We start from the raw sequence: 144,179 nt of genomic DNA, 5'->3' as shown, positions 1-144,179 counted from the left end.
ATTTAAATGATCTAATAAAGCTTATTAATGCAATATACTGTATGTATGTAGCCCAAGATTTAACAGGGGTCCTAAAACAAGTCAAATCCTAATTTATGGACTGTGAAGAGCACTATAGTATTAATTTGTGCTGCCTTTTTCAGCTTTATAATGAAACTCCTGTTAGGTTGGTAAACCCTGCATGACGTCATTGTTGCCAGTAGTAGCCTTGCTGAGGCCTTGAACCTGCTAACAGCAGGACAGGGACAGGCCAAGATGTTGACTTAAAGGATAAGTTCAACCAAAAAATACAAAGTAGGAATAGTTTCATAGTCCACAACACATTTCTGGGGCTTCACCATAAAACAGCGTTGCGCATAAACAGCTGAACGAAAATCATAAAATGGCTCCACACAGCTTGTCCAGCATAATCCAACTGTTCAGAAGCCTTCTAATAATGCGTAACTAATGCGTCTAATGGGAAAGTAAACCTCAGGAACACGTAGACGGAAGATATGCTAAATGATGAATAAGACTGAGTTCGAGAAGAACAGCAGCTTGTCGCAATTGAATCATTCATGTAACCTCACCTGTTTTCTTCCAGTGACTGACTGTTATTTCGTTATTAGCAGCCTTCGTTAAGGTGTTAAGATGTTGCAGCATAAGCACACTTCAAACCTGTTAGCTCCCGATCACGCGTGGCATCGCTGTAAGTGGCGTTGAGAGCAGACACCTCCCAAGGCTTTTTTTTTTTTTTTTTTTTTTTTTTTTTATATTTTATTTTTATTGAAGAAATAAAAGTCAACAGGACATGCTTCTTGCACTGTACATTTTTGTTTTTAAAACAAAAGAAAACATTGGAGACAAAGACAAAAAACAAGACAAAAAAACAAACACACAAAAAAACTAAGATTACAACACAAAACAAATCCAAAAAAACAAAGAGTCTGTGTAGTGGAGAGCCAGGTGGAGTTACAGTACTAATGACTCTTTTACGTGAAGTCTGCTCTATATGGGTTAATAAAGTCAATCCATCCTTTCCAGCATTTATTAAATGTGTCTGTCTTGAGTCTCAAAAAAAATGTTAATTTTTCCATTACAAAAATATCATGCATCACATTAAACCAGTCAGTTAAAGTGGGTGAACCTTGGCTTAGCCATTTTTTGGTGATGGCTTTTTTACTGGCGACCAACATGACTCTGAACAAGTAAGCCTTGGAGAAGCCGAGAATCTGTTGTGGCATCATGCCTAAGTACAAGACCTGGAAGCAGGAGTCAATCTTAACTTTCAGAACTTTTTCCATACTATCTCTGACTGTCTCCCAGTAGTGGGCAATCCCAATGCAGTCCCAAAACACATGATAATGATTTGCTTTCTGAGCCCCACAACCTCTCCAGCATGCTGCCTGCCTCAGCCTGGACTGCTGAACTGGTGTTATAAAATATCTAATCATATTTTTCCAATTAAACTCTCTCCAAGACAGTGAGTTAGTTGATTTCCATTGCTTTTGATGCAAGTTTTCCCATTCCTCTGTTGTTAATACGAAGTTTCCCTCACTTTCCCATTTTTTCTTGATGTAGGATGTGTTTACCCCCCTTAGTTCTTGAAGGCCCTTGTACAACTTGGAGATAGTTTTGGAACCCGACTCGGCTCTGTATGCTGAAATAAAAACTCCTAGTATGCCCTTCCCAGATCCTAATTTTCCCAAGTCATCTTTACTAAATATGCTATCAATATGATGTCGCAGCTGTAAAAATCGAAAGAAATCCTGTTTAACAAAGTCATGTTGTTCCCTCAGCATTTGGAAACTTTTAAGCGAGAATTTCACAAAGAAATCGATATACATGTTAAGGCCCCTCTCCTGCCATGACCTAAAGTTTGCATCCAGCCTATTTGGAGTAAAATCTGTGTCGTGGGCTACCCAGCGGATAAGCGAGTAAGGCTCCTCTCCCAAGGCTTTTTTAATTGAAAATGACTTGAGGTGGAAAAAATTGTGAAGTTATAGAAACTCAGTGCAGAAAGCCTCCCTCGCTCCTCCAAACGTGTCGGTGCTACTGCCACAGCGACAGAGTCTGTTTGAAGACAATATGCCTCCGTACATCTGGGGATCGGGGGTTCACAGCCTGGCAGCCTCCTGCGTGTTTCTCCAGTCTTCACCATATGCCGGCTGGATCCCTGAGCTGTCCCTGTAGGGTTTAAAGCGCCACGGCAGAGGAGAAGAGGAGATGTGCAGCTCTCCAAACAAATAGAATACATTAATACTGAAGCAAAAAGTCTGCTGTTTGGCCCGCTTTGATAGAGAGAGCCAGAGGCAGCGAGAGAGCAACTTGGTTGTGTCTTTGTGCGCCGAACGTGTCAGAAAATAATGCACGTATGAAAACACGAGGACAAAGTAAGACAAAGTCGAACTGAAATCACCTGCTGGTAGAAATCACAACAAACACATTTTACAACTTTACCTCTGCAGTGTGCGGCCTGGAAACAGTGGCTCTCACAGTGGGTCCATGAGGGGGTTCCAGGGGGGCCGGGCAAGAAGGGGATACATTTATTTTCCATTCATAAGTAAAACAATGACAATATTCTGGTCCCATGTTTCTTCAATAAAACATTATCTGGCAAGATTCTTATCAAATGGGGGGCCCTGGGGACAAAATCATATCAAATGGGGGTCCATGGTCTGATTTGTGTCCGTTTAGGGATCATTGACATGAAAATTATTTATTTTCATGAAAAAGTTATTTTCATCTGTTAGACTTATATGGAAATAACTCAACAGAGCAGATATCAACAGACTCTCAATGAGTGTTAATGTAGCACATCAGTGACCTGCAAACACCTCCACCTATTTTTGGCTATTTAAGGTCCAAAGACACTTGAAACTTGAGAAAAAGTAAAACGAACAAACAAACAAAAGAAAAGAACCCAGGGTGTTGACCAGACAACTCCAAATTCCCCAGATCACAATCCGACTGAAAATCTGGACAAAACCCTGGACAAATCCGATGCGTGGAGGCCCCACTCCCCAACACACAGCACCCAAAGGATCCGCTGCCAACATCCCAACGTCTTGTGTCCATGCCTTGATGAATCAGAGATGGCACAAAGAGAATGTGCAGCTCGTGGTTGTAGTGATGCGGCTGATCGGTGTACGTCACGCTTAAACCCCGCGAACGGAGAATGTGAGGCAGACTTTAACTTCCTACTGAAAGGCAGTTATTGGCCGTTGAAACAACTGCTGCATGTACCCAGTACAATCAAACGCTCCACTATCATTCAGTCCAGTTTGAGCCTTGGTGTCTAGTTGTCTTTTGGCATGAAAATCTTTTTTCCTCTCTCTCTCGCTCTCTAGAAACAGAATCTTGTTTGCTTTGAGGGACAGCCAGAGGTTTAAAGAAGGGGTAGAAAGTAAGTTGATCATAAGAGGTGCAGCTAATCATCGGGAATCTTACGGGCCTTTGAAATCTGATTAAAATGACCATTAAAATGTGCTGTATTTTTGTCTCGGCTCGTCTTGATGTGGCCCTCCAAACAGTGGTTATGCTGCAGTCGCTCTGCAGAGTGATTTCATCGCTGACTTTTTTGTTGTGGTAAAAATAAGTCGGTGTCAGTGGAAAAGAATTTGATTCTATCGCGAGTAGTTTGTAATGTGCCTCTACAGTGTTGAAAAAGTCCTCCTCTGTCCACATTGATTTCTGCTCCGCTCGCTAACCTCTGTCACTCCTGTAGACAAAATCTCCATCGTCTCCAGTAATTCTCTCTGCGACCGCGGCTGAAAAATGAGAGCGCTGCGAAATGATTTGGTCTCTCAGTGTTCTTTCCCAGTGTGATGGTGATGGAGCAGGAGCGAAGCCAATTCGGCGCCGCAAATTCCTGGCAGGAGGAGAGCATTTTACAGTTGACACCGATGTCCTTGTGCAAACATCACATCCATTACCGCGGAAAAAAAAAACAAAAAACCCAGAGACCACAAAGTTATTAGCTGCTTGCTATCATGGCATCGGTTTTCAAAGAGCCCCCTTGTCCAGCTGGAGTGTGGGTAATTGATGGTGTCAGTGAGGTCTAACGCCACAAGCGGCTCCATTTGTGCTCTCGCTGAAGTTCCCCCTACTGGCCACTTGAGGGCAGTAGAAATATGTCTGATGCACAGTGTTCCTCCCCCGGCCCTGGTCCTCGTACTGCATTCAGGCCAGGCTGGCCGGCAAGCAGCAAGACTAATTATGATTGATTCAGAGATAACAGAATTAATGTAGGAAGAGCAGTGAAAGTATGAAACGTGGATTCAGTCAAAAGAGAGAAATTTTCTTTTTACTCAGTCCTACATTGTCTTGGGCCCGCCAGAAAGCACTCGGTGGGTCCGAGTGAAATGAGGGAGAAAAACAAAGACTATTAGAAAAGTGAGAGTCGATGTGCAGAAGTGAATTGCGGCAGTTTTGGGGCTAATAAATGGATATATCGAGTACGCTTTTTTAATACGACGAGGCTGCTGGATATCAAATCTGAGTCCTTTGAAGAGTTGTTTCAGGAGAGGATTCAGCTCAGCCGGGTGTTTTTTTTCTCCGCTAAGAAATGTGATAAAAGAAGTTGAATAACTTCAGCTTTGATCAGTGTTGTCTTCTGTCACAATAAATCTGCATTTACCGTGAAAGAAAAGTGGAATCGGATCATCAAAAAGCCGACGATATCCTCGCGCATTAGGGTGAACAGCAACATAAAAGTGATTTCAGGTTGTATGGGCGCGCCGTCTCAGGCTTCTCCCACCAAAACACAAAACAAAACCCTCTTGTTTGCGTCGCCTTCCTGTTTTTTGCATGAGATCACGCCCGTATTCTGCATTGCACTTCTGCTTCCCCCGCCATGTGATTTATTCCGCCACCCAACACGCCTCCTCCGATAGACGCCCTATCTACAAAGACTCGGGGAAATTCTGGAATAAATGGCGACCAGCTGAGAGGAAGATATGAAAATGTATCTTTTGTGGGAACGAATGAAAGAATTCACACATCTCAAGGTGAAATAGAGGGCTGCACATTGTCATATGGTCATTTTCGCTGATACCCTTATCTCGTGTTTTTCACTCTCCGCCCTATCTCTGTCTGTACGCCTTATTTACTAGGACGAAAACCAGGGAGGTAGCAACGGTGGCGGCGAAGTGTGCCTGTTTGAATGTGTGTTGGTGTACTCACGGCGCGGAGGAGTCTGGTGTGCATATGATGAATGAGATAGTTAGGAAGCAGAGAATTTATGGCTGTGAATGCAGCCATCCATTCTGGCCCGCAGTCCCTGGCTGTCCTCAAGGGCATCGCGCTCCTCCGGGCCCCATCTTAGGTGGCTCACTCTGGGATCCCACCGCCGCCGCTGATGCTGCCGCGGCGACGACGCTTGTGTCGGCTAGGTGAACCACACAGTAGCCGTCCTCCTCCTCCTCCTCCCCTCACGGCATGTTAAGCGACGGTGAATTAGCAGGCAGTGAACACAAGCTGCTAATGTACATATAATAACAGGGAGGCCAGGAGGTGCCAGCAAGAGACTGCCGTTATTAATTAGGCCTTTCATTTGTCCGCTATAGATCACCTTGAGCATTACAGCGCAGTTTGGCCTCTCATGTGGATGATGTGCAGTACACCCTGCAGTAAATCACCGCGTTAGAAAGTGATTACTGTTTAGGCCTAAATAATTAATGAGCGGATATGTAATGTTACTTAAGGCACACTCGCAATATCACATTACAAAGCATTTTACTGGACCCAACCAGGGCGCCAAATACAAAGAAAAGAAAAAAAGCGAGTTTGTAATTGGCTTTTACAATGACCAAAATAAAAATGTTCTGCCTATTTTTCTAGTTTACCTTGGTTAGGGTTAATGAGAGACTGTAGTTTGAGTAAAATCAAATAAAAATGCTACTGTTAGCATGCTAACATACTAATGAATCCGACATAAACATGCTGATGTGCAGTGGGTATGTTGGGCCATGTTCTCGATTTTAGTTAAGCGTGTTAGCATGCTAATATTTTATCATTTGTTCCATTCCGTAGGATTGAACATTCACAGTAGCTCTTGTTCCTCTTGAGTGTCAAAGGCCTTGCACAAAAGCATGTGGTAAGTTAATATGATGTTACGTACAGCTGAGGCCAATTGGAATGTCATTATCTTTTTATATATTTGGTAACAAACAAAATTACTGAACTGAAAGAACTTCTCTGAAAAAGGCAATTTGCCAAAACTATATACCAGTTTGTAAATGGGCACCTACTCCATCGCTCCGGGAAAAACAACAACACCAACCTCCAAGATAGTCACTTACACGCAGATATTGCCAAGTTTCCCATATATTCAAGCAACATTATGTACACTTTTAACATTTGAATATTAACTTCAGACTCATGTTGATGGTCTTGTAACAGGGTGGGTGGTGTCTCTATGTGTTATATGTTTCTGCACTATGTAACTTCAGTGTGAGGGCAGGATCACAGCGTTGCATACATGTTTACTTCAACATACAAGTTTTCAACACATAACATTTTTATGATGTGATGAATTTTATTTTGAAGGGATTTAGCCATTGTGATGCCTGTACACGTCCCCCACGTGTGCTAAAGTAGCTCCCCTGGACAACATTTTTTCAGGGGCACTGTGGTGGCATTCTGGGCCGCTCAAGACAAGGTTTAAAGAAACGCGAACAACCCAGAGTGTATTTTCTCCTTCTCTTCTGTTTGCGCAGATTTCCCATTCTTTTTCATTCAAGGTGGAATTTTGACCTGATGACGGAGCTGTCCAAGGATTAATCCTTCTGTTCAATTTATTACACTGTGTGCTGTGGGGAACACGAATGTTTGTACCAAACATTTTCAACCTAATGGCAACACAGGAAATGTGGGGGGATCAACGAAGCCATTAGAACTGACCTTCTCGTGAGCATGAATATAAACCGTCATGGCACTAGTTATTGATACATTTCAGTCGCAATTAACTGATTTCTATTTGTCTGTAGGATTGGTGGTAGATGATGCAAATACTGGTCCCCTGTGTCAGTGTCATGCACACTTTGTTCTCCCAGCCGTCCGTCCTGAACTCCCTAAAAGCTTTTGTAGCATTAGAACTCCATCACACTCTCTCCACCTCAGTGCCACACAGACAGTTGTACTAATTTGCATAGCGGCAATAATATTTGGCAGCCAAATGTTAACATAAGTTTTTGCATGCTTTCGAATGTATGATGATTCATACCCATGGTACCATATTGTACAGACGCATCAGTGGCAGTTACATTAATTCAAATCTACATTCTTCAAACTGTAAAAGAAGACCATTGTTCCAAATGTTCTTGTTGTTTTTTTCGCTTTGCGAAAAAAAGCAAATCTGGTTTTTAGAAAGCTGTTCTCCTCCTGCAGGTCCTCGACTTCTATTTGTATCATGGCGGTATACTTGATGGACATTTTCTGTGCAGTTACCCCTGCAGGCTCCCATCTGCCAATATCCGAGTCAGTTTATTATTCGCAGGTGGTGAATCATCCTCTTTAAGGGTTGTGTATTGTGTATTCTCTGTTTTTCTAAAAAAATAAAGGCTTATCCCTGTTATGTCCTCCGAGAATAAGCATTTCGTTTACAAAGATGGTGAGAATACATATCGACATAAAACAGTGCCTTGTGTATGCCAAGGATTTTAACTAAATACGTTAATGGTCTCAACACCCCTCCAAGCGAGGGGGGTTCGGAGCTGTTACAGAATATAATCCTGACAATGTTATCTCGAAACACAATGATAGGAAAAACGACCATATTGTCTTATCTTTAGCTTAAGAACAGTCTGCTGCGGGTACACTTGTTGCTGCGTCTGGCATTCAATGTTGAATGCACTCAGAATGACTCGCGGAGAGCTCGAGCGAGAGCGTGGTGTCTTGTTCAAGGACATTGTGACGCTCAACTGGCAGTTGATGGATACGCAGGAACTGAACCTTGTGTTAACTGACTCTTTGCCTAACCACTTAGCCAGGCGGATCACTGCTGCTGAGTCTATTTGTGGTGGACTTTTTTCAGTTTAGGGTACGTGTGTAATTTGGCCTCTGCACCGCTGCCAGCGCCTTCTCAACACCAAAGACATGAAATGACTTCACCTCCCAGTTACATCATCCCGTCTTTTCGGGCAAAAAAGAAACACATAAATGTCGCGGGTCAGTAAAGCCGACGAACGCGTTGACTTTGCGTTTGATGGGAGCGAAGAACACTGGTGGTCTGAGGGCCCGTGTGACACGGCGCGCGCACGTATGTACGAGCGCAGCTGGAGGGATGTCGGCGCTCCGGAGCACGCGGGAGCGTTTGCGCTTTTGTGTGCTCTCATGTGGGCGCGCGCGGGGTTCTGTATTTGTGTGTTTGATAGAGAGAGAGAAAGAGAGGTAGCAGCTGTAGGAACCAGGGGGCCCCGGGGCTCCAGAAGACGTCAGACCCAGCTGGACGCCTCCCGGGGAGGTCAGGATGTGTTGACAGCTTCCCGAGGCAGATTAGAGAGCAGAAGTGCCTCTCGTCTCCAGCTAATGTGGATGTCTCTGACGATGGCACAACACATCACGTCACCCTCTGCTGTAATTAACACTTTTCAAGGGTTTGTTGAAGGGTAGGTTGGAAGGTGTGTGTATGTGTGTGTGTGTGTGTTTGTTCAGGCATATGTCATCAATTCGGGTAAAAATGGATATTTGGAAAAGTGAGCGTGCATGCAGAGCAGATGTGTATCCTGGCGCCCTTGATGCCTCATTCAAATAAAAATACCTTTTGGTATTGATGCTTACAAGACGGACATTTTGAACATCGGCTCTCAGGTTTTTTATCCTCCTGTTCGATTCGTTCAAGCAGCTGCCATTACCTCGGGACGGCTCTCCCGGACCGTCAGTGCCAGCGGCCCTCATCGTTTCCAGCCTTGAAAAACTACCACGAGGTGCAAAGGTCAGGGGCAGCTGTGATCCGGGCAGCCGTCCCACGATCTAGGTGCCTTCCTCTGCGCTTGGCGACCTCCATATTGATTTGATTAGTTGCTAATTAAAACTTGGCAGGCTGGGCCGGGCACAAAGGAGATCGCTCAATTAGCGAGGTGTCAGGGAATCTAATTCTCTCTCTTTCACCCTCTCCCTCTTGTCTTCCTCTCCCTCTCTCCCTTTTCTCCTCTATCACACATCTCCATTCTGTTTAATGAGTATAAAGGATGAGTGAAAAGGGAGGGAGGACACGTCTCGGAGGGAAGAGATCGAGCACTCTCAAGGAGCTAAAAGCATCCAGGCCTGTAATCCTCGAGCTAATCTTTGCTTAAAGATGCAGTTTGTAAGTTGTAAAGAAAAGCGCCGTCTGCCAGTGGACGTTTGTTTGGGCACGTTGCCTCCAGCGCGCCTTGATGCCTGCTACCTTCTCCTTCTCCTGGCAAGACAAGCAAGTCTCACACAAGCTGTTGCAGTTTTAGCGGCGTGCCTTTGGGAGAAGGACTTATGAGCTTTAAGATCCTCTTTTTGTGGTTGTCAAGACACCAGATTTTCAAAGCTATGCAGACGGGGATAGTGCTCTATTATGAAGGCTGTTTGCACTGAGGGGAGTCATGTGGCGCTGATCCGTCTCATTTCACGATGACATTTGAGGTGTTTTCTCCGAATGTAGATCTCCCGAACTCGCCTCACGTTAGAGGAACGTGCCGCAGCTTCGGGTGCTTTTGGGTGTTGAACGTGCTCCCCGCTGAATTCATCCTTTTATCCAAATTGACTTTCTGCCTGCTCGCTAAGATCTTTGTCAGTCTGCAGCCTACAGGGGGGAAGATGACACGGGAAGGAGGTAAACTCTGTAGTAGGTTTTTAAAAAAGAGATTGCTCCAAGGCTACTGTTTGTCTTTACTAGGTGGATACATTTTAGCATGTGCAGACTAATCTCAGCGTTTAAAAATATTGTGCCCACCACATACAGTGGAATGTATGATCCAGAGTAGAAAGCAAGAGGGAGGTATAACTGGGACTATTTGTTTATGTTGTTATCAGTTAGCAGCAGGAGTCTTGGCTTTTCTGATTCTTCGTTGCTTCCAGCGACTCCGCGTCTCCAGAGTCAGCTCCCACACGGACCTCGGCTTTTCAATCAGCTCCCCAGCAGCTTAGAAAGTTATCATAGTCGGAGCGGATTTAGATACTGTATGTGACTCTAATGTATGTCGACATATACGGCCGCACACAGCCGTGCTCTCTATAGGAAGGAGAGCTGTTACAGATTTCAGATAAGGAGAAAATGTTTGGCTGCTGTCAGAAGAGTGAAAGAGTGGCAGAGCAAAGGGCAGATGGATTTTTATAAATCATCCATCATATCTGGTTTATGTAACGTACACATTTTTGTTCACTTTAGAAGCCTGTAAGGCTTCAAATGAAGAACACCTCCAAAACTCACACCCACACACATACAAATACATAACAGCTCTCCTAAATGTCTGTATTGTTAAGCCTGGCTGTCATCATCCTCCTGCTCCTGGCAAACCGGACAGGGCCCGCATTCATTAGTCAACTCCATACTCTTATATAATTTTACAAGCAGCACTATATGTGACTGCAGAGACCTGGCGCTTCCAGCGAGGCCTGGTCGGGGCTCTGACTGCAGGAGAGCTGGCTCACCTCGGACCTGATTGACTGTGGTTTTTACAGCGTTCCTCCATTTTGCAGTAGAGCAGCGCAGCCTGAAATGTCAGCAGTCGCCAGTTGTGGGTGCCAATGGCAATCGCTCACAGGCTGTCACTGATTAGCTCCGAATAAGCCTGAACGGCAACCCGGTCCGTGGTGTACATAGTACTGTGGGCTATTGTCTGATGTCTGGGTGCACACTAGGAGGATATCCCCCTGACATGCATGGATAATGTGGACAGATTAGTCCTATTATTCAGACACAGGGACTCCTGCAGTTACTCCTGCATGTTACTGCAGCTGAGGGCAGTATACCGATTTATTATGTGTCTTCTAGGATACTGGTTATGAAAATATTGTGACGCAGCTTAAATGTCATGTTTTCTTTTCTTAAATGTCCTGCACACCTATTTACACAAGCAGCTTCTTACTATGAGCAACGGAGGCCTACACAAACACATGTGGTTAACTCTGTTATCTTTAAAGGTGCGCTAAGTAGTTTTGGTGAAGACATTTTAACCAGAAGGTAAAGATTGTCACTGACTGATTTTTATGCAAAAACAAACTAAATAAACCGACTCTCCTTGTTTTCATGACTGAATAAACAAACTGACCTTAATGGACAACACAGTGTCATACTGCTTTACTTTGTTTATATGTGGCGGACCCCGCCACCTGTCTAGCTTCAAACTACTAACTGAATTATTTTCCTCTGAGAACAGCTTGTTTTTTCACTGAGCCAGGCGGGGGTTTATTATAACCTCATTAATGTTGTAACCATTACAATTCTGAGTTTGAATTTCCTCTCCAAAACGACATAGCGCCCCTTTAATATGACAGATTTCTGTACTGGGAGTGGGCGGGCTTGCTAGAAAAACGGTCGATTTTACATACTTCCCCGCACCAGTCATGTTTCAGCAATGGTTGAATCCAGATGTGACGCATGCGTTACAAGAGCTGGACACCAGACTCCAAGACGGCTAACTTCCTGTTTAGCGCCCGGCTAACTTGAACGAAGATAAAATAATTCAACCATGCAGCTCTTCTACACTTTCCAAATGTTTTTGCACGGAGTTGGCTCAAATTATGACAGTGAAACGAGTCATTTTGCGGGGATTGTGACACTCCAAAAAAGTATATCCACCGTCCTACAGTCGACTTCTTACACAATGTTAGCTTATGGGAAAAGTATTTTTGAGCCACAGTGCATCACGTGACGTTGTAATTACAAGGTTTGGCCACTATGAAAACTGGCTTCAGAGCCTTGTGCTCCTCCCATGGTGCCCATTGATTTTAATGAAACATAAATGTTTTCCAGTTACCTGATTTGCTTCTGCGCTGTTCAGCCTGCTGTGTCTGATGCCCCGGCAACACTGCCTGCATCAGCACCGTGTGACGGCAGGCAGGCAGACGGACAGCTGCCCGAGGGACAACCGTTTTTCATGGGATCATTCTGTCGAATCAAGTCTTAGACTAACGTTAACATCTTTCAGGGATCCCATTTCGGTATTGTTCCAGGGTATTGTTTTTCATAGTGTACAGTATACACTCTAGATACTTGATATCAGATGAGCTGACAATGACAGGCTGAAATTCAACACAGGCCTCACATTGTTTGTCATAGCATACTTGGCTTACCCTTATACGTTAGCTTGTCTCAACCAGCTCTGTGACCTACGCCAGCAATATAGCCAACGTTAAACAGCTGTTACACAGTCAGCCGTGGTGTCAGGAGGTGTGTGTGATGCATTGTCAGAATCACATACGGTTTAGTTCTTACATGCTGAGAGAAGAGCAAAGCCAGTTTGCCAATTTCCCAAGCAGCAAAGCCCTGGATGAACAGTGTTACTCTGTCGTGAACAATGTTCTGACAGACACTGGTGTAGATGGCGTCCTGCAAGAGCACGTACTTCTACAAAGCCAACTTTTCATGGTGTCGAGAAAAAAAAGCCCTGCTTCTGGCTTGAGGATGCATTTTCCAGCTAATCCAAGAGGAAGTAGGGAGATTTTCTGTCCCTCTAAAAGAACACTTAATGACCAAATGTGGAGATACAAGGTTTTAACATGACGGACAGGCCTGAGGTGAACCCTTGCAATCAAATATTAAGCTAGCTGTAGCAGACTGAATACAGTTTAATGAATTCTTTTTTAAAAATACCCTGAAACAATATTCAAATGTCTAAAAGATGTTAACTTAACGGCAGTGTATTATTTTCCCCGACATGATGACCCCATGAAAAACAGTTGTTGATGTTCAAACCAACCAGCCCATCAAAAGTTCCTGGTCAGCATTCAGTGAACAATCAAAGAAATCAAAAGAAATCAGCCCTGTTTATTCCTTTCCCACCGCACAAGTCATCTTGACGAGTGCATAGAGAGGGCTCTCAGAGCAGAAATGCTCCGTCACAACAAGGATGCTTTTTGCCGTATACCGTTGTGTTTTAAAGGTCCAATATTATGAAAAACACATTTTCTCTGGTCTCTGCATATATAAGCTGGTCCTCCCTGAGCCTACCAACTCCCAGAATGAGGAAAGCAAACGAGTCCCGCATGGTCTCTGCAGCCCACCCACTGGTAAAACAAGGCCCCTACAGGCTGTTCAGATTCAGCTCCTGTCGTTACGTAAAGAAAGGAGTCATTTTCATAGGCCGGCCTCCTCTGCGTGGTGATAGGAGATATCCGAGAGGGGGGCGTCCATCCCTGAGGTGAACTTCGGTGTGTCCAGCGGTAAGATAGCAGTGTTTCGCAATGTCGTGGCTCAGAGCTAGACATGCAAATTGCTCTGTTGTTGGTTGTATAAATCAACAACAGGGCCTATATTCTGTCCCAGCTACAGAACAACAGAAGAGACAGTGGTTGCATTTCATTTTTAATGACAACATGCTGGCTACGCTTCCTGTTAGTTTGTATGTGTGCTAACCACTTCACATCGGACTGCTTCTGTATTGAGGGTCAGTACAAAGCTGGCTTTGCCTCGACACAGACCCTCGTAAAAGGATCAGTCCCACACATACAGCACCCAGCAACTGCACCCGAGCCACAGGTAAGCGTCGCCACGTTTTGATAGTATTAACAGTTACCTACTAGTATGGTGAAGTCAGCTGTAAATTGGCTAACTAGTTAGCTGTGCAGGCACAGAAACAGCCTGTTCTCAGTAGAGCTCACTTGAGCGACTTTTAGACAGCTGAAATTCAGGACCACGGATGGGTTTTGGGCAATGCATTTCAAATACAGTGTTGTTGGACCTCTGACAGCTGTGTGAAATTGATGAAAAATAGTATAATATGTGACCTTTAACACAAATTAAATGCCACAGGAAACAGCTGCATGCTTTGTCTATAAAATTATGCTGTAAGACGGTGTCAGTGACTGAAAACATTACAGTTGTTGGCTGGATAGCTAGACAATGAGTTGAGACTCACTATACGGCTCCATAAAGCTGAGAGGAGCAGGAGATTTAGATACTAATAAATAATTAGATAAATCTCTGGATGCTCATTACAACCAGAGAACTCACATTGTCATTTGATACATTGTTATTTTAAAAATATTAATTATAACCACTTTAAAGGTGCAATTTGTAAGATTTTTGGTTGAAATCATTCATAAAATTAACAACATTTTTAACAGAATAGGAAGAATAAAAGTTTTGACGTTGTGACATATTGGGTTTTATATCTACTGCAGTTAGCATGTCAACCGGCTAGCTCTGGCTCATCCTGGTACTAAGCTTCTGTGTTAGCGAACACCGTACTGCTAGCTGCACGGCTAACTGAGCCAACTAGCTAACGACTGCTAGAGTTGGCAGCTGTTAGCGCTTGCTGTGGTGATACGCTGCCCCTGTTTCTTTTGAATATAAATTTTACAGGTGGCTGATTCTTACATATTGCTCCTTTAATATGATTTTGAGGAGCTTTAAGGTCATAAACTTGCAGCTGTGTAAAATCAAGAATTTATTCATACGCAAATCGTTATGTTCACTTCCAAAAGACAAACATTTCCAGAGAAAAATGCAGAAAATATGATGTTGGCCCATCAAAGGGGTGAAGTTCACTGAAAAAGATAAAAAGAAAATGGATTAAATATCCTGCTTACCTCCAGTGATATCTAGAGATTTCTGTCTCCAATGTATTACCCAATAGACTTGGGATGAATTTAGTTTCTTATGCTCACTGCACTGAAAAGAGAAAGAAAAAAAGATCCACAGCAACATCTGTCTTCAGAGACACTGTCTTCATTTCTGTGGATGATCCCCAGAACACTCCGTCAACAAATTTCACAGGAACTGTATCTTCAGTAGAAAGCACTTTCAGAGAAAACTGTCCACAGCAGAGACTCTCTCCTCTCATTCTTTCACATTTTTGGCCATTTGTGTGTATCTGTAATGGAGCGTTAAAAACACAGATCAGGACACAGGCACTGACATGTCGGCCTGGGTGTTCATCATCTTAGTTTAAAAATACAATAATCTATAAGAAAGTCACAGTGTGTGTATGTGTGTGTGTGTGTGTGACAAGGAACAAAATGACATGTGAAAAGGACAGAAATTATGAGAGAGAGAGTGTGTGTGAGAGAGAGAGTCGTAGTGTCATGGAGACGGTTGGAGAAACAGCGGGCCATGTACAAAAAGAGAAACGGAAGAAAGCCCACACAGACTGAGACGTGTGTGTGTGTGTGTGTGTGTGTGTGTGTGCATCAGGTGACAGGGAGGGATGGGGACATGGGCAGGTCCTGGTAATGAAGGACTGATAAGTCCCTATTTCCTGGGCCTGGGTTAATTGTGCCTACAGATAAAGGGTAATAAATTGTCATGGGGTAATGCAGGAGCCTGAGCTGGGGCCTGTTCCACATTCATCATGACCAGCTGAGCCTGTGAGCCCAGAGAGCAGGAGGAACTGAAGGACTGGTAGAGCCTGGAAGGCACGGAGGGTAGACAAGAGGGATAAGAAACCTCACAGAGATGCAGGAGGATGTGGTGTTGGTCTGTGTCTCTCACTGTCTCCTGCAGTGGGCTGTGCTGCGCTTGAGCAACCAGGAGAAACAACCTGGTATTGAAGCTGATGAGAAGAATCACAGGAAGATGTGATACATGCTGTGAAGTTGAAAATCAAGATATTCCAGCATAAAAGGACTGATCCAACACAGTGTTATCCAGCCCAGTCGACAGGATAAAATGTTGACGTAGGTTTCTGCAAACCACGGATATATTACATTTGCCCCTTTCATACGTATCATATCAACATTTTCACGATCACATTACGTATATATCAGCTGCCTTTTATGTCAGGAAGAGGAGAGGATGGTGGTGTCCTGGTAGCTAGGGGAGACAGCTGTCAAGCCACAGACCACTGTTCAAGACAGTGTTTCAACATTTCTGAGGACAGAATCACTGAATATATTTATTGAGACGACGGTACATTTAGCATATATGGAAGTGTCAGTGAAAATGCACACTAAACTACCTTAACTACTACATTTAGGTGGTTTAATCTTTAATTATGCATAGTATTTTAGTAGTCTGTCAAATCAATGTAGTGGAATAAGGTGTGCAATATTGTCTTCTGAACTGTAATGGATTACGAGTATAAAGTCGAATAAAATGTAGAAGTAAAGTACATTGTATTCGTACCCCTAAAAGTAATTTTCATGATAATCTTGTCACAGTTAGTATACAACCACCCACTACACACACTATACACTTTTTTCTTCTGATGAGATGTGATGCTATTGTTTATAGTCGTAGACATCACTGACATTGAGGCTGTGGAATACACTGCCAATTTCAGTCTCTGCCTCTCCACCACCTCCACTTGATTTGGGCATTGCGTTATGGGACAATACTGGACATCAACAGCACACTCACAGATCAAGCATGTAAGTATTCATGCATAAACTTTACAAGAGAAGCCTGAGAGCATACCTGCTGTCCTCCAGTGTTTTAATCTCTCACCCCACTGCAGAGCTGCAGAAGTGTACACCTGGGTGTGGCCAGTACAACGCAACATACACTGAGGTGTAACAGTACGCAGAGGTGAAGGCAGAAGACGACAAGTCATATTCTCCAACACATGGAGAATATCTCCAATACATCATCCTCATTTAGCATGTGATTAGTGTGTGCATTCAGGCGGCAGTGGTGCACAGTGTGCGCAGCTGTGGGGAAGGATAATAGATGTATATCTGTCTCGCAGCATACCGCAAAGATGTTGCTGTCTGCTGAAAAGCTTGTGCTTCCAGTTGCTGTAATTGTTTTCAGGTTTTCAGATATTATTGGAGCAAGAGTAGGAAGTTTATACGACCCACTGTGCTCGTAAAATCTCTCCAAAAGCTCATTTAATAACGCCAAAAACGCATTTTCATCCAAGTATAATCAAGGCTGATTATTAGGGCCTGAGACGCGGATCCTGGGAAAAGCCGCTGATACAACATGCGCTGGTGCATGATAAATATTCAGAGCAAACCGTCACACATGGTGTCGGCGAGATGCAGTTCATTACATGGAGAAACAATTCACAGCGCATGTTTTAGTGGGACTCAGTGTGCCACCTTGCCTGCTTGACAGATCACTTCTTCACACTGAGAGATGGTGGTGGTTGGAGGTTGGTGCAGCGGCTGAGGAATGATGCATCCCGCACATTATACAGCAGAGCTGCTCCCACGGAGGAAGTTGATGTCCCCACCACGCGATGATGACACTCAGTGCGGCGTGACATATGATGTGTGTACAAACAGTAAGCACATAGGCCGGTGCTGTTGTTCCCTTCGACTGTTTTATGTGGGTCACATTCGGTGTACTGGGGCGCAGCGGGGGAGAGAGGACGTTTTTCATGCAACCCATAAAGGAAGGCAAAACAATGCCCTTGAGAGGTGACTTCTAGTCTCAAAGGAAATCACCGCGCAGAGTAATGTGGTACACGTCCGTGACATTGAACCACGCATGAGGAAAAAGTTGCACTCTTAGGTCTTCTTCCTTTTCTACCCCGCTTTCGGTAACATTTTTTCTCCGCTTTTCACCGACTCTCATTTTTTTTCTAACCAGGAATGTTACAAGAGTCTTTTAATGAGAAGGAAAATGTGTGGGTTAAGCAGAAGTGAAGTCGCGTTGCAACTGGGGCCTAAGCTTTAGATTTCCCTGTCATATGGTTTGCGTTTCTCCCTGGGGAGTGAAACAGGGCGGGGAGAAACTTTGATATTTGATACCTTGTGATCACAACTTTATTTTTTATCACTTGCATTCTACATCACCGAAATGATGTGAAGGAAAATTTCCGTCATGATGTGGAAGAAATGAGTCGCCGAAAAAGATGGAGGAGAGGATCCGAAACATAAAAGAAAAACGAAAAAAACACAAGCGAGAGAAAAAACTAACATGAGAAGAGAAGCAGGGACTTGGGTGAGAAGAAAAATGTATGTGGCGGACCAATGGCGAACTGTCTTGACACTGACGACCTCTGAGGGAACTCAGATAGCTTACGGCTAGATAGCTTATTAGCCTAGCTGTGTTGCACCATCACGTTTTATGTAACCATGTTTATCAAACTATAAACTACTCAAAATGTTTCCTGGATCGGTATGAGCCAGGAGGCAATGGCACAGATACGTTAGTTGAATAAAATGCGGCTAATATGCTAACTGACAGTTAGCTACAGCTCAGAGAGCTCAGCTCAGTTTCCCCCTTGTTTAGTAACTCCTTATTGAATGAAATAATGTGCGAGAAAAAGGAGGTACCAGTACAGAAAAAAATTGAAAGAGACTTGTTAACCTTTTGTGACTGGCTAGAGTTAGCTTGGGAGGCTAGTTGCTAATCCCAAACTGCTTTCAGCCTAGCTAAGGGCTAGAGCTAAGCTACAGTGGTCCAAATTTCCCAACTAGCTAATAGAACCTCCGTCACCAATTTGCTTAATAAACATATTCACAAAGACATCTTTACGAATTTTGAATGCATGCTATGGCGACCAAGTAGCTCCTTTTAATCATCACGACATGTTTAGCATTAAATGTAGCAATAAAGGACTTGTTTCATTTTTTAAACCAAAGCATTGTAAAAAAATTATGAATTTACCGTCTGCCCTTTTTCTGGTGATATTCTATAGAGAGCTTATTGTAGTCACTGTAAGAAAAGACTAAAACAATAACTTAATCCCATTAACATTTATTGCCTGTTTAGCCAAAGCTTGATATATTTTATTCCTGTCTCATACAAATACAGCCTGCACTGTCCTCTTATTGGAAATACTCACAAAAGCACCAAATGCAGTTTCATCCAGCCCCTGAAATAGTCCTCGACAGCCCCCGTTTGAGTTTGTGACCTGTTTCTGAAGATTTACATCCCCCGCAGGAATGAATGGGCCTGCTGGTCGAGCGCCACAGTTAGGTTAGGGAAGCCTGAGAGCACCTGAAGACCGACAAGCGCATTGAGAAAATGGAAAAACATAAAAGGAAACTATTGAAACATGTACACGAGAAAAGAGAAGGGAGATGAAAAATTAGAAGCGAATCTGTTGTAATGGATGAAAGACTAAAAGGCAGACGGGATGGGTAGGAGAATTTCACAGTCCAGAGGAGATGACAGTTGATATCAAGGGGGGGAAAGAGGCGAAGATAAAAGTAAAAAAAGGAAAAAAGCGAGAAGATGGAGAACCAATGAATGCTCTGATTCATTTGTTCTCTGCCTCTCTCTCTCTCTACCTGGCCGCGCACACCTTCTCTCCGCTCCACCAGCCAGTGTTCACAGCTATAAATCTCCTAGTGGCATTTTGGCCGGCGAGTCCCGCATAAACACGGCCGGCGAAAATGTCAGCGCGGAAGGCAGACAAGCCTGACTTAGGAAGAGGGAGAGTAGAGGCAGTAATGTCACCGCACTTTAACACACCCGCCATCAGTCTTCATGACATTTAAGAGATCAGTCCCTCGATCCCTCTGGCCACGGCACGCGAGGGGGAAAGTTTGGGGAGGGGGGGCTGCGGGGACCTGATGAGTAAGGGGGTTTCACGGGTTGATCTAATCACAAACAAATGGGCTATTGCCTTCAGTTATTGTCTAATTTTTTCTCGTTATACCAGTCAGCAGCTTTAAAACCATGACGTGTTTTTTTTTTTTACTGCTGTTTTTTACAACCGGTTTCCTCCTTTAACAACCGTCTCCTTAATTCCGGGCGGGTCATTTAAGAACACATTCCTCGTGTGGCGCTCATGTTGTTCTGTCTTTCAGTTGTCAGCCCAACACCAATCGCGGCAGTAAAACGGAGCACGGAGGAAGAGCTGACCTCTCGCGCCACGACGCTCACATCCTGTTCCCTCCGCGTTTTCTCTAAATAACTCCATCATAAAAGGTGCAGGAAGGCTGTTTGGAAATCAACGGGCGCGATAATCGATCGCGAATTAAAAAACGAAATTGCGCGTAATACTAGCGCGCACCTTTTTCTCGTCTTTGTTTTACCACCCTCGCCGCCGAGTGGGGGTCGTATTGATTTCTAAATGAATAATTGAGAATGTCGGCTTAACTGCCCTTTTCGATTCTCCCTTGCCTCCTCTCTAGCTCACGTCCTCCTCCCCCTCGGATCTCCGTCCATGCCCTATCGTTCCAGCACCTCCCTTCGCACCTTTTCCTCTCTCCTCTGCTGACCTTCCCTTCCCCTCCTTTCCACCCTTTGTCTCGTCTCTCCTTTCCTCCCCTCTCCTCTCCTCTTGTGCACTGCTGATGTGGATCCTACTCTGTGACGGGTTGTTCAGGAGGGAATGGGCTGTTCGCATGGCTGGCCAGCCGGCCTCGGCGTATCATCCGTCAGCAAGATACGCTGTTGTTTTAGAGTTCTGCTGGGAGCTGTCTCCTTGTCTCTGTCTCTTTCTCAGTTGCCTCACTCTCCTCACACACACACACACACACACACACACACACACACACACACACATGCACACACACTCCCTCCCTTTCTTCCTCTGTCTCTACACTTCACTCTCAGTCTCCCTCCGCTCCCTCCCTGACTTATTTCCACTGTACATCTTAACTTGAACACACAGCTGATCAGCATTTTAAAATCGACCTCGGGCTCTTTGCTCCGAGTGAATCAATAGCTGAGTTAGACTGGGACTGAATAATCCTAATATGTTAATTCACCAGTGAGAGCCTGGGGAGAATGTCTGCTTTGTTTTAAGGATAAAAGCTGTTTCTCCTGTACAGCTGTTCCATTTTAATCAGCGGCATTGTTTTTTTCCACAGGTTCATTTTCATTTTTCATGGCAGGCTGTATCACTGTGTTGTCGGGTCTTATCTACTACAGGAGGCTCTGACATAACCCTCTCCTCTCAGGCAGGATGACATTTTTTGTCAGTACCATTATAACAATTTATTTGATTGTTTCTGCCTTGATAGGATTTATTAACCCTAATCTACTGATAAATGAATGATAAAAAATCTCAGCAAAGCAACAACATTCACACGACAGGTAAGCTAGTTAAACTCAGTTAATGTGTTTGCGATGCTGTTATGAACAATCGTAAGAAACTCACCATGAGAACCAACCCGCTGACTAGTGTTGTTCTTGTGTTTATGGTGCTATTATCAACACTTATGTGCCAGATTGTTTGTTATACAGAACTATCTGGGAAGTTCGGAAAAGGGCGGGCACTTTCATTTAATGTTGGGCAGGTGATTGGATGAACTACCTTTATATCACCGTCGATCACCAACTAACCAGTTGTTCCAGAACTGAGATGGATGTTTGTTTAGCAAGCTGTAAGTAAGCGAGCCAACTTTCAAACTGTGCACTGAAACAGTTTTACTTGTTTGAAAGTCATTATATCCCTGTTAACTCAGTGCCCGGTTTACACGGAAATCTTCCTCGCTCATCCCGAGTGTGATGTCATTTTTCCCAGCCTGGAAATTACCCAAATGTAACAGCTCATTAAAGTTTAGCACCGCAGTGTTACATCAAATCCTGCAATGGACATCTGTCAGCCACTGTCCAGTGACAGATTTATGCACAAATAAGGATACACACGTGTTCATGGTATGCAGTGGAAACAAAACTGCCAGACTTATGTTTCCATGCTGGTTTTCACAATTTGAGTTCAGATTTCGAAATGTACAACCAGCGCTGAACCAGGCAGCGTGATAATAAACGACAGATTCATGTACTTCCCCAGAAACGGGGCCTTTGTCCAACACCCATAAACCGTCTCCACTGTTTTTTTTTTGTGTGTTTTTTTTTTTCAGATTTCACGTCTGCTTGATGTACCGCAGATCTCTGAAGTCAATTTCCAGTCTTCTTCTCCATACATAAATGTATGAATACTGCGTATGAACTGTCAGCATCCTCAGCTGGGCTTCCTCACCTGTGGTCGTGTTGTCTGTGAAGCTCGCTGGTCTCTTGCTGCCTCCCTGACGCTCACACACACGCACCTTGTACCAGCGGGTGTGTAAGTGGAGACTCGACTGTGTCTCCCCCCAGCCTCTTTGATCAACGTGCCATGTGGCCTCGCCCCACTTCTCGCTCGTAACGTTCCCGGTGCTGTTGTTCGTCCCGATGGCTGATGTTTTCAGACACTTCCTCATGTAACACGGGCACCAACCTGTCACCTCTCACTGCTGCTCCCACAGCGTCTAGCACCAGACCCCGCTGCACCTCCTGCTCCCTCGCTCTCTTTCTCACTGTCAGTGAGCTGTTATTGAAATATTTAGCACCCACTCTAGCTCACAGGCATTGTACTGCCTTTCTTCTGCCTGGCTGGAGTTATATTGGCTTGGCAGTATAAGTTGGAGCTGTGCAGCGTGGAGGTGCTTCAAAATCCGATTTGACTGTTAAGGATCTTTTTCTCTCATGTTCATCGGCTGCGCATCTGAAGCCCGCCGCTCTCCACGGAGTAACAGGAACAGGTTGGCCCTGAAAGATGATGTCATTATTCTGTCCACTGGAAAGAAGCGAGGGGAGATAAGTGTCATTACCAGCCAGCCTGGTGATCGAAGTCTAGCCATTTGTCTTGTTCGTTTAAACCTCTTATTGGCCGGCGATCGTCGCCTCAGATGTTGGTTTCCCCAATCCACATTTTCAGATCAATAGTTATCTCGTTCTCATCGTGTTTCACTGGCCACAGAGAACAACATTTTCAGTGAATGTTGCAGGAGGAATTGTTCAAAAGGGCATAACAGTGGGGATGGACCATAACAAGCACGGCAGAAGGAAGTCAGCGAAGCTCATCGCATATTCAGTGTAGCTGATGAAAGAATACACGCGTACCCTTGAGCTGTGACAAATTCTTCAAACTGAATAAATATCATCCTGTCCGATGCGTCAATAGTGTCCTCGGAAAAGGAACCACAGTTTTCGGGCATTAAGTGAATAATCTTAAGGGTGTTTGTGATTGTTACAGAATATAATGGTGGAAATGACAACTGTGAATATTTCCAGGAAGATAATATAATGTCAATTTGATTTTAAACACATCCTATGTTTTTTGTCACGTTCCTTTGTGACTGGGTGGTATTTAACATAACTGTACTTCTTGCAACAGTCTCTATCATGTGTTTTCAGATCAGAAAGTTAAAGGATAAAGCTGGTGGTGTTAAATATTTTTGTTTCCTCTCAAATGATACCATGAAAAGAGATCCAACAATGGGTTCATCCATCTCCCAATACCTTCTGACTTCCCCACCCTGTCTGTAGCCCCAGGCCTTTTTGCTCCTAGTAAATCTTTAAAAACACAAACATGAAGTTTCATACTTAAAAAACAGTGGGCTTTGCACTGTATTTATCTATTTATTTATCTATTCATTTATAGGTTTCTGTTTTATTTGTGTGTCTGTGTTTCCCATGGTCACAAAGAAACAAAAAAACAAGCAGTATTTATCTGATGTTGTCCCATTATGGTAAACGATATAAAACAGCAGGAAGTAATAAAGAAAACAAGAAAGCTAGAAAATAAGGGGGGGGGGGGGGGGGGGGGGAGCATTTTGATTTGGGGTCAGGGTGTTGGTTTCCATCCCTTGCAGATGGCATCTTGCCAAAGGAGGTAATTGGTTGGATGGTTAGTTGTGTACAGGTGCTTGAGCTAATTATATGTTCCTTTCCTTTGAATTATACAATGGCACTTTCTTTACTGTTAGTCACTTAAATTGTGCAATACATAAGAACTGGCCACCTGTTAAATTCCTACTCAGAACAAATAGAGGGCAGCATTCACCAGAGTAACCGCTATCTGCTGCTAACCATAGCTGCCCTTAGCTAGTTGGCTCAATTAGCCGTTGGCTCAGTTAGCCGTGCAGCCAGCAATTTAGACTGGGAGCTCTGGAACAGGGGAGTGTTAGTGTTTACACTGTTAGCACAGAGGCTTTGGACTGGGATGGGCCAGTGTTGGCTAGTTAGCATGCTAACTTTAGTACACATTACTGCAACACAGTATGTAGACATCATAATATCAATACTGCTGTTTATTCACATTCTGTTGACAATTCTTTTGCAGAATCTTTTCAACTAAAATTATTGCATTTCCCCCCTTTAATATCACCCCCCCCAGGACTAAATATTGCCATCATATGGCTGGTTTCTGTCTTTAGATCAAAGGCCTCATTCAAAATCAAATATTGATGTCCAAAATTCCCTCAAGCTTCAACATGACCGAAACATGTGTGTTCAGTCTGCGTCCATCTATTTTACAGTGATCACATGTTCCATCTTTGTATTCACTAATTTGGTCTTAATGCAGTGAGTATTACGAATACATTTGATATGAAACTATTTCTTTTACTCGTTCTATCATTTCTACCACCTGTAGATGACAGTTTGTACTCTTAGTGACATTTTCCACCTCCACATCTGCTCCGTTGTCTCTTTAAATGAGACATGTCAACTCAGATTTGCACTGCGTGCCACTGTGGAGTAAGTTTTATTTGAAAGTGGGATAGCTATTTTATGAGGCAGCATTAATATGTAGCTTTCAGGTGAATTGAGGTTAGTGTTAAAGGGAGTTAGGAAAGACATAGTGTGCAATGTTAGGGAGTTGGCTCCAAGATCTTGAAAAACTAAGGAAGAAAGAAAACACACAACGTTTCATATTGACTATGGCTAAAATGTGCTTTTAAAAAAATTGTCTGATATGTATATGCTGGGTTTGGATTAACGGCTGATTGACTCTTCAAACATGGCGAAGCATCAAAAACGCTCCATCTGTGTGTTGGCAGTCCGACTGGCACTAGTGTCCAGATGGACACTTGATGCTTTCTTGGATTGACACTTGACTTGGCTGTGAGCTTTGCGGTTAGCTGGCCACAAGCTTTACTGATAAAGTCTTCATTGTTTCCAAACGCTAAGTGGCTTTTTGAAGTGTGGACATCAAGCGGAGCACAATGTCTGTGCTGGAGTCAGTATAACACTGAAACGCTGCAGACTGTTTTCTGAAGTAAACTATTGAAAGTTTCATGGGAACAATCAGCTCAATTCCTTTTGTTTTTTGTTATGCTGATTGTGTTGTAATTGTCCTCCATCAGTTGTATCTTCTAAATGTCATTCATGTAGTTTTCTACTGAAGTGGAAGGCTCCTTTATTCTTCCAATAAGTATTGTTTCCTTTTTGTTTAGCCTTTGAAAATACAATTTGTAAATGTCACAACGTTTTTCTTATTTTGCACTCAGTGCACCGTGAGGATGCCGGCCTGATCCAAAGATAAGTCTGACTTCAGTTTTGCTAGCTGGGACATTAAAATCTTGATATTCAGTATCTCAGAACTGCAGGCTGCATAGATAGAGGATGAGGGATGAGAGGTGAAATCAATGATCAAGTATGTCAGTCTTAGACTGTCAGATAGTGACTTTGAATATGACCTGTTGCTTATTACAATGGATTTAAGTCGATGTTTGTGAGAGAGGAAGAGTGGAGTACACATCCTACAGTATGTATACCGTGTGTCACATTTATAAATCTTTTAATGCAGTCATACAGTATGACAGAGGATATAGAAACAGATTAGGGCAGGAGAGAAGGAGGTAGTGAGGTGATGGTATTTATGTCTTACCTTTCAAAAACAGCTCACATAATGCTTTATAGAGACATAAAACCAAGAAATAACAGGTGTGTTGTTGGAATCCAGTAGTGTTTTCAACCCAAACCACAATGTTTTCAATGTTTTTGTGTCTAAACCTACCCAAACCTTAACGTCAGGTCAGATAATAATACAGATGTATTATTCAACAGTGCTTTGTAGAGGTTTTGAAAAGGAAAAGACCAATTATGCTGTCCCTCTATTATTCTAGCGGGTATGGAAAAACAGCATATTTTGTCATTTAACGTTAAGGAAACACACCAGGGCTTATCACTGTGGTGCAGACTGAAGATGAAACTGTTTTGCAAGCTGTTTAATTGTGATATACATATTATAATTTGTCATGTTAAATTAAGACATTTACATTTTTTGATTATTCTGTTCTGAAAATCTGCTGCCTGTCAATATCATTTTTATTTTCTGTTAAAAACCCAAATCTCCTATGAGTTCGAAACATACAGATCAATTAGGAGAGACTCTCTACAAGAAGATTTATTGCCATGTATACAGAGAGAATAAGAAAGTCTTTGGCGGTTAGACTCCATCATGGTGAAGTTATATTTGGAGAGGTGATGAAGCTCTGTGTAGAATAGGAGACCTCCCCGTGGAGTCTAGAAACTGGTGGTGGCGGTGACGGAATAAGAGGGACCTGACAACGGTGGGGTTTTATTCCGATGAGTAGAACGTAGCCTCTGGATTAAGAGCTGGAGGATGATGGGGTGGAGGAGGGTTACATGAGTGCCTGAAATGACAGCTGACAGCAGGTCGGAGCAGGGCTGTTTTAAGTTTGACAGCAGAAACATGATTGGCTGATGATGTTGAAAGCAGAATTCGGTTGGTTAATGGACAGAGAGCACATGAAGAAATGCCCATGTCAGGTAAATGGAGGGAGCGGGGAGAGGTGAATGAAAAGATATACCAAACAATACACTCAGTGGCACCCAAGAATTAAGCATTAGGCTGGCGACACAAAAAAATTACTCAAACATGAATAAGAAGTGTTATTCCATTTGGTGTGGACTATTTTCACTTGTGTTCACAGTAACAGGACAGTGTTACTCTTAAAGTAGCAATTTGTAAGATATGGCCAGAATTGTAATTTAAAATTTTTTAAAGATGAACTACCAACTACATTGTTGGTGCCTTGTCAAAGATTTCTGCGGACTGTGTTACAGACTTGTCTGCACTAGTTAACACGCTAACCAGCTGGCTGCCGACCATCTCGAGTGGCGAGTTCCAGTCCTCAATTCACAGAGTAAGATGTGAAAATATTCCGGCTCTACACGCTGTTTTTGCTATCTGCTGATGTCTAAGTCTCTCTCACTCCTCTTTGGCTGCACATCCCTGGCATCCCTGTGTGCTCTCTCTTCTTGTCCCTGGAGTCATGGTCTTTGCCAGAGCTGCTGTAAATCGCCTCCATACTGTATCCCGCTGTCGTGAAACTGAATTCAGTCGGTCTTGGAAGCTGTGTTCAGTCCAGTTCAGTGTGCAGCTGTGTTCACTCTCTGGAAGCTAAACACGGTTGAACTGTGCAAGAGCTAATTAGCTACCGCCAGCTAGCTACAGCCAAGGATAGCAAGCATAGTGCAGCAGTTGTCGGTTGCTCTGGTGATAATTCAGTAAAACTATGCATCTGTATTATCATTGAACATGGATGTAATATGAGTTATTTATCATAAAGATATTTTTTACATTGTACCGTGACTGGAATGTATTCAGCGGCAGCAAGCACACTCTCCATGTGCAGATGGCCATGTTACAGTAGGGAGAGAGACGCCTATTATCACAGTGCTCTCTCTCCGTTCTCATTGGTGCTAATTAATCAAGTAGCACGTGTGTCAGTGAGCTCGGGTTAAAAGCTGAAGATCATCATCAGAGTGTTTATCTGCCATTAATCCGAGTGATTTCCTCCCAGCATCAGCAGGATAGCTTTTAGTGTTTCACGTGGCAGTCAAACAAACACAACGCCGCTCATCCTGCTGCGGGTGAAGCACGACTCTCCTCACATCCTCCTAAACGGGCACACCCACACGTGCATGTTAACCTGCATGCCATGTTTTTTCTTTTGCTGCCTTACTTTACTTGCTTACTCAGGAAATGCACGCACAGACACACTTAGGCGCATGTAAGCGCACAGCAGAGTAAGCGAGGACTAATTAGGCCGCCTGTCCCAAGTCTTATGGGACAGTAAACGGGATCTGTTGGCACTGTAGTGTTCCTTTGATCAAGGCCTGTCAAACACTCAACAGCGGTAAGCTGTGGTAGGCAGCCTCTGGGGGAACACACACGCACGCACGCAGGCACGCACGCAGGCACGCACGCACACACACACACACACACACACACACACGCACGCACACATACACAAATACTGAAAATTATTAATTTGTCAACCTATTGAAGGTCTTTGCTTTTGTTAGGCACTCCATAGCTGTGTCTGTGGGTAAACAGTATGATTTTGATTGTCTCATTTAGAGGAAGTCATCATTCCTGTGCAATGCTTTAAATCTCCCCGTAGCCGCATATTTAAGAGCTGAGTTTTGATGTGGGCGTTGAGTGAGAGTCTCCGCTAGAGGACAACTGTTGAGGCTAATTTGGTGAAAACATATGGGAGCAACTAGCTGTGCCCACAGTTAACGATTCATCTACCTCAGTTTGACTGGGAAAATACTTAAGGCATGAAGCGATGGTCAAAGCATGAAATGATTTCCAACTGCGAGTACAAAGATTTGACTTCAGGAACATCTCTTTTAAAAGGGTGAGTTTGTTTCCAGGTTGTAACTCCTATAAATGTTCTGAATTTTACAAGTTATTATCATTTCACCACCACTGATCAGCAACTGCAAAGATGATTGTTAGTGAAAAATCCTAGGGGAAACTGGGCCGTATTTCAGGGTAAAACAACACATTTGACAACCCGTTAGCTACGGCTTCTGTTTTATTACATTCAGTGTTTTTTCTCTTCCAGGCTTAAATTAATGTCTCCAAGATGTGTGTTGGTATTTAGGAATGAATGTTTACCATTCCAATCATATCATGTAACACTATCAACCATCCTGTTAGCCAGGAAATGGTTGAACTCTAACGCTGGCTGATGTCTAATGGAAATGAAATTTAACAAATATGTTGTATGTATGCAACGAAAGATCGCCTGATATCCCTCCAGATTTTTACAAGTCAGTGTCTTTTTAGATGCTGATCAATAAGGAAGTGATGAAATGATTAACAATTCTGTCAGATTCCCTAATTTATAGTACATGCAACCTAAATCACAGCAGTACAACATTTGAGCTTCCCATCAGAGAAAAAATGGCTGTTGTGTGAATAAGATCTATTATTTGACTCTCCCTCTAGCTCTGGTTTGCTTTCCATCAACTCCTGGGGGGAAAATCTGTCTTTTTAGCTGCTAAATGCTCCAATATGCTCACCAGCTAGTCGCTAACTTACCTAATATGTCTGCTGTTTGGTGTTTTGCAGATTTTATAGTGTACAATGAGTTTATTAGAGTATTTTTTGTTGTTGTTGTTGTTGCTCTAAACAGCTGCATGCAACAGCTGGAAACAATGCTGATGAGAGCACTGACACTAAACCGAAACAATTAAACTGAGGGCTGTAGAACCAAAACAATGAGCTTAAAGACACTAAAATGCTCCTTAAAGCTGAGGGGAATTACAGAGTTGGATGATAATTCAGTGTGGGCTTTTTTACTATGGGCGACAACTTTCTCTTGAGACATATTTGTTAGATCCATTGTGAATATAAAAAATGTTGATTAGTGTAGCTTTAACGATTAATAGATTCTTTAAATCACATCTTGTCAAATTTGATTTAGAGATGCATAAAAGAGTTGAATCAAACGTAATGTCCTTCCACCAACACTTTATATGAATATCCCTGAAATTAAAATGATGAAATTAAAGTTTAATGAACCCTGTTGGTGAATATATACAGTATTAAAAGCATTATATTACCTAGTTAAAATGACTTCAGCTGTATTTGCACAGCAACGAGCATTTTAATAACAACTGATTAATGTTGGAAAGGCGCTTCAGCGGGCTTCATGTCTTGTTATCAAACACAGCATGCTCACTCGTACACACCCCACTGTTTTTCCATAGAATTTTTATTTCCAAAAAGCAGTCAGAGAAAAAGTAAAACAAGCCAGTCAAGTACAACAAAACAGATCCCCCAAAGGGAAAACAAAAACAAATAAAAGCTGATAAAGACAGAAGGCCTGATGATATATACAACAGCAGACATCTTTTTGGTGTTGCAGTACCAGTGAATCACTCGACAAACTCATGGTATTCTTCACATGAAATCCAGAACAAAGAGCAAAAATAAGATCTGCCTTTTTTAATGGACAGAGAAGGTTCTAAAAGTCAGCTAAGGCACACAGAGCCTCCCCAGAAAAAACAAACCAACAGAACAGTAAAATAACGGGGGGGGGGGGGGGGGAACGTCAGTTCAGAGAAGTTTGTGCAACAGTTGCTCAACATTACATTCCAGCAAGAACAACGACAATCTGGCATGTGATTTTCTCTGAGAGGCAAAAAGGACAAGGTTGTTGTCACGGCTGTCCATAAACACTGAAACAGGTTATGTATTTTGATCAATAAACACCATCAATTCACTCTTTGTGCCCAGTTATTGACACTTCAAAAACTCTTAATAATTCAATGTAATTTTTACCACATCTGTATTTACATGTACAATACCTTTTTCAACAATATTTCAATACAAAATACTTATGTACATCTTCATTTGTTAATCATTTTGTTACAAAATAGGACTTCCACAATGAGTTACATTTACTTAATTCACCTTTATCCAAAACTGTCATCGAGCTTACATGATAATATGTACCGTGTGAAGTAATTGTTCTGAGCCCAGTGGCACTATAAATTAAAAGGGTTGGTGGCAGAAGGCGGCCTGTTGAAATCAAAACAGTCCTTTACAACCCAGCCCCAGGAACAGTGTAGATCTCAGAGGGAAGGAGTGATAGCAGTTATAATGGACACATCCGACAGAGAGGCAAGGTGAACTTGACATTAATGAACAGTAATGTCTCTTCATTAGCCTGTGCAAAAACACTCACTGAGCTCGTGGGGTGGCTAAACAATGTTGACAATCACAGATTGGACTCCTAATTGGCTTCAGAGGAAACTTATTTCAAAGTAAATATGTGACCAAACCTCTTGTTTAGGATGTGCTGCCGTACAGTGCTACCCTCGGTCTAATCAACTCGTCTCAGATGTCCAGAGATTGTCTTGATGGCAGAAAAGGTACTTCAAATGTAGAGCTGAAAAGGTGCCATAGACCCGATCTAATAAACGATGCATTTTGCAATCAAGACACGATATAATAGTCACTTGAAATTGTACATTATTGTCACAGCATGAAGATCACTACCACTCACTATCATTCTGAAACTGACAACACCAAGAAAAGCACAGTTTCTCCTTCCGTGTCCAGACGTCGTCCGATGTGTTCAGTTGTGAAGAGCGTCTTTGTTCACCTTCTCTGTTTGGTGAGGTTGTTTGTCAGCCGACCTCCGACCTCGCAGGTCAGGGTGGCTTTCTCTTGTGATGCACTTGGCAAACAGCCATGTAAGAAACCAAGACAAGAAGATCTATTCAGACAGGACAACACGGACTAACACACAGGTGCGGGCCATAAAAAGGTACAGTATAAGTTTGGGGGGTTGGCCTTTGTAAATAAAGGCGGCTTTCTTTACAAAAAAATATTTATCATGCTGCCAAGGCAGCGTCGCAGTTATTTAGTCACTGACTAAAAATATCAGTATTAATATAAACTTATAAATAAATAGCGACTCATGGACTCACCCCCCTCATTCACACACTTTTTGAGACTTCATGTATAATCATGTACAACATAAAGTGTCACTGAAATGACTGAAGAAAGTAAAAGAAATAAGACAACACTGAAAACAAGGAAGAGAGTTTTAAGGTCAGCTTGAGATATTAGTGTTTCAAGTTTGAGGCAGGTTTGTGAGAAAACCAAGTCGGACAAAACAATTCTCTCTTTGTCCTCTGCCTGTCACAACATCTGGGTTTAATCAAAAAAACACAACAAAACTACACTATGTGAATGTTAAGTCTTAAAATACTAATGTACAACAACCCTAAATGAAGCATTCATGATTTTTAGAACACTAAAATGTCTATAGTTTAATTTCTATTATTATCCAAATAGGTGTAATTATTCTGAGAAGGCCTCTGTATTTGCATTTCTCTTTTTCCATATTTACGAAAAATGTGACTGCAGCAGATGGTTCGCCCAGCCGCAACAGTTCCACATCCTGATCAGGCACTGAACTGAGAGAAGTTGTGCTGCTGTTGCTGATTTATTCCACTGATTTACAAACGGAGTCACTGAACTATCAGAAAGTCAGGAGTTTTGCAGTAATTGGCTTTAATAATGCTAAAATATTTGTTGTTCAAAGTTTCTTCTTCATAAACAGGAAATTTTCTTTTTAGCGGTGCCGCACTTTGAGTCGTATCAAAATAATCTTCTCTGACTGTTTTGGGCTCACCTGAACGCTCACATATCATCCCATTTTCTTCATGCTGACATACACTTAAGGAGGCACATTTCATTTCGTACCGGGCTACCTCCTCACATATACGTCTTACAGCTAAGGCCTTTTTTTTATTTGCAGCAGAACTTTGTCTGCTACCAGTGTTGACAATCCACACTCACATGACCGCTGTGCCCCGTGCGGGGCTTTAAAAAGCTGACTGCATAATTCATTCAGCAGCAAAATAAATGCTCAAAAATTGCAACGTTTGATCACAGTAAAACTCAGCCATGAGAAGAAAAAATAAATACACTGAGAAACTGAAATAGCAAAGCCAGCATAATCCCCTAAAAGGAGGAACCCCGTGGGAGGATCTGAAAAATCATTCTCCTCGCTCTCTGTCCAGACACCCTCACCAGCAACCCCCCAATAAATCCACTTTTTCTTTTGTCTCCCTTTACCAAGACAGAGGGAGAACACTTTTCCTCCCCCCACCTGCAACAAACCCCTTAAATAAATAAAAAAACTACAACAGTGAATCTCCTGTGCCGTGGTCTCCTGTCCAGCTGGAGGCCTCGCTGCTACCTGATGCGCCCGTTGGCGCGAGGTGCTCCCAGATGGGATTTGGGGTCTGGGCTCAGGGAGCTCCAGGGGTTCTTGGGGCAGGCCTGCATGACAGGGCAGGCGGTAGGGCCCACAGCGCAGATGTCGGCTGCCTCCCACAACTCGCCCACCAGGCTGTCTAACCAGTGCTCCAGCTCCGGACCTGTCAGCGCCGCGTTCCTCTTGGCCTGCTCCACATAGCCCAGGCTGACAGGGATGTTGAGCACCGGGTTGAGTCCGTGGAAGCTCTGCTCCATGTAGCTGTTCTTCGCCGGCCCGTTGTGAAGCTTCAGAGTATCCTCTGGAGAGATGTGGGAAGGAAGAAAGAGAGAACAGAGAGGGAGACGGATGATGCGTGAGGAGTTGATAATCAGTGGACAGACAAAAGGGAGAAGAGTTGAAGAGAAAGGGGAGAAAAGGAAAAAGAGAGACATGAATGGTAAAATATCAAAGCAGAGAACGTGATTCGATTCATTATCAGAAAAGCTTCAACTGGCTCCTAATTTGCAAGGATAGATTTCTACGACTGGACTCCTTGAATCCCATTCTTTGATGTGGAGTGTCAGGCCACTGCGATGCTGACTTTTTGGAAACGGTCAGAAATACTCAGACGCGCCCTCATTCTTTCTTCCCATGTCGGTTGGGCCCGGCTGGAAGACAGAAAAACGCAGACACATCCTCAAACACTCCCTCCACCCTGAGCTGCACTGAAGCTGTAAATTCCTCACCGGTCCTCTAACTGGGGTGCGAGCCATCCCTTCTGAGCACGGCTGAGCAGACATTGGCGCTTTTCATGCGCCGATGACAGAAAGGCGCAGTCAGACATGAGGTGCTCCACCAGGCGAGGAGATGCCCGGCCCGTGCCAGCCAGCTTTGCGGTGGCACAGTGTGTTATGAAGTCATGCGTCTGTGTAAAGTTTGAGCTTTGTGTGAAAAATATGTGTCGTGTGCACATGCATGTATGTGTGTGCTGCTGCCAGTGCGGCTGGAAGGCCACGTCATAAAGTTTTACTGGCACTGCCTGTAGGAGGGAAAGCTGGTGCCAGACATGGCAGTAAATTAAAGGCGAGTGGATGGCAGAGCTAAGAAGAAAGCACATTCACAATTATTACTAAATAACTATAAACTCCACATAAACACAAAAAAGTAGATGACTCTGGAGAACTTATAACTACATCAATTTTTTTATTAACACACCTTCTTTATGGTGTGGGAGTGAAACGCGAATAAATGGCACAATCCTTCATCCAGATGTAATCAGAGATGAGTCCACCTGGATCCTGAGACAATTCCCTAATGAATCGACAGGTATTTGAATGCAGTCTTACACAAGGCGACGACCGAAATCAAAGTTACTGGCACTTCTGTAAGAAAAGTTAATTTCTTGTAGATCACGGCGTACTCTCTGGACAAAAGGTGACGTTGGTGAAACAAAGTGAAGTTTGTTTTAGTGTCGGACCACCACACGAAAGAGCGGCTTCTTTCCTCATGCTGTGAGACTCCTCAATTCATCCCCAGTGCTCCATAAAAAAAAATGTATCCAAGAAGTCTTTAATTCTTTAAGGCTTTAATAATTACACTAATAACTTCACATAACATAGGCCATATATAAGGTCTTAAATAATTCATATAGAAGCATCAACATTAAGATTAAGAATGGACGGAGACGGTTTCATAACTGGTTAAAAGTTCCTTGTGTTAAGTTTTCCCATGTACTCGAAGTGGTACTGTAACTTTTTCTGAACAGAGGCCACTGCGGCTACGTGTGGCCATTACAGTATATCAGCGCATTAAACTTTCGCTCATCTCTGCTGTGAATTGGCCAGTTTAATGTTGTGATAAAACCACTGAAATGTCTAACAGTAACATGCAGAGATTAGGAGAGTCCTAAACTCCGTGAAGTGAATGACTTGATTATATCAGTTGCGGAGCTCTATCTCCCTAAAGTCTGCCAACATTATTCACCATAAAGTGAGGCTGCAGCAGGAATATTCCTGAGTGTACTGAAGTGGTAAAGGGTGCATTTTATTTCTTATGTATGTAACTTTTTATTAGTAAGTGGACGATTGTGTTATTTGTAAATTAAAAAGTTACAGTTACTCGCTTTAAATATGCAATCACAGGATTAAACATGGCGATAGATTCAACTACGACCAGTTAATAGTAAATAAAAGTACAACAATATTACAACTACTACACTCTAAATCAATATAAATCGTATTTATATGGTAGAAAAACAAGGTTAGATTCACAGAACTAGCTAATAAATGTAAAGTACACCTGTGTCTGTTGGTTGGTTGGTTTGTCTGCAGGATTACACAAAACTACCCAACGGATTTCCTTGAAACTTTGAGATTGAGGATGGGTTTGGGCCCAGAATAGACCCCAGTAACCTTTGGGTAAGATCTGGATTAAAGGGATGGACACAATAATTCTTTCTTACTTTCTTTAACATTGTGAGATATGGTGTTTTTTCTATGTTTGTTTACATTTTCATTAATTTCTCAGCGAGTAATGCATGGACCTTCATGAAAAAATATCAGGGTTATTTAGGTGGCTGGTATCCATGAGTGATTGGCATAAAGGGGACTGTTGGGCCCTGAATGGTAGTTTCGAGTTAATGAAGTACTCCAGCAAAAACTCATGCAGGCTGCAGTCAAAAGCCAGTGGATGGAAGCAACCTATTATATTTACTGTACAATAGATGCACTAATGCATTATGAGGTCATTATGATTTATTATGTTTGTATTATTATTCTATGCTATTTTATACTCTATTTTGCAAATGTAACTGATAATACATTTGTACTTTCACTTCACTCAAGTAAAGCTACCATGTTGAAATCTTACAGGTCTTTGCCGAACATAAGACAGATGATACTTATACCTCTTCCTGCAGTTATATTTGTTTTAGCTTGATAAAGTCGAGTTTTGTCAAAACTGCTCGAGAGACGTGTTGATTCAATTAGAGGCTGACTTACATTGTGGTCGGAGTGTTTCTCATTTGTTCATCCCATTTGAATCACTGCCAACAAATAATCAATAAATCTACATCTGTTCCTCATAAACTGCCGACACTCTCTTACAACTGAGCGGCAACACCGTAGTGACAACGAGGCAAGAGATGAACGTTCAGCTGACAGTTAAATTAGTTAAATTTTCTCCATTCGGATGAACATAGTTGCATAATGCGAACCTAAACAGCCGTAAACCAGAGATGAATATTCAACTCTCGCTGTCACCCAGTGGCTCGCCCCCCCCGGCAGCCCCGCTGAGACTCAGGTCAAAGACAAAAAGCTGTAACTTGATTTGTTGGTTCTCCTCATCGTTTAAATGGCTCAGTGAGATTATTAAACGGAGAAAGGCGCGATTATGCCGAAGCTAGCGTCCCAACTCTCATGTGACTTTCACAGCAAACTGGCTGCCAATGGTCTGGAACAATGCTATCCAATGCTGGCTGATTGATTTAATTGTGTCATTGTTTTTCGTGGACTAAGTGCGCTGTTGTTTAACACTCTGTTCAGTGGGTATGAGCAGCTCGCTGCTTTATTAAGGGTGACTCGATGACAAACAACCAGGGTCTGCAGAGGCCCAGAGGCTTGATTAGAAAGGGCATCATCTTTGTGTATGTGTGTGTCCGTGTATGAGTGTGTGTGTGTGTGTGTGTGTGTGTGTGTATACATGCGGACATATTGGAGCACCTAAACTAGCTATGTTCCTTTACCAATTGTTCCCATGTTGGTGTCAACTGAAAAGTAAACACTGAAAATGTAAACTGGAAGTTAGACATTGTCCATCAAACACACCCACTGTCTGAATCCAAGCTGCGTATTTTTATCTTCAACATCCTGTACATGAACTACTGATCAGTTAGATTAGAGGGGCAGTGTGACTCAGATCTAAAACGAATCTGTCTATCATGGATTTATAAAAAAGTGACCATATAGAGGCCTCCACTCTGCAATAATGTACAGCCAGTACTGCCTTTGTAAGACTTCATAATGCTCAATTTGTGCGGCATGTGTCAGACTGTTGTGGATTGGCAACGGCAACAAATTGTGTCCGACATAATGTTGGATACATACAGTGGCAAAAGAATTACTGCATGTATACAGAGTGGAAATATTACACTGTACGAGCACACCATAACAAGTGCAGGTGTTGCATCAAACTTTAACTGAGGTAAAACTGAGCCTCACTTAAAGTCTCAGGGGTAAAAGTACTCGTTCTGCAGATTTGCTCCTTTCATGGTGTTTTAATGTATGAAATTACTGAATTAAAAGAGTATCTCTCATTTTAACCACTTTAAATCATATTTTGTTTTACGCTACATAAGTAGAATGGCACTAAGTAGAGCGTATACCTCCACGCGCTGCTTTCGTACTCACTCACAGATACCAGCCACCTTTCGTCAAGATCCATGCATTATTCTCTGAAAGATAAACGAAAACGTTGAAATAACCCCCAATATAAAAGACAGTGAGATAAAAATTCCTGGATCTGTCTCTTTATGGGGATCTGCAGTATATGTTGACGGGGTCTATTCTGGGCCGGGACCAATCCTCCAATCAAATTTCATGAAAATCTGTTTACTAGCTTTTTTGTAATCCTGCTAAAAAAAAACGTCCAACTGATAAACAGACAGACACAGACTAAAAATAAGTAATTATTAGTTAGTTGCTGACTCTTAAACATCTTTTTTCTTCAAACAACTTGAATTTTTAACCATTAACTATAACTGTCAGATAAAAGTAGTCAAGTAAGAAATACAACATTACCTTCTGACATGCACAGGAGCAGAATTACAAAGTAGCAAAAACGCAACTATTCAATTATAACAATGATTATGTTGAACATTTCAGGCGGTTATAAACTTATAGCTGGCCGAGGTGGCGCTGATCATATGCTTAGTCTCAATCGTAGCTTATTAGCTGTTTTGTATATATTAGTTTGAAATGTAAATGATCATTAAGTATCACAACATTTGACTTATGCACAGTGCTGGAGTAAATGCACATAATAACTTTCCACCACTGCCTACGCTTGACAGTGTCACAATAGAAAAACCACAAAAGCTTCAAAATTCACCAACCAGCTCTGTGAGCGACACAGTGAAGAATCAGAGGTAATAAGCTTCACAAACACAGGATTTATTGCCGGGCTGCTTCCTTTGTGGGGCTTCTACCACACTGTGCTATGAAGCGAAGTGTTTGGCATTTAGAGTAACACCTTAAGGACTTTTTTGATGAATGATTATCTGTTGTTGGGGAACAAATGATCAATATTCATTTTTGTGTTATGGTGTAGCTGTTACACGTGCTGACATCACAGAGGAAGCTCTCTCTCACCTTGTCGTATGGGCTGGTGCTTGTTGTAGGCCAACGGGGAGATAAGGAAGCGCATCTCAGCCACGGGGCTCCAGTGGTGCAGGATGCGGACGCTCCACACACCGGGCCGCAGGGGCTGGTTGAGCGGCGGGCGGTAGTGGGTGAACTCGGCGCTGGCGTCGATCAGAATGTCGTAGGTGGCCGCGATGACGTTGGTGGGGTCGATCCACACGACCGTAACGGTGACGTTGGGGCCCTTGCTCCACCTCTGCATGCCCACCGTCTCGTCCATGGGGCCCATCAGGCCGCCGAAGTTTCGGAACATGCGTTCCTTGGCGTCCCACTCAGTGCCAATCTGACAATGCGAGAGGGAGAAAAGGGAGATGAGAGGGCGTGTGAGCAGCGAGACAAGAGTGAGTGACAGAATGAGGTAAGGAGAAAGACAAGGAGGGACGCGACAGCGAAAAGCACAAGAGATGCGGCGATATAAGCTCCCTCCTGCTGCTGCGTGCAGAGGTCATAAATAAGTAATATACTGTGTGCATGCAGCGCCATTAGACCACACTGTTAAGATAACCAATATCTGTACTGAATTATCATGGGAAATAATCTTCAGCATGCAATTTTTATCAAATTGCATCACACTCCAGCCCAACCCGCCACACAACCGTTATATAACGTTCCAATACGCAGAAGCTGACAAGCCTGAATGTTCCGTCCTGCATGTTTGAGACTATTTGTCCAAAGCTGCTGGTACTGTATGCCTGGCTTTGGCAAGCAATATGCGAGGCAGGCTGAGGCATATGACTAGACCCCAACCGTATCCCCTTGGGGTAGAGATCAAATGCATCCATGTTTGCTCTCTGAACACATTTCGGGTAGAGGAGGCAGGCGATGGACAGCAGTGTGAGCGGTGTTTAACCTAAACAGAAACTACAGGGGAAAAGATTACTACCTGACATCAGTGAGGAAAACCCAAACAGAGGGCGACATTTTACACTCTGACATTATATGCAGACGCAGCGACTGCAGCCTCTTTTTGACAAGAAATAAAAGTGGAGTCTGTGCAGCCGCCTTCCATTAAAGTAAGCGTCAACAAAGACAAGCGAGGGCTGCATTCTCCGCGACGATTGTGAGAGTGTAAAAACCCAGCAGACAATGGCAACGTCTTAAATGTATCTTTTGGTGAATTATGAGACATACAGTCCCTCTGGCTGCAGAACAGGGGACAAGCTGCCAGCACACCGCACGCTGGAGGACTGCCAGTGGGGACAATGAGCCAATTTAAGATTATTACGTCCTGCGAGCTTACATAATTAACATTTAGGATACACATGTTTGCAGGTTTGTTTGTGCGAATCGAGGCGATGTTTTCAAGGTGATGCAAGGACAGGGATGCTGTCACTCAACTGAAATGAGGAAGAAAAAAAAAAAAAGAGAAGAAGAAAGAACAAATTACAAGAACAGGACGAACATAAGTGCAGCTAATTGCCTTTAATGTCTTCTTTCGCGGTCGGGGCTGTAACCGAAGAGGTGTGATCTGCGAGTGAGGGATGGCGAAAAAGCTCGCGGTATGCAAAATGAGAGGCGCGGAGTGATCGAGATTGATGGGGGAGATGAGATGATAGAGAGTGAGAGCGAGGCAGAACGCGCGTACCCCCCCCCCCCCCCCCCCCCACACACACACACACATGCACCGACAGTGAATTATGTCTGGGGTGTTGGCAGAAATATGAGAGGTATGGCGGCTTTAGGAAGCACTCGTCCTCACAATGGTAGCTGATTAACACAGCCTCATCCTGCTGGACGATCAATGGCTGACTGGAACTGACTCTGTGTAACACCCTTTGAGAATTGCAATGAACAGTATCAATAGACATTAGTTGCGTAAATGAGATGGTGTGTGTGTGTGTGTGTGTGTGTGTGTGTGTGTGTGTGTGTGTCTTGGCCATCCATAACATACACTTTCATCTCAATTATTGGACTGACCTCTGCCATCTCTGCCCCTCGGACCTTGGTCCTTTTCTCTTTAAATTACTGATCAGCCCCTCTTGTCTGGCACCTCCGTCGCTCATTACTTTATTCAAGGCTGACCCGCTGGCACACACTACATCCCCGATTGATTGGCGGCACTCTTCTTCTAAGAAACGAAGGGAGTATTGACAGAGGAATCTCACTGTAATCCACTGGGGGAGAGGCCGCGCGAGGCCGACTTAAGTTGGAGTTTTGAGAGGGGGAGTACGACAGCGTTCACACTGGGTGGGAGGGGACCCCCTGCGACTCGCCCCCGGGGCCTCAGCCGTAGTTTATTCGGCAACTAACGTCAGCTTACAGCGATGTGAATTATGCACAGAAGTCCAAGTTCCACTTTTTGCGTGCCGTTTCCGGTCAGACGAGTGGGCAGCTTCACTCCACAAGCTTTTCAGTCGCAGCACTAACACACACACACACACACACACACACACACACACACACACACACGGTGCATAGCCTACACACAGGTTAACAAGGCGCACATGCACCTTGTTGACTGGCTGCCTGCCTCGTGACGATAGCTCGATCCTAACCCTGGTTAAGGCCCGAAAAGGCAACTCCTACTGAAAAAAGTGTATGTTGACCTACTGTATTCTTATGCAAAGAGCTGGAGGTCCTTAAGCCCACACACATATTGTTGCTGAGCTGAACGTCTGCATTAAACATTTTAGACTTAATCACAAAGTTTACAGTTTTAGATGCTGCAGTTGACTCAGGTATCGCTCTCTCTCTGGACTCGAGGTATATCCGCAGTTAATAGACGGAGCCACCAGTGACAAGAAGTTCCTTCTTCCAGTATGAAAGTGGGTCAAACAGGGATTAACTTAACTGGCCCATTTCAGCCTCAGCCTATAGCGTACTCTGACCTCCACACTCAACCTGTCCCTTGGTGATTCTACCCAATAAGCTTTGGCTTAAGACCAGGACCCAATCAAGCCTTATGACCGGACCGCTCACCAAGTCGCAGGCTTAGGACCTTCTTTCGTTTATAGCCACACTTAGAAGAACATGCTTTTGTGGAGCTAATGCTGATCTGGCACCTCGTCCTGACCTCTACCCCCCCCTTTTTTCACTTACTCCGATCCGTGTTAACTGGCCTGTATACTCAAAGTTTCCACTCACTTGAGCCAATTATTCAGTTTCCGTTTATAACCAACAAACACTAACAACTGCTGTGAATTTCAGGGGATTTTCACGCTCATTTATCCTCTGCTGTTGACCGGACAAACAGAAGGCGAACCTGAAAACGACCTGTAGATTATGTAGAGCAAGGCGATATGGCCTTGAAATAATGTGGTGATATTTTTAGGCTTTATCATCATACTGATAAATAGCAAAACATTTTCAAATCAGCTCAAAAGCACTTCATAAGTGGTAGGACTGGGTGACAAAATCATATTTTTTACCATATCACTCGTTATCCATTTTGCAACATTGCTGTGAGGATCACTATTAGTACTTTATATTAACATTCAGAATTTTTTTTGTAATAAACATTATTAAACGTGGATTTAAAGGTGCAATACGTACGTTAAAACTAGCAGAACTCTCGAAAAAAACAACTATTAACAGAAACGACACTGGCCCTGCAAAGGATAAACAATTACAAACAATGGATGGATGGATGAAAGACGTCTACTGAAGTCAGCTTGCTAACCATGCTAACTTCCATCGACAGGTCCAAAGTTGGTTCAAAGCACCTGTGCCAGGTGTAAACACTGAGACGTCCGGATCGTTAGCTGCACAGCTTAGTGAGCTAAGAAGCTGATAGCAGTTTCTTATGGTTATTTGCTGCCCCCTTATTTGTTTTGAAAGGTGGCCAGTTCTTAAATATTGCACCTTTCATGACTAAGTGGATAAAGGAAAGTGTTAGAAAAAGTAGAACGTTCTTGTAACTTCAGAAAATTACATCACTTTACTGCACGCAGCCTTTCAAACCAGGAAAAGATGACAGTTCATGATATACGAATATCCAAAATCTAAGATGATGCATAGTCTCATATCACAATAACGATGTACTATCAGTATATTGCCAAGCTGTAATTATACATTTTGCCTTTCTCCACAAATGCTTCATTATTCGAATCAATTACCCATATCACATGTCTCATCCACTGCTCAATCTCCTACCTGACTTAAGAGGAAACATAAAATGCTACCATCTCATAATCCACCTCGATTCTGTTTCCTCCTTCTGACCCTTAAACCTTTTTCTCTGCGTCACCGACTCGCCGGCGCCCATTCTCTAACACCTCCATTAAAAACAGACAGGTCAATTTGATCAGCAGGCAGCAGCATGGACAGTCCAACTCTACATCTGGCCCTGCTTAAAACCATAGGGCATGAACGTCCCTTAAGGCTCTATTCAGAAGCTTATTAGTGGCACTTTTGTGGGGGTAATCAAAGACAGGTGCTCACCAGCAGCAGCGGAGGACTCCCCCGGGACACCATTTACACTACTGAGGGACTGTGGGCAAGACGGCTGGTTGCACGCTAATAAAGACACACTGCGGAGTGATGCATGAGGAAGGGAGGGTGGAGAAGAGAGGAATGAGGACATTTTCTGTCATGAAGGTGCGAGCTGAGCGCTCATCAAAACAAACGTGGATGAGTAGTTTGGACTTTCTGTGGCGGACTGAAACCAGCGTGAAGGAGCATAAAGTAAATTGATAAAGAGGCGCTGGACTATTTACACGATATTAGCCTGCCGTAAGTGTGTTATTACCATGATATTAATATTTAACCTGTCAATATTACAGTTATTGTCAATACTGGTATATCATGATACCCCTAATGTGCATCACTTTCTTACCAAGAACTGCATGAGAGGACTGATGTCACATTCATGTCCGTATCATAGATATGAAGCTACAGCTAGCAGCTGATTAGCTTAGAATAAAGGAAGGAAACGGCTAGCCTAGTAACAACATATCTGCCCAAGCACACACATTAACACATTGTTTCCTGTTTGTTCAGCCAGTAAAAAACACAGAAAGTGTGAAAACGACCATCTGAGGTTTTGCTGGAAAATATTTATTCTGGTAGAGCCTAGCTAGCTAGTTTCCCCCTTTCTCCAGTGTTTGTTCTAAGCTAAGCTAACCGGCTGCTGGTGTTAGCTTAATATTTACTGTTAATCTCTTTATCGAACTCTGCTCAAAAAAGTGTATGTGTTAATACGAATAGGATAACAAGATTTCTGTGGCCTGCTACAATATGTTCTCGACATATTCCTTGAAGTAAGGCTCTACTTAAAAAAACAGAATATAATTCAGATGTGTCATACACTGCTCTTGTTTTTTTGTCTTTGGTGGGTCTGATTAAACACTCCAAAAACTCCTTTTAGAAATAAATTGACTGTGCACTTAGTCACAAATATAATAATAATATATATATTTAGTCATAAATGAAGGCATTTGAGCGTTAGGCGTGTCATATTCACAGTATGTTGCTAAAATGCTACTTTTAGATTTGGCTAAGTCAAATAAAATCAGAGTTAAAGGCTCAGATTTTACAGAATTCATAGTAAATTAAATGAAAAGACCTGGGGTACATTAACATCTATAAACAGGAAGGGTTGACAAAATTGAAAAAACATCTTACAGTATCCAGTGCAAAACTGCTTTAACTCAAAATAAAAGCTCACAATGTTCATGTCACACATGTTCATTTCACTGCATCATAATGAGTTCTATCACAGTATGTTCAGTATAAACCCTGTAGTAGGACGGGGACTAAACCATCAGTCAAAATCAGTCGTGTGAGATCGGTCCAAAAAAAGGTAATATACCTCTCAATGTCAAGCGATCGCAGCTGAGTTGCGGTGAAATACTAATTTTAACTGTGTGGGATGTAAGTGGTTCTACACTAAATCATGCAGTAAAAAGGCCTATAAAAGCAGCTGGGAGGCGGCAGTAGAGAGGTGAAAAGAAAGACATATCTGTCTTCCTTTATATCTAAAGGAGGACAGGGAACACATTGTTAAGCCAACCATATGGTTTATCTGGCAAACTCCAGCATATACGTAGCTTTAGTATAATGGGTCATATCTGCTAAGTTGACAAAAAGCACAGAGCTACTGCTCTGACGCCGTGCCGTCTTATTTAAGCCCTTTCTGCTCTCCTTTTGAATGACAGACGGACACACTGACTGACTGACAGCCGCTGCACAGTGCCAGACAGTGAATGCTTTCTCTGGCTGAGCATCCAGATAAAAGCCGCGGCTCACATCACTTCTCTGTCACTCATTGGCTTGACACACAAACGGGGCTTAGCGAGAGGGACCGGCATGGACACCGGCGCGCCCGGATCCCTCCGAGTTCACTTTGAGGCAGGCTGGAGGAGGCCGAGCTCAGGTGTAAAATCATGCTCCACAGGCGCAAACAAAGCAAACAAATTCATTTAAAAGTTTGCTGACATTTGTGCTTCCCACAAAGCGCAGTATAATAAACCAGAGGAAAAGGTCAATTTGCAGCCACATTTCTGTGGACACTCCGCTGCTGTCACATCACAGCCGAGCTGCTGTGTCCTAAACAGGCATCGTGGTAAACAGAAACACAGATTAACATAACAAGACAATCAAGGGAGGCATTCCAGTGTGAAGGTGAGAAGACGTTCTATTAGGAAACAACAAATAAGCAGCACATGAAGCGCTCATCCCTATAAACTTGGATGAATTCAATTAATTTACATTTTACAAGGCCATTACAGGCAGCGGTTTAATTGTGTGGAGATGCGCCGCTATGAGTCTTGGCAAGGTCGCCATAGCAATGAATATAAGGTCACCATGGCAATGAGCTGTATATCTCACCTCTAATTATAGGCTGCGCATAGGAAAAGCTATATGGTGCTCAAGGTTTTAATGGAACTAATTTCCTGACGCCGGCAATGGCTGACTGATTGTTTTGTGACTAGTGCCAAACAAGTGACTCAAATGCAAATTAAAAATAAACGCCACGCGAGCCAATCTGCTGACTCACCTCGGCAAACTGCAACCTGCTGAATGTGCTGCTGGGAGGGGTGGTCAGCTTGAAGTTCTTCTTGGGCGCCACCCAGGTCTCCATGGTCTCCAGCTTGCTAGTGGCCAGGTTGGTGGCGTGGTGCCTGACCAGGTAGCCCTGGAACTGATCTGACTGGAAGTAGAGATGCACTGACACCGGGTGGCCCATGGGGAAGTACCTGGCACAGCATCGAGAGAGAGAGAGAATCCATTAGCAAACCCAATATCCACTGACCTACGTGCTGTGCCGCTTTCCAGGGCCAACGGTGAAAGAAGAGGAGAATATCTAGATTCATCTGGATAGCGTCTGCGGAGGAGCAGCCTTGAACATGCTAATGTGGCTGGAGGCTAATGCATGCCCACGGTGAAGATTAGCGGGGAGTCAATGTGCTCTGTGATTGTGGGACATGGTGGACATTAACTCAATGACCTTTCACAGAAAAACCAATTCAGTGTCAAAGACATGTGTCGACCATGCTGATAATTCCCACTAAGCGCTGATTGTTGCTACGTTAACGCTTGACTAATCCGCGTTTTCAACTATTTTTGTGCTTGTACATGATTATCACAGTATATCAAACATAAGTAATGGATGTGTACACTTTATTAAAGCCTAACAACCACTAGGAACTTCTAAATAAGTAAATAACAAGCTTCTCCGGTGCTTAATTATTGCTTTTACGGCGTGCCACTTGATGCAGCATGTGCTCCGGTTCTGAAGTGGAAGGGATGGTTAAGGAAGACATGTGACAGTCGAGACCGCAGCGTTCTGCTGGCTGCAGAAAATTACAGAATAGTCATGGGCTGCTTTGGCAGCAGATTCAGATTAGTCAGACTTTGAACACACACAGACAAAATCCAACGGAACACAAGTCCGCCGAACAAAGTTGAACTGGGTCATCCAGTCAGCCGAAGCCGAACGACGGCCTTGCCCCTCTGATTAGTCTGTTGTTTGTTTGTCGTACGTGGCAGAGGGCCTGCCCTCGGGGGCGGCTGGCCCGAGTGACTTCTGGAAAAACAAAAAGGGGCCAGGGTGGGCATCGCTGGGGAACGTGCCACAGCTGCTCTCTGACTCCTTCTCGCCCAGATTCCTCATGCTTCTGCTTCCCTGGATTTGTCTTTATTCTACCCTCTTCTTTGACACACACACACACACTGTCCCTCCCTACTCCCCAGTGCCCGTGGCCTCATCAGTATTCCACTAAAGGACCAGGAGTCAACCCGTCCCGGTAAATGCTACCCTGACAAGCAGAACAGCAAATATTTACACCCACAAGGATAACAGTGCACACTCCCTCCTCTCTGGCTCCCTCTCTCTGCACCTCTCTCCCTTTCTCCTCTCCTGTGTTCTCCCATCTGCCTTCTCCTCTTTGCTCCTCTTCTCTCCTCTTTCCTTTTATCCTGCTTTCCCTCCTTTTCCCCCCTCCTCCCTCTGCTTCTCTGCTCTCAGCTCCCCCCCACCCCTCCTGCCTGGTCTCTCCCAAAAGAGAGGTAGCTGCCAGTGTGAGAGGCAGTGAGAAGGGGTCGGGGCGTCGCCTACACAGAAGCTCTATTCAGGCTTTTTACTCCACAGTCTCTCCTGTCGAGTCACAGCGGGCTGCTAAGAGGGCCAAATCCCTCCCTGTGGCCTTCTCTCATAGTCGGACTGGCCATAGGGAGCGCCGGCAGAAATCCCGGTCGGGCTGGTTGCTCTGTGGGCCGCTTCAGTAGCCCATTATACACAAACAAGAGCGTGTATGTATGATCGGCCCACTTCCCAACTCGTTGTGTTCACTGAAAAACTCTGAGCCATTTTCTACTTCCCCGGCCTTCTCCTCTCCGTCTCACACCTATTCACATGTGGTGACTTCAGACCAACACTTGAATAAGATATGCAACTTCAAAGAAAACCTTGATTAGATTTTAGTACCCTGCTTGGTTGGTAGAATTCCAGATCAATAAATTCACGAGGCCCACAAATTCAAGCATAAGACGGCTCGTTTTGCCTCTCAATGCTCCGTTTTGTTCCCCCTGATCTCAACTATGTCTCACTGCAGCTGTGACTCATTGTAGCTCTCATCATTTATGTACGATGTCCTGATTTCTGTTCACACACTTCACAGACTAGTATCACAGACATTTTCTTGCTACACATCGAAGATTATTGGTAACGCCTTTTTGTCTGTACATTACACCCAGAATGGTGAGGAAATAGTGCATTATTCATGGTCCCCACCCTGTAATGGTGCAGTAATTAATTTACGACGGAATGCATCACAGACCAGACAGGACTGGTACGGCTGTCTGACACTGTCTGTTAAATTATGACACTCTCTTAAGCCCTAGAAAATGTTGACTATGGTGTTATATGACAGCACGTGTAACACAACATAGTGCAGATGTGTCAGGCGGCTCTCATGTATATGCAGTACTTTCATGTCACATTCATGTCACATTCAGTTTTACACATGGTGGTGATGTTTATCAGCTACACTTACATCTACAACGTATTTGTATTTATTTTTTCAACTGTTATCTAGTTATAACATCCTATAGAACTGTATGCATTCTGTATTTAGTTGTCTTCTGCTCTACTGTAGATGGCCCGGCCAGACTTTTTGCATGGCATTATCTGTTGTAAAATGGAAAAGCATGTTTCTAGTTTTGTACTGTGGAAATGGTTTCTGCTGCCTATCGTTGTTGCCTTTTGTCTTAGTGTATTTGTATTTGGGTATGTGACCTTGCTGGAGTCTCTAATCAGCACCTGATTATTAATACAAAGACCTTTTGGCAATCAGGCAGAGAGTGAATTTAATGAAGCAACAAGCAAAATGCGCAGTTTACTCCTTGTTGTTAATAAAGAATGAATATTTTGTGTTTGAAGGCAAAAAGACATTATGGTCAACATCTTACACTAAATATGAATGCATTAAAGGAGCATTATGTCAGAATTTTAGTTCAAAGGTGCAAAATCGAAGAACATTCAAAATTGAACTACAATTATCAAAAGATTGTGAATAACAGCTACTGTTTATGTGATTAGCGTGCTAACCAGCTAGCCTCGACCTGCCCCAGTTTAAAGCCCCTGTGTTATTGTAAATACCAACACTCTCAGACTTGACCAATAGCAGCACACCTAAATGAGCTAACAAGCTACGGGCAGCTTCAATTAGCATCAGTTAGCGGTTACTGTAGTGATATGCTGCTCCTATTTGTTTTTTAGGTCAGCAGGTGGTCAACTCTTACATATTGCACCTTTTAAACATCAAATTAGCATGCTAACTAGATAGCCCTTTAACTTCTGATAGTAAACAACACCCTTACTTGCCCTCTGCCCCAAGCTCCCAGTGCTACCAGAGTCAGCTGATAGGAGCACTAGCTTAATGGCTAACTGAGCTAATTAGTTTACTGCAGCTACACTTAGCAGTTACTCTGGTGATAAGATGCCCCCTGTTTTGTTGGAGTCTGAATTCGATAGGTGGCAAACTCTTACATATTGCACCTTTTAATGTGAATAAAAATATATACATTTGGAAAAGAACATTAATATTATATAAAACTGATTATTAAATTGTACATGTTGGTTCATATGGCACATATTGATGAGAGATATGTCAGTAGACGCACCTGTGTTTGTACAGTATTCAGAAAAAAGAAGTGCAACTTCTGGAGCAGGTAAAAAACATTTGCGATTGTGCATCAGCAAGAGTGATTTAAATGGTTAAAGAGAGTCTCTGATGATTCTGGAAATACTTTGACAACAACAGTGAGTGATCTTAAAACATCCTACTTCCTCTTTAAAAGATCACTGGGGAATTATTTGGCATTTTGAGAAAATCAGGCGCATAGCTGTGTTACAAAATGGGGCTAATGTTGGGTAAGCTCACTGGTTTATTTCCCTCTAATTCTGTCATTCACTGTGGAAATACATGTTGTGGGTACTGTAAAAAAAATAAAAATAAGCATTTATAAATTCCAGGCACTCTGCACCAGTAAGCTATTTTATCTCCTTTTCATATATTCTGCTCATTTTAGAAAGGTGGCCACGTACCACCAAATCAGTCTTTTTATTATGAACCCGCCTTCTCGTCTGTGTTCAATTAGGTGCATCCCAATGAAAGAATTTGGACTCAGCGATGTAAAAACATCATTAAAAGTGAAATCCAAGCATTCAAACACCTCACCGGCGTCACCCTGACTGGTACTTTGCATATAAGGACTTGAGACTCGACCTTAAAGGCTTAAGGCGGCTCACAGACAAGGTGACACTTGGCTTAATTTATGTGTACATGGATACTAAGGATGCAGAGTAAAAGGGCTTTTGAAGCAGTTATTTTTTTTCTCAAAGAACGAAGGTTATATTATGGGTTGTCTGAATTTGTGCTCACTCACAGACAGTGTAATGAAGGGCTGAAGGGCTTTAAAGGAAACTTGTTATGCTTTTACATTAGTTTCCTTTCCTTTTCCAGTGTGTTATATGTGTCTTGTGCATGTAAAAGATCTTGAAAGTTAAAAACCCTAAAGTCTGTGACAATGGGAGCTCCTCTCTCCCACAGAAAAAAAACATTTCTCCTGAAGTGCCTGAAACACCACATCAGTAGCTCCGCCTTTAATTATGTGACTACATCACACTGCGTCACCATGTCACACCTTTACATAATTTATGTCTATATTCATGGTAGAAGTGAAGCTAAATGGAAGCTGATGACATGGAGACACAGGAGACACTGTGAGTGGTGCACGCTCAGGCATGAGTGAGCTGACCAATCAGAGCAGACTGGGGGGGCTTAAAGAGACAGGAGCTAAAATAGTGTTTCAGACAGACAGCACTGCTGCACTTAATAATATGAGAGAACTGATGTGTTTCTTGAGCATTAAAGCATGTAAACCTATTCTAGTAGTGACCAAAAATAAAATTATTAATCAAAATGAGCATATATGTATTCTTAAAAACAGTTATTCATTTATTAAGAGGATTTTGTTTGTTTCCTTGACACAAAAGGCAGAATGTATAACATCAACCAAAAAATCGGTATCAATTAACAGCCTAATTGTTATTCTAAACATCGGTATTAGCCCATAATTTTGCATATCAGTGCATCAACTAACTTTATTTCTCCTGGGTTGACACAGAGAAGCCCATTTACACATTAACCTGCAAAACAAAGTTAATACGAAGCGATAAAAACACATGTACATACAGGATCACTCTAAAATTGCTCTCAGCCATCTTAAGGCACTTTCACATGCAAATGTTACAGACTGAGGTTTCCTCATGTGACTTAAGGAAACACTTTTTTTCTCACAGGCTCATTTCCCTGGGCTTTGACAAAGATGTTATACATGCAACTACACACACGCATGTATGTAACCACCTTCTCCTCGCCCTGCTCTTTCTCTCTCTTTCACCAGATGTAGCATATGAGTAGAAACAGCTGTAGCCAATGGATGGTTTTGAGGTTTGACAGATGGAAACATGCTTCCTTCTCTGTTCGGCTTTACCCGCAGGACTTTGCAGAACACCCACAATGCAGCAGGGTGGGAGGGCAAACCATCTCGGCTGATAGAAGGTTTGTGTTGCCTCCATTTACACGTACTAATGATGATGCTATCAGTCAGTCAACCTGAGTCTTGAGACTCTCTTGAGTGGGACAATATGAATTGGCAGCTTAGATGTCTCCCAACAAAATATCACAGTGTGTCTCCATATATTGTTAGAACAACTGCTTTCCTTCACGCTGTGCTCCATTTCCTCTCTCTGATCCCGTCTCATGTGGGCAGAAGTCATCTTAATGTTTGTCGATGTCATTAAGATGCTGCACATAAAGATGTCATCTTAATGTGTGCGGCTTGTGTAGGTGTCTTGCTTGTTTGCTTTATCTTTTGTTTCGAGGTAAGGCGCTTTTTTATGAGATGCATGGGGCCCTCTCTGTCACAAGTATGCAAATGAGCAATTTATACCTCTGCTTTCTCTTTGGAATCAGCATGCTTAATTTGTCACTGTTTTTTAAATCGTTTTGTGTGCAAATAAAAGTGCCAGAAAGCTCAACCCGAATCCTCCTGCGCCAGATGCCACAGAAGACATATGCTGTTGAGAATCCTTACTGAAGTACACGAAGCTGAAATGTTCCATTTGGCCATCAAATATGAAAGCAAAGTGTGGTCTTCCCGGTTTGTTTTAACCACATACTGTATGTTAACAGCACTGGAATTCATACATTTCCACTAATAGTACATTGGCCTGAAGGGACAGCTTTCCATGCTATGACCCATATAGCCTCATTATGTGTGGGATTAATTGACAGAGTCATATCATGTTACAGGATGAATAGCATTACCCACAGTTCCTAGCTGCTGACTGGAACTATTCATTGTTATCCTGTTTCCATGACATGCGATGCCAGACAGAGACGCATCAGCGGAGTCAAAGGCTTTTTTATAAATTATGTGGCTTCTCATGCTAACATAGGTGTGGCCGGCTATTCAACCGAACTGCACCTGTGGATGTGGGTGCAGGTGTCTCATGATGACGATCACAGCGTGTAATTCACAAAGCTCACCTGCAGCTGTGGTCCTTCGGGTTCCCCTGCAGCGAGGCGGCAGCTCTGGCCAGGCCCAGCCGCGAGAAGGAGTGGTAGTACGTGAGCTGCGTGTCCGACAGGCTGGCCACGCCGTCTGGCTCATCGTACACGTTCTCCCAGTACGAGTTCAGGCTCGGCATCCCCTGGGGGAAAGGTCCGAACAGGTAGCTGTCCAGCTGGTTCACAATCTCCTGGTTCACGCTGGCTTCAAACTTCCTGGCGAAGAAGGTGGGCCGCACCGTTTGCTGCAGAGGGAGAGGGGAGGAGGGCGGGGGAGGGTGGTAGGGGAGGATGGCAGCAAAGCAGGGAGGGATGAGATAAAGAGAAGAAAAAAAGGGAGAAGATTAGGGAAACGTTGGTGTGCCAGGATGGCAGGGGAACACATGAGACGTGTGGGTAGGAAGAAGAAAGAGAAGGAGTAGAAGTAGTGGGTTAGTGGGTAACGGTTTCTGTACCGTTCTGTGGATTCATTATATATAATAATGATATATATATATATATATATATCATATTAATAATATATACTGTATATACATTTGATCAGTCTTGAAGAACAAACACTCTATATGCAACTGGCAGTTTAAAAAAAAGGAATTGTGCAGCAGAAGCAGAGATATCATCTTCTATATTCCTAAACCTGCTGACAACATTACAGCAATTCACAATTCTAACTCTACAGTGACATCAGTCGAGGGGCAGTTCATCAGATTTCATGCAGCTGCATGAAGCCGCAAAAGTTGGTATCCTCCAAAACCTGCAAACAGACTTTGATGTGTAAAATGTGTGCTGCTCCCCTTCAAGACAAGAGGAAAAATTAACATTGCTGGCACAAAAAGTGATGTTTAACCTCTACAAGTCTCTCAAACTCATTTGAATAAAACGAGGGAAACAGTAAATCTTGTCCAGCTGGTAGACGTAGGCAACTGGTGACAAAAGCTAGCAAATAAACAGGCCAAAACATTTGGAACCGCTGCTCACACTGGTTCCAGTGAGTCAATGGACTCCCATTCCAATTTGTCAAAACAATGCATTGACTATAATATTTGGATTAACGAGGAAGCTATCCATCTTAAATACATTGTATTGCCCCTGCAGCCACGATGAGAAAAACGCGTTATACTACAGTGCAGTACATTTTCTGAAATGTCCCTTTCCTTCAGTTATGAAGTTGTAAAAGGTCCCAAAATGCCTCATCAGTAGTCCTGTCTTTACTTTCTTGACTTTCTGACATCATGCTACATCACCATGCCACACTCTGGCATAGTTTATGCATGTATTCACATAAGAAGTTAAGCTAACTGGATGCTAAAAACATGACAAAGCAGGCTAAGGACATGGTCAGCAGTGCTGGCTCAGGCTTGTGTAAGCTGACCAATCAGGGCAGACAAGGAGACCTTAATTCTGTGTAAGACAGTTTCAATACAGGAATTATAGACAAAGATCTTGCCTAAAGGTGCATGACTCAGAGAGTCACTTGTCTTTCTGAGCTGAGCACCTTTACCATGATGCCTCGGGGCTAACCTGAACCCTAACCTAGAGGCACAAGATGCCTTTTTAAATCATCCTTTCCGCTTTCTGTATTTTTCCATCCATGCATCATCTCTTTTCCAAACACTTCTTTCTGTTTGTCGCTCTGTCTGCCCTCCTCCACTCCACCCTTGCCTTTCTCACCCTCTCTGTGCCTGCTGTACTGTTTCTTGTGTGGTTGAAGGTGCATCATGAAATCTGCCGCCCCCGTGGCCTGGCTTACACACAAAGATGCCTTTTCAGTCCCGGGCGCAAAACTATTTACCGATAGTTACTCAGCAGCGAACACCTCGGTGCTACCTGCTAAGAAAGAACAGAGAGCTAATCAAGCTGTGGCGCAGGCTTTTTCCTCAGGCTGCTCAGGCATGAGAAAATGTCGGCGTGGCTTCACGCGACGCCAGATCGGCTACAGATATCAAATGAAACAGCAAGGAGGGGCTCTGACATGTCACAGCCCGTCTTTCCAACACAATTCCCAAATGCACCTCATTCTGAAAAGACATTACTAAACAATGAGGCACTAAAACAAGAGGCACATCGCCACTCTCCCTCTGCAGAACGCCCTCCTCCTCCCCCGGTGAGTGCACTTCATATTCACCATGTGGGAAACTCGACAGTTGTACCTTGAATTATTCGTCTCATCTGCAAACCAAATTGAAGCCTACTTTGCCTGCCCCTATCTTCCCCAACGCTCCGGTTCAAAGGGAAACTCAGATTGTGCACTCAATGGGATATTAAGTCCTATTAAGAGCGGGACCTGGCTTCGCTTTTGGAAAGGCTGCTTTGTTCCCATGGTTGGACTTTACTGATACCGGGGTGCCAACCAGACCCAGCAGCAGTGCCAAGGACCTGTGGTAATGTGCTGGCACTGAGCTGCCAGAGACCGAGGCGAGACAGACGGCAGACGGGCCTGGCGAAGGGAGAAGTGAGGTCAGCGCGGCGGCTTTGACTGGTATGTGAAGGACAGGAGAGACGAAGTGAGTCACAGCACTCAAAGGATATGACTTGAAGTGATATTTAACTGTGGCGGAACGTTCTCACTTTGTACCGCAGCGTTCACTTTTTAGGAGCACATTAAAAGTCAAACTGCGATACCGACTTTCTCTGGGGTCCTGCAGTCACCGCCACTCACTCCCTTTCATTTTGAAAAGCTAACTAAACCTCTCTTCTCCCTCACACTCAAGGCAAAGAGGATCTAATTGCTATTAATTTTTCTCCCCTTTCAGGGTCGTACTAATCGAGACATAATTTTGCACATATTGATTGTGAAAGCTGTGGGAACAGGCTGGATGCTGGAGGCTGAGGGGACAGACCTTGAGGGCGGAGAATTTGGAGATTGACTGCTGCTGATTTCCCACGACATACCGGGATGTGTGCGCTGCCAACATCCACTGAAAGTGATGTGTTCATTTCATTTCAGTTTGTGTATGTTTGAAGGTTTGTCTGGTGTTTCTGGTGGTGCAGAGCCTGCTTTTGTCAAACTGCTGAAAGATTTTTTGGAACAACATTTTTGACTTTAAAAGTTTGCTTTTCCTCCCAGATGCTACTGTAAATAACTCTGACTGAAAAAATCCTCTTAAAATATATATTATATTTCTATTCATACTATTTACTTTTACTAATTAAAGGTGCACTCTGTAGTTTTTGGGAAGAAATTTTATTCAGAAGATTTTCATTGACAGATTATTTCATGTCTTAACAAACTAAATAAACAAACTCTTTGATTTCATGACTGAATAAACTGAATAAACAAACTGACCTTAGAAAACAACACAGTTTCAAACTGTTCTACTTAGTTTATATGTGGCGGACCCTGCCACCTAGCTTCTAGCTTCAAACAGTGTTTGAAGCAGGAAACAGCTTGTTAATCCACTTATGGCAAAACTTAACATTTCTGAGTATGTATTTTACCTCATTAACATAACAATTCTCAGTATGACTCTTTTGACAATTCATTTGACTATCATATTGTTTGTGTATGTAACCCTTTAAACCCTTGGATATTACACTACTTTGTTTCGCATTTGTAAGAACTGCAAATTGCATGAAAGTAGATGCTGATTTTGTTTAAAATCTCTTTTTTTGCACATCTTTTGTCCGTATTTGCCTGCCATACTAGCTTCCCCTTATTGAATGTTGTTTTTCTGCCGTATATCATTTACTTGCAGCATATTTTCCAAGTCAAGTCTTCATTTTATTTTGGTAAATCTCCTGCAGTTTCATCCGTACTTATGACTGATTGGAATATAATATAGAAGATAGACGGTGAACGTTTGTGTCCGTCCCGCTGTGAACATACATTTGATCGATCAGGTGATCATTGAGAAGTTGCTCTTAAAGGTTCACTGTAAGTCCGCAGTAAATAAACAGAAGTTTCTTTTTCTCAACTTGTTTTTACTAGTGTGATTTTTTACTCTTCAGCCGCCTCTTTGGAGAATTCTTCCTTTTGCCTTTAACTTTATTTTTAATGTCTTATTCATGCTAGAAGTGCGTGCGTTGTGGGCAGCTCAATACTTGTACGGGAAGAGTGTCTGTCAATGACCCGCGTAATTTGGGGTTACATCTTATAGGCACATATATAGAGTCAATTTTTGCAACGTGATACATAATATTCATATTATAGTACCGGGATGAGAGCCAGTTCCTCCACTCAGTGTCTTTTGAAACTGCGGTTCAGTCATCCTGGGGTGAAGCGTTTGCCTGCAGGTGATTATGTCAGTTGTGTTTAAAAAATATTCAACCTGGACCAAAAAAATTATACAACCAAGGAACAAGTCTATACTGTGCTTAGATATATTTTATATTCAATGCTTTATTGCTTTACTCAACTAGGCTTTATATTATCTTATAGCATACAAGTACATTTCTCCTTATATAATTTTTTATGTCCTACACTATATTACACTAATTTATCTTATTACTACTTGGTAATACATTATGTTCTTATGTTCTAAATCACATTAAACGCTGAGTATCATTACTCAGTGTTTAATCACATTACAGTATATATTATTCTGGTCTACACTGTTACAGTTGATGGTATCATATTATTCTACACATACTGCAGTTTACCTGAGACAGTATTAGTATGATGTGCTGAGCTGAATGGCTCTTGTATTAATAAATGTATTTTTTTTTTATTGGTGTTTCTTTTCTTATTAATCTGTATGTATTTTGGTGCTTGTATGGCTGCAACACCAATATCTATCCTCTGGGGATCAATGTATGCTCATCTTATCTTATCTGTCATTATCTTTGATCTGTTTAACTAAAATAAAAAAAATAAAAAAACATGAACACTTAAATAACAAGCCCCAAAAGCATTCATTTGTCTCTGAGAAGCTCTTTATATACTGTAGTTAAAAATTTAAGAGCTTAGGAACTCAGACGGTGGTGGTCTTAACTGCATGTGGCGTGAGCTTATATCAGCAACACAATCAGCTGATTTTAGTGTTTCATATTGAGATGTCCTGACCAGCCGCAGGATGGACCATTGTACGATCCGGCAAGGCGCTTTGAGCCTGCTGCCCTGTTTCTCTGTCCATTCCTGTCTCTTGCATTGAAAGCGTGACATGAGATTGATGGGAAATCTATAGAATCCTGTCTCCTTTTTACAACTACAAAAACCTGAATAAGGTGCCAGATGGCTGGAGATCACCAGTTAACTTAAAGTTTCTGGGAAGAAAAACCTCTTCAAGTTTGATGTGTCCCTGACAAACCAATGCCACTTGTTCTGCTCTTGACCAATAGATTGATGCATTGTGCGTTGTGTGTTATCATTACCTGGAAGCGGTGGAAGTCTGCCGGCTTGAAGTCGTTCGGGGAGCATCCGCACCAGTCAACAATGTGCTTGTACTGGCACTTACAGCCCAGTTTACGGTTCCAGTTGGTGATGCGCAGGTTGTTATCCACCATGCTCTCACAGTGGCCACTGTTCTCCAGCACTGTGTGAAAGAACGACTATCGAGGAAACAGAAACAGACACAGAAATGGGATAGGGAGGCAGAGGCAGAGGCAGAGGGGTGGGGGAGGCAGAGACAAAATTAGAAAATTGTATACCTTTTATTTTTTACAACATTCAATTCACCGAGAGGAAATAGAGTAGCAGCAGAGAATAGGGATTCAGAGTAGCTTGTGATAAAAATCCAATTTCCCCACAGAGATCATTCAGTTCTCATCCAATCCTTGTGTACGGCTGGAAAGTCAGCCTTTACATCTCGCCTTCACAGCCATGAAAAGACAAGAGTGTATACGGTTTCTATAAGCGGTGCAGAATAAATACAAACAGCACCTGGATGTCGGTCAAAGGTTAAGAAACACTTTAACGTGTGAAAGTGGTGTCTCTGTGTGTGTGAGTGTGTGCTCGCGTGAATGTTTTGTGTGTCACCTCGGCAGGCAGCAGAGTGTAGGCGTAGAAGCGCTTCATGTTGGTGACCAAGTCGTCCTTGGAGTTGATGACATACTCGATGAACATGCGGTTGAGAAGGAACCAGTCGGACCCGCCGTCCACCGAGATGCCCTCTGGGATTTTACGGTCGCCCAGCCGCCACATGTGGGTGTCGCACTCGAAGAAGAGACGATCCAGACCCTGCTTACGGATAAACCTGGCGAACGCACACAAATTCATGGTAACGACACGGACTGCTGAATATATTCAAATGTACAAAACAGTGAGGGCTTATTATTTTTTGGAGGAACAGACCCAGGTGAGAATTAGACTTTAAAAATCGAAAATTTACATAAAAAAAGTTCTTGTTCAATATTTAGAGGAACAGTTGTGTATAATCAGCTCATTTATATTTTCTCCTAATGTTTCTCTTCACTCAAGAGGCCTTTAATGACTTCAAACTTCAATGATCACTGTCCTCTTTCATTGGGAAACAACTTTCGAGTGTCACAAAATCAGGGTGAAAATGTGAATGAGCTTCTTCTCAAAACAAATCTGGGTATTATTTGTGTGAATACTGGTGAAAAAGCAAAAATGATTAGCAAAAAATGTACACAGTGAAAATATGCTCAGGCAGACTCAACAGCAGCAGAAAAAAGAGGTTAATAATTAATTAAAGATAAATAATTCTTAACAATAATAATTAAAAATTAATGACTTTGGCTACCTTTAGCTAGCTAGCTAGCTCAGTTAGCTATGGAGGTAGCTGGACTACCAGGGGAGTGCTGGTGTTTCACAAGAACTTTGGACCAGGATGAGCTGGAACTAGTTGGTCAGCATGCTAACTTCAGCAACACAATTCATAGTTGTCATAATGTCAAAATTGTTATTCCTCCATAAGATGTTTTAGTTGTTTTTTGAAAGCTTTCAACATAAAGTGGAAATATATTTTTTTGTAAATTATCAACAGAATGTGACTTCATAGCAGCTGTGACATTAATGCATTGTGCTGCAGAGATATCTACTGAAAGTAGTATGCTAACCAGCTAGCCCTATCCTCGTCCAAAGCTCCTGTGCCCATGGTGTTATCATTAATACTTCCCTGGTCCCTAAGCTCCTAGTCCGAACTGCTAACTGCACTGCAAACTGAGCTAACTAGCTAGAGCAGCAACAGTTAGCAGCAGTAACCCCCAATTTCCACTGGATACGTGTCCGCTGCGTTGCAGCTCCGATCCGGTTTTGCTCCGCCGTCCGCCGTCCGGCAATCTCCACCGGTTGCGGTTTGAGTCCGCTGCGGCGCAGTACGGTAGACAGCTGGCTCACGAGGCAGAGGAGTTCCCGCGATAATCACATGATCACTCACGACCGCAGTTATAGGTCTGTGTTATTAAAATCAAGAACACGAAGTGTTCCCGACCGAGGGATTAGCAGAAAAGCTTGTGTTTGTCTCTTTTTTTGAGATTTATGTACTGGTGTCAACACCGAGTGTTTTATTTTGAAAGGTAACTGGATGCTGTTTGTTATTTTAGCGCTTGACTTCCTGTCTGCTCGGTGCTAAATTCAGCTGAATTGCTGCGTCGCACTCCGGCATCCGCCAGATATAGGAGTCCTGCGTATCTGTGCCGGAGGGCGCCGGACTGCCGGAGCTGGGACGGAGCAGATACGCAGCGCAGCGGACCTGGTGGAGATTGACACATTGACTAAAGTGAAACGTATTTGCTCCGCTGGCGTGGCGGAGACGCAACGCAGCGGAGACGTATCCAGTGGAAATTGGGGGTAAGCGTTTACTCTGGTGATACGTTGCCGCCTATTTGTCTTGAGTATGAACTTGGCAGATGACAGATTCTTACATATTGCACCTTTAAATTTCGTATGCACCTTTAGTGTATATCCAAACATGACTTCCCCTTGCATTATAGCAGAGTCTGTCTTCTGCCCTTGCCTTTAAATGACCTGACAAATGTGTCGTTCGCACTTGTCACTACACACTTTATCAGCCACAACAAGAGTGACACCCTGCATACATAATGGATGGTGTTACTCCTGAGAACGTATCGAGTGTCAGATGGAAGGAGTCAAATTCAGGTCAGCCGGGTCGGACTGTTCCCTCTGTTCTCTGCACCGTGACGAACACTGTTGCAGGTATCGACCTTGTGGCTCGCGGGCTCTACGCGCATATACATACGCAGATGACATTTTAGAAACCCACTCATGCATTTTTCAAGCATCTTAATTTGTTTACTCCATCAGCATATGTGCATACACTGTATAATGGCGGATTACTGGGCTGTTTATTGTGGTTGATATAGAATCAAATCAGGGAGCCAAACAGCTTCGCTCTTACCAAACAGCACTGGATAAAAACTCAGTGACTCCAAATACAAAAAAGGTAGCGCTGAGTCACGCTGACTCATGCACGCAAGCCGGCCGCTGTTTTCTTCCCTTTTTCCTCATGTGTTTCGGGGGCATTTTTGCCCACGGTGTCGGGCGATGACTGGTTCGTCACCGGGGCGTGATGAAGCAGAAAGTAAAGGGCGGCGGGGTGGCGGCAGCAGAGCAGGGCGTTCTGGCAGCGACCTCGCGAGCTCACCCCACCAAGAAGGTTAATTAATGAAGCCACAGATGGGAGCTAATTGTATTATGATTCAGTGACCAGGCCGTGCTGGCAGGAGCGCGCTGTGTGTGCGCAAAGGTGCTGCTGCGTGTGAGTAAGAGAGACAAACACAAGAGAGCCAGCCAGAGAGGGAGAGGGAGGGAGGAGTGTTGTGGGGGGAGATTAAAATGAAGTTTGAAAAGTTTGCAATCTCACCTGGCGTTGTCCCTGCCGTGGGACTTGATGAAGTTCATGTCTCTGTACTTGGACAGGAAGGTCACCAGCTGGTTATTGGTCCTGAAATGGAAGAAAATGACTTACATTACACAGGGAAACATATGGCGAGCGCTAGCTGGAGGTGGAAGCTGCAGTGGAGCACATGCTGTTGAAAATTAGCCTGGTTAACCTGTTACTGAGAGACACACTGAAATAGAAAATACATTTTTCAAATGAACTAGTGTGAAATTTTTGGTTTGCTATATATAATATATGTATGTATATATATATATATATATATATATATACATATATATATACATATATATACATATATATACATATATATATACATATATATATACATATATATATATATATATACATATATATATATATATATATATATATATATATACATATATATATATATATATATATATATATATATATATATATATATATATATATATATATGTATGGAAATAAATCCTCTTTACTCTCCCTGTTGCTTTGGCGTGTCCATCCATGGATTTGAGGCAAGCAAATCCAACTCGTCATAGACACCCACACAGGTCTGTTAGCTCGCAGCGTGTAGCTTGCAGGGTGATATCACCACAGATCAAAACATATACCAGAATGCATTCAATTGAAATTGCATACCAAAGAAATGTATTTTCACCAGTGGTGGACTCAGGATGTTTGAGGGCACGGGGCGAAACAAAATAAAAAAAAAGGGCACCACATGTATGCGGGTGGGCACCAGCGCGCAGAAAAGTTGTGCTATATTTATGATGAAGAGAGGGCACTTGTATCGTCTGCTGGAAGGGCACCCTCGGGGGCAATTCATCATGTGTTATCTACCGCAGGGGCGTTCAAGAGGCTACTGGTGCTGTGTTTTTTCCAAACATGGGGCACCAGAGGGGTGAGTCAGTCGGAGGATTTTGACTGTATTCATTCCAACTCTATTATAAACCTCACATACACTTAACTATTTCCCTTGGACATATGTAAAACCAAGGAAGCAAAAAAGACTTCAATTAGCTTCTTACTATGAGACCATCGTGGGTTACATGAACACACAGTTCTCTTCCAGAGGTTACCCAATTTGGGTTTGTTTTTATGTGCGAGTGTCCGAATTTGTGTTTGTACATTATCTTTGCTTTTTCTCAGTGGGCAGAGCTAGGACGGAAAACAGTAATGTCACATGCTTCCGTGCGTGAATCAGGAATTAGGAACATTTGAATCAAAATATAATGACAGTTGTGAGGGATGCTGTCAATCAGCTGTTATCAAACCAAACCCACACAACCCCGATGAAGCAGATTGTTTTTGGGAGTGTTAAACTCTTTAGAAAGTGTATCTAAGCCTTAGCAGATTTGTTCAAACTTTGGAACAACTTGCTTATTTAGTCATTAATATTTAAAGATCCTCTTCAGACATATAAAAAACCTCTGCTTGGAATAATGATTTGGATCTGATATGGTTTTTCCACAATTAATACTTTAACATCTCTTAATTGTACATCAGCTCTGTCCAAATCTTGAAAAATCCAAACATGGGTACATTGTACACCACACCAGGCTCGATACCACTTGGGATGTCACAAATCATTCTGCACAGAGAGTGGTGAACATCTGAGTGAAGCAACAACAAGCAGAAACACATATTCGAGTGAAGGGGGGAAAATCTAAACCGAGTTCTCAGGGGCTTTAAGTCACGTCGCGATCAATTAGAGACCTCGGCTGAACTCGGTGTCAGTCCCCCAGTTCCTTGAAGCTGTTAAAACTATTTAGGATCATACAAAAGATTATGCCCTCCATGATTTTGATGAATGACTCCACGCTGCTCCTGCATTGTCGAGCAGTCTACTTCCTCATATGCGGGCCAGACAGGCTAAAAGCTTTGCTCTGCAGGCTATGGCCTAGTCAATGGCCCTAACATTTCATCTGCGGTGGGAGTCTTTCACGATGGCTCGGCTTGCCTTTCTAAAAGAGCAGCGAGGCCCTGGTAAAAAGCTCAAGGATCAGTGGGGGGAGGGACAAGCGCATATTAATGTCATTTTCTCTTGAAGGAGCAATTTCACAGCCTGGAGGGCTTATCTTAGGAGGTCCTGAGCCATAAAGCCTAACTGATGATGTGCTGTACAGACACATGCAGTCTTCTCTGTCTCTACTTCCCACACACACGCACGTACATAGACGCTGTGTATCTGCTTGTATGCACACTGACAATGCAGTATACATGCTCAGAGACACACAAATGCTCGCAGGCACGCAGACGCGGCACACACACATACACACACACGGAGCAAGGGGGGAATTCATGTCAAGCTCCAGATTTGCCACCTGAGTGGTCACCCCGTCCACTGGGTCTAGTTTGCTTACTGTCAGCCCTGTGGCTGCTCTGTCTCACAGCGGTATTCACACACACACACACCCGCACATTACAGTAACACACACACACACACACACACACACACACACATTGCTGTGAGTTTCAACCCCACCTGACAGCTAAAAAATGTGCACCTTTTCAATATCATAGCCAATTAAACTTCATCATTGTGCCACTGTTTCACTTCCACGGTCTCGCTGCTAAATTAATAATGTACCTTTTTATAACAAGGACTTTAAATATACCCCTCCTGAGGGGAATAGCTGAATTCAAATAGCTGACAGGTTACGAACCCACAGTCTAACAACACTCAAACAGATGAGAGACGGATCATTAATTCATCATCTTTGTCCTGGAAAGACCTACAGAAAGTTCTGTAACTTAATCCCCAAATCCTGCTAGTTATTCAACAAGTTTGTCTTTCTCTCTTTTTTTTTTTTTTTTTCAGAATTACATTTTCAAATGAATTGGCGCAGGTCTAACAGGTTATAAAAGGGCCTTTTTTTGTTCCACAAGAGGAAATGACACCTATCACTCCTGGAACAAAGCTAGAATATGAGACGGAACACTTTCCTGACAGAGATGACGAAGTGAAACAGATTAGAAGATATGACGCCTGCAGCCAGTCATCGCCTCACAGAGCTCCCACTTCTTAAAAGCTGCTGTAAAGTCCATGAAAGGGGCTTTAAAGAGAAAAAAAAAGAGGTAGGACGAAGGAGACTGTGCAGATAAAAGCTGGGAAAGAGGGTTGTACTCTGACAAAGCAAGCGTGTAACTCATCCTCTGGCCCCTCTGGACACACACACACACACACACACACACACACGCACACACACACAGTATATCTCCCCTGGACACACAGCCCCTCTGCCGGTCTGAGGGGCTCTGGGTTTGCTTTTGAGAGCCATCCATGCGGCAGGACAGACATTATCAGGGAATTAGAGGGGAAATAATGCTTGTCTCCAGTCCCACTGATAACAACAGCAGTAGTCAGGGCAGCGCGGGGCAGGGGAGTCCTCCACCCAGTCCTGCTGGCACCTACGCAGTACGCCGACAGCGCAAAAACAAGCGGCATTGAAAAAAAACTGTGCCAAAATATACTGAAACTTCAAGCTAGAATAAAGTCTGGTCCTGGTTCACAATATAAATTTTAAACTGAATAAAAGTATTACAATAAATATCAATATAATGCGCTATGGTTTAAAATGAACTGACAAAGAAGTTGCAAGAATGAGGCTTGAGGTATGCTTGAAAACAGTGGCGGACTCAGGATGTTTAGGGGGAGGGGCGAAAAAACAAAAAGGGCCCTAGCGCACAGAAAAGGACTCCTCCAGTGCTTGATGACACAGTTGTTCCAAACAGCCTCGCTCAAAAAAACAAAAACAAAACAGAGTTCAGATCGGAAGTTCAAACTGCGAGGCCTTTCTCACCTTCCATACAGCTGGCCAATCACTGCGGGAAGGGGGCGTGAAAGTCACATTGTTGATTACGGAAAGTATCAATGCGGAGGCAGAGGGTTTCCAAAGCTATCTGACCTGATCTGACAAACAGTTCTGATGAAGCGCACTGGCAGCTTAAAGCCTGGTTGTATTTGCTGTCGCACCGCAAAACTTGACATTATCCAAACACAGGCGATAAGTGCTTGTTATGAGAAGATGTAGACTAAAAGCCAGGGGAATTATCTTCCAATGCCGAGCGAGAACTTAACTTGATGAGAAACCTTGAAATAAGTTGGTTCAGTGCAGAAATAAGTAGGTCGTAATAAGTGTTGAAAGGTTTGAAATAAGTAGAAGAGGCTGTTTGTTTTAGACCAAATGACTTACTACAGCACCTTATCAAGTGAAATACACTGACAATTAGCAGATCAATCTTCATTCAAGTATTTTTTGCACTCTCATTTCACGCACAATCTCAGAAACCAACCTCTTAAAATAAAATCAGCATGTGTCTGAACCAGGATTCAAACCCACAACCCTATGGATTGGAAGTCGATCAAAGGGTCTGACACTTTGGTGCAGACCGAAATATATCATCACCTATAGGATGGATCGAAATGAACATGCCTCTCTGTGCTACAGTGTGCTAAAGTAAGTCCATAATGATGATGCAATTCTGAGGTGTTTATTCCTGACTGCAGACTGTCCCCGTCATCCCGACCCCGTGCCAAAAGAAATCACACAGGATTGTCAGCGACAAACCAGCTGAAAGGGTTTCAGTGTCGAGCAGCACAGATGCTCCCTCTCAAAGGGGCTTGCATGGATCCACAGTGTGCCGTTTCCTCTTGTTCCTCTACACCTAGCTGCATATTCTCGCTCTCTCGCCTCTTCCCTGTCACTCCTGCTTCACGGCTCCATCTTTCGCTCCATCAATCGTTTCGCTTCCCAACAGATGGGCCTTAAAACCTCCACTGTCAGCTCTTTTCTCGACAACATCGCCCTCATGCAAATGAGGAGGCAGAAGACGGGGAGAAGACGGTGTCCTGCTGTGCGCACTCGCAAATACCTTTAACAACACACAGACAGACGGGAGAAAAAGCACACATGTAGAGGGACAGGCGCTGAGACACACTGAACTATGCAGACGGCATGACATAAACTCAGACGTTGTGCACACACTGGTGCAGAAACACAGACACACAGGCGGCCCGTCAGCGGCATTCATCGATATGGTGAAAAGGCTGAATCCGTCCACATTTGCCCCCGCATCTTTGCTCCAGCTGTGGAGACATCGGATCCAGCTTCCTTGTTACCCACCGGCCATTACAGCTTGTCTAAATTCAACGGGTGGACATCTGGCTGTGCAGGAGAGACAACTCTCTCCTTAATAGGAGGCTTTTAATTGGCTGCTACAGAGCTACATCAAAAACCCAGCAGACCCTGAACTCCCAGAAGGACTATAAACTGACATTAAAAAAAGTACGAGTCACAAAATTCCTCCTCCAATCGCCTATTTCCATGACTTCATGTCCAGCTCACGCAGACTTTGTGGCTTTAATTACCTTTTACTGCTTTTTAAAAGCAGTGGTTTCGAGCTGAGAGACGACTTTCGGACAGTACAAGACACAGCGGGTCTGGAAAGTCAATAGGTATTGACCCTGGGCAATTAAACTGTAATCAGTTCACCATGTAACCCATTCAATGGAGTGCAAGCAAGGAGGCAGGGACTTGGAAGGGAAGGTGTTAACGAATACTGTTTGAAGAAAGCATTGATCTGTTTGGTTTGGAGTGAGTCTTTATTCAAAGCTCACAGTTAACCACAGGAGCGCAGACCTGTGTGTATTGAATTTCTCCCTTATTGGCTGAAAGCAGGCCGGTAATGTTTGTACCCTGGTGACTGCTTTTGTCACCTACATGAGATTCCTCGCCCCACAGCTCACTTCATTTCCTGACAGGACAACTCATTACAATGACATCTTTGTTACCTGATGGGGTAGTCGGCAGCACTGAGGTTGATGAAGAAATCCCAGCTCCAGTCTCTCATGGCCAGCAGGTCAGCCATGCTGCGAAGATACATGGTCAGCAGACTGGCACCACCCCAGATGGTGGCCATTCGCCAGGGAGTCACCCTCACATTTGGATACTGCACAGCCAAGGCCTGCACCTGCCTGTGCAGGTAGTTAGAGCGCTGGAAAAGGAGAAGATCACACGTGGATTAACACCGAAATCGAGATATTACACTTAATGCATCAATAAAAACAAATTATTATTTTTTTTAAATCCTACCCTAAACTTCCTTCCAAAGACGATGGATTTAAACTGATGTCACGTTACAAGCGCTTGTTTGGCTTTTGCAACTCACCTGATCGACGTGTATGTAGTAGTAGTGCGAGGTGTGGTAGATGGCTTTGAAGAGGCGCTGAAACTGGCGGGAGGCTCGACCATGCACCACCAGAACGAACGCTATTCTCACCGGCTTCGACGGAAAGCTCTCAGCGGAGTCCTCATCCCACTGGACATTAGCGTTGGCTTTACCTACAAGGTAAAAAAAAAAAAAAAAGACGGCTTTGGATGCAAATTTTGTATTAACGCTGCATTGCATGGATACTTCATCAGTAATCCGATCAGGGGGTTGTTTGCTGCTGATTACCAAATTACATCTGCTATGCCACACAAATGACACAATTAGTCACTATATGATGGGGAGCACGTATAAATATCTTCGAGGGACCAAGGAAGCAAAAGTCGAATCATAATGAATACGGTTATTAATGATAATTAAATGTTATTCTTTTATCACACAATAAAGGGAATTAGCTAAACAACGAAGCTGCTAGGCAACACGGTAAGCAGCAGTTGGAGTGGTGTGATTAGCATATTCATAACAATTAACAGGGATGTCGAAAGTGAACATTCAGTGGGTATTTCACATCATCTAAGTGCGATGCGGTCTGATCAGAGTTTTACGTCTCGCTGTTAAGATGCTCTCCTGAAGATGCACAGCCGGACTATAATATAGCCATTAAACCATGAAAAACACTGACTGTTATAAGCAGAGGGCCTGCCCAGGGAATTAAAGAAATAAAAAAAAAAAAAGACGACCACAGAACCATGACTCTCATCCATTTCCTTATGTGATTGAATTGGAACTATGACAATTTCAGCCAGCCGCTACACACACTGTAACTACTATCCTGGTCCGGACAGGAATCCTATAAGCGATTCCTCTGGGGCTTTCAGGGTGGAGCACGGTTTGACAATGTGCCATCATTCCTCACAGGCAAAGCTCCCAGAAGATGCCTTGGATTTCACACAAACGACAACAATAAGCATGCGGAGAAAGCACCGCCCTGGCCGCGGCCTGCCAAGCCACTATCAAATTAAACAATTCCAGCAATCTCTGGAGAGCCGTTGGTACCCTAGCATTGCTCCACTGTGTGGTTTTCGCACCACCCTTAACCGCTCCCAAACAAACACTTGCACTTCAAAACCGTGAAAAAAAAAAAACCTTCCTCGAAGCACTTCTGCACCGTCGAGCCCTCCCCCCCGACATCATCCCAGACATTGTTTGTTTTTAAATCTTCAGTTATTGCAGCAAAGGCGCACACGCAGCTTATGAGACGTGTTTGTTCACCGAACGTGCCTTAAGGAGATTAATGACTATAATTTGGGACTTCAGTTCCCAAGAGCCAGTTTGTGCCGAAGAAGAAGCGGAAGCTGAGGGAATACTGAGGTGGGGGCTGCTTGTTCCCCTGAGGTTGCGTTTCCTAAAAAAATGCCCCACCCGGCTCCTCTCTGCCGTCTAGCCCTTAGGTCCTGTAATTAGTAAAAAATTTAGGGGCAAGTGTCCGACACGTCTTCTCTTTATGAGTCGACAGCGGCGGGCTAAGAAGGCCTCGTCCCTCCTGCTCAACTAATCTCATTCATTCAAATGTTGAGGGCAGGTGTCCAAAACGGCTTTGTTTAAAGGTTGACCACAAAGCACTGGGTTAATGACACGCTCCCTTGGCTCCAATTGGCCCCAGTTGGCCGTGGCTCCTGTCAGTCACTCATACTTATTTCTCACTCCTCTCTCTCTGCATGTGTGTGTGTGTGTGAGTGTGTGACAGCTCAGGGGGGAAATCTGCTGTGGGCCGTATCAGATTGAACGGTAATTGGTGGCCAGCTAAGAAGGTTCACTGGTTTGCTTTGCACACGGATAATTGGCCAGTCACTTCACAAAGCACTTTGAGAGTGTGTGCTACGCTGGCTAGCTGAACTAATGAGCACTGCTGTGTGTGTGTGTGTGTGTGTGTGTGTGTGTGTGTGTGTGTGTGTGTGTGTGTGTGTGAGAGAGAGAGAACTTCAAATTTACTGTCAGTTTCGTTGAGTGTGTATGTTTTTCTGCAAAAGAGCTTCGGGTGTAGTATTTTTTTTTAACAGACTCTGCACCTAAAAGCACCACAGGCCTTTTCCAGACAGAAAAAAAAAAAAAAAAAAAAATCAGAAGCCCTCCACTTGAACTCATCAGTCTTCATCATCCTTTCCATCGCCATCAATCTTTTAAACTGCCTTTCCCTCATTTGCTATCACCCAACTCGCTTCCTTCATCATCTTGTGTAACTTCGGGCCCTTACCCACCCTCCATCTTAACTGCTCATATGAGAGGTAAGAACAAGAACTGAGCTATACCCCAAAGGGCTTGTATCAAATTGCTTTGAAAATGTCTCGGGGGCGGTGTCTGCTCCTTGATACCACCCACAAAGCCAGATTTTCATGCTTATACATCATACCAACGGATTTGATTTACATGAATACAATAACAAATTTCATTTCCCTTTCCCTGCCCCTGTAATGACAGATTTTTTTTTGGGCCACTTGGGGGCAGAGAAAACACAACGCTGAGCACAACGTGTTTATATTATCACCTCTATAAAACTCTGCAGTCATGAGTTCTAAAACCCATCAAGCAGTAAGCATTTTTCACTTCCTGTTCTCGTCTCAGAAGTGAATGGGTTTTCAACTAAATGCCTAAAATAAATGTTGTATGTATGTATGTTGTTGTTGTATGTTTTGTTCAACGACATGGTATACATCATGAAATGTCCATCTATTGAGTTATAAATCGCTAGTGTGTCTTAAAAATAGCCGTTGCTAACAAGTAACATTTAACAATGCTAAAGGAGACTATAGAAGCTACCAGAGACATTACATTTCCTCATGCTGAACATGGCTCATCTTCTAACTACTCTGCCTTTAAAGGCAAATTTTAGTTAACAAATCTAATTTTACAACTTTGAGATTGATCAATGTGTCAGTGTGTAATCATGTATTCAGACGCTTAGTGGTGTGACAGTAAAGTCATGCTATTGCAATGTAGTTTGTTAATGACCTAACGTTAGCTTTCTACTTGTAGCTGCTTCTTTAATTTTCGCTTAAAAAATACATTTGCCACAGCGCTTATTTTTGGCAATAATGCAAATTCAAATTAAAAAATCCCACAGGCTTTTTTTTGGAGGGAGCCAGGGTGATGCTAACTTCAGAGCTAACCGACCAAAGTATGTCATCCCTGCAGCACTCTATATGGTGAACTTGTTCGCATGAGATGCCTATTTTACAAATTCGCCTGACACGAAGCAACAATAGCATTCATTTGGAGCTGGCCACAATCAAATAACAATATGTTTAGCCTCTTTAACAAATTATTATTATTACTGGCAGCCAAACAGCTATCAGCTAACACTTAAGATGCGGGTCAACAACAAACACCTGAGTTAATTACTGTAGCTATCTGGCTCCTCATCTGCTAAATGCTCCACTAAGTTTGCCCACAGGCGCTAACTCTCTAAGCTAATGTTATCAGAGCTGCTATAAACAACTAACTGCTGCGGTCTACTATAATGCAGTGGACCAAAACAGTTAAAGGTCTCAAATAATGCCAATTTTCAAGTTTATACTTTTTTTTTGGGTGTCTACTAGAAAATATTTACTTGTGTAAAAAAAATCAACAACACATTATTAGGCTGGTTATTAGGCTATGTTGCTGCCTGTCTCTTTAAAGCCTGTCTGCTCTGATTGGTCATTTCTCACAGGCATGACCAGCTATGACATCACAAACTTACGGAAGTCTTGACGGCTTGTTTATAACCTCATTTTCTAAATATAAACTGTGTGTGTTTCTCTGTGGACTTAGAATCCATTTCCAGCACCTAGACCTGCTTTATAATCAAAGAAGACATGGAAATCTTACTTTCTATAATACCTTTAAAGGTGTAATATGTAAGAATTGGTCACTCTGAATTCTTACTTTTGGTAAATGGGGGCAGCATATTACCCAAGTAACTGCTAACTGCTGCTAATTATATTCCCTTTATCCATCCATGACTAAAGCTGCCATTGGCTTGTTAACTCACTTAGCTATGCAGGTAGCCCGACTACCAGGGGAGTCTTGGTGTTTACAACGCTAGCACAAGAGCATAGGGACCGCTGGGAAAAAAGTGTTTTTCAGCTAGCCTGTCAGCATACTAGCGTCAATGGATATCTTTTCAACTCAGGAGATAGATGTCCTTGAGTTAACGTCAAAACAGTATTTTATTCAACGACTTTAATCATTTTTAATGTTTTAAACTTCAGAACTTCAGAGTTTGGTGCTGTTTATCTTTAGGTTTATCACTGTGTTCACATTTCACAAAGTAATTTGTTCCACTGTAATCATACATATATTAAATATCAAGTTTGATACACACAAACCATCTTCAGTACAAGGCTTTTAGGTCGAAACTACACGGGCACAAGGTTGCTGACTGCAAGCTATTACCGCTGCTGGAGCAACGCAGCCCAGTCATATCATGATTAGCCAAGTTAGCATATGGGAGGCGAAGATACTGAGCATGGTCCCCCCGCATTCAATGATGCTAATGCGAGAGCTAACACAATTGCTAATCTGGCCAAGGCCTCAAGGACAGAATACCGATCAAATCAAATTGGACAATTTTCTGCTAACAAGGTTAGGACTTGAATTTGGATGGGGAACAGAGAGAGAGAGAGAGAGAGAGAGAGGGGAGAGAGATACTGGCAGGCAGAGGCTAAGAAAGAAAAGTGATTTAATTTAGCTGTCGTGTTGTTACAGCCCAGCCACCAGGGGAAAGCCCTTTTCAATTTCTTTGTCTCCTTTGATCAAACTGTCAGTTTGAGTGGGATGTCGAGTTGCCGTGTGAGATGTCAGGAGCTTAGGCCCAGACAAACGATACTCCTGCTCTTGGGAAAGGGGAATGCACAAAAGTTGCTAAGTCACAGTGCCCTCCTCGAGTTCCAATAACGTGAGCGAGGGCCAGGAAGGTATCTGACTAGAAACAGGCAGCATGTATAATAGCTTTCTCCTCCTCCCCTGCTGTCCATACTGCATTCAGTCTGCTCCTGTGAGTGTAAAAGTGTGTGTGTGTGTGTGTGCTGATCGCTAAAACATGGTTGCTGATGCATGCTGCTCACCAATGGCGGCAGCCGCAACAGATTATGTTTACAGAAGCCACAATCAGACTGCAAGATGTCCATAAATTCTTAGGGAAATAAAGTCTGTGCGCGCGAGCATGTGTGTGTGTGTGTGTGTGTGTGTGTGTGTCTTTGTGAGTGTCTGAGAAAAGAAAGGGAAACCTGTGTTCTGTGGCCAGCTTGACAAAACAAATGAAAACTGGAAACCAATTTGGAGAGAATACAGGCAGCATCCCCATTTTCTCCAACGATTTCGTTCACCAATTACAAAAGAAAAAGAATGTTTTGCCTTTGACGTGGACCGCAGTTACAAAAAAATTTAAATATTGTACCATGCACCAAAGCCTGACTGGTCAGACTTCACTCTTTGTATTTAGCTTTGCGGATATTATTTTGTCTTTTTTTGCTATGAAGAAAAAAAAGTCTGTACAGCAGAGAGTAGGAGTAAATCATTTGAAAAAAATAAATGTCAAACTATGTGCGGAAAGACACCGACAACCTGTCAGCATTATGTCCAGGAGGTTTTTCTTTGTGTACTTTAGCAAGTCCTGCTCAAACAATCAACTCAAGCAAAACATCTCCATTAGCTTCTTGATCTCCTGATTTTAGTCTTTTTTGAAGTGGTTTGAGATGAACTATTGTTTAAAGAGCACTGCAGTAATGAGCACTGAAGAGTGGCTCCTCCGCTTCATCTATTTTTACTGCTTCCACATAAAAGCTGCATTTGGAAGATTTATTCATGCTCATATATCTCACAGCGCGCTGAGTGCATACATGCAGTGTTTGGCCTTAGCATTAACACAACCTGACATGGTGTTAGTGCCCTTCTTTGTCCAGTGACATGAATCAGTCATTCAGCTGACTGAACCAAGCAGTCTTTTTTGACACAGCTAATAAAAACAAACAAACGTGAAGGTGTTAAAGGGTAACTCCACCAATTTGAGATTGCACATTTAAACACTGAAGGGTGTTCAGGGGTCTTTACAAAAGTACTGCTGTGTAAAATGTGTAAAAAGTAGTATAAAGCTTTCTGTGGCTCCAGAGGAGGCTGCATGTAATGTGACAAATGGCCTCCAGTGATGTCACTCAGTGGCATTGTGGGTAATGTAGGTGCCAGGTTGTGAAAAGGAAGAAAAATGTGTGGAAGAATATCGATTTTGATCATTTGGTTTAAACCTTCCATAATGAGTTCAACAGTGACTGCTTTTCAACACCAGACACATACATTTCCCACAATGCAACGTTGCCACAGAGTGAGCTCACCTGTGGCATCCTCTGGAGCCACAGGCTTTATAAATACATTCTACTGGGTAAAAAAAAAAAAAGGGAAAACCTATTTTCTCTACCAGATTCTTACTATGAGGCCAAAGTTGAGATTTCTGTTTTTCATTCCTAGAATAATCCTGACTGGGGCCAGCTGGAAAAGGTGATGTCACAAATTTCTGTGCAGCAATTAGCGTTAGCAAAATCTGAATGAAGATGTGATGACAATTGTGGGTTTGTTTGCTTTTGTTGCCGCCACTATTAATCAAATCTGATCCAAATCCACACAGACCTGATGAGGCAGACGTGTTTTTTCTCAATAAATTAACTTAGGCTGCATTCACATGGATTCAGGCAGACGGCAGAAAGCAGGATCTCATTTTAGTGGACGAGAACAGGGCGGTAAAATGAGTTGAGGCCAATAGAGAATATCAGTGACCGTAACAGAACATTAAAATGTTCTTCAAACTTCTTGTTAAGTAGCTCCATCACTGAGAAATAAAACAAGGCTGATCTGGGCAACAAGAGGCTTTAAGGCACAAAAATAATTGTATCTAATACATTCCCTTCTTTGTATACCTTTTCACCATAGCAACATATCTTAATGTAAGTTTTGTTTTGCCGTGCAGTCGCTACCCCTGGACTGTTTTTACCATGCTCTCCAGATGGTGTCCATCTGCCATCTGCCGGAACGGTGAATGCAGCATATCTTTCTTAAAGTTACTTACAGTATTTGGTCATGAAAAAGTCACAGAGAAATACTCAAGAGGTAGTTTTTCAGGAGCTTTAACAGATCTATGTGGCATTTCACATAACAAGACCATTAGAAACTCAGACGTCCTCATGCTGGGAAGCTTAATAAATATCGACCCTTTCGGCGAGACAATTTTCGTGCAGAATACAAAGTGACTGCACAAACGTCGCAGACATAACCATTTGAATTGAATAAAATCAAAAAATCAATCCAATTGATGCCAATAATTAATTACTCACCCTCAAGGGGGCAGTAGCGAGTGACCTTCTCGGGCATTAATTGCCCTTCCTTGTGTCTGCAGTACACCTCTGCGATCTGTTGCCGGCACTCCTTGCTCTTGGCTCTGGATAGAGCTGAAATGGCTTCCTTCCCACTGATCTCGCACTTGGGTGGCTGATCGTAGGTCACCTCCAGCGGTGCTGCGGTTGCCGGCTTCCTGTGGGGGTGCTGATGTCTGTGCTGCGACTGGGCCTGCTGGGCCTGCGAGAAACTGTAGTGTTGCCGCGACACTGCAGCAACGCCCTGACCTCCTGGGTAGGAACCGTTGTTGCTGACCGCTAGCGGCTGGTGGCCTACAGGCAGCACTTCATTTGAGCTGCGGCCCAAACTCGGGGAGCTTTCCCGCCAGGCCTGCTGCTGAGCGTGGGCCTTCTCCTGCAGATGCTCCCGCTGCTGCTTGCTGCTGGTGGCCCCGACAGACTGCCGGTGTGGCTGTGAGCGAGCGCCAAAGTTACTATTGTCTATGTTCTCAAAGTCTTTGGGCACAGAGTTCTCGTTGTTGCTGTCGACTCTGCTTTTCTCCTTCGGCCGGTGGGAGTAGTATCCATCCTGAATGAGGAGAGAGGAAAGACAAGGGAAGCGTTGGGGAGAAAAGGGGGAAGGGGGGGGGGGGGGGGGGTAAACAAGAAAAACAAGATCAGAATTGAGCGAGCGCGGTGCATATCAAACGTCGGATTAACAATCAATGTAGCATATATGAGTGGGCAGCGCTGCGATGAAGCGTGAGGCATGAAATGAAGTAGCGAGGTATTGAGTTGGAGGACTACAAGGTGCAACCTGACTGGAGGTGGTGCAGGGCCGAGGGCTCTGCTGCTCCGTGCCATCATCAGATTAGCCCCGGTTTCAATTAAATTCTCCCTCAAATGGGCCCAGCACTCCGTAAACAGATTACCAGGGAGGGATAAAGGGCCAGAATGTGACTGTGAGATTGTGTGGGTGTTTGTGTTTTCTTTTGCGTGAGTGTGTGCATGCATGTGTACAATCCCTGTTTTCAGTCAATCCACATGAGAACGTGAAGAAATTGTAGTGGTGTGGCGTGTGACTGGAAAAGGCTGCACTTGTCGGCGCTGTGCTTCTGCATATGTGAGATAGTGTGTGTGTGTGTCTGTGTGTGTGTGTGTGTGTGTGAACGTCTGAATGTACAATTTCCCTATCTTTCCAGCAGAATAGGCTGAAAGCGAGGGAGGGGCACAGGGGAGAACCGAAAAGACGAAGAAGGGTAACGAGTGAAAGTGGGGAGCGCGAGGCGAAGGAGCGCTGACACGTGGCATGGGTGCTGCTCCCAGGAAGCGCCGGCTTGTTCCACTGAAATGTGCCGTGATGCATCAAACGGAAAAACTAAGCAAGCCGTCCCGGCTGCCACACCACCGATGCACACCTTGCTAGACGCGTAAGAGACAGAGGCGGAGGGCGAAAAAGACGAGACAAGGTAGAGCTCATAACAACAGGGACCCCTGATGTGTTTTCTCCATTTACAAGACACAAAAGAGAGGAGAGAAGGAAGGAGGAGGAGGGAGGAGGAGGCTAAGTGCAGTTTGAGGTATGTAAGACAGAATGGAAGCAGGAGAGCCGAGAGACGCGAGGGACGCGGGCGAGAAGCCTTTGTGAGCCGGCCAGTCAAAATGGCAATGTTTTCCCACCTCTAAAGCCAGGCATGTTATCAGCCCGTCAGCCTCGCCTCTCTGCAAACACCTTGTACCGGCACAATTACAAAAGGTGGCCGGGTGACACACTTTTCACACTCGGAGAGAGGGGGGATCTTTGAGAAGTGAAACACGAAACAACAACCTGGATGCAAAACAAGAGGAGGAACAATATTCTCATTGTCAGCTCCCTTTTAAGCGGCTTGCTCTGGCAGAGGCCTGATTCTCACAACACCGGATACTTTTAGGCTCCTGCCTTTCCTTCCCTCGTTTCCTCTCCTTCCACACTCACACCCTCTCGACTCTTTGCCTCTTCCCTTCACACTTCTCTTTACACATCCCGATTCAGCCCCCTCCGCCCGTCTCCTTTCACCTATCATCCCTTCTGCTCGGCGTCTCCCCCTCGCTCGTCATGTGCCCCCCGTTCCTTTCGCACCTCCTTCTCTCGACTGCGCTCTCTCCCCTTTATTCCCAGCTCCATCTCAGCTCCCTGCCTGTCATAACCTCTCCCTTTTCCCCTCCTTGTCTTTCTCCGCTTCCTTCACCCCACCAGTTTAAACAGACCATGTTGTCTGAATGGCAGAACCTGCTAATCCTGCGTGTAACAGCTGCTTAGGCCAGTGATCACCTAAAAAGAAATCCCTACTTGCCGAGTTTCAAAGGGAACGCTTTAGGGAGCTAATCCATGCAGTGCAAGTCACTGGATGTTTGCAGAGGTAAAATGAGTCTGTGTGCATTCACAATTATGTGTGTACAGTGCCCGCTTCTTGTGGATTTTCTTTCTAAAAATGTTCCCTTGCATGTGTGTGTGTGTGTGTGTGTGTGTATGTGTGTGTTTAAGGGAGCATGTACGGCGGAGGCAGCATGTGTTTGCCCCGGAGAGACGGATACTCTCGCTTTGAGTCCCACTGCGAGAGACATGAGAAGATGAGGGACACAGTTAAATTGGAAAAATGCCCAAGTGAGCAAACAACAGCGTCTGGGTGTCCCTCAACCCCGACTTTATGGAACAACTCTATTTTTGCTTACAGCGGATAGATACCTAATATTAATATGATGAGGCGTTCTCCGTATTCTTTTATTGCTGAAAACATACGAAAACTTCCGAAAGCATGCTTCAGTATCTTCAGACCAACGGCCTCGTTCTCCACAGTAAGGCCGAGTGAGGTTAACCTCCGTCTGAACTGCACATAGCAAAGAAAGCTAATGATTATGTTCATCATCAGTTTATCTGTAGTCTGGTTTTGGTTAATCAGTAGATTTAAATTGTAAATACATTCAGAAAGTGTAAAAAAAATCCCCTCACAATCTTGCACAGTAAGGTCTCTGCAGCGTTTTCTAGCGGCGGCGTCCCAACACGCCTGAGACAGGAAAGGCCTCCACTACAGTCAGGACGATAAATTACCAGCCCGATAATGGGAAATGCATAGATCGCTATGATATGAAATGACAGCTGATAAAAAACAGAGCCGATAATACAGAGACAAATTGCGTTCATTGAGTTAACAATGAAAAAAGGCTATGAGTTTACAAAGCAAATATTATTAGAGCAAGTATTAAAAGGAGACTTTTTTTTGCTACCGGACTTTACATGCTCAAGTGCTCGAAAAAACTATTTTGTTTTCTCATGTTGTCCATTGCAGCAGGCACTGTATTCCCCCTCTGTTTTAGCCACTGTCTCTTTAAGGCCCCCCTCCTGAATATCTAGTCTCCTCTGATTGGTGAGCTCGCACACGCCTGAGCCAGCAGCACGGCCAACAACAACAGAGCAGCTTTGCCAAATCAATTCCTACTTACAATCCAAACAAGCCGCTAAGCATAGGTTGTGCAAATGCTAACGTGCGACTCTGAGATTTCATGAAGCCGCTGGGTCGAAGCCGGACTACTGACGAGGCGTTTCAGAAGCAGCCTTATTCGTGGGAGAGAGGAGCTTCTGTCAGCGCGAACTTTGACGATCTTTAACGTGCACACAAGAACACATAGAAAACGCTGAAGGAATTGGAAAATCTTTGCTCATTACATCTTATCCATTTCTGCCCTCAGGAGTATGTCAAGTACAGCTTACGAAGGAAATGAACAGTTATTGGTGTCAGCTGAAAAGACCATTTACCATCATGCCAAGAGTTAGATGAGAGGATCAATCCCACTGTCACGTCTGTACAGTAATTAAGAAGCTGGAGCTAGGAGGCAGTTAGCTTAGCTCCATTTAAACTTCAAACGGGGAAATAACTAATTTGGCCTGGTGCAACAATAACAACATTCAGCTACCAACACTTCTGAAGCTCGTTGATTAACACGTTACATCTCGGTCGTTTTCGCCACACTAGAAAAACAAAGCGCAAAATAATTTCTTGGCTGGCAACCAGCTAAAAGACTTCAGTAAGTCACTGCCCTTCTCATCTCACTCTTGGCAAGAAAGCAAGAAAGCGAATTTGCCAAAGTGTCAAACTTTTCCTTCAAGCTTTAGGGAAAAAACAAACGAACAAACAGCGATGCTACACCACACACACGCAAGCAACATATTCAATAAGCGAGTCGGCTCTCTAGTATCTAAACTAATAACGAGACAGGATACATCAGAATCTGTCTGATTCGGCTCAGCAGGTGACACTGACTGATTGATCACCTTGTATGTTCGCTAGCTGTAATTACTCAGAGCGGTGCGTTTCAGTGTCGAGGCAAAAGGAAAACCTCCCAAGATCTGAGAGACAAACAGCCCAATCAGTCACAATCAGGTAACAATGTGTCTTTTGTCCAATCAAGCCTCCAAACCCCCAAAAATATTCATAATCAGGTTATACAGACAAATCCCCACATTTGAATTTGCACATTTTTTGACTGACAAATGACTTATCAACAACTCCTGGATTACTAAAACTGCGCTAGTTTCATTTGGATCATCTGGCTGATTGATCAACTCATTTCAGCATGAGATTGATGTATTCAAAACTACGTCTTTTGAATGCTTTCCAGCTAGCTATAATTGTTTTCTTTGCAGGTGAAGAAAAAAAAAAAAAAAAAAAAGCATCACAAAGATTTGTTGCTAATTCATTGACACGGAGAAGAGTCAGACGAGGTTAGCCCCGTGTGGCCCTGAAGTGGAAATGAGTACCATTTGTAAGCTGGCACTGAGGAGATTCCTCTGGATAAACAATCTTCACACTGTGCTCCCTGCTCTCCCTCCTCCTGTGAGCAAAGGGCTCCAGTAGCCGCGTCGCTCTTTAATCTCAGGGACTGGGCTCTAAGCAGGAAGCGGTGGGGCACAGAATTAATAGCGGTGGCGGCCACTGGAGATAGGCGCGGCGTTGGACTGCAGATGGGGCTGGGAGCTGGGGGTAGCTATCGATTGTTACAGGGGATATGTTTTCTACTCCCCGGGAGTTTCGAGGAGGCCGGGCCAGGATTGCCTGGCATGCGGTGTGTTGGTTGTGCACACTCACACAAACACACACAAAAGGCCTCCCTGAGCTGTGCTGAGGAGTGAGGAAAAAGCAGAGGGGGTAAACGTTAATATCATCCATCACTGGTAGGTACATTTAGAGAGAGGCCTGTGGGGCTGGGAGTTTCAGCATCCCCTCCGGGAATGGTTTAGTCCATTTCTCAATACTGAGCTGGCCCTTTCCACTTTCCCCCATTTCCTCTGCCACAGGGGGAAATATTTCACCTGTCCTTTTTCTCCCTCTCCCTTTCTCTCCCCTCCAATCTCTGGTGCAGCACAGGAAAAGCACATATCTCTCTCTCAGCACCTGTCCAGCTTCACCGCTCTCCTCCTCCACCTCCTCCCCTGGCCCACGTATCATCCCTCGCTCTAGGAAGGAAAGCAGTTCATCTGCTCCGCCTCCTCCCCACCTCCCTAATGCCATCATTTACTGTTGCAGTCCCATGGTAGATGTGAGGGAGAGCAAGGTAGTAGCACATATCAGTTCCACCCCACCCTCCCCGACCGCTTCCTTTAGAAGACATCGCTCCTGCGGGGCCGAGGTGAGATAAGCTACCACATGTGCCAGCAGACCGTACTCTGTCAACACAGGCCGGCGTATGGACGTCCAAACCGCCACGCACATGAACACGAGTGCATTAAGAAATTGTGCTGCCTATGTGTGAGTAGGCGGATGGTGAGTCGCCTCGACAGCGTGCGGACCAGCCTCTGCTACGACCTGCCTGCCATGTGGCTAACGAGCTCAGATTAATTACCTGGACTGAATCCCTGCGATACTCAGAGCAAGATGCGGCGTCTGGCATGACACGGCAGACTGATACGCTGACAGACTTAGCTCACAGCTGCTCCGGCACCTCAGGACACCGCGCGGAGCAATGAGCCAGGGTAGATCCGGGACGACCTAAATGCTTAGTGACTTCTTAGAAGTCTTACTTATCGTAGCTTATCAGCTGTAGAGTTTGGGGGCAAGAGCAGTTGCTCTCTGCTGCTTTCTCAGATTCACAGTTTGGGTATCAGGAGCTTGTACAAGGAACGGCAAAGTAGGCTGAGCTTCAAATTCAGTTCAACAACAAATAGCCTACGGGAAAGACTTTTTAAAGAGTCTAAACTCAGGTTGGAAACAGGGTAAAGGAAGGCAAAGATCAGTAAGGAAGAGATCTTTTTTGATGCCTCAGTCTCGTGGTGTTCTTGTGTCGACTTTCTAGGCTTCTAATTGTGTTATGAATATTTCCTGAGTTTGCTTCTACCTCTCTCTTTCTTTCTACTCCCTCTGGTCAATCCTTTCAATCCCCTTCTCTCTTCCGACGGCTAAAACTGGAGGAATGCCGGTCACATGTAATAGAAGTCTGTGCGTGCGTGCGCGTGAAAATGCACAATTAGCGGCAGCTCTGAATGAACAGTCTGGGTTTGGTATGCACAGAAGCCTCTTGTTGTGAGCCCTGCGACAAGCCCCGGAGCGAAAATGGTGGAAAAAAAGGGAGTGTGTCTTTGTGTGTGCGCGTGCGAATGCAAATGTGTTACAAATACCTAGAGGAGACAGACAGTGAGAACCTCAGAAAACTACTTAACAGCTTTAGGTTTGGCAAATGAAATCGGAGAAAGGGCGCATTATCTGATAAGGAGGCAGAAATATCTGAAAAATATGCATCCCCTCTGGGAATCTTCTTAAACAGACTGATTGTAATTGGCTACTTGTTGAAGCCAGTGGAAAAAGATCAGAGTGTGCCGGAGACAATCATGCCGGGGTTGAGACTCGTGGGTGTTCACTCAGGCCAGAGGGCAGAGGTGAACTCACAAGCTAATGTTGAATTTCTGACTGTATCTGCATGTGTGAATTTCACTGGCAGCGAGACAAAAATCTCCGTGCTCAGTTCCACAGTCAGGAGGACTGATCCGAGGAGTTCCTCTTCCTTAAAAAAGTAACACTCAAAACCAGCGAAAAAGTTCCCCACGTACAGAAATGTGTTAACTGGGGGGGGGGGACTCTCTGAGGAGTTCCCGCAGTGGAATACAGGAATACTTCTGCTTCCCTCACAATGAGTTTGCATGCAACACTTTTGTGATCTCTTGCAATAGTTTTTCCCTCGGAGCTCCGCTCATGTGTACAGAACGCTCAGCCCACTCAGAGCACCGATGTTCTCTGATGGCCTGTTGATACGTGAAACCCACATCTGTCAAGTCATCCTAAGACACCACACACATTAGAATATCTAAAGGCCCTGCACACTCACTGGAAAAACCCACACAGGTGATTTAAATAATTTTAGCTGATAAGACCTCTTGTCAGGACTGTGCGGGCGTGTACAGACTGCGCTTGATCGACATCTCCTTCACTCTCCTGTTAGCGTTGTTGCACCTGTTTAGGTATACTGTAAATAGGAAGCTAATTATTTTAGCTGCTTCAGTCTCAGGGTCATGCCTTCATGTCTCACAGTGGTATCAATCCTCTCATCTAACTCTAAGCAAACAGATAAGCGTACGGTAACTGTTGAACCATTCCCCTAAAGGTGATTGCTCTGGCTGTGTCCGGTAGCCAAAGTCTGTTTCCAGACACTGGGAACTATATGTCGACAAAGCCACTGTGTTTGATCACATTGAATAGGTAGAACCGAGCTCATTTCAAGCATGGATCTAATAATCTTCCCTGGTATAAAAAATATCCAGGTATCCCGCATTGGCAGGCTGGGCACTACACACTCTGTGGGCCACACAAAAGGGAGAAGATCTGGGTTATTTTCATACCCAGGAAGTCGGGCTTGTTCGGCTTCAAGTGCCACCAAGCAGGTTTGATTAGACTGAACAGGGCGCCATCTCCAACAATGTATCCAGGTTTCTGGATATTACATCTATGGTTCTGACGCTCCAAAAAAATCTATCCAGCTTTTTAAAGCTGGTTCTTTCAGGTTTAGGCCCGCGCCACCAACCCAAAGACAGTCAACTATCTTTCCCCAAAATCGATCACCTTTAACAGTTGCTTTAAGCAGCAATTTAACATTCCCATAAGTTACGTTTACAAGACCACAGTAACAGAGAATCAGTTTTGCTCTAATAAGTCATTACAAAAACAAAGATTATTTGATGTATCTGCACTTGCTTTGCACCCAGTGCTCCATTTAATCAGTATTCATTTTGAAGATTAATTCGAAAAGCTTGATACAAGTTAAAAGTTAAATGCATTTATCATTTCTTACTACACCAGGGTTTTAAAAAAATAAACTACGTTTGAGTCCTTTCATGCTACATTCATAGAAAAAAACTGTTTCTATAAATCGATTTCATAAAAAGGATGAGTTCAGGAGTCACGGTGTTGCTGTAGTGGATACTCCTGTTAAGGCTCTGAACAAAAGCTTCCAATGTAAATAAATAAATAAATAAATAAGTAAGTACACACACACATATATAAATTAAGAGGAGACAAAATCAATTACCTTCTTCCTACATTTCAAATATTCCTCCGTTCTTCCCGGCCACTAATACTTAAAGGAGAACTTCGGTCGATTTAAACATGCAGCTTCATTGCTCAAGCTACCCTTGACTTGCGAGTACCGAAGACGCGAACAAATTTGGTCCAGCCATTACAGAGCTCCGTGAACGGAGATGTAGCATTGAACGCTAACTGCATGGGGTCAGAACTTCACGCTGTGTTTTAAGCATCTTAACATGCTCCACATCTCACACCAGAAGTTATGCAACATCAGCAGACACCTTAGCACACAGCACTGTAGCGTGTATGACTCAAACTGAATAAAAAAGTAGTTAAAATAGTGTGTTTGTGCAAGCAGCTACTTACCTGTTTGTTGACATCCGTGTGTTCCGGTAGCTAGACCAAACTAGTCAATCCGTCGAGCGTGCACTTACTCCCTCACTGGCGGAGACGTAAACGTATTCCAGCATTTTCGTGTGTATGTTCATAATGTACATGTCCATGTTACAACCTGTCATGAGCCATGAGCCTTACAATAGCCTGTTAAGCCTGTTAAGTGCACACTCGGTGGATACGCTAGTTTGGTCTAGCTACCAGAAGACGCGGATGTCAACAAACAGGTAAGTAGCTCCTTGCACAAACACACTATTTTAACTACTTTTTTATTCATTTTGAGTCATACACGCTACAGTGCTGTGTGCTAAGGTGTCTGCTGATGTTGCATAACTTCTGGTGTGAGATGTGGAGCATGTTAAGATGCTTAAAACACAGCGTGAAGTTCTGACCCCATGCAGTTAGCGTTCAATGCTACATCTCCGTTCACGGAGCTCTGTAATGGCTGGACCAAATTTGTTCGCGTCTTTGGTACTCGCAAGTCAAGGGTAGCTTGAGCAATGAAGCTGCATGTTTAAATCGACCGAAGTTCTCCTTTAATGTAGCATGATCACACATCAGTATTCTACGCTCTCAGTCTTGACCATTAAATTCATTGCACTTGGCTGTTTTGGGCATCAGAAATATAGCAATTCAAGCCAATTCATCTATTGCACTTATGAGAGGTCACTCTCCATAAAAGCTTCGGATAAATGATTGAAATGTAAATGAGTCACCGAATGGGCATAATTCAATCTAGAATCTGCTCGCTGTTGGGGAAACGAACCGGAGAGGACGCAAGAGCGGAAACATAAGAAAATACCGTGGATGTGTTGATGTCAAGATTATTCTCTTCGGGTAAACTCATAACTGGATTAGGAAGAGAAAGAGTTGAGCGGCGAACTCGAATGACACCCCCGCCCCCCAAGATTTATTCTGAGTGTGTACCAAACAACAAGGAAACTCACACTGGGAACAATGTTGGAGCTGAAATCCCCAAAGCATGTGGCAAAAGTGAAGCCGGGCTGCCTGAGTCTCACAAGGTTTGGTTCGCCCTCTCCCCTTAAAAATCTTTACTCGGCATCCCGGCAGCTTACATAGATGGATAACTACACACACACACACACACACAGAAATGCACACGCACACACACACACACCTGCACCTCAGGACTTACTTGTCCTCTGTTTCTAATACACACAACGCATTGCTCACATACAGTTCTGCACACACACACACACACACACACACACACACACACACACACACACACACACACACACACATACTCCCACAAGCCACATTTATTCTGGGGGCCTGTGTGTGTTTGTGTGTGTGTGTGTGTGAGTGTGGAATTATATATGATTTCTCTGCTGTGGAGGCAGCAGAAGCCGGGCAGGATACTGGATGTGAGGGTGTGAGTTCCTCAGTGATTATGGACAGCAGAGTCCGGACTGGAGTGTGAAACACCAGCTCTAAAAGGTGACATTTGCATATCTATGCCCAACGTTATTTTATTCATTCAACACATGTCTCCAACATACGCAAACAAAAGGGCGTTCATTCCGAAGCATCTTCATGCTACTCGCTAATACATCACGTAGAAATGCACGGATTTAGGGTTACCTGGACTACGTGTGCACGAATGTCCATCGGAAACAAAACTGTATGTATTTTGTGTATTAACAAGGTTAATACGAACATCTTGTCACAGGCCGTAAAGACAAAGGCAAAGGGACGTTGTTGCCTATTGTAACGCTGTGTGACTACAACTGTCAGCGATGACAAAAAAATAGTTTTCTGAAATCTTAATTTACAGCTCAGCTCAGCAACATGTGCGGCCATTATGTAGCGAGTAGTGAATGAGGAATTGAGTATGGACGAAGCTATAGAGTTGCATTAAAAGAGGCTGAAAATAAAAGCTATAAAAATCTCTTTATGGAGATTATTTCATTTGGAATTCCCTCTCACTTAGGGGCAGCTGATAGCTCACCCGGTAAAGCGTGCGCCCCATGTGCAGACGCTGGGTCCTTGGTTCAATTCCTGCCTGTGGCCCTTTGCTCCATGTCTCCTCATTTCTCTCCAGTCAAACTCCTCTAACTATCCTATCAAAATAAAGGCTCAAAGCCACCCAAATATAATGAAGAAAATCCTCCAATTTTGGGAGCTACAAGTAAAGAAATAATTAACAAAATGATGTGCATGAGTAGTTTACTCTCCACTTCAGTGGGGTAAGAGCAGAGAAGGGTAGTAATGTGTTACATTTACTCTGTTATGTGTCCTTGACTAACTATTTTGAGTAAATTGTGCTTTTCAGAGTGTAGATTCTTTTTGAGAAAAGTCTTTATCTTACCCTGCTAGATTTTGATACATTTATTTAGCTACTTGTATTTATTATTCATGAACATTCCGTTCAGAGGCAGATCATCAGCTGATTCCAGATCTGCTGCTTCAGCTCTGCATGACTGTGTTTGAAGCAGGATAATGACTAAAGCTACAGCAGCAGCATGGCTTTCAAATACTGCTAACCACTAATATTTATAGACAAAATAAGAACTTTTATTCAGTAAGTGCAATTGTATCCTAATATAAGGTGTTATTTTACTTCTTCTTGAGTAATTGTTCTGAAAAAGTAACAGTTCTTTTACTTAAGTACAGTTTTGGCCCTTTCTGCCCGTTCTGAAGGTAACAGCAAAACTTACATTATCATATTATTATTACAACTATTCTGATAATCGATCAGTTAAAGTAATTTTTTCTGGCAAAAAGCAAAACTCTGATTTCAGCATCTTAACTGTGAATGTGCCATTGAAAGGAAAAGTAATCTTTAGTTGCAGCCCTGGCTGGTGTGGTGTTTGTTTTAGCCGCTACTCATGCTAACATTTACTCATCATACTCCGACTCATCCTCCAGTACACTCTGATATCAGGCAGGACAAAATAGAAAGGCAATTTTCCTAGATGCTGTTATGCATTAGATTGCATTTTCGAACATTAGATCCCCAGAGGGATAAAGTAGGTTCGATCTTGTGTCTGGCTGGTCTGAACGCTGCCTCTGGCCAGAGTCGGACACAGTCCTGACTTCAAAATAAAAGCATTTCAATCATGAAACCTCACTGGTTACAGTCTGAGGTTTGCAATTCAATAAACTTCCCACAACACAGTGCTGAAATATTTCTCTCCGACCTCATTACTGCTGTAGTCAGTGTCCTTCTGCAGAGTACACTGGCGTGATATGAGCCCACTCACTCCTCCAGAGCTGCTCTTTTCTTATCTTTTATTCCTCAAAATCACTTCCTGTCCTCTGTCCTCCTCGGCCTCCCTGCTGGGTGAACTCTGGGAGTTTCCACATGACAACAACAATCTAAATCATATGGCTTACATACAGTCTATTAGGTCTATATCTCTCAAGGGCATGAAAGCCCTTTAACAAGCCATGAGAAGATACTGGCACCCCCCCTACTGTGTCCCTTTACCCCCTGCTCTCTCTTATACCGGCCTCTTATTTTCCTCTGTGAATACGCCCCAGAACTTTACATCTCCAGCTCTGAATGGAGCCCATCACATGATTTCTGAGCCATATCTCACAAGGGCATGAAAAAGCCTCAGCCCCCCCCACCCGCCTCTCCTCTCCGCACACCTCCCTGTTCAGCCATGAAATGACACCCCTATTTAATCAATTGTGAATCATGACATTTTGCACAAGAGACCCCTTTTCTTTGCACTTGACAGTGATTGAACTGCACAGCCATGCAATTCCATTCACCACAGCGATGAGAAGAAAAGGGAGCGGGGGAGGGGCCGTGCACTGTGCTGTGTGTGTGTGTGTGTGTGTGTGTGTTCGAGAGATGAAGGTGATTTCCCTGTGACATCATGGGCCCCCGTTCAATGGCACCGCAACAGAGGGTCCCTTCTGTGCGTCGAGGCCACGTGGTCGGGCAGCACAGTGGGATCCTACAGCTGATCTATAGGGGTGCAAAAGAGGGGTGTGTGTGTGTGTGTGTGTGTGGTGAATAGCCCTTCACACAATCGTTTTACAGAGGCCCTAAATAGACCTGGGGGTTAAGAATAACGGGGGGAAAAGAGGGCTATAAGAGATTACAAGTGGAGGAAGGTCGAGGAGACGGAGTGAGATAAAGCGATGGAGAAAAAAGAGGAAAAGTAGTTTAGAGGAGCAGAACAAGAGAGAGAGATGGGGATAAGAGACCCCTGACGGCAAGGGCCCCAATCCCCTCTCTTTCTTCCACATGAATGGGTCGGTGGGAACGACATGTGAATGCATGATGTAAGTTCTGTAGGGAGTGTGTCAGGGAAAATAGCTGAGATTCCAGGCATCTGTGTGACATGGCAGTGACACGGCATGACCCCGGCGTGGCCCCCACGCAGAGGTCAGAGTGACTCTGCTCTTTCATGTCATGGCGGGAGGCAAAATGACAAGCTCTGGATTCATGCACCGTCCACTCCCTTCGCTGAATCACTCTTGTACAGAATGAAAAAAAAAAAGAAAAAGAGTGTGGATGTGTGTGTGTGTTTCACTCGCACGCCAGTGTTTGACTACAGCCTGCTAATGATGTTCAAATATATCACAGCAGGCGACAGCTTTGGTTTCACTTCCACAATACCACCGCAAATTCTGCTGGCAGGACAAGCCACCAGAAGCACAATATTGTGTAACAAAAATAATTTGGAGAAGTGAAAAGTGATTCCCTTATGACTATTTTGACTGAAGACCCAAGCTATTTACATAACTGTTTTCCTGTAAGTATTTTCATCTCAGTCAATGATGGGAAAGATGACTGAACAGATCAGAGCACCCACAACTCTGCCAAGGCCACACAACGCTCTATATTTGAATGTAAAGGTTTTGTACAGGTGTCTAACATAATGAAACAATCCAAACTCAAGGTCAACTTACCCACTTCTTCCAATCTTTTCGACTATATTATGAAGTCTTCCGTTGTTGATCAATACTGCCAACATATATTAAAGGTTCTAAAAGATTCATGAACTGTCCAAACATTGCCAGCTAACAACAACTGAGCGACTTCAATCTGTTGATGAGGACAGGGCAATATGGTTAAAAGCTGAGGAAGTGGACCTTGAGTCGTGATTGTTGTCAGCTATGTTCCTCCTTAACTTAACAGCTTCACTGTTTTGATGCACTTCCTGTTACATCTCTGCTGTCATCGGGATGTGAGGCACCTGTTCATTACATTTATTGACGATGTTACAGTTTCCTTCCAGGCCTGGTTACTCAGATGCACACGACATTATACAATCTCCCCATGGGTTCAAATAAGGCCCACGCCTTGTCACACTCTTATCTGTATGCTGTGTAAAGACGAATCCGGCTCTGGAAAAAGAACACCCGAATGCATCAGGCGCAGACAATAACAAAAGGCATTTTTCTGGGAACGCACTTTTGCAAATTACATAAATTGTACGTGACCCGTGTCACTCCAACAATACAAAGAGCACACGTACTGTGCACCGAGGTTACGACCCTATCTGCTCTGTTTACACCTGCAGAGGAAATTAATTTCTCTGCACTGATAGGCCGACGATGGGGTGAAAAACATCAAGATGAAAAGATGCGGAAGAGGCAGAACGTTAATCACTTGAGGCTTATGTGTGTAGACTCGAGCTTCTCCTGTGAACCCGACGGCACAGACTTTAAAAGCTCCAGAATAAAAGTTCGAGTTAGACTCACAACACGGGCCTCAGACTCAGTGCTGAGGAAGCTTAGGGATGTCAATCATAGATATTTTGGATCCAGTTTCCAGAAACACTACAAAGGACACAAATTAATTAAAACTACCTGGATTTGCTCATTTTTATGCGAGCCAAACACAAGGGTGCGTTTAAAGAGAACTACTTTGTGCAAAAAGTCACACGTGTACCTCTAAAAGCAAAAGTGTTAATGTGGAATGGGGATAATGCCCCCCAATTCTGGACAATCTCTCCTTGTAGGTATTCATGGTGTTGCCCTATGTTGTTCACACAAAAAGTGAGGGAAGTGGTTAAGTAAGAATGAAACCAGCTGGAGAGGAGAAGAGGGGAGTTCAAATCGACCAATTGCCAAACCACAGTGGGTTTTTGCCTGCAAGATTGTCGGTTTCCGAAAAGTGACAAAAATTGTCATCCGCAGACCTCTGATCTCTGATGTTAGACTGGTGTGGGTGGAGGGAGGTTCAGGCTTTATTCAACAATAGGACAAACACTTCCAGTGAAGCATACTCAGTCAGTCTTTTGTGAGTTTTTTTCATGGATGTGGGGCAGAGGGGCCAGGTGGAGGACTGCTGTCTAGATGTACTTGAAAACACTTTGAGAACACAAGTTAGCTGTTACCTGAAAAGTGTAATCCTTCAAGTAATCAAATTAAATCGAATTTATCATTTCTCAATCTTTTGTATTTGATTGAAAATGTGACAGTGTTCTGTCACAAGCAGCCCAACCATTTGGAGACTTTAGCCATGTTTCCCACAGAATGGCTGTGTAAAATATATGTGTGGGAAACACTGCGTTTACTGACCATGTGGCAGCTAGCCCAGCTTTGAAGACTCAACTGGGTGGTTTACACCCTCCAACTCTCAACAAAACAATGTGATTCGTGAATGTTCTTATACCTGTGGACAACATTAGCGAGCCAGTCAAGAACATACAACACACATCTTTGATTGAGGTGTACCACCTCCGTCCCTGTGTCGTGGAACAGTCCGTCCACTGAATAAAACAGAGACCAAACTGATTTTATTGCCCAGTGAGACGGTGGACAAACATCAAAATGTCAAAGTAATGGTGCGTAAGTAAATGTAATCTAATTTTTCTTGCCTGTTGTAGGTCAAACAGGCAAATGAAGGATCTCCGTAAAGCAGACATTTAGCTAAATGGGACTGTACAGTGTTCAGCCTTCATTTAAATAAGGTGAACCTGTGGTAGCATTCTCACACTAACACAGGAATCGTAGAAGCGCCGGGGCAGGAGCAAGTCATATACGGACGTGTCATGTATGCATAAATGCGTGATGCATTACACTGTAACTGAGGACCCCTCTAGGACTCCAATTATTTCCAGAGGGGATATTTTGAATCTGGTCACAGTCTTATAATCACTTCTTGGCTGTCAGACGGAAATGGTTCAGGCAGTGTTGCAGGAATCAGCCTGTGGAGACAGTTGTTGGTTGGATATCCGCAGAGAGAATTGGGGGGGAAAATCTGTCAGGGTGCAGCACAAATGTTTACTGAAGCAGAGAGAGACTAAAAATTACTTTTTCAAAAGTGTGAATGGTCCAGTTGTTGCATTTACATTTGCTTAATGCATTTTGCATGCTGAGCAGTTAAACATTTGTCTGGAATATCATTTTCCAAATGATTGTAATCAATTCATTTGAGAGTAACATCATGTGGTCAGATTTGCATTCAAACAACAAATGCGCACAAGTAATGGCTTTTTCATCAAACAGCTGTGATAGTCTCATGGGGTTATACGGTGCGACACACTTCCAGTTATGCTGGGCCAAAAAAGAAATCAACTCCTATAACAATCTATGGTTTCAGAGGGATGCAGTCGATAACTTTCTAAAGTCACAAAAGTCTACAGAGGCATCCGTCTGAGGGAATGAGAGGGAGATAAAGATCAGAGGAAAACAGGGCGAGGAGGAGAAAGTGAAGGTGAGGAGTTAAGCACCTAAGCTAGCAATAACGAGTGGAGAGACGGCTGATACGATCTTTTGGTCTGACACCCAGATCATTAAAACATCTAACAGATTGAGGGCCCCGCTGTCCAGCACAGCAGATCCTGAGGCTGAAAGGAGATTTCGCACTTTGAGCCCTTTTCGCAGTTTTTTAGGACCTCAAATTCAAGGAACCCAATGAAAAGTCAACAGTCTGATGATAACATTTATAGAAAGAGAAAGAGTTGCGTGGTCTTTCTACAAGAAAACAATCACAAGTCTTTGGTCTCACTCTGACATAATCAGTTTCTCAATTGCCATAACTGCAGTGACTGTGTTTGTCAAAGGAGCTATTGATTAATTGTAATCCTGTTTGGAACGACACAGCCACGAGATTTCCCTGCTTGACCCCGAATTCATTTTGGCACCGGTTACCTTTAGTTATTTTACAACACTGCTCTGCTAAATTGACCTCTGTGGCTCAAGTTATACGCAGATTATTTGGACACTGGTCCCCTCATTGTCAAGAAACTGCTACATTCCCAACAGCTGTCTCAGTCTGGACCAAAGTGGTGAGCTGCCCAACCAACAGACCTTGCCGTCCCTAGAGCCACCCTGCAAGAGTGGCAGAAAAATACATGTTTGTCGGCTTATTGTAATACATTGGTGAACACACCTGCAAACGACTGGTCAGGCGGGGACATCTGTGCCACCTCCACCCTGCTGTTAGCTCACTGTTTAATCTGCCGGTTGAAGCCAGAGCTGTTAAATACCCATGACTACTGCAGAGATCAATTGCTACAGCCAGAAATGCAGATTATACACACTAAAGACAAAAGCCAGATGTTGGTGGGTTTTTTTGTCTAGTGTGAAAGGGGTGAAAGTCACATTCTTGGTGCTTCTCCCTCTCCTCTCTCACCCCTCCATGACTCTTAATCTCCTGGTGATCAAGCCAACAATTGGCTTTTACCAGTGCCAAACCCTAACAAGACAAAGTGGATTGCCTTGATTAACCAGTGGGGTCACATGCAAACTTTAAACCCCTACAAACAACAACAAACACCCCTTCTGTATCTGCACTGCCAGCTTGAGGATGAGTTTTAGAAGAAGCACATTTTACGCAGCATGTACGAGGCATGTCTTATTTTTTCCATGCCACTCTGTATAAAACATACAAAGACGGGATAACAGAGTTGAAGAAGTCCAGCAGCTGTTAGCAGCTGACTCATGAAAGAAGGACAGCAACAGATACTGTCCAGTTAAGGTGGTAAAGGATTGTTACTGCCATGTTAATGGATAGTTATACTTTAAAAAGCACTGTTGCATGTGTATGCTATACATCACCCTAGATACCGTCACCGTTGTGTTACACGAAACGCCCGGCAACCTATCCAAAATCACACACTGGATTTAGTTCAGTGTGAAAAGGCAAATGTGGCGTAATGGCGTACCTTCATTATTGTAGTATCGCAGGATCTCTGCGGAAAAAAGGTTAGAGATGTCGACAGTGTGCTGTTGTCTAGATTAAGGAGCACAGGACAACAAAGATTTCTACATTTTGGCACACCGTTTAACCCGGCATCACCCAAAACTGGTCTATTTTCATATTTACTTGAACCCAGGTTCTCCTTCACCCTACCTTTTTAATAAGCTTTTAGAGAAATGTTTACAGGCAAACATAGCATCCAATTCAGCACCAATTAAAACTCAACAGCCAAACTGCCAAGGTGTTTGAGAAAAACAAGCGCCGCGCTTCTTCCCATTGTTGACTTTCCAACACTAATCCCACCTCAGAACAGCATGGAGTCTCTCCAAAATCCCACCAAACCTTTTAACCTGACATCAAAAGCCATGCGTTGCCAGTGGGGCCGCCGGACCGGGCCACACCCAAGACAGGTCTCGACACAATCCGGTCAAATTACAGCATCCACCTCCCCCTTCTCTACCCTTAAAGGGCACCTTAATATCCCCTCCACCACCTGGCTGGCATCAAAGCCCAGATCCCAGTGCTTAGCAGGGCAACATTTTTGGCTTTCATTTCCTTCTCCGCAGCGGGGGTGCAGAGGGACATGCCAGGGCCCCGGCTCAGTGTGAAAGAGGAAAACAGCGAAGTAGACAGGGAGTCTCTATTGCAGCCAATAATGTCTGTAATTTGTCCACAGATTGAGGGGAGAAGAGACAAAGAAAGGCCCTCAGACACCACTCATTCAGCTGAAAGCACATTTATGCATGTGTGTGTGCTTGTTTGTATTAGAGTGTGTATGTGTGTTTGTGTGTAATTAGCAGCACTGTGATACAGCTCTCTTGCTTGGCTGCAGGGTTACTGGACATCAGGACTCCTTCTCCTCCTTCATCAACCCCCCACCCCCAACAAACTTCCATCCCTCAGCTGCAGATGTTGGGTTTGGCACGACAACGGAGCCGCAGAGAAGTGGACAGATGTTTGCACGCACACACACAGATAGGCGCGCATGGACGTGTGATGTAGAACCGCACTGAATGCGATCGCACACATGCGATCCCTTCACTGTCTGTCTTCCAGTCTCGCCTGCTAGCCCTGCGTGGCCTCTGCACACCCACCATATGCTAACTGCTGGAAGAGAGCTGTAATTTGTAAATGATTTAACCTTTTAATAGAGAAAAGATGAGGTTGGCTACAGCTGAGTCCCTCTGGATGAGAAGCCAGAGAAGAAAAATAAGGATTGGAGCTGTGATTTAGACATCATTTAATTGTACTGTCCAATTATCTATGCGGTTCATGTACTGGAGTGATTTGTCTGTTGTGCGTGCGTGTATTTGTGTGTATGCCTGAGTGTGCACTTGTTGGTGCATTCTTACTTGAGGATAAATGCGTGCGCATGCAAGTGTGAGTGTCTCTGTGTGTGTGTGTGTGTGTGTGGTTTTCAAAACAAGCTGGTGCCAAGGCTTAGCTGATAGGCTAATTAAGCTCACCACAGGGAATAAATGTTTCCTCTCTGCCTGCCATTTGTCACACCTGGCACGGAAATGTCACCAGGAAAAGAAACACACGCATGCACACACACACACACAGTGGGCGCAGCAGACACACACGGTGGGAGAAGTGCTGAGGCGACAGAGCTAACACGTGAAAGTAAGTGGAGGCAGAGAAATGCAAGAGGGAAACAGAAAGAGGAAAAAGAGACAAGAGAGACACGGCGAAGGAGAAGAAGATGCAGGGAATTGCGCAAATGAGGGAAATGATTTTTTATAAAGTGTTGGTGAGAGAAGGAAGGGGAAGCGGTGGGATAATGTGGCAGACAACAGCATCCTGTTGAGCCTCACCAGTCATGTTTTCATTACAAAATGAAATGCGAGTGTGTGTTTCCTTCAACTCCAGGTGAACTGAATGTATTCAGGGGGACAACACAAGATTACATAATTAATTGAGCAGCAGTGACTCTGATAAATTATGACATTTCCATCGCCGTTTCACTTCTCAGAGGGCAGTTGTGTTTTGTCTTACGAATGTGACGGTTTTATTGGCTGCTGTGGTGACGGGGGCGCGAGGCCCAACCGGAGGCAGGGAAGTTGCAGCAGCGGTACGTCAGGTGTCCAGGTGACAGCTATTTCTTCCTGAGAAGCCAAGGCCTTTATCTTTCACTCAATCAATACGCCAACTTTTGGACCAAGTGCTACCATCAATGCTAACATCTGCATGCTAACATGCTCACAGTGACAACGCCAGCATGAAGATTTTTAGCAGGTAGAATGTTTATTCACCATCTCAAGGCCTTCACACACTGGAAGCATTTTTCTTGTGCGGTGAAATCGTCTGTCATTATTTTTGACACTGAACACAGGCGAAAAAAGCGGCTTTTTTGCAGAGCAAGGCCGATTTTTATTTTCGGGCTTCACACCGCAAATAAAGGCATCAACCAATCATGTTGCACAAAAGTGCTAACCTGTTAATCTGTAAAAGGTGCAACATGTAAGAATTGCCCGATTTTCGTATTCATGCTCCAAACAAATAGCGGGCAGTGTATCACCAGAGTAACCACCAACTTCTGCTGCAGTTAACTAGTTAGCTCAGTTAGCCGTGCAGTTAGCTGTTTAGACCGGGAGCTCAAAGCGTTGGGCAAGTGTTGACATTGCTTGCACAGGAGCTTTGGACCATGACGGACCAGTGTCGTAGCAATGTTGACTGCTCCCTGCAGAGACGGACGGCTTCATATGTCGGACTTCCTGACAGGGAGCTGAGCTGTGCTGTCTTCAAATTCACCAGACTCCTTTGATAAAAACAGTCAATTTACCTCAAAGTACAATGGGTTGCTACCACTGCATCGGTCAGTTAATCTGTTTGTAACTTTGGTGTTTCAACATATTTACATCTTAACGGACCAAACAGTCTGCTGTAAGTATGATCTATGAAACATTTTTACAGTATTTTGCATATTCATGTTGTTTATTCTTTACATCCTTGGTGTGTAAAGGCCTTATGCTCATCCCGTAAGAATGCTAACAATTGCTAATTCCTAAACACAGTTCAAATGAGGCTGACTGAATGTCATGGAGAAGTACTGGACAAAATTCAATGCTGGTTTAAAAAGTTTAAAAACACGTGGTCATTTTCTCCCGTAAGCTATGATGGTTCCCGTTTTAACTTCAGATTCCCCTCTCTTTTGCTGTCTTTCAGACACACATGCACACTCAGCGATAGGTGAGCTGCCTCACATTGAAATCTGCTGTTCATTACAGGCGTGACAGCTTAGGTGGTGTGTAGTCCCACAGCCATTGTTACACTGCTAACTACCAACACAGACCAACTGCTGCACAGGAGAGCGGAGCGCCACACACCTCAGAGTCCACGGGAGATTTAAGGTTGGGATAAGGAATGATGACAGAAAATTATGTAAAGCCTCCCAAGGGCGCCAGCAAACTTTTGGGAGGAATCGAGGGGGAAAAAAAAATAGGTGTTGTAACCATCTTGTTAGATTGAAACAAACGACCTGCTGTTGTTATTGTTTTGGAGTGCAGCACTGAAATGGATGCCCTCTGAACAAACATTGCGGGCCTGGATTACATACACAGTGGGCTCCGGTGCCAGAGTGCAAGTGTGTGTGTGTGTGTGTGTGTGTGTGTGTGTGTTTGTGTGTGTGTGTGTGTGTGTGTGTTGGGGGGGGGGGGGGGGCTTTCATTTCAAAAACCTCAACCTCTGCTCATTTGCAAGCCATTATTGTCCAATAGATTAGATATCACAACCCTGTTCAGTGCAGAAGTTTCTCATTGTTAAAACTTTGACGGAATCCAACTTTGCAACTGAAAGTGAAGTGAGTGCTTAACGTGCAAACACTGCGAGGCCGCATCCTGGTCTGATGCTGTCAAAGCACGCGGAAAAACACAGCGGCCGCGCAAGTCAATGCAAAGGCTGGGCATCAGGGATGCTGCACCAGGCGGGATCTTTTCCTTCATCCAGTGCTGAAATTCATGCATGCCACATGGTGTTATTTCCACGGATCACTTCAAAGGGAAGTGGAATCAAAGATCTTGTTCTTTACTAAAGCACGCTGGCATCAGAGGCTCGCCGATGCTTTTCCTTTTTCATCTTTGTTCGACGGAGTCCTCTTATCTGTCTCTTGTCAACATGTCACTTAGTCATCCTTAACTAACACCAATCTTGGTACCAGCTGTCCTTTTTCCTTCTCCTCCTCCCTCCCTCCTGCTGCTCAGCCCCTCTCTCATTGTTCATCCCATCCCTTTCCTCCTCCGTGCTGACAATCGACAACATTGCCACCGCCGCCTGCTCTAATACACACAACGCGCAGTTCGACAGCGCCCGTATGGTTTCCGTACGGTGCCGTCCTGCAGAGCGCAGCAGAAACATGCTGGCCGCATATGGAGCCTCTCCCACACGGGGGAATGTATCTGGGACGGCTGGTGAAAGTCAGCGAGGATGATAGCTGGATTAAGTTAACACACCGGTGACTTTAGCATTGTACGATAATAATGTGGAAACTTTAAAGGTGAACTATGTAGTGTTGCGGAAGACATTTTAACTACAAGAGAAAGATCAATTCACTGATTTTTTTATGTCTAAACAAAGTAAATAAACAAACGGTCCTTTTTTAAGACTGAATAAACAAACTGACCTTAAAGGACAACAAAATTGTTTAGATGTGGCGGACCCTGCCACCTTTCTAGCTCCTAACAATGTTCTGGGGACTTTATTTTCCTCTGAGAACAGCTTGTTTATCCAGTATTGGTAAAGATAAATATTTCTAAGTTTGTTGTTTGGCGTTAGTCGTGCGGTTCTAAGTTGTCAAAATTAGACCTTCTTTGTGAAAAGTTAGACTTTCTTCTTCAAAACTACAAAGTGCCCTTTTAAGCCGATTAAACTGCAAGGTGGGACTATTTTGACGAAACTCGGCAGCTTCCCGTCTCTCTGTCTTTCTTTTATTTTCTCAGATTTACATTTTCATTTCAAAGTTTCCTCAGGGAGACTGAAGAATTGGACATCAGCCGTGTCGGACTAGTTACACACATATTCAACTTTTTTTCTTTTTTACCTGACACCTAAAGCTCAAACACTTTCCCAAACCTGAAACACCATCCCTTCTCCTTTCACACACCGCTGCGCTCCACAATGCACTCAAACGGTTGACATTAGGGGAACACCAACTCACTATGTTGTTGCGAGAGACCAATGTTCCATGCGGCAGCGATAAAGGAGAAGAAGAGCAGAAATAAGACAGTATTGGAGCCTGCCTCTTAATCTCCCCTCCTCCGGCTCAGCCTAACTGACATTTTCTTAATTTATTCCTCTCAGGATTCCAACATTTTAATTAGGTCACTCCAAATCTCCTCCCACGCAGCGTTATTCCAAAAAAACTTTTTTATTTCATCATGTTTGTCATTTGCCTTCTTCGTCTCTAATTCACTCTCTACCCTTCTCTTTTGTCGCACTTGTCAGTTTTTCGCTCAGCGGGTTATCTTACTAATGATGTACGCTGCTTTTTTTTTTTTTTCTTTCCCGCCAAAAGTAAATACTGCAGAGGTAAACGCATAATTGATTTGTAGAATTAAATAAATGTGCAGGTTTAAATAGAGAAATCCATTTTCAGTGTCTCTTTGGTGGGAGAAAATTACGAGATTTGTTCAAAAACATTTTATGTCAGGCGCTGCTGTCAGTTTTCAGATGTGTATGCCAGTCTGTATATATTCACACATGTTTATGTAGGCCAGTGTGTGCAGTGTGTGGGGGTGTAAGTTCGTCTTTTGCGTAAGTGGGTCTTTGAGACCTTACACAAAGTTCCTACGCCTTACAGCATGCATGCTTATGCGTGTGTGTGTTTCTTCTCTGCTGTGACAGAAGGTGTGTTTAATGTGTAAGTTGTTTCTCGGTGTACCAGGAGCCCTGGCTTATCTCCAGCCTCAACAGAAACAAGAGGAAATTACTTTTCTACAAAGCGTCTGACAAGGCAAAATCTTTTACACGTTTTCCATCGGCGCAGCAGGACATTTACTATGACTTAAATACTTTGCTGAGGGGGGTCTAACACACAACTGAGGTAAAAACCTATCTGGTTGCAATTCTCTTTTACGATCAGCCGGTGGGTTTAAGCACCCTGACACACCACGCTGACTGTCAGCTGTAGGGCGTTGCCTGTAGTCTTGGTGCTGAGTAACAGTCTTATTAGACGTGTTCTTTGCCGTGCGTTCAAGTGCAACTTTAGCGGATAGTGAGAGATCATTTTGAATCAGTCGGTTCCCATATTGTGCAATACTGTCCTTCGCTGCAGCACCTCTATTCAGTCTCTGTCTGAATGCTCTGTTTTAGCCCCTGTCTCCGGAAAAGCCGACAGTGCTCTGGTTGGTTAGCTCTCACAGGCCTGAGCAGGCACCGCCCACAATGTTTCTACATCAGCTGTGCTTGTGTGTTGGTACACTGGGGGCGTGGCTGAGGGCGCTGACTGTATACTTGTGACATCACAACTTTACAGAAGTCCTGACGGCTCAGTTTCTGAATACAAACTCTATGCATTTCTCTGTAGATTCAGTGTTTTGACACTCTAACAGTATTTATATAGCACATAGACTTGCTTTATAACACAAAACAACATGGAAATATCACTTCATACAATGCAAGACCTTTCATTGTGTTCAAAGATAAGTGTCATCAGCGCACTGCAATCAGGTTCATGCCTTTTGTTATGCAGCCTGTGTTGTATAATGACACCTTGAATGGTAAACACAGAATTCTACCAGAGTGGTAAGATAAAATAATTAGCCAATTAGGCCCTTGTCTGCGGAGTGTTTTGTTTGTGCAGAAAGCACTGGCGGTGTGCTCGGGAGTGCCGAGATGTGCGCTGACAGAAAAAATGATAAAACGTTGCACACAGGTTGAGATTGGCGTCTGCTAACGCTGCACTAACGGAGGGCCGGCGACACAGCTAATAACAAGCTTACAACGCGCAGAGCGATAAAAGCACAGCACTCACCAGCAACATTCAGTGTGCGGACAATCTGGCCAGAACGAGCTTCTCCTCCATTTGCTTGGTTGCCAAGGCGATGGGTCCTCTATTCCTCATTAGAAGCAGTGAACAAAGAAACTGGTGCTCTGACACGGTCTTTAATTGATAAGTCAACTGAAAATGTATCTGCAAAAAATCATTAAGTCATTTAAGTCATCTTTTACCAAAAAAATGGCAGTCATTTGCTCGTTCCACCATCGCAAACATCAATATTTGATTAGAAACAAGCAACAGAAAAAGGTCAAACCGTTATAGAAATGTTTCACTATTTTCTATCAGCCAAACTAATTCATCAGTAATGAAAATAAAAGTTAGGGGCAGAAGGCTTGTAACTTTTTTCAGGATGTTTTCCTTTCATTTTCTTGACCTATGAAGAGTTAATTAAGCAGTATCTCTGAAATTGAGGGTTGACAGTGCTTACAGTTTCCGACAGCATCAACTAAAGTATTTATAATAATCCTATAAAAACTCTTCTAGTAATACGACAGCAAGTATAGAAAACTATTATCTCAAAGCCAACTATAATCAGGTTGGGAGACAACACAATCGCACCCCTGCACTGGACTTAACAAAAGATTTTTCACAAAGCCCTGTTTGACACTGCGAGATGTTTGAGGTTTGTCCTTTCTTGAGCGAGCTGAGGGCGAGGCGTTACCGACGAAGCAGAGAGACAGAGATAAAATAACAGGGAGATAACAAATTATTTATGTAGCTGACACACTAATCTAGTTCTTTTACATCTTACATCGTTGCCACTTCCGCTGCTGCGCTCTGACGTACAATGTTGGAAAAAAAAAACCCAAAACAGCAGGCTATGAAAGTCCCCAGGTTTCATGAATGACTGTACCAACAGACGTTCAATTAAAGTATTTCCTGGCTCAGCTTTGTCTGCTTTCGTTTCCTGTTATGGGGACAGGATGTAACCAGAGGAAATTCATGTCATCTGCTATATGTCCATTTGCTGATACATGCTCTGTATTTACATTAGTTATGAAAAGGCAAGAAGAACAAAGGCAAAAGGCATACAAACACACACGTATATCTTCTCATGCACCCAAAGTAGCTCATTCATTAGTGCCTTCAGTCCGTCCCACTGGTGCAGCAGAGTGACTCTCCAGTCCTCCAGAGGAATGCCTCTGCCGTCCTGTTCCAACAGTCCGACCACCACCAATCAGACTTTCCTACCACAACTCCGGGCAGTTCCTACTGCGATACTCGTTTGTTGTCTGCGCTCGACGCTGATCCATAAGAATGAGTCAGAGCTACAAGGCCCAAGGATTGCTAATCCATGACCTTCTGCAAAAGATAAGCCGAGAAAGTCGGGTTCTATCTTCGCTGAACTGCAGTGAGGGTTATGAGGGCTGAGCTGTAGCCTTAGTAGTCTCATGCGCTCGAGGGTTTGGCTAAAACGGCTCTCTGCTACTGCGGATCATGCTTCTGCGCTGCGTTGAGAAGAGATTCGGCCAGATGAGTGCGGTAATTATGTGGTTAGCCTTGGCAAGTGGTGAAGGTTAGCTGATTATTGGAACAGCTAAGGGCCCGGAAGCCGAGGGCACAGCGAGCCGGCTACAGTGGTGCACTGTGTGGCGAAGTGAAACCAGGCTGGGGCTCAACTCCCCTCTTGTCTGAGAAGAAACTGTTAAAGAGCCATACAGAGCTCCCTCTGTGTGTGTGAGGGTGTGTTTTTGTTTGTGTGTGTGAGATGCAGGGAGAAGGAATATCTTTACTGAGGAGTGTATGGATAGCTGGGGTTCAGTGGGTTCACCCACACTGTGGACGGAAATACTGCTCTGGGTGCGCGCGCGCGTGTGTGTGTGTCTGGGCATGTGAATGTGTGAGTGACATTAGGGCGCCGCACTGTAACACAGCAAAAAAAATCTATCACACATTTACTGAATCACTGGCTGCAAACACATCCAGACATGTTCCTTTGTGTTACTTGTGAGGACCTTCATGGAAAAAAGGCACTCTGTAGCACCTTACTCTGACGATAACAGTCCAAATGAATGGCGTGACTCGAACCCTAACCTTCACAGCCAGAACACAGACCCTAATTATAGCAGAACTAAAACCCTGACCCTAACCTTGACAGTCAGAATGAAATGCCAAATCCTAACCCTATCCTAATTATAACCCTGGCCCTAAAACCAAGTCCTAACCCTCAAACACCCCTTTTAAGTGGTGACGACCAGCTAAAACCTCTCTCACACACACACATAAACCCTCCATTTTAGGAATGCACAATTAGTCGAGATAATCCAAAGGCCAAGTGCAATATTCAGCATTTTAATGAAGAGCTGTGGTGCTGCAGAGATGCCCTGACCTACAGATCCTGTTCTCCAGACCTAAACAAAAGAGGTTTGTTTTGGAGCAGACCCCAACAAATGTCACACCATCATAACTGTAACCAGAGAAACTAGGACTGCAATAGTTTTTTTCCAGTGAAAACTGTGATGCAAAAAATGATCCCTCCCACGGACTGTGAAAGGTGTCGCGATCGCCGAGCACACGCACGACGATCGAGCGCGCCAGCTCCCCCTGTTGTCACTGTGTCGGGGGAGAGATTTAATGGTTGTGTTGCCGTGTAAAACAAATTCTAATACAAAGTGACAGATCAAGCCTAATGCTTACTAGTACATACGGAAACCATATGGGCTTGTCACCATAGTAAAGACGGCTTCTGCTGTGCTAATCACTCCGACATAGCAGATGCACAGACTGAGGCATTATTGGCAAAATTAGAGCTACTTCCCCCCCCCCCTTTTTTTTTCACAGTGTGAAACAGCTGTCCAAAATTTGAGAGAGCGAGCTGCAGAAAGAGAGAGAAAAAGGGGAGAAAGGGAGAAAGCGAGATGGAGAGGGAGAGAGAGGGCAGCGAGGAATAGAGCGATGGCCGATAGCCAGACCTCGCAGTGACTCAGATCGGATCCCCCCTGAGTTGAGGATTAGGTTCTGATCCAGATTTTAGGCTGGATTTGGGGCTTTTTCCTTGAGCTGGGCCCATCTGAAATTCTGGGTTTTGCGCGATGATGTCACATTGTTTTGTGTGTGCGTGTTTGTGGGAAACAAAGAGGGGATAAAAAAAAAAAAGAAAGAAACGCTCGCGGCCATCGCTTGGTATTCAGAGCGCGTTGCGGCCAGTGCCAGCCACAGAAGGAGCAGTTAGCCAGTCCGGCAGCATCAATTTGTCAGCATATCCCAACAAAAAATCCCTCTGGGACCCCTGGGAGCCAAAACAGGGCACTGGCATGAGCACAAAGGGCCGGGGGGGACCCAGCAGGCGCTAAATACACACAGCTGCACACTGATACGACAAACACACAACGATGAACGTGTCATTCACAGAGAATGCATACTACTTGAGACAAGTGTATGACAAACGCACATATTTAGTCCCGCTTAAACAACTCTCCCTTCATCACAACAACATAAACAGCACACAGCTGCAGCGCTGCATTAACAGCTGCTGTAGAGAAGGGTCAAAGGCAGTGCACGTCACGCAGCCCGTGTCCTCTGAATCATCGGCCCCGCTGCAGGCTGGGACGCCATGTGGAGCACAACACACACACACACACACACACACACACACACACACACGCACACACAATGAGAGAAAACTATCACCTTCCCTGACCTTTGATGTTTAGTGCAGCAGGCACACATCTCCTCACCCCCACTTCTATACCCACACACACACACACGCACACACACTGTTGTACAGAGTGTGTACAGCCACAGGCCATCATAAACTCACAACCTTTCATCCATTAAACATAAGTAACACAGGATTTCTCTACATGATATATACAGTGTGCAGTGTGCATGTTAGACAGCACAATCCCTGCTGGAAACAAACAGTTTGATCTCAGGCATCTCGACACACACACACACACACACACACACACACACACACACACTGCATTTATAATTCAGCGTATACGGTGCGGTTGTTCTCACAGGGATTATGTCCTTCCTCGATTCTTTTCTAGTCAAACAGATATGAAAAGGAATGTGCTTGGTGCCAGCGGTGTAACAACACACACGGTATAGAAAAAACAGGATGAACGTGACGCCGTGCGTACAGTGAACACGACATTCAGTACAAGTTCAGGACATGGAACTGAGAGGAGTGATGCACATTCTGTAGATTTACTATATCGGAGACACACATTTGTTTTAATCAAATAAGTTGATGTAATGTGAGACCATTTCACCATTACATAAATATAATAAGTATGACTTAAGGTGGCAAAAACAAGAGTAATGGCTCCTTGAAAGCAATTAGTTCGCCCAAAAATGCCATTTTAATGTTTTTTTTCGTTGCTTTTTTTTTACATTTTAGACACAGCCCACCTCTACTTCAGTTGTCTAGGAGACATCTACATCGCTATTTTGCCACGAAGCTAGAGAAATGTTATGTGGACTGCTAAACTTTACCTGACTTTCCATCGACATGGGGGTGAGTAGATAATGAGTCAACTGTCTTTTTTGGGTGAATTTATCCTTTAATGTTGTGTCTATATACCCAGCAAGTATACCTACAGACTAGCAACTACGTTATTATCAGGTTTTTGGTCTTTCCTGTTGCAGGGTAATATACTGCGCCGCATCACATGATCTTTACCGGCAGATAGTGCTCAGAACAATGGAAAGTTTGAGCATTTAAACTAAAGTAGATACCATCACAGGCCTACGAGTGAAACCGAAACACTTCCAAAGGTTTCTGATGGTTATATTTTATGCAGCAACATAATCTACGATAATAAACCATGCGATGGCGACGTACACTGACTTAAAAAGTCTCAAGCCGCTAACGTAGAGGGTAAATTTGATGGCTCGTCGCTCTCGTCTCAAATTGCCCGTCATTAAACAGTAAAGTGGTAGAAGCTGCAGTGTCCTCGACGCCTGAGGTAAATCAAATGGCGGACTCTCACGCTTTCAATAACACAGACAACCAGAAACCTGGATGATGACATAAACCTACTTTCAGTGATATGAATGAGCGTAATCAGGTTTCACTGAGCTCTTTATAAATGTCACATCTTCAATAGGATCAGAACCAGGATAAGACTCAGTAAGAATAGCTTGACATTTTGAGAAATGCTCTTATTTGCTTTCCTGCAGAGATTGAGATGAAAGAAATCGAAACCCGCTTCTTTCGCCTGGATGGAGTGTAGCTAGAGCAAGTTAGCTTAGTTTAGCATGAAGACTAGAAGCAGGGGGAATAAGCTGGTCGGGGTCTGTCCAAACAAAATGCACTTACTAGAACCTCTGAATCTCGCAATGAGCATGTTGTATTTGATTTGTTTGTCCAAATTTGAAATAAGAATATTCCTCTAACCAGGACACCAGAGATGTGGACTCGAGCCATTGTGACTTGGACTCATGTAACGGTGTCGTTGGCATGCAACTTGAACTGACAAGAGGAAAAATGATCCGGCAGTCGACTTTGACACTGGACTCTAAAGACTCTGGACTTGACTCAACTTGAGACATGATGACTTACTTGTCTGTATATTTTTTTGGTTTCAGTTGAGTTTTTGTAGTTTTAATTCAGTCCAGCTGTCAGTATTCACAGAATAAATTCCTGCTGGTGGATTACCACAATAAAAGGGCCACGATTGTTCCACGAGATCTGTTTTGCTCTTGATGCTCGATGCCAACATGTCAGAGTTTGCTCTAAGGCCTAACATGAACATGCCTTTACTACAAAGGCATTTTAATAGTTTGACAGAAGGAGCCTCTGGGTTTTCGTGTGAATTTTGTGTCACGGTTTAGTGACAATGTCAGTGATGGGGAGGGAATGTTTCTGATTGACGAGAAATGGAGGTTGTGCTGTTTGTTTGAGTACACTCCTTCACAAGTTGCTGAAAATAAGCTCTGTGACAAACACAAGTTCATGATAGTTAAATGTTTTGTTCGGCGAGATGATCTTCCCAGATCAACACCACTTTTATGTTGCTTGAAGTGTAAATTAAATCGCCAGAGACCAAAAGCAAATGTTAGGCTTTAAAACTACACTGATGCGCCTCAGTGTTCGGCGTTACGACGTATCAGCGACCACCTTTTTTGAAGGCTTGTGAATACTCGTCATTCAAACGTGGGTTATTTACGACATATTTTACATCGTGCAAGGTGACCGACGTTCTGATAACAAGACGCTGGCTCTACACCTGAGCCACAGCCCACTACAACCCTTATTTCTCGAGAATGGACGAACTGGTGCAGCAATGCAAACTCATTTCTGGGTTTTAGGACTCAGTCCTGCGGCACTCTCTACCATGTACTTCTGCAGGGCAGCTGTAGCTCAGGAGGCAGAGCGGGTCATCTAGTAATCTGAAGATCACTGGTTCGGACCCCAAATTGCTCCTGATGAGCAACCTCTGCCATCAGTGTATGAATGTGTGTTTGAATGGAAATGCGAGTCCATTCACCCTTCTCTTGATAAAGATCAATTCTGCAGCTACGATTGCAGTGTTGGGGGGCGGCAGGCTGGGGTGACTTGACTTGACTTCCCCTAGACAAACTGATTCGGGACCATAAGGACTTGAGTCGCGGACGTGAACCCCACTGTCTTGCTACCAGCAGGCTTCATATAACCACCACCGTCTCCGGTACTAAAATGGAATCATTTGGACAGAATACATGCTATATTCTGAGTCTATTATGTAAAAAGAAAGAAAAACAAGGAAAAAAAAAAGGGGGCGCAGAATGGTATTGAGAAGCTAATAAACCCCATGCTCATTTATCTCCATTGCTGCCACTGGACGTGGCGGCGGTGAAAACATAGCGCCGTTCCTTTGATTATTCTTCCCACCTTAGAGCAGCGCGCTCACATCAGGCGAACAGTTACCAACTCATTACTGTCCGTCTCTATTGCTGTTAAATTGCAGTCATTTGTGTCTTTTAGGCAAATAGACCGAGTGCTAAGCAAGCAGATGTGCCCTGGCTGAATTATAATTGCCTTGACCGAATCTCTCTCTCAGCAGTTAAGACAATTACATCTGCATACTCTCTGCACGCCTGTGAAACACACGCGCATACGTTCATAAACACGCTAACTCGGTTACACGCGTCCCTACGGTGATGTCCACCACGGCCCGTGTAAAGGTACGGCACGCGGTTGGGTGTGCGTGCTAGCGTTTGGGCCTAGCGGAAGCTATCCGAGCCTTCGTCCACTGATAAACCTCACGGAGCCATGAAGAACGTATGAAAGTTAGGGGAGGAGGAGCGATGTGAGACCCACTTGGCCTTCCGCGAGAAAAGAAAAAAAGAAAAAAATCCCCAACATATTCATCTATCGCGTGGATAAACTGAGCGGTTACATAAAAAGATTGTTGTAGGCCTATTTGCCGGAGTAAAACGGATTGCACTCGCTGCAGTTAAGGCGGGGGGGGGGGGGGGGGGGCTCGAGGACAAAGAGTCAAAAAAAAAAATAAATATATAAAAAGCCCTCCCGAAAAAAGCTAGACTGGCCATTTGGAGAGACAGAGAGAGAAAGAGAGAGGGAGACAAAAAAAAGGGAGAGCAGTATTGTTCTTTGTTTGAGCTCACACACATACACACACACACAGAAAGACACACACAAACACAAATAGAGTGCTGACACCAATAAGCAGTCAATGATTTTCCTAATGGTTCTCTTCTATGGAAAGTCAATTCTCAGGAGGACGGTTAAAGCACTGAGAGCCATGTGTAAACTCCCCACACACACTAACACACACGCGCGAAAAAAAAGTCTAAAAATCCGTCTTGGCAAGCGCTCCCCTTCCCTTTAACCTCTTTTTCTCTTGACATCAGAGTGTGTGTGTGTGTCTCAGAGTCGATTAACCCTCTGTCTCAGTTTTTCTTTTTTTCCGCTTTACACCACAAAGTTTTAACTTCCCTCATAATTTAACCGACTTTCCAATATTGCTTGGTTACAATTTCGTCTCTCTCTCTGTCTCTCTCTCTCTCTCTCACACACACGCACACACACATGTTCCCCTCACCTTTAACAAACCGCCTGCAAATGCCGGCGGAGGGAAACACAGAGGCCTTTATGCCCTGTGAAAGTTTTATGTGGGAAAATGCGCAAATCTTTTTCTTTTTTGCAACAGAAGGGAGAGAGGGCGCTCACAGGTTAAACACTTAGTGTTTGAAATTCAGATCGTTTTTTTTTTTCTTCCTAAATTTTGAAAAAAAAAAAAAACTGTTGCTCAGAAATCCGTTGAGCTTCCACGCCTCGAGTAAGTCGCAAAAGAAAAAACAAAGGAGGCATTTGACACTGTGCTCACACAATTGCCCATCCTAATTGTCTTTTCTCCATCTGCCCTCCCCTTCCCCGCTACACACACACACACACACACACACACACACATTTTTTCCCCCCTACATTGTAATTTCTGTATACCTCTGAGGCATGGCGTCCAATGAAATGGAACAGAAACGGGAAGGATGGTTGGAGACAGATGAGAGGAGCGAGCGGCTGCGAGGACGGAGGGGGGGAGAAAAGTGAAAGAGGGAGGAAATGGGAATAAAATAAGTGGAACGAGAGCAATTGACGAGAGAGAGAGAGAGCATCGGGGGAAAGAGCAGGTCAACTCTGGCGGTGCTAGAGCGTCTGCCGAGCGTCGCTGATGTGATGGCGCGATGATGATGATGATGGTGGTGGTGGTGGTGATGATTCACCGCTGGTAGGAAATCAGAGAGAAGAACATATTATTATCTAGCAGCTCAATTACAGCGCAATTTCTCCCTGGCGGCGACAGCCTCTGCAGGGCTCCTCATTGAAGCTGATTTGGGAGGCCTGCGGCGTCTGGAGGACCAGCGTGCGACCCAGCGGCGCGGCAAAGACACCCCCTCACCCCCCCACACCCCACTCGAGACGGGGAGAGGAAGAGGAGGCAGGAGGGGACGACCGGGGGAGAGGAGGAATGGCGGCACGCAGGGATGAAGAGGGCGAGGAAGTAGTCAAGGGGGAAGGATGAGAGCGCGACGGCGTTCGAGCGCTGCGCCCCACGGTGAGATCTCACGATCTTCACGCACTTGAGGGCGTTCGGCGGAGAGAGCGGAGGCAGACAGACAGGACGGACAGACAGACAGACAGACAGGATCTGAATCCACCGCTGATGGAGACGAACACCTGTTCAGTAATGAGTACCAGCTCTCCGGCTGGTCCAGGTGGTGAATATGAATACTGAAGAGCAGCTATTAATGTGGTGTTCAGGGTGTTTTATAATTCTATTTACTCTGTGTGTGTGTGTGTGTGTGTGTGTGTGTGTGTGTGTGCGTGCGTGCGTGCGTTCGCGCGCACCAAGGTGGAAGGATCACGGAGATGGACCTTTGTGCGCGCGTTCGAGAGCGAAGCCTGTGTGGGGGAGTGTGTGTTTGGTTTGGTTTGGTTTGGTTTTTTTGCGATGCAGGAAAGAGAGTATTTTATGATTTTATGCATTCTGTAGGTGTGCGCCTTCAGCAGCACAGAGGACGGGCTGGAGAGTGTGTGTGGGAGAGTGTGTGCACGTGTTTTGTTTTTCTGCAGGTGTGTGCATCCGAAAACGAGCCCGTCCCGGTTTTCTCCAGTGCGCCCTCCAACATCCCCCTGCTGCTCCCACATCGTATGTTCCTTATCTGCCCTCTCCACATCGGCTGAATCATTTAAAAACCAAGAGGCTATTATTTACAGCTTGGTACCAATATCAAAATGATGCATTTTTAAATATTTTACTTAGAGGCACATTAATATCTTTTTCTTCTTCACTTAATAAGCCTTAGTAACCAAATGTTGAACGTGACCAAACAGGAAGAGGAAGCGCCTGATCAAAGTCAATAAGATTTAAAAAAACCAGAACATAGATTTGGTCAAGTTACGTAAGGTACGTGACAGTTTTCGATACTCTGGGCTGCTGGCAGGTTTCGGTTGACCTCGGGCGGCGGCTGGATTCCTGTTCGTATTCATGTGATCTCACGCATCCATCTTGCCGGCCTCAAGCGCAACACGCTCATACGCTGGTTTCGGAACATGCGTACGGGCATACTGTGAGGACCTCGTAGATGATATATCGGTTCTGAATATTTGAAACTGTTCCTGCAGTATCTGTACACCAGTACCAGCTGGACTTCCCTTCTCTTTCCTCTCTCCGGCAGCTAGCTGCTGCCCACGCGTTCAGTTTTGTCTAAAGAGAGAATGTTTCTGAAAAAAGAGTGTGACATCCAATGTTTACTACAGTCATTCTGCTGTGCTTTGGTTCTCGCCAGGAAGGTATAGTCTTGTTATAATCATCGTTTAACAAAAATCTCAAATGTTGTGCCCTGCAGTGTTGTGTCAACGTTTCCCCAAACTATCAGAAAAGGCTGTGAAAATGTTATATCACGATATTGTTCCACCCGAATGTTTTGGTACAGGATATTCTCGTCGTTAGGGTCAGGTTCTTCTTACTTCTTTTCATGATTACAGTTATTTATTTGTATTTTATGCTGATTAGCAGTATGAGTAGCTTGAATAAATGAAGGACAAATTGTGCAATATTTGATCATGTTTAATACCGTCCAGAGCCTACCAGTGGTGTGTGAGCATGCGATAGATTGATATACGTTGACAGACAGATGGTTTTGTCACATCACCTGCCAAGAACTTTTTGAAAGTAGCTGCTCCGTACCGAGCAGTTTCCAAAGATGACTTCCCAGACGGCTGTAAAAAAAACCCCATCTGGTGCATCAGGTTACGTTTCAGTTGGTACCCCCTCCCCCCTCCCGAAAAAAAACACTGTCCAACTTTTATACACAATTCTTGGCATTACGATGATGATTATATCGTCGGCAGGTCTCCTAGTCTGTAGGGTTGAGTAACATTACGGTAACAACGAAAGTGTCCACCACTCCGAAATCTTAGATGTGGACAGTACAACCACATATGTAACAGAGGCAAGTGTCCGTCGGGGGGGGGAACAATTAAACCAATCACAACTTGTTTTAAGTGGCAGAGGAGTCAACTGGGATTATTGGGCAGAATCCCTCAACCATCCCGTCCAGTGTAATCCTAAATTAGAGCTCCTACTTAGAGATGCTTGATAAAAACCAGCCTGATCAGTTTCTTGGCATCGGCTTACCTCCGAACTTCACCAACAGAGGGGAAAATTAAAAAGCTGATCCTTGCATTTCGTGGAGGCCATTTGGACTTGGGTTAGTTTCCAGAAGCGGTCTCCAGCCAGGCAGTCTTTGCCAGCCGGGCCCGAGCCTCGCTAACAAGCCTTCAAACCAAAACCCGGGTTCCCCCCGAGGATTACGCTTGGATTTGAGTCGACGTCGGATTTGTAGAAGGGATGAGACGTTTATCTTTTCACATCCACCCCAAACCCTCCCCACCCCTCTCCCCCCAACATTTCTTCAACCAGCTTTCTACTGTCTCGCATATCTGTCCGTCTCATTCTCTGCCTGTCTCCACCTCCCGTTTCTTTCTTTGTCCTCTCACTTTTCTCTCTTGATCACAGATAGAGACAAGTCTTCTGGACCGTTGGCATTCGGCTCCAGGAGCGAGAGGAAGAAAAAAGGAGGAGGCGGAGGAAGAAGAAGCAGCAGAAGAAGAAGAAGAAGAAGAAGAAAAGAGAAGAAAAGCGCTGCTGTCAGTTCCTCTCCTCTTGCTCCACAGGGCTGGAAGGACAAAAGCTTTCCCTGACAGGCCGGATCGCCCCTATCTCTGCCCAGCCGACGCGTCATCGCCCTGTGTCCTCGCCACGCTACCACGTACCCTTTTCTGTTTCTGTCACAACCCCCCCTGCCTTATTAGAATAACACAATTCGTGGGGATTAGTGTATGGTGTGTTGAGGAGGAGATAGCAAGGCAGTGGCTCACGCTCAGTCTCATTACTCTGCGTGGGTGTGATTACACGTTCATGTGCATTTGGGTGTTACATGCGGATCAGCATGTTGCATGTCTGTGTTGCGGCGCTGCAGCGATTTCTCGGAGAAGTGGGCAATCTACCGTGCGCTCCCCCAACGACAAGGCTGTCAAGTGTTTTTTGAGTGTGATGCGACCATTATGTTCGCGAGACAAACACAAGGGGCTCCATTATAGATCCTATAGAGACCGCGCACGCCGCGATCGAGGTGCAGCTCCTCGTCCTTCTCCACCTCCCAGCTCAGTGGCTAACACAGCAGGGAGACACTGAAGTTGTTTTTTTAGAGAAAGGTATGTGTGTGTTGAAACACAATTAAAACACTACACCGTCTGCTGGCTATAAATAAAATGTGATGTTTAGTTGTGGTTCATCCTCATAAGGAATCAATTAAAAAAAAAGCATTTGTTGAATACATTAGGTCAAGATTTGAGTTTGTATGGCATTATGAGAAATTGCACTTAATGACTTGAAAGAAAATGTATTCAATTGTACCTTTTTCTCATTATCTTAAAGCCACCGGAAGTTTGGTTTAATTATCAAGAAGACAAAAAAATATATATATATATATTTTTACTACCGCAGCTCCAAAACGTTGTCAGAGACAGATTGATCCAAATCTGTGTATCAGCGGTTATATATCCAGATTTTTTGGTTCACTGTATGATCATACTGTAGTAAGAAAAACATTGCAATTAGGTCCCCACTGTTTGTAGCTAGAAGGGTGGCAGGGTCAGCCACATGAAAACAAAGTAAAAGAGTAGGAAATTGTGTTGCCCATCAAGGTCAGTTTGTTTATTCAGTTTATTCAGTCGTGAAAACAAAGATAATACGTTTATTTAGTTTTTGCTTCGGCATAAAAATCAGTCAATGGAGATCATTCTCTTCTGGTTACACATTCTGATTCTTCCCCAAAACAACACAGTGCCCCGTTAAGTTTGAAACACACTCTCTCTGTTATAAATTTTAATTCGTTGAGCCTCAGCCAAGTTTTCAGGGGCTTTAAATTCAATTTTCTTGCTTTAAATTCATTTGTTTTCAGTTCAGATTAGGCTGTGAGACACATGCCGTGTGCATGGACTTAAAAAAAAAAAGCCGATCATATGCCACTGTGAGACTTAAATTTCACAATCTTTTCGTTTTATTTTCATTAGTTTTGAATATTGTACCTGGGGACCCCATATCACATTCTGCCTGAAAGGCGCCCTGGAGACTAAAGAAAAACTAGAACCAGTGGGTTCTCCCGCGTTCAGAGACTAGATCTCGGAATCTTTAATCAAAGTTTAATTCCACAATAATCCTACTAAAACTCAAACAACTGCACTCAACGAATGCCCATTGAGTATTATTTTTAAAGTAAAACACTTCGTTTTAATTGATCTGCTCAGTGTGCAATGATGATACACTCAAAATGATGTAATTCGAGCGGACTGTTCACTTGGCACTGATCTGTTTTCATGAAATACAACAGATCTATTTAAAGGGATAACACGGCAACTACTAAACAGCAAGGGAGCTGAGCGATTGACCTGATAACCCCTCCATATGGCGATGGTCTAGTCCAAACTTGTGTGTGTGTGTGTGTGTGTGTGTGTGTGTGTGTGTGTGTGTGTGTTTGTGTGTGTATACGCAGCCTTTTAGCTCCGCGCTAAATATCAACATGGATACCAGACTTCAGATAAACCTAATTCAGCCCCCCCACCACAGCCTCGCCTTCCCATCTCTCCCTCTATGTCTCTCTCTCTCTCTGTCTCTCTCTCTCTCAGGGCTGTCTGCTAAGCCTCTTACCTATGGGATTATTGGCAACGCTAGGTATTATATAGCTTCATTCATCTGGATGATGCGTTATTAATGTGTTGGGGAATGAAACCATCTGTAACGGCGGTAGAGGATGATGGGAGGATGAGGGTAAGATTTGGGGGGGGGGACGCAGGCTGTCTCGCAGAGGTAGGAGAGACGGCTGGGCTGGAGTTGTGCGTCGTTGAGTGTGTGTGTGTGTGTGTGTTAGTGAAGGGAGGGTTGACACAGAGTGATGCAACTCTAATTGGTGGTAATGGCGAGGTTTGTTTGAATAGACGTGACAGGAGAGAGATGAACAGTTGTTATGATCTTTGATTTTGCAGTTTTACGGATGAGGCGCACAAAGGCATCAAGCAGAGCTCAAAGCACAAACAGACGTGCAGGCGCACACACACACATACGGACCAACAGTGGAGAAAGGACAGTAAATTGTGTCTGTTAAGCCCCTTTCAGATGAGCACATTACTCCGTAAATGTACTGTCAAGAAAAAAGACTTGTTTCTCCCGGCTGTGCCCCCTTTTCAGACACGGCATCTGGAACATTTTCATGTTCGTATATCTATTAAAGTAACGGGTTTGGAGCTTTCAAACATGCAGACAGGTGACAGATTTAGATAAAAAAAAAAAAAACAGGAATAAACAAGCAGATATTCGAGGTTTCAGGATCATGTCTTTGTCCCTTCTACAGCGACGTGGAAGTTGTATTCCCTTTACTCTGCTATTTTTACCGGTGGAATGCAGAGGATGTGTTGCTCTGATGTGTTGATGTGACGCTCTCTACCACTAATATGAAAACATCTAATGAGGGAACACCTTTTTGGATGAATAACTGGTAAAATGTTGAATATCTGCCCCAATAATCATCTCGGTTTATCCCTAATGTTGATTTTCTGTTTAATTTTTCACCCATCTTAACACCTCTATTACGGAAAAGCTTAAATTACAAATTCAGAGCTACACTGCTTGTCCGATTACTGATTCGTCTAAACAATGCGTAGCAAATCAAAATTGACAATGAAATGATGAAATGTTTTCTAAACAACAGTCACTAACAACAGTCTGGTTCAATCATTAACCATCCTTTTCCCGGTAGGTGACCATGTTCCCACTGGCAGACAGAATTGTGCATTGATAGCAAAGTTTACAGGGAACCAACGCAAACGCAAATTGTTTCCTTATTCTGTCACCATCCATTACATTGTATAACCCGTTTTTGTTGAATAAAATAATTGTATTGATGGACCATTTTGCTGGCAATACACCGGCAGAAACCCTGATGTGTGTGTGTCAACTCGCGGCTGGGAGGAAGAGAGAGCGGGAAAGCGCAGCCGGTAACTACGTGTCGATAATGCAGAAAATGAGTACTGAAGTTGTTATATGTATTTTGAGTCGATGCGCATTGACAACAAACCAATATCTTACATAAAGCAGAGGAAAGCAGCAAATCCTCAGCCGAATAATTTGGGAGGGGGGGGGGGAATGAGAGAACAAGAATGAAAATCATTCACTCAGTCTAGCTCTGTGATAATTACCTGTGCAGGGTCGATGTATACTGAACCTCCATAACCTTCTTAAATTGTTTTCGTACACTCGCTGCTTTGTTTGAGTCTTCTTATTCTTTAAATCGGACGAGAACCGTCCTTGTACTGAAATTCCAAACCATTTCCGCTCCATTCTTCATGTCTGCAGTACTTTTCGAGCACCTCTTGAGTAGAATACCGTACGCGTTGTGCAGATGTTCAACTCTCAGTGCACTGTTTGCTATCAACTTGATGAAGCAGTAACCCATTCGCCCTATTAAATTATAATATGATAATGGAACTTGCTCTACTCTCATCTCTTGAGCAAGAGTCAACATAATTGGCAGGGGCTGCGTGAGTCATGCCGGCGTGTTCTCTGCTCCGCGAGCGTACGCGTAGTGTTTCTAACATCGTGACACTTGTTGAACAGTTGAAAAGGTAAGTCAGCGGAGAGGACGGAGGGGGTCAGAGAGAAGAGGCTGCAAACACGTTACATGGATACCACACTGAAGAGGCCTGTTGAGAGGCCTTGCTGTTTCGCAGGCAAGTGTCTGTGTTGTGATGTCTGAGCTGCTATGGAGACCCAAACGTCCAACGTACAAACTCGACACCGTCTTGAAATCTTTGGGATTCCTATACCGACGCTGGTATTTTGCATACGAGCAGGCAAAACACAGCAGGGTTTTGGATGTATGCCGCATCATGGTAATAACGAAATGTTTTTCCATTGCAAGTTTTTGAGGGATGGTGTCATGTATACAAATTACACTTCAACATCAAAGTGTCTTGGACTTTTTTTTTTTTTCTCGATGTGTCTCTTTCAAGTCTGAGGTGCACACTTCCTCCCTCAGATCTCAGTATGTTCCCACCTCTCTCTCCGAGACTAACGGCACTTGAAAAAGAAGCTCTCTGTGTGCGAATCCACAACGACAGATGGATGGACTGATGGGCAGGCTGTACTTTACTTTTCCCTCATTACAGGTTTTACTGAGTAACACTTTATTGGTGTAATGATTGGGACATTTGACATTTTTAAATCACACAGTGCATCTTCTGGGGTGTCTCTGGACTGTAATTATGTATGTTCAAATGTCTGTTTAAGGCAGAGCAGCTCACACTCTAAGACGATTTACTTTTGGGGAGTGCCAATTTGACTGCCAATTGCCAAAGTGGTTTGCTATGATACAAAAACCAGCACTGACAGTGACTGGCACATGTAATGGCGCTGGAAGAAACTACAGTGCCGGGAACGCAATGTGACAAAGAACTGAATCCAAATGACATGGGAAAGGTGAGAAAGGTGGTTGCACAGCGAATGAAAAGGCATCCAGGGAATGAAAAATGAGAAGGCTGGAACAGAATAGCATACCTTTGTAATGCGTCTCTGAAATATACGGGCTGAAAATTAGGGCTGTCACTTTCAAAAAATGACTTTTGAATGACAAGTTCGAATTAATTCAAACACAAAAAATAGCCTATTATCTGTTCAGTGCAGCTTGCTAGGTTAATCCATTCTAGTTAGCTAAGTGGACAGCAATAGCCAAAATGCAACTTTGTAGTATACTCCTTTTTATGTTTGCAAAGAGAACAGCAATAGTTTACACTTTTTTTATGTTAGGAAAGCAGACAACGATTGGCCTAAGTGCAGTTTGCTAGTTTACCCTTTTTTATGTTAGCGAAGCGGACAACAATATCCAAAGTGCAGCTTGCTAATTTACCCTTTGCTATGTTAGCAAAGCAGACAACAATAGCCTAAGTGCAGCTTGCTAGTATACTCCATTTTATGTTGGTCAAGAGAACAGCAACAGCCTAACATTTCTGAGGGGAGCAGGGTATATATTGAATTTGAAAGTCAACCACATTAAAAACCAAATATCAGATGTTCCCAAACTGTAGTCTGGTCCAGTTCAAAGCTAGGTTATTAGTACAGTCGTAATCTATGACCTCATCACAACGTATGGTGTAACACAACGAGCCAACTCAAAAAAACGAGCGATCAGGAGGAAAAGGATTTATAATTTAGCATGTTACTATAAATACATGTGTGTACGTGGGTGTGATTGTGTGGAGCTGCTTCCCTGCATCTACGTACATACATATTTCTGAGTATGTGTGTGTGTGTGTGAGTGTGTGCGTGAGTCAGCACTGTGATTATGGACACAGTGGGATGATTCACATTGTGGTTGTGGTGATGGTTGGAGAATAGACTGGTAGCAACAATAGGTTTTAGCAGAGCTCCTAAATGCAAAACATATGTACAGCGCATTGTTTCTTGGACTGCACATGACTGCAATTTAAACGACAATCCAAGCATGACCGGAGTGTTCGCTGAGATATTTCACTCTCAGCCCCTTTAACGTTAATGCTGACCGTCTTTACCGAACATCTTAGAGCTCATTTATTCTCATTAGCTCCTGAAAAATAAGCTTCAAAGACTCTGATTGCGGCATAAGTAGCCATCACTATTTGAGAATAAGAAGTGTTATTTAAAGTTATGTAAGAACAGTAAAATCGGGCTATTTAAAGTCACATAAAGGAACCCCCACAGAGCTGGTGGTGAGACAGGAGTTGGAGTCTTTGTTCTACTTTTTCGCTTCTTTAAATTCTCTCTCCGAAAAATATCTCCTCTCAGTCGCAAACCGCTCGAGTAAAATATCAGGCTGCTGGCACTCGTATCTTTGTATGTCTGCAGCAAAGCCAAGTGAGCCACTGCGGGTGAACATCGTTATAATAAAATACAATGCTTGTCATGTATGTATGACCGCCGCACAGTGGAACCGCGCGGTGAACGCACATATTCAGGTGATTTGTAATGCCATCTTTGCCACAAGAAACCATTAGGGAAACTCAATGTAATGGAAAGCGTATACATCGGAGGTAATGTTTCGTTTAATGCCATGACTAACTGGGAAACTCTTTTTGCAACATGTGTGAGCTGGACACCCGCTGGGCACACGGGGTTCATGACAGTATATGACTACGGCGGCAGATGGAAAGAAAAAAACGCTGACGACCAGATGTGAAGCTGGGAGCCAGACGCCTTTTTAAAGCTTGACTCAGTCTCCTGCTGAAGGTAGATCGGCTTAATTCTGGCACTTTAACCGTTTCGTTTTTTTTTCTTTTCTTTTTACATCCACCAGCACCGCCTTAATGAGCACCTATTAATAATAATTGTGATGCTATCTCCTGTAATAAACTGATGTCAGGCACAACAAGACAGACTAATTTACAAGTGTGAGACATTTTCTGATGTGGGAATCTGCAACAGGTAGCCACCGCCTGCGTGAAATCACTCGCAGAGAATAGTATCATTCATTTGATTATATCCAGATGTATAAAGGCAGCAGAGATGGGAACAACAATGACTAAACTGCACTTGGAAGAAAAACATCGTATGCTCTCGAGCAGCATTTCCCTCAAGAGACACAACAGGAGACAACCACTAATGACAAGTGTAGCTCCTGCCTGCTGGGATGACACATCCGAAGCTATGCATAATGTTTCCGTCCAACGCGAGCTATCACATAGAAAATTCTGTTATTGTCACACTGTAGCTTCTGGCTCATTTTTATTCTGGATCAAATCAAAGTGCTGCTTTCTCTCCCTCTCTCTCTCAGGCGTGGTGCCTCATATAGCATCAGTTGGCACTTATGCGTCACCCCTAGGCTGGACAACTCTGCCTTGTGAAGCCACACACACACACACACACACACAAGCACACGTGCACACACAAGCACACCACCCACTTGGGGAGAGAGAATGAAAAGGCAGTGATTAACCAGTTGAGGGAATGCATGTGGCCCAGGGTGACCAGTTGAATGTTAAGAGTCCGGGGGCCACAGAACTGCAGCGAGGGGAGTCGACAGTCTGACAGGCAGCCGGGCGAGTCGACTGGCTGGTGGACTGACTGGCATACGGGGCCGCGTGAAGTGCCTCGTGGCGATGGGGATTGGAAGCCCTTCTTTATAAGGTCACGGGTGCAGATCCACAGTGTGCTTTAATAGCGGAACGCATTGGGACAAATCGGTGTTGACGCAGCGTGAATAGGTTCTGACACGGCTGAGCCGCGGCTCCTGTTATGTCACCAAATTACTCATTTATTTACAAGCCTTATTGGGACGTCGCAGTAATTCCATGCAACAAACACCAAAGGTGCACCATGTAGTTTTGGGGAAGAAATCGTTAATCTCTTCGTTTTCATGACTGAATAAACAAAAAAACAAACAAGCTGACCTTTAAGGAGAACAAAATTGGTTATACGTGGCGGACCCTGCCACATTTCTGGCTGGATTCTTTCCTCTGAGAACAGCTTTATTCAGTAATACATCTGAGTTTGTATTATTACCTCACTGGTATCGTAAATATGAAAATTCTGAGTTTGAATCTCTTCTCCAAAACTACATGGTGCCCCTTTAAGATTTACAGTGTTAACTCAGGAGACTTTGAGTCCCTGCGGAGCTCTTCCAGGTACACTTCGTGAGAGGATTTCTCCCACAAATCAAATATAACCCCGTCCTTTGCGTGACTTTGGACTGTGGAGACACCGGCAGGTGGGACGAGCAGCCCAAGCAGACCGAGGCGAGTGAGTCACTATCAAATCTGCAGAGGAGACAGATGATACAGTGCCCGGCTCCGAGTGACTGACAGAGCGCGGAGGCCACAGTGTATCATGCTACATCAGAGCCGGTTATCTACTGGTTGCATGGTGGCAGAAGAGTGGGCTCCAGTTGAATGGCTGGCAGCTTTGTGGAAAGGGGGGGAAACGCTGCTCGCCTGCCAGGGACAACTGCGTCCAATTTCTTCAGGGCAACTGCTTGAGAGACCGCGCAAAGCGAGAAGCCCCAATTTTGGAGAATTTAATTCTAGACATTAGGTTGGGAAAATTAATGGCACGCTGGGAACCTGCTCGGTGCCTGTAGCCTCCTGGGCACAGGGAGCATGAGTGGAGTCTAAACATTTCAGATTTTTCTTTAGGGGGGGTGGCAGCTCTTACATTTGGAAAAGGCAACACATGACATCCTCCACTTCTGAACAGACACAATCCCACAGGCTATCTTTAACTCCATTTGTTCCCTTCCATTAGATTTCCTCCACAATCTTGACCTTTTGCGTCTCGTGTTGCCACCACCAATAAAACTCTCGGTGCCTCCACAAACTGCAGATGGCTCTAATCTTTGTGCGCTCATCAAAAACAACTCCGCAAATTAGGTTAGGTTTCAATCTGGCCTTGCTCACAGACAGCGCTTCTGCTGATCCGCGCAGCTCCTGTACTGGACTTACACATGCCAAACGGACCGTGACGGTTCGAGGCTGCAGCCCGGCCGGTGACTGCGCTGCCTCGTGAAGAGGATTTGCCCTGCCGTGCTCAGCACTCCTCCCCGGAGTGAACTACACCGCTGAGTTCAGACACTGAGCCCGGAGTCTGGACTCATCCCGACGGCAGGCGTTCGGCTCAGGGATGCTCGCCCTCCTCCCTTGCAACAGAGGAGCTCGCTCTGCCTCAGACATCCCATCGTGTCCCCGGCAGGCAGCCTCCGTGGACAGTGACAACAAGCAAACATTCATTCATTTTGAGGCCCGGCCGTGCGCTTGTCCCCCCCCCCCACCCCCTTAAAAAAAAAAAACAACCCAAAATAATCGCACACTGTGGATGTTCTGACCTGCCCGCCAACCCCTCCGGGCTTCATCCCGGGCGAGACAGTGTGTTTTTTCAGCGGGGATATGATGTTAATGCATCGGCTGCGCCTGCGTCTGTCTTACCGGCTGCTGTATGTGACGAGACGTCCCCTTCCCCGGCGGAGGAGGATGCTGCCGCTGCCGCTGCCGGACCCCGTGCTGGAAATAGTCGCTGCCGGCGGCTTTGTTGCCCGCGACCCGGTCCCTCTTTTCCCGCACGCTGGCGCCTCCGTTCTCCCTGTCTTCTCCGGAGTCGAGGCTGCTGAAGTTCCACACAATCAGCGTCTGCACCAGCAGCACCGTGAGGGCTGCTATCAGGGCGGACCGCGACCGGCGGGCCAACCTGCGAGCACACAAGCCGCCAACCATCTTCGCACCGGGCTGCACGGAGCTGGAGGACCGTCTGTGGCTGTGCGCAGCGCGACGGGAGGAAGGAGTGGAAGTAGCGGGAGGACGAGGAGGAGGAGGAGGTGGAGGTGGTGATGGTGGGGGAGGAGGGAGGGAGGCTGAGCTTTTTACAGTGGCGGAGGCGAGGAGGAGCGTCGAGAAGGAGAGGCACAGGGCCACCGTGTGGTGGAACTCAGCGACAGGCGACAGAGAGGATGCTCAAGGCGGCTGTGAGACTGTCTGTTCTCTAAATTATAGCCTAAATTCACATCTCTCCAAGAGGGGATTCCGTTAACGACCATATACCTGCGAATGTTGAAATTTGCAACACCCGAAATCCCCATTAAAGGCAGCAGGCAGCAGTATTACCAGGCCTCCAGGGGTTTGTACACACATACTGAGCACAACAGGGGCGCAGCGAGGAGTTCTGTTGCCTCGGGGCACCTTTGGACCAATTCAGACCTGATTGAAGGAAGCAGTCGCAGTGCCTCTCTCAGTGTGGCAAGAGAATCTCCATTTTTATACGCCGCACTTGCCGGACCCCAGCTGGAATCCAGCAGCAAAATTAAATTTTCCTTTCCTGCCTCACATGACGTACGTTACAGCTGTGCGGTGTACAGTAGCTGCTGTGAATTCAGAGATGTGTCCCCTGTGACGCCCTCCCTAGTCGGGTACTCTATGCTGCCAGCTGCCAACTGGCAGTTTGAGGAGGGACGACGGGCGACGCCATCCTCACCATCGTCCCCGAGACCACTAACAGGCAGGACGCCGACTGGATCTGGACTGAGACGCCATCGCTCCATTAATAATTGAGAATAATACAATTTTGACAGAGCATTTCTGCTTCAACTGCTTACTTTTGACTTTACCCTTTGAGCCTCACAGACCATGCACTGTAAATCACTGACCTGACGCTACCCGACTAATCAATACACCAACAAAATAAAAAGACAGAATATTTCAAATGGTCCTGAATCATAATGCAAGTGAGAAATTATGAGTGAATTAAATCTTATCTTTCTGGACCCTTTTGAGTTTTAATTTAGCGGGCAGCGAATAAATGTGGGCAACTCTCTACCCAGTGCTCTGAGCCACTATTAAAGCTGACTGTTAAATCCCCCGGTGACAGACTTTGTTGTCTGGCGTCCACACATCACATTTATCACATATCTCAAACTTGTAAATAACGTCCACGTTAACATCCGAGCCGTGAATAAGACCTGAGCACTCTGAGTGCTTCTGAAAGCTCTGTTTTACCTGACTTAGCACGTAATAATAACACAGAGGTGCCTGCAAACAACACAAACATGCCTCACATCAGCCAAATACAACCATTCAGCACAGTTAAACCCTAATGAAACAGAGGTGTTTGATTGTTTAAGCCACAGTATTTTAATCCTCGCACAACACCAGGGAGATAGCTAATACATGTGGTACAAAAGAGCGGACAAAGAGAAATTCAAATAGGTAATTTTAACAAACAATGGACATTGGTTCCCACATAAAAGAAAACAATTATAAGTGGAGATTTGAATTCCATTTCTCTAGTTAAGTTTGACCATGTGGTTCAGCTTAAGCTTCAACGCCCTTGTGAGCTAAACTCGGACATGATCAGAGAACCGATGGATTTGAACTGAATCAATGAATGAATGTAGAAAGAAATAGAAATAAAATAAGTTTACTTTAAGTTATCAGATTTTATTCCTTTTACTGATATTATAATGGCCACAGAAAAACAAAATGATTGCAGTGTAACATGGAAGGTGCTGTATGACAGAACTGGCCCACTGGTGAATTCATACTCCAAACAAATAGAGGGCAGCTTATCACCAGAGTAACTGCTGCTTACTTTGAATGTGTAGCTTATTAGCTCAGTTAGCTGTGCAACTAACGGCCCAGAAAACCAGGTAATTATTTTCGTTGACACAGCCGGGACGGTTAGCTGGTTAGCGTGCAAACTGTAGATATCTCAGAACTGTTGTTTCTTCACATTCTGTTGAGAATTTTAGTACATTTTTTTTATGTTTTAACTAGATTTCTTACATATTGCACCTTTGAATTGTAACAAGTAAAATATGCAGCTACAACAGGGAGGAATCTGCTCCCTCACAAATGCGACTGGGTTTATTGCACCTCAGTGCTCCAAAAAGACCTCGTGTTCAATAATTTCTGTGTGCCTAACATGATTAAGAAGATGCCACTCAAATCCCGGATTTGTCACTGAATAACTCAAGTAGAATAATTTCTGTAGCCTAGGGGAGGACATCTTGTAAATAAATCCACGTTGAACACCGAGCCTCCCTCACGACATATACTCGCCGAAAATTCCTGCATCGAATTCGGCACGCTGTATGTAGATCAGCTTGTTAGTCTTGACCACAGATGGTAATTACCAGGAAAAACTACAAGAAATCTTAAAATGATGATTTCATTCACACATGAGACTGTCTGGCACTTGCAGAGAGTTTGTGTAGGAGGCTTCATAAATAACTTGCAAGTCCTACTCCGAGGTGGGAATATTTTTAGTCCAATCAAACTTTAAGCTCAATTCTTCAGAGTGATTCAGAGATGCTTGTTAAAAACGCTTCCTGAGCTCCATTGAAATGCAAACACCATGAGTAACAGAGATAGCAGAGCTTCTCTGGCTGACACGCAGCACAACACTTCACCTACACCGAGGAGGTAATTTTGGTTTTGCTTCCTGGGTTGTACAGTAGCAGGATGACGGTGACGCTGCCAAGCTTTAGACTTCAGCCTGTTATAAAGAGCATAGGAAACAGCCTGAAGAATTATCTTAAACTTTGACTTATGAGTCAAGAAGTTCTTGTGAAAAGTAAGGCTCGGGCACTTTGTATGGAGTGCGAAAATAAACTTACAGCTAAATCTGTGACTCAACTACCAACGGCAGTGGCTCCAGAGTGTTGTAAAATAGGGACTGAAGTGATGTCGACCAAAAATGCTCTCCTCTAAGCACTGAATCAGCCAGTCGCAGGCCTCCAAAGGTTATGTGTCAGGGCTGCCTCACACCATTCATCGTGGTTTAATGCTCACCCCTGAAAGCCCACTCATCACTCGTTATATCCGGGGTTACATATTCCTCAATACACTGAAGGACAAGATAGTTTATACTGCGTGATGGGATATTTTCCCATGATAATCATTATGTAAGACTCTCTACTTGGAGTGCTGCTCACATAAAAAAAAAAACTTTTTGAAAATCACCCAAAGTTTTGTTGTTAAAGTCCCGCCAATGTACATCATTATAGACTACATATCCATACGGAGAAGAATTACATTAACGTATGTAACTGTATTGACACAGTTCAACGTGTCATGATCTTGGTGATTTTCTTTTTCACTTCTGTTGAATATTGCCGAGGGGTGAATCATCTTACAGCTTTGCAATTTTACAATCATCCACTGGACTGATGGGGCACAAAAGGCCAGGATGTTTTGTGGGACACACTCAGCTCTCAGTATGGCCTCGAAGACATAGGAAGAATTCTTCATTCATTGTGGGCAAAGCGTACTTGGCACACCAACTTGCTGGTGCAGCGAGACACACTTAAGAGCTCTTTTATAATATAATATCTTTTATAATATCTTTTTGACATTGTTGAGTCTGTGGGTGACTCCAGCCAAGGTTATCACGGATTTCATGCTCTGCTACATCTCTTTTTATGCTGAGAATAACTCTTGACATTTAAAACATTCATGCATGGCAAGTATTGTCGATTTCAATTGGATTAAAAATAATGACATCATTTCATTATGTGGCAATGGTGATAAGTTAACCCTGAGATGATGCTGCAGCCCAAGCCCTCCTGACTGACAACAGCACTGTTGTGACTCAGAACACCAGCACATCTCTGGACTGGGTTGCGGCTGCTATACTTCAGGAAAGTGTGAACAACACCTCTTCATCTCTACTTTATATTTTTGTCTTGTATTTCCCTCCAGCTGTCATATACACAAAAGCAGAAGGGTTTTTGGCCACAGGCATGCATTCAAATATTCCATAGTTATCTCTTAAAGGTGTAATTTGCAAGAATCTTACTTTATAAGATTGAATAATTAAATAAAATGATCTACAGAATGTGAACAAATCACAGTTCTGATGTTACAGTATGTTGAAGACATCTTTTTGTTGCGTTACAGAGATATTTATTAAAGTAAGAATGCTAACCAGTTAGCCTCCTAGATTGTTTGTAATTCAAGAGGTGATGGTCCAGAAGTAACCGGCACCCCCTGGTGCTCTGAGCTCCCAGTCTGGGCAGAGCCAGCTAATAGTACAGCTAGCTGCGCAGTCAAATGAGCTCACTAGCTAACAGCAGCTACAGTCAGCAGCTTTAAATCACATGATACATGACACGAGAATCACCCCTATGAGGAAGCCCTGAGTGACACTGTGATAAACAAGACCCATGGATTAAGGTCTCAGTCTGCTCATGTTTAAGTCCCACCAACTCAAAACAGACACCTCTGAGGGTTAGGCTGCAGTTTCATATGCCTCAGGCAGAATTTTCATTGGAATACATTAAAAAACTTAGTCTGATTAAATAAAATAAATGCAGACTTACACATAAATAATGTGTGTTTATCAAATTGTTATATTATTATCAGTTAAAGCTGGTGTAAGTGTTATTTTCTTATTGGAATAAGTGTTAATTAGCTCTATATTCCAACAGTAATGAGTAAGTAAAGAGCAAAGACATTTTCTGGTATCCCTGCCCACTTTATCCAAACAGGACAGAGAACTCCATAAAGAGGCGGTCCTGTCTGCTGACAGGGATCCTCCAGTTCAAACAGGCCAGGTGGAGAAAAACAAAAAGAGGCAAAGAGAGCTGCCTCGAAATAAAAGAAAAGAGTCATGCAAGTGTGGTGGTGTAGAGAGCAGGGCGGGACTGCTAACTGCAAAACAGACAGGAAGTTAGCTTTTAGCAGCTATTAGAGGAACCTCTACATTCACGTAATACGTTTTTCAAGCATGTATTATTCAAGCATTATATATAAAAGTAGTGCTTTTCAAATAGGTTATTTTGTAGGTTAATGTGTTCTCGTTGACTTCATACACATTGGCTCAACATAACAGAATATCTTTATATTAAATGTGACCCTTTATATTGAACGTATGGACTAGAATTAAAATTAGCATTTTATTAAAATACCTAAAGATGCATTAGTTAAGAATTTGCTGGGAGCTCAGCGGACCAGGCGGAGCGCTAGCGCAGAACTTATTTAGACCAGAATGGGGTGCAGCTAGCTGGTTAGCATGCTAAGATAAGCAGATATCTCTGCAACATAACACATAGCCATCATGATGTCATTACTGCTGTTTATTTACATTCTGTTCATAATTTTAGTTATTCAAAAAGGTAGATTATAAATTGTATTCAGTGTGTTCAAACAAGGACTGGCGCTCTGAATGAAAGCTGTTGTACTGTGATTGGAGTGCTTTCATTTACCAAGATCCGACACACAAGGGAGGGTTACATCAGACTATTGGTAAATGGAAGAAGAGACTGCCTACTCCAAGCACTTATCCTGTTTACTCTGTGGTGTTGAATAAGTGATTGAGCTTTAGGCTACTGAAGTCTGCAGATAGTCCAGGATAAACAATTATTAGCCCACAAAAAAAGAAGCCTAATTTAAAAAGCTTTGAATTGACAGCAGAAGAAGAACTTTGCTCCTTTGTTTCACATCTAAAGGTAGACCTTGGCTAACTGCTATTTGCAAACCAAAGCTCAGAAAGCTTTGGGATACAGGACAGAGTGTAATTTAACAAGACGAAGAAAGAGAATAGATTCCACACTTCATTTATTAATGCTGAAGAAACACAATGACACCCTGATTAAAGCTATTCACGGTCAGAGCGGTTCTGGTCTTTCTTTCTTCTTTGTTTCTCAGCAACAAGCCATCGAGGCGGATAAATAAGACTGTGGACAGTAGATGTTGCTTTCTGACACGTTGATAACTGGTTTAATGTTGAGTGTCGGGCAAAATAAGATAATTGGGGGCAGGAAAGAAAAGAAAATAGCTGGATGCGAATTTTGACACCAGACCAAGTTTTGCATACATCTCGCCTTGGACCGGGGAGTGAATTATATGCTGTAGTGGCTGCTGAAACACAGAAAAAGAAGTTATCATTTCGAGCACCACATTGTGGTTTTTCATCTTCAAGAATGCCTCGACTGAGACGCAGACAAAGCACATAATGTAAATCCAAAAACAACAGCTCCGCTGGAGACAAAGGCGGATATTTCTCTCGGAGTGCGAGGCGCTGACCTTGTGGTCTCCCGATCGACGTGGCAATTAGACATTCCTGCCATTTTTAGGATTACATATGGGCCTTTTACAATAGCTGTTCATTTTCGGCTTAACTGTTTGTTAGGCTTATCCCTGTTTGCTTCTCTCCTATCAAAGAGTCGGAACCAGAAGCAATCAAGTGTGTCCATCCAAACTTGGGCAAAGCAAGGGAGGGTAATTTGCTAATGTCAGGCCATCATCCAGACAAGCAGCATAATGCTGGTGGACTGCAGCACGTGACACAGGGAAGGGTCGGCAGAGTATTCCGTCATCCGCGTTCGAGTGTTTTAATCTGTATTCTCATCACACAGCCTTTCTCAAAGTATTTTGAATCACAGCGCAAATTATTAACTTGGTGGTATTTCTGCAGGCAAACAGAGCCAAGCGCTGCGGAGATAAGGCTGCAGACGGCGGGCAGATAAACGTCGTGTGGAATTTCAAAATGTCTTTATGCGCTCTCAGACACTCCAAAGATATTTGAGCATCTTATAAATGTTAATTCTCAAATCATCAAGAGAGAGAGAGCAAGAGAGAGAGCGAGAGAGAACGGGCCGCAACGGCAAGAAATGTAAAGTTGTTAATTACGGCAAAGATGAGAGCGAGGGGGACAGGAGCGGAGGGAGGAGACGCACGTGCTACCATTAATGAGAGCAAAATGAACGAAGAGTGAGATGAAGAACGGTTAAAAGACAAAACTCGATGTAATTGGAAAGTGGGGGATGAAGTCGGAAAACTGGAGAGAGTGGAAAACATAATCAAAGCACAGCGGGTATGCCTATAGGTCTACTAAATTAGCAAAGAGCCAAAGAGAGACGGATGAGTCGAGAGTCTGAGGGAGACAGGGAGCAGAAAAACAAAAGCATTTACGACCTCAATGTAAAGATGATTAAAGACGCAGAAAAGGGAAAAATAAAATGAGACAGCGAGCAGCTCGTCGCTCCTCCAGCAGCGCGGCCATGTCTTCCCCTCTCATTAGCCGTGGCTCTGTTGCTTGGGGGACCGAGTGGGCTGACTGTGGCCGCAACAATGGTTACCATTCCCCGCGGCAACAAATGCTGATTTTAATTAGAGCCGACCTCTTTGTCACTCAGAGAGACAGACGCACACACATCGGCTGACCAAGTGGAATTGGCCGGGAGACTCGACGCGAGCACGCAGAGCCGTCCTCGCGAAAAACACCCCAACTCTTTGTGGAGGTGGAGACAGATGAGCAGCCAGCTGGTGGAGTTGAGTCTGGGACAGGAGGGAGAGGGAGCCGGGTAGGCGCTGCACAACATGACTGTCGAAGCCTCAGGCGTCCTGCTGTAGGACACTCTCATGCATTCAGTGTTTTGTGTAATCAGGCAGCGTGCTGACTGGAGTGCAGTAGAACACAGCGAAACACAGCAGCAGACAGGTGTCCTTGACAGCGATGGCCCCGGGGGACCAGAGGGAGCCTTTTTTCTCCCACTGTGATACGACAAGAGACTAAAGCAGCCGGTGTGGTTCGTACAAGGCTGATGTGACTGTATGCACGGGGAGGGAGAGAGATCTGTTGACTATTTTATGTGGCTGCGAAGAGCTGCCAGGAGGTTCATGCAATGTTTAAGATGTCATAACAGAAGACGGCCGAGGGGCACAAGTGGTCCGCGCTGGCTTTGTCAAAGCGTGTCAAAATGCGACGGCCCTGACGAGTCAAGGACTCATTGGGTTCAAGTGTAAAACTGTTCTAACTGACCACGTGCTAAACCGCTGCAACCAGTTTTATTTCCTAGAGTGGAGAGTCAAGTCATGAATAGCTAATGAGCATTGTTCATCGGGTCATAGCCAATGAATATCCCTGACATCAAATCAACAACGGTTAGGGTTAGCTTAAGGGTTAAGGTGGGTTTTAATGGGTTTGAATCCACCGGTGGGAGCAACATGACTTTGCCACCTTTGGGAAAATAAATAGAAATGCCCGCCCAGACAACCATTGTCTGATCATCACTTAGCAACAGTAGCTTGGCACAGCAGGCAGGGCATCAATCTTTGGATTACGCTGCATGTCCCGATGATGTGCCTGGGGAGCTAATACATTTGGAGGGTGGTGTATCTTTTTCACCTTTCAAAACGAAATCACAGGAGGTTTTTTTCAGTAGCTGTTTGAACGTAAGGAGCACACGTTAGCATGCCTGGCTAACTGGCGTACTACCAAGGAGTACTGCTTTACTTTCAAGCTAATTATATCAGTGAGCGAGGTGTTGAGTAAGAAACGTCGCCGATCAGGACGGGAACATCCATCAACAACATGAAGGATTGATCTGTTTGGGCAGTGTGGTTTGTGGAATTCACACCTTCACTCAGTCAGTTTTGAAATTGAAATGGGATTTTAAGGTGCTCCTATTCGCTGCCTATCCTCGGCTGTGGATAGCTACTGATGGCAAATAAGCTCATGGCGCAGCTGGTTGTCGAGCCAGTTGTGTGAGATTTGCCTGGACCATGAGCCAAGGTCACAGGGGAGTCATCACGGGTAACGTTTCTCAACTCAACAAGGTTTAGCAACCGGATGGTGAACGTCGAATTGAGACTGAACACAGACCCCAAGATATTCATTTCGTCAACAATTAATGGTTGGCAGCCTTTGCAGATTCCAACATGTCATAAATTATGGACCTATTATGTTATTTTTACTTCGATCGTCACAGTTTTTTTTTTTTTTTGCATCTCTCGTACACAACTTTTGTGTGTTTGCTTCTGTTTTTGTTCTCATTGTTGTTTTGTGTACTTTGGCACATGTGGGTGGAGGAACGGGACGGGGAATGAGAGGATATTCAGCGCTCTGTGAGGCTGGTATGTTTACTCACAGTTGCTGCTTGTTGTACAATCCTGTGAAATGAAAAGATGTTGAAAGAATATGACAAGAACATCCATTGTGTGGATGCACTATATGCCACTATATCAGAGTTCAGTAACATCAGCGGCTCCGTCCTGTTTAGGGATAGTTTGCTAAACTCGTCAGTAAAATATTCATCATCAAATCCTCCTCTGTTATAGTGACACAAAGAGCAATATTCAACCGTGAGTCTAACCTGTATGGCAAACCAGCCAAGGAATATATTACACCACTGTTGTCATAATACTGTACACAAGGACTGAATAGCTCTACCCTGGAATACAGGAACAATGCTGAATGCAGTGCTGCTTTTTAGAAGTCTGCTGTGGAACATGAGGATGCTGATGGTTTTTGGGTAACATTTCATTTTACAGTTCTGCATTTTTTTAGATTGAGAAGGCAGTAATTACCAAGTAACATGACAATTCTTTGAAACAACCCCCAATTACCACAATAATTATTTCAAAGTTTACTGAAAACCGCCACATGATGATTTAATGATGATGTTCTGCTATTTTCCAAATAGTGGTTAATAATTTTTTACATAGCATTTTCAGGAAATTACCAACTGGTTTCTTCTTAACTTCTGCTGATCATCATCATCATCATCATCATCATCATCATCATCATCATTAAACCTCAAGACTTGTCTACTGTCATGCAGTGTACTCTGGTATCAGTAAGGGAAACACTCATAGGCTTCAGGTAATCCAAAATGCTGCTGCTCGCATTTGAACTCGCTCTGGCAGAAGTGAGCACGTAACCACATCTCTTGGTGACCTTCACTGGTTACCAGTACATTTTTGGAGTTGATTTTAAGATTTCATTGCCTGTTTTTAAAGCCCTACATGGTTCAGGCACCACATTACATTTTGTGATCTTTTAATTTTTCACAAGCCCTGGCTGCCGGGCCCTAAACTTTGGAATTCACTACCAGAGGATCTGAGATTAGCCAAGTCTGTGTCTAAATTTCAAAATATCACTCAAAACATTCTTTTATCTCAGGGCTTTCTCCTGACCGTTGTGCTTTTAAAATTCTATTTATTTTACTGTTTTTTATTGTGGTTATTATATTATCTTAATATAGCTGTCTTTTCTCTGCCTGTTTATCCCGTGTATTGTAATGTCTGCCTGTTAGTCACCTTGTAACTCTGGTTTTCAAAGGTGCTGTATAAATAAAGTTTGTTATTATATAATTAGAATTAAACCCTTGTGATACTGTCTTCCCACCACTCAAGGTAAATGTCACTCTTACCATTTAAGTACCTTTGTATTATGTGTGTGTGTATCTGTGAGTTAGAGAAAGAGAGAGAGAGAGAGCGTGAGAATGTAAATGGTTTAAACATGTACTTCAGTTTACTGACCTGCAGAAGTTGGACAGAAACAGTCGAAACAGAATTACATTCTTTTAATAACTGCATGTTGGAAAATAGCAGAATATTTTTGTTAAATGGTGTTTTCAGTTCATTTTGTGGCAATTATTGTGGTAATTTGGGGGTAATTTTAAAGAAATGTTCCAATATTTGGATTGGTAATTACCGCCTAATTACTAGAGGTGGGAGGCTCAGCTGTTTGTAGGGAGCCAGGTCCTTCGGCTCAGCTCGGCATAAAGAACAGCCTCTTTCAGCTCCCAGACGGCTCTTTGTTTAGTGACACTTATTGCTTTTACAATTCAGGCAAATTTAGCAATGATTTGACCTATGATGGGTACCAAACCTTATACTATTCAGACTACCATAATTGTTAAACACATTAAACACTGTGTACATTGAACATTTTATTTATATTAGACTTTGTTTTGTATGTTGGCAACCAGTGCGACATACAAAAGTCTCACCAAAGGGTTACCATTTTTTCCCCCTGTGAAATGTAGCTTTCTAGTACTGCATCATGTTCTGCAGCCTTCGGTGTGTAGCCATCATGAGCCTATTTTAAATCTGTTTTAGGGTTTCCTTTTTCAAGAAAAAAGCATTCACCAACAGGCTACAGCTGATAAAATGTACTCGCAACGTTCGTCATTTCAGCTGAAAAAAATCAACTTTTAAAAAACTACTGTGAATTTTGATGGTACATCTACTATTTATAACAATGCAGTATATATGTGTGGGGGTGGGCAAACTGTCAGTTGGTGCACTTGCAGACACCAACACCGTTGTTCGACGTCCCTGATGCCACCACAGTCATGGGTCACAGAGGTCACTACAAAGCTTTTTAAAGGTTGGGGGTGTGAATCCAAACATTACCCCAGTATATTACACATCCTTGAGGTGTCAGCGCCATTAGCAAACTGGTGACAGCTCGCCGCTTGCGATTGGCTCATTTGGTGGCTGAGCACGCTGATGTGATGTCAGTTACCTTATCTCATGTGGCTGTATGTCAGTCTCCACTGGCACGTGTGCACATGTGCATGAATGTGTTTCCTGAGGAAATGGATGTATTCCAGGATACTAAGCTTTTCTCACATCAGACAGCTTATCCTGGAGGAACACAGCACCTCTTATCAGGTACAAAGCTGAAACCACCACCAGGGAAAACAGACCAGCCAGCATAACGCGAAGCCACAGCTTCAAAAGGGCAAAGAGATGAGGGAAAAATGAAGTCGGCTGAAAGAATATTTCTACAAGGCAGTGCTTTTACGCCATTTGTTTAGCAAAGTGGAAGACCATCAAAAGATGTAGAAAGATATTTGCACATCAGAGGGGCGATTTGATGTGTTGTCTGGAATGGGTCTGATCTCCAAATTCATAGTCATCACGGTTATAGTGTGGTCATTGTGACATTTTCTTCTTTTTAAGTGAAATATCCTGTTTACTTACTTGAATGACAAGATTGATAATTGGCACGCTATTCATAGTTAAATCGCAGTTTCAATCTAATCGGAGTATTTTTTCTTATTGTTGCTTTTTCCACCAATTTTTCTCAGTGTGCAAAATGGCCTCCTCGGAGACAAATTGTGTTCGAAAAAAAAAATAAATCTACAAGCAAAAATAAATAAATCATATGTGCTTTTCTGTTTTGAAGGCAACCTGTCAGTGCTAAAGTATTTCAGGAAACTGGGGACATATGGGTGATTTTTTAAAGATTAATTACACATCCTTAGTTGAGCATCACCTGTACACACTGGCAGCAGTACAGGCAGTGTGTACACTCTATTTCTAATTCCTTTGTTTATGCTTCTGTCTACCTGCGAGGATGAGGGTAGTGCATTTTTTTTTCTTTTTTTAATATCTTTTTCATCTTCCATCACCTTTTGGCTTCATTTCACAGTGAGAGTGCTTCCAGTAGCAGTGGAAAAAAACAGTGAAACAAAAGCATGCAGAGCGAGAGCACAAATATGCACCAAAAAACCCTCACCAAATCCAGTCCCTGCAGAGAGAAGCTCTTTCTGAAATGACTCTTTTTGAAATGAGAGGAAATAAGGCAGAATCAGCGCCACGGCCTCCAAGAGAAAAGGGCGTTTCTAGTTTGTGTCCCATTCTCATAATTGAATTTGTGGTGGAGGAACATAATCACATGTAATCTGCGCTCATTTCAAAAAACGTAATGAGGCTCGACTGCAAATACATCAGCGGGTTGAGCCTTGTCACGCGTTAAGGGTGATAGGAAGCAAGTAAAATTACACTGCTATTGTGCTTTGGCAATGCTCACTCGATGAGAAATGAAGTTTCATTCCAAAGTGGTCTAATGTATCAATAGCCATTAAAGGGTAGGTGGGTTTAGTGGGGAAAAAAAAGACTTTGGTGAATTCACATCTTACATTTGTTCTCGATGCGAGCAGTCAAAAGAGAGTGAGGGTCAGCAGTGTATATCTAAATGTGGAACTTAACGATGTGAACAGACCTGGATTACCGACTGTGATGATTATGACTATGGTTTCCAGAATGACTAAAGCAATCAGAGGTTGTCTTTTGTTCTGATAATTGATTTGTACTTTCTCCTTGATGTGAACAGTTTGTGGCCAAAAAGCCATTAAATACTTTTTTCCCTGCACTAGTGGAAGAGCTAGCACATAACAGAGCAGCTCGCTGTGGGTTTTATTTTAGCGTTGACGGCAGCAAGTGGAATCAGAGAGTTTCACGTCCATCAAGTGATGGTCTCCAACATGCCGACAATCAACTGGTGTCTGTTATATTTCCATCGTGCTGGTCTGTTGAATGAGGAGGAACACCATGAGTCTAAGGTCATCCCAGAAGCTCTCCGAGACTATACCTGGCCACAGTGAGCTAAGTGCTAACATCAGCACGCTAACACGCTCACAGTGACAATACTAACACGCTGGTTGGTAGGTTTAGAATTTCCCATATTTGCCATCTTAGTGTAACGTGTTAGCATGCTGACATTTGCTTGTTAGCACTAAAAGTACAACTGATGCTAATGGAAATGTCATTAGTTTTTAGTTTGTTTGGTCATAAACCAAAATATTGGTCAATTTAAAGGATGTTGCCGAAAGATGTCGAGTCAGAGGATCAAAGTGAACATTCATCTTGGGGTGAACATGATTGTCTGGTGAACACTTTGTTTGGAATTCAACCAAAAGATTAGACATTTCAGTCAGAACAACAAATGTGAAAATGTTTGCTGCTCGTGGTGCCACAGAAAGAGTCAGGGGATTGCCAAAGTAAATAGGATATAACCTCTGGGAGTCATGCATATCTCTACAAAATTTCACAGCAATTATCCGATAGTTGTTGAGACATTTAACAAAAAAGCTATTGAAATATTTCAGCCTGGAGCAAAATGGTATCCCGGGATGCAGTTGCTTTGAATAAATCTGCCAAGAAACTGGGATATAATGCTATTCTATTCATTCTTATTTTACCTTTAATTTATCAGGAAGTCCTATTCAAATCAATATCTCTATTACAGGAGAGACATGGCCAAAATCACAACATAGTGAAATGAAACGTGATACACAAAAAAAACACAATAAGACAGGGGAACAGGTATTCAAACACAGTGACGTCTCATGAAAAACAACCACATGCCTCCTCTACCATGTTCCCAATGATGCGCTTAGATTCATCAATACATACAAATGTGTCTAATTTCAGAAGTCTTTGCAGGTTATTCCATGACCAGGGTGAACAGAATGAAACACCCTGTATCAGCAATGGTTTCCCCTAAATCCTTCAAGAATCACTTGCAGAGCTGAGACAAAGAAGGGTACAGCAGGCTTTTCTTTTGTGATTTGATTTAAATGGTGTTTGAACATCTAGCAGCTTCTGTCCGTCAGCATCCATGTTGTCTATTTGGGATCTAATTAGTCCCTGCAGGTTGTCGCCGTGATGGAATAACATCCCGGAAAGAGGGCACCTTTAAAACCAGCCTTCCCCTCCTCTCCTAGCCAGACTGTATGGATGTCATGTCATGTAACCTGTCAGTAGCATTAACCTTTAGGGAATAGCACAGCTCTCTGTAGCTTTACATCTATTAATATTGATATCCTGTGACCTTACAGCTATTCTGTTTGTCCCGAGTCACTCAGCGAACTTCCTCTCCAGGGGACTTTACCATTTTGCAGAGCAAATTTAGCCCTGCGCACCTTCATTAAAGCACTGAATAATTCATCCTTCCCAGATCTAGCCCCTCCTCCTTTTTTCGCTGAGCGGACATAATGTAAAGCACAGTTAAATAGGTTTGAATGGGTCTCCATGTCTGACAGACTGACTGAAAATGACTTCTTGTTCATTGACGTCTGCTCCTCTCCTCTGAGCATGAGTTATTCATATGACATGGAAGCCAGTGGACTATATCAAATGGACTGTGTGTGACCTCTGTGTAAATAGGAAGATATTGTATTTCATATGACCTGGGTCCTTCAGAGCCCAGCTCACACAGTATTCCCATTAAAAATGAAATCATCACCACATACGGGGATGATACTTTGGACTCAAATAAGGTTTGTGTATTTTTCTATTACAGTCTCATGCCTGTGAAGCTTGCATAGACAATACTATATTGCTAAGTCATTATATAGGCCACAGTACATATAGTATATTGTCAGTGCATCAAAGTACAAAAAAGATAAACATAATTTAAAAAAACATATTATCAAAGGAATATTTTGACATTTTCGAAAATATGTTTTTTATCAGTTTGATGACAAGAGTTCTCTTGTCCTTATGCAGACTGCCGGCAGCTCAAGTTACTGTAGCTTTGTATTTGTGGTTTTGCCAGACTTTCACAAAGAAACAGAATAAATATTTCATATTGATAATATATATATTATATATATATATAAAATATAAATAAATATAAAATATAAATGACAGGGAAAAATTGCCTCAGAGCTGAATATAGACCTTGCTGACACCAACTGGATTACCCATTGCCCTGAGGGGCCCCTAAAGCCTCAGGTTCACTGTATGTCAATTGATTTTTGTAATTTAACAAATGGCCAGTTTGTAAATTCAAACCACAAATGTACAATCTCATCTACAGTGTGTCCTGCACTATGGCCATCTACATTTAACAGCTTTATATTTCTGTTAATATACTGTGTACGCAGTACTTGATCCTAAATATTTAAATATGTCGTATAGAATTTCAGCATTTCTAATGTGTAAAACTACCTGTGTACTTACTTCGTCCCAATCGTTTCCACCAGTGTTCAAACCTTGAGAGATTTAAAAGTTTACTCAGAGTAACAAGGCGTTTCATTTGGTCGCCTCTTGCAATAGCTTCCAGGGAGAACTTTAAAGGAGACCTATTGTGCTTTATTTTGTTCCCTTCCCATCAGTGCTCCTTGTATACAGTATGTTCTTGACCAAGTAAAAGGTCTGCGCCAACAGGAGCTCCTATCTCCCACAGAAACCTATGCTCCTTAAACGCCTTGTCAGTAGTCCCGCCTTTAATTCTGCGACTTCACGATATCACGATACACCACCGTGTCATATATTTGCATGCTTTATGGCTATATTCAAGGTAGTAGTGAAACTTACTGGTAGTTAAAAGCCGCAGACAGGAGACACGGTGAGCAGTGCTGGCTCAGGCGTGTGTGAGCTGACCAATTAGAGCAGAGCAGGTGCTCATGAGGGGGGCCATGTAAACCTATTCTAGTATTAACCCACATTTTTTTTGGTTTTGACTGAGAGAACGCTCATGGAAAAAATATCCCACTGTGTGTTTAATCAGATAACTATAACCTTAAGTAGAGGCTGAACTACACTTAATGGGACACAATCTCATCAAATGACTGAAAGCTTTACCATTTTATTTCTTATTGCAGGGCTCAACATTTTGGGAAATGCACACATTCGCTTCCTTGAGCAACAGTGGAAGCCGGTAGCCCGGCTCTATTCACAGAGGGATGACACAGATCCAAAACAATCATTAGATCAACTGATGCTTCCGGTGATGAGAGGCTAAGATCAGTTCAAATACTCAGCAGTTCCTCTTTATTCAGTACATCAAAGTCTTTTACAAAGGTTCAGCTCTTCTTCCCCAAACGACACCACACAACCCTGATTTAAACCCTGATTCTCTTCCTGTTCACTCGGCTCCGGGCTGATTCCTTTCATCCGTCTTCAAGGTTAAGAGTCCGTCCAACCGTCGTGCGGATGGCAGCGGCTCCTGCGCCCGCTCCGTCCTCTTTTCCCCTCCATCTCGCGGGGGCTCCACTTTCAGCCCCAGGGCCCTTTACTCCGAGGGGCAGGCGTAACAGAAGCAGCACGTCTGCGTCTTCGATCTCGACGAGACATTTTTCCTTCCCTTCGCAGCAGCTCCCTGCAGTCCTCTGTGACCAAGCAACCCCGTTAGATCGGTAAAAATAGTAACAGCGGCGATGATTTGAGAGAGGCAAGAGACTGTGTTTAGAGAACAAGATAAAGTGGGCGAGAGAGAGGGAGAGAGGGTGAGGAGGCAGGTAATGAGGGAGAGAGAGCCTGGGAGATGCATGTGCCAGCCACAGGAGCCCCGAGAGCAGTCCAACTTTCAGCTGCGTAGGTGAGGGAGATAATGTGCCCCTGCTGGTTTGGCTGATTAGCGTTGACCTCTGCTACAGAGGCTCTGACATCGCAAATTACCACACTTAGATCACAGCTTTATTCCAACTGTAAAGTTTTCTAATTTGAATATTATAGGCCGTTTTTCTTTTTTTTGTTCATCCCTTCTGTCTTTATGCAACAGTAAGTTCTTCTTGTACCTTTTTGCGGGGAAAGCATCCATCAAAATCTGTTGTTCTGGAGTCGCTCCAAGACAAATGTTGCGTTCATGAACGGCTATATGAAATCAAACGCACAAAAAAAATAAAAATAAAAGTATACAACAGATGGCCTGAAAGACAAACCCTGCCTCTTGATATCTGGAGTAAGCACGACCTTGGAGATGACATGAACACAGGTGAGAAATACCTTCTTAATTATTCATAGTTTGCTCCAAACTTCAGATGGAACTCGTGGTGGAGAGCTGCTGCTGAATTCAGCATTAAACACTAATAGTTTCCACCCAACTCGTCCTCAGTCAGTAAGGTGCCAGTGTAAAGCGTTTGCTCTCAAATTAATTTGGAATTCATATTGTTCTCTTCCTCCTCCTCCCCGTCACGACTCTTCTCCAGTGCTGCTCTGCTCTCGCTGCCAGAGCTGGTGGTTAACTTTTCTGCCTGATAATGGAACAGAGTGGACTGCTTATTGATTTGTTTGCCTAGATACAAGTTTGCGGAGCGGCGCTGTTGCATTTCTTTGCACTGCGCGGTGGTGGCGGCGGTGGCAGCGCCCCCCGCGGCGTCGATGCTTCAAATTAGAGAGTGACAAGAGAGGTGGGAAAATAGGCCACATGTCAACTAATGACAAACATGGTACATTTTCCACCAATTTGTTTTCTTTGTGCGCTTGATGAGGTCAGTGATGAATCTAATCTGTGGAGTGCCCCTCGCGCTGACAACGGGCAATACGTCTTTGGCAGACCGACGCCGTATGCATAAGCTCGGTGTTCCTCGGTGAGCATCGTGATGAATGAGGGCTATTATAGCTGATGCATGTGATATCTGCTCCGCGTGGACGACTAATATTGGACTGACCCCACAAAAGTGAACCCCCCACCCTCCCCCGCACTTTCTCTGGGCTTACATCCACCAGAAGAAGAAGTAGAAGAAGAAGAAGAGGAGGAGGAGGAGGAGGAAGCTCATCTGATATCCAGGTGGCTCAGTTCCAGCGACGGGGCAAAGATCTATTATGTGATAATTGTACTTGCCTTTTAGCCACGGGAGTGCAGGTGAATGTGCTCAGAGGATGGCATATGGAAGCGTGTGTGTGTGTGTGTGTGTGTGTGTGTGTGTGTGTGTGAGGGTCGGAGGTTGTGGGAGGCTTTCATCTCAGCAGTGCTTTAAGGCCAATATAGCAAATGGCGCGGACTGACCAGCTGCTTGACGTGCTGTTCAACCGCCGGCCTCCCTCCAGAGCCACCACTGGCCGCCTGCCCGTATCTCTCTCTCGCTCCCTCTCTCTTCGCTTTATCACCGCCCTCTACTATCTCTGCGCTGCCGCCACGCTGCTATCACGTTCACCGTCCTGTCACTCAATTAAGCTTGCCTGTCTCTCATTTCATCTTTTTATGCCGATGGAAGGATTAGAGTCAGCTCCTGTCGAAGTGGAAATACCTGACGTGTTTCCGAGCCAGCGTGTCCGATGGTTGTCTACGTTCCAGGTCAGCCTTTTTTTTTTTTGTAAAAAAAATAAATAAAATAAAATTCTACGCTACAGGCGCAGTCATAATTGTCTTGACAGTCACGCGGTGAGAGAGGTCGACCAGTCAGTGTGGGTGGAGGCATCCTTGCACTCTCACAGATTCAGCGCTGTCAAGGTCCTTCTGTCCTTAGCCCATAGCCTCTGGACACGGCTGGTCCTGTTGTCTGAGCAGATTAGCATAGCACAGCGCAGCAGAGCCACGGTCAAACGGTGTGCACTCGTACTCGTGCTCGCGCGTGTGCAGGCCGGAGCTCATGCACGGCAGCGTGGACGGGTGCCAGGTCGCCGTGCCGCTCGCAGGACGTCAGAAGCATGAGATGATTGTTGACTTTTTGACAGGTTGAACCAAAGCTGTGTTTTGGGCTGGAATGTGGTTATTTGATGAGTCAGTCCAGCCGAGCGTCTCTCTCCTCGGCAGACGACCCCCTCATTAATCTGACAGACAGCAGTCTATTTCTGGTCAGCGCTCCGCGGCTTTTCTGGAGTACAAAATTGAGCACATAATTTTATTATCTTTTGAATCTGAAACGGCGGAACAATTGGCACTCGCAAGCCTTTGTCAACAAAAAAACAAACAACAGCTGTGTTTATGCAACTGTTGGAATCTGCTTGGCTTATAAATGAAGTCTCGCTTCAACACGGCCATTAAAGTGTTGTGCATCATCATGCCAAGTGGAAATCACGTTGTAAAAATTGGAGGCATGTATAATAGGAGCAGCAGTGGAATGAGTCGGGATCGCCATTGTAACAGCGGGCCGCGTGACAACAATCGCAAATGACAAAACAATAGCAGCGTTCAAGTAAAACAGATTAAAAGGGCTCCGCTGTCAGATGCAATACTCGAGTGTATTCAACACATCATGTAGCCTTGAAACAGCTGAGAGGAACTCATCGCCAAACTGCACGACACTGTGGACCAATGTGACGATTGCAAAATTGGGAAAGACGTGTTTTCTCATGTTGCTGACTCGACTGCTGACATGTTGTCTTCAAACAGAGAAATATCCGTGGGTTTTGTTTGATTAATTTCATCGATCTGTCTGATGTATTTGTCATTGCGTTTAAACTTTGCATGTTCAATGTCCCCGGTGTTCAAAAAAGGGTCTGCAAAAAGGAAGGAAGCTTGTATGGTAGATAAAACAAGATAAACCTGTAGGGTGCCCGCTAGTGGACAAAACATGTGCCCTTTCTGCACACTGGTGCCCTTTGTATTGTTTTCTGCCCCTGACCCTTAACATTCCTGAGTCTGCCCCTGCACCTTTGTGAAAACTGAAATCTCAACTCCTTTTTATTTCCTTTTTTTTTTCTCTTTTCTTTTTTTTTCTTCTTTTGTCCAAATTCAAATAATGCATACCCATGTTGTACATCTACATGTATCATGAACGAGTAGCATTTGGGTCGGTGTACTCTGCATTCGATTTCTGGTTTGAATTTAAAAAGCGGAAAACGACTCATTTCACGTTTAAAATACGGAAACCGGAAAATGGGAAACAACTCATTAACTGATTGTAGGTGCTGTGTTGACGAATCGAAAATTGGGAATTACGAATTACGGTAGCACGACAGTGCTACTTTTCATTTCAGATTTTGCCGTAGGTCTTTTTTCAATGACCCGGAAGGCCCCGTGATCTCTAGGTCATTAAAACCAGGATGTCAAGTGGGATGTCCTGTGGTGATACAGCTGCAGCACTGGCTGACCACTTTGGCATCTTAAGAGGCTTTTCCGAGAGGAATGTATGCCGGTGGTGCTCTGAGCAGGGACTGGGTGCAAAGGATTTCTGCCCGGACAGCCGACTGGAATACAAAGTTGGGAAAGCAATTGAAGAGGTAGGTATGGTGATGTGAACCTGAGACATTGAAGACCCGGCCCAACCTCAATCGTTGTCACAGACAGATTGAGTGGTCATGCAAAAAAGGATGACACATTCTTCACGCGTGTCTTACATCTCAACATGATTTGTTCTCATAATAAGCAGTAAGAGCAGATAAACAAACTTATGTGCCCAGTGTTACTGTAATTTTGTGGATGCGACAAATAATTACAAATAAAGACACAAGCCTTCCACTGACGTTTGTGCAGCCACGGCAAACATCCTTCCGCACCCGCCGTAGAGAAAAGAGTTCCCGGGACGGGTCGAGTTCGGTCACGTTGACTAACGCGGCTGCCTTCAGGTTCATTTAGTAAAAAATATAGTGTAAAGACAGGCCAGTGTTTCTTAATGTACACTTCTATCCACGAAAAAATGGGAATTTAAATTCCTGTTGAACTTTAATGTACTGGAGAGGATGTGTGATCAGTATTAAGCTCTGCTGAAAGTGACTCCTGTAACCCGCAGCCTTCATCTCTCGGCTGAGACCGTCCCCGCTCCAAATTGCCAGCTGCGACTTTAAAGGCAGGCTGAGCGCGTGTCGCCAAATTGTTGTTGTTGCCGCTGACTTTGAAGCAAGGTAATGACACAAACATCACTCAAAATGCAATTACACCCAACCCCCTTTTTTTTTTTCTTTTTTTTTTTTTGAGACCCAATGGAGTGTTAAAGTGAATGAAGGGAAATGTAGTGTGAAACCAGTGAGGCTGCATGGGCCGGGCTAATGGAAGCTACAAATGGTCGGACAGGAACCAGTCTGTCCACAAGGAGCCCCGCCACCCCTCCTCCTCCTCCTCCTCCTCCACCTTCTTTTAAAAGTCACATCACGCTGGTGGAGTGAGAGAATGATGGAGTGAGGACTCAGTCAAAGTCAGACGGGAAACAGAGAGCAATAGAGGATATTTAACAAGATGACAAGCGCTGTTTATCCGTGCTGGGAGTTGGGGTGAAGTGGATTGAGAGCAGGAACATCTATCCCAGGATGTGTTGTTACAAGGGGGCATGACTTGAATGTGCATGCTCTAAATGAGTTGTAGAAGACGCGTGGCTGTGTGTGTTTACCCGTCGCTCTGTGTGTGTCTGTGTGTGTGTGTGTGTGTGTGTGTGTGTGTGTGTGTGTTGGGGGCATGTCACTATTAATTCCTTTCACTTTAGGCACCGTTTTATGTTACAGGCACAAGCAGCCTTCTCTTACACACTGCAAAACCCCTGAGTAAGCCGAGAAGGCTTTTTCGGTTTGTTTTCTCCAGGGGGGACGGAGTGCGAGAGAAAGACGGGATGCGGAGACGGTGACGGAGGAGAGAACGCAGACGAAAAAAAAAGCAGGGGGGAAATATATGGAAAGACGGGAAAAGAAGAGCCGAATGAGGGAGAAAAATATTAAGAGAAGGCGGCGCATCTCCGCAGAGAAGCCGGCCTCTGCGAACCACCAAGGGAGGGAGCAGAGAGAATAGCCTGTATTGTTTTCTCTTCCCTTTGATTTTCTGCCCTGAGCAATAACACCCCCACCACACACACACACACACACACACACAGTGGCAGAAATACTCAGGGTTTGTTCTTCCTGTAACCAAAGATATTTCCTTCTGATTCTCTCCGTCTGTGACCAGAAATAAAAGAATTGTTTGCCCTTCATCTTCCCTTTCTTCAGGTCTGTGATGTCTCCCAGGGCTGAAATAAATACCTCTCTGAGCGCTGTTTAGTAGGTATTATTCAAGGCATTAAGGATTCGGTACGTGACACGGACACTGAAGTCCGAGCTCATCCGAGCAGAAACCACCAGAAAATACATACCCATCATTTTTTTGGAGGCACTCAGAAGGTCGTTTAACAACATCCGCCGTTGTTCTGAAGGTATGTCGAGAATCCCTAACGACTCGTCTAACCTTCTGCAGAGAGAAACATTCAGTCTCAACAGTCGCAGCTTGGAGACAGTTCAAACAATCAGACACAATATGTGCGAGCCTTTGAGGAGCTTTTCAGACATCACCGGATATTTATTTGAAAATGACAAGTTTAGCTCTGTGGCTTGGCTGTAATCAGGACATAAACATGATCTCGTCATCTATGTGATTTGAAAAAGTCGCCAGCCGGGATAAAATGTTGGCAGCTAACATTTCTGCAAACCAATGATGCATTCACACTTGAATGTGGCATGGGTCGCGCGTCATATTGGCGCTTCCACAACACGTGTAAGTATCACGCCCGCTTTATGTGTGACCCGGCATTCATATCAGGAGGATGTGGCTGACTTAACTGGCAAAGACCACTGCGAAACCAGTGACTGAAAGTGTAAAAAGCTTTGTCTTTTTAAGGAGACTTCCAGATCATTTCCAGCCGATTCTTAAACTAAAACATGATCTTCTCCTTAACCTAACCAAGTAGATTTGGGGCTTAAACCCACCCAGAGTGTAAGCCCAGCGCTGTTAGAATTAGAAAATTGAAATGAAACGTACATTGCCAACACTTATTTCTTGCAATTGGGCTGCAAGAAACCTTTTTCAGCACAGATAAAATCGGTGAAAACCCCTTATATTTACTTTGTACTGTGCGGCAAAGGTTACCGCTTTCTTTCCCGACTGATGAAAGGTCAGCCTCGACCACGACGGTAAGTGCAGCAGCAATCTTCAGACACGTTTCTCCAACCAACAGTCGAGAATAAAATGTAGCCACATTTTGCATTTTTGTGCATTTCGACATCCAGACACGTCCGCCGGTATATTACAGCAGAGACACGCTGCGCAGGAAGAGAGTGTGTACACCAAAACAATAATGTAAACACTAAAACACTAAAGGCCTCAAATGTACTGCGGCTCATAAGCTGGTGATCAAAGTGTCAGTATCTGAGTGGATTAAGAGCTGTACCAATTAACTTCACAACTGAATTCCCCACCTGTAATCAAACTGAACTCAAAACCAATCACCGATAAACCAGAGAATCATTATCATTCATCGTGCTTCTCGCTGAAAAGCCACTCAACTCCTGTCAGAGGGGAACCGAGGATATCTGTAAGGAACATCGAAGGACTCCCGGTCCGCTTCTCGACACCTCATGAAGGCCCGGTGGACCTCTAAGGGATGCAGGGCACGAGGGCGGGGAGCTGCGCTTCTGAATGCCAATCAGAGTCTCTGGAGACACCTGATCCCCCCTCCAA

The 144,179-nt window shown here is 43.9% G+C and overlaps 1 protein-coding gene across 1 annotated transcript; it reads right to left on the bottom strand.

Annotated features, from left to right (window-relative positions):
- Nucleotides 1–29,744: 29,744 nt before the first annotated feature.
- Nucleotides 29,745–120,420, bottom strand: xylt1 (xylosyltransferase I). The gene is made up of 11 exons (XM_030424849.1): nucleotides 120,011–120,420; nucleotides 73,980–74,568; nucleotides 66,619–66,791; nucleotides 66,242–66,444; nucleotides 60,424–60,504; nucleotides 57,615–57,831; nucleotides 57,011–57,187; nucleotides 51,680–51,945; nucleotides 45,121–45,319; nucleotides 38,133–38,466; nucleotides 29,745–33,085 (listed from the first exon to the last, which is right to left on the bottom strand). The coding sequence occupies exons 1-11, from the start codon at nucleotides 120,293–120,295 to the stop codon at nucleotides 32,763–32,765; spliced, it is 2,847 nt and encodes a 948-aa protein (XP_030280709.1). The 5' UTR covers nucleotides 120,296–120,420; the 3' UTR covers nucleotides 29,745–32,762.
- Between the last annotated feature and the right edge of the window lie 23,759 nt (nucleotides 120,421–144,179).

This window comes from Sparus aurata, chromosome 1, assembly GCF_900880675.1.
Source record: "Sparus aurata chromosome 1, fSpaAur1.1, whole genome shotgun sequence".
NCBI lineage: Eukaryota > Metazoa > Chordata > Actinopteri > Spariformes > Sparidae > Sparus > Sparus aurata.
This window is presented reverse-complemented; position numbering and strand designations above follow the sequence as displayed.

Excerpts from the sequence above, each read along its gene's own strand:
- xylt1 (XM_030424849.1), bottom strand. The coding sequence starts at position 120,295 with ATGGTTGGCGGCTTGTGTGCTCGCAGGTTGGCCCGCCGGTCGCGGTCC. Across the intron at positions 74,569-120,010 it reads CTCGTCACATACAGCAGCCG|GATGGATACTACTCCCACCG; the intron begins GTAAGACAGACG and ends CTCCTCATTCAG. Across the intron at positions 66,792-73,979 it reads TCGCTACTGCCCCCTTGAGG|GTAAAGCCAACGCTAATGTC; the intron begins GTGAGTAATTAA and ends TTTACCTTGTAG.